The following is a 144,179-nucleotide window of genomic DNA, read 5'->3' on the forward strand; positions in this document are numbered from 1 at the left end:
GCTGCTGAGGGTGTTGATTAGATGCAAAGGTGAAAATCTAAGATGCTGGAAAAACTAACAAACCAATATATATTCATGAAGTTAATTACAGGATGTGCTAAAATGATACCTTTTCATTATCATGTCCATTGTCAAATAGCAACTAGCGGTGAAAGGTGTCAGATTACAAATCAGAGCCAATTATATAGAAATTATGAGTCAATACTTTTTCTTAGGCTGACAGACTTGTGCTTTACAAGTACAGTACATTTTTTTGAGTCTCACGAATCAGATTGCATCAGGTGTTAAAAGATAAAATTAGTTGTGGGGACAGCGGTTGGGTAAAGGTGAACACAGTGATTTGTAACAGTACTGTCATTTCTGGACCGATTTCAGTGACTAATATTCTGGTACTAGACTGAATAATAACAGGATAACAGAGCCCCCCCCCCCCCCCCCCCCCGATAATTTATACAGTCAGTATTGAAGAATATAGCAGACCATTATTCACATTTCATAAATCATGCAATGATAATTATAGTTTGTGGGACAAACCATTTTTTTCCCAAGATGTCATCGATATCACTTTTAGTGGGGCACTCAAAAGATTTATTTATTAAAAAGACAAAGTTAATGGCACAGCAATTTGGGCATATTTGTTCATTAATTTTAAATTGAGTACACAGTGAATCAAACCCTAACATGGATTATTTTAGATTTATTTTTCAGCCATTCTGATTTCTCACAGATGCTAAACTAAGCAATTAATCAAATCATGTTTTTTGACAAAGGTGCAAAATTTAAAGTAAATAAAGCACAATGATTGCTCACTGATTTACTATTGTGTTTCACAATTGGCGTTGTGATATCACTTTCAAACAACAAGTGGCTTGTAAACCAGCTCATGCCAAGAATCAGGAACAAGAGCGGAGCTTCAATGCTGTATAATCAACTTGCTTATTATTCAGAGTAGTCTATCCAGTGTTGATTAATGTCTCTGAGCAAATATGTACAGAGGGTTTGGTTAATCTGCAGTGTTGTTTTAATCAAGTGGACCTTTGTTTTGTCCAGCTGCATAGTTTGTCCACCAGCCTTGCACTTTCACAGGGTCATTATGTATTGATCACTGTGTGCATGAGAAATTCTGTAGAGAAGAACATCTGTTTTACTTGGCTGTTTTCTACCTCCACCCACTCTCCTCTGCAACATCACCTTTCACGGTGCCTCCTCCCTCACTCATCTGTCTCAACATCTTTCCTTCCTACAGTAGCATTCAGAGTCTAGCTGTAAATCCTTTGAGCATTTTATCATGCAGTGGCGACAGTGGGCACCCCTGTCAGCTGCCCTGACCCCAGTGGACCTTTGCCACTATCGACCAAGTGACCCAGTGTACTGTTAAGGGAAAACAACATTTCCTGCAACTGTGGTGAGGTCCCTGAGCAGTGCAAGAGAAACTGACAATGTGACTGACGCCGGGTGACAAACATTTTGAACTCAAACAACAGGAAATTAATGCAGGTAGCACAGCTCAAGGCACAACACATTGAATGTGGCACACTTAAATTGACACATCTATCCAGATGACACATGTTGATACCTTGGCTGTGGCTTCAATTCCACTTGTAATTCTATGCATCTGGTTGTCCTCCAATGCTGCTGGCACACTGGCCACATAAAGATAGACCCTGCAGAAACTGAAGCTTCCCTTTGAATATAAATGTAAGTAGCTTAGCTTTTACATCCCCAAACAAATCTTAACATGGCCTCAGCAGCTACACAAAATGGAATGCAAAAGGAGGGTCAGCTGTGCTACGAGATGACCCAGTTTAAAATAATTAAAACACAGTGCACAGTTTGCACTTCGCCAAGGAATGGTATATGCATCACTCTTTGCTTTTCATGTGGGAAGTGGTGGCCACTGGAATTTAAGTGCCAAACCCTGGATGCCTACTGAGCTACATAACTGTGTGTTAGTCTTTTTTTCATATTTTGTTCCCTACCCCAATTGCGCATTTAAAAATAACCTATAGTTTTTCATTTCATTTCAAACATAGTTTTTTCTCAGTTTGTATTGAACCAACAGATTTTAAAACATAATAATATGGCAACCCTATGTTACTTCCAAATATCTCCTGAAGATCTAATTTAACCGATCTACCAGCCACAGCTGTAAGCCTCACATCAAAGTGAGTCGTATTATGGCTCTTGCTTGATATCTTACCTTCAAGCTGAAATGTCCCCCGACGTGCTCTAGACAAAACTACCATTCAGCATCTGTTGGGATCCCCCTGGCTCTGCTTTAATGCATTTGAACCATTATGCATTGAATTGCAAAGTCGGGCCACAGTCTGTCATTGAAAAAGCTATCCGAGTAAGGACATCTGCAGTGGCAGCCAGACTTGTGCTGTACATAAAAGGTGAAACTAATCAATCAGGCGGCAGTGCCACCATAATCCATTACACTCAACGTTATTGAAATACATTCAAATTAAAAGTCTATTTCCAGGGCGTCTGCTGGAACATGTAATGGGCACCATTCATAGCGCTGAGTGTCAATACTATGATTATCACAAATAAGCTCAAAGCAATTTACTCTTCTGTATTAACAGAGAAATGGCTTAGAAGACGGAAGCATGCCCAATATTAGACCAGCTGATCATTTAAATCTATTTTTGATTGTTGGAGATATGAAACCCCAGCTCAGATATCATTAATTGCTTGTCCACCCTTTTTCAGTCAACATAATGCTTTTCCCTCTTCCTCTCCGCAACGTGATCCATTGAATTTGAGATGTAATTTGCATGATTGGCAAGACATCTTATTGTCATTTGTGAGACATCAGACATAAAACGTTTAAGGAGGAAGCTTTAAAGGTCATGCCAGTAATTTCATCAGCTAAGAAATTTGCTGCAGATAGATTTCAGGGCTTTCCTCTAAGAATGAAACAATGGCACTGCACTGTCATACTCTCTTGTTGCACTAAACTTCCACTTTGAGATAAGATGTTAAATTCCAAAAAGTTATTATATTACTATTCTGGTCATTTATCATTTCTAAACCATCATACTTAGGAAACTTGGATTTATTTAGGTTTGCTGCGAAATACATGAATTACTTGCCTTTATTCACAGTGTTTAATGATCAATATTTGAACCTAATATGAAGTTGCATCTTGTCTTATATTTTCACAATTGGTTATTCAAACCAAATTTACAGACCTGCAATGTGTATTTACAAATTGTCAGCCAACAAATCAGTGATGTGTGCTGGTGCTGCTGGCCATGGGTGAAAAAATAAACTGTTGATACGAATCAAAAACGTACAATTGATTCCACGAAATGCATTCTCATTTTAATAAAATGAAATCAGATTAGATCTCACAACACTTCATTCATGCTATATTGAAACTGACCTGCAGTTCAGTAGACATTAAATTATGCACCATACTGTATATTATTCTGTCTTTCTTTCTCACACGTTTCATCGCTCTAGGTCCGAGTATAACTGCATTTGAGAAATATATATCAGATGATTATTCATTAATAAAAACAAGTGATCTGAACTAAAAGCCTTTCATAAATAAGGGACAATATCTGTAATTGTTAACACTTGTTGATTCATTCCTAATATTTGAAAGGATATATATATATATATATTCCCCATACTGTTTCTGCACTCTTTCATTTGAGAAAAGAACTGGAGCACAGTGTGCATTGTGGTGTCTTAACCAGTTATTTGACTAAGACAAAGCACTATACAAATAGGACAATGATACCACAAAGGCAATACAAGTAATATGACAAAGATCACACACATACACGAAAAAAAAGTTATTGGAAATGTGTGCTCGCTCACAGTTCCTGGGACCCTGTGGGACCACTTGGCCAGGATTAGCATGACAAGGTTCCTCTGCATAGGCCCTTCTGAATCTTAATGAGAAACTATAGTGCAACAGAGACATTCATAATATATTTCATATCGTGTCTTCTTAGTCTCATTTCACCTTCGCCACCAGCAAGGAAACTCTGAATCAATATTCAACTGCAATGCACACATGTACTCAAGGTTACAACTTATCAATTATAAACACAGTACTGGGCTCATTGCCTGCTTTATGGATCCCATTTATGTCCCACTGTGAATAACTGTGGTTCCCAGACAAGGTATTATGATGAGACACAGCTCACTTCATAGATCTGGATGCCTTAATCATTATAAGATAGAAAACTGAATGCATATTGTTGCATACAGATTCCATGAATTATTACAATTTACAAATGAACACGGACAGTTAAATGTTTTCAGTCATATATTATACCAGCATGCAATGATGTGTTCCTCATGGAAATTAAAAGACTTCTGAACTTGAAATAATTTATGATTTGTTCCTAGAGCATACAGTATGAGCAGGTTTTACATATTATCAATTCCCTTTTGTATAGCTAAAGCATTGACAAGATGTACTGTAGAGAGCAGGGAGAGTCTGAAGTCCTTCCCTGGCGCTTTCATTTGATTCTGTAACACATTTATTTGATAAAATAAGAGTTTTTAAGTTTAACATGCTCTTATAATCTGTACTGTAAACTCTAAGTTATTTTGAGAGGAGGGAGTGTCTGCTGATGGATACACAGCAATTACTGAAGCTTTCATTTGTCAGTTACAGGACAGTCACTCTTCCATCTCATCCATTCTGCAGCTAGCACAATAACATCTTGCCATGAGTAAAAAAAATAACACATTTTTGTGTTGAGAGGTTTTTTTCAAATGTAGATATTTGAGATTGCTAACCTGCTCTAATCTGAGAGAAGTGTGGTTTGTCATATCTCGGAACCAGGGGCGATTTTAGACCCTTTTTAGGGGTGCTCTAGCACCCCTAAATTTGATCTCAGCACCCCTAAAAATGAATAAATTACTATTGTATTTTTAAAAATACTTATAGGGCATTGTATGTTAAATTCTCATTAGGAACTGAGATCCCCTAAAGCTCTGATCCTACAATCGCCCCAGCTCGGAACCTTCTTATTACAATAACAACAGTGCTTTAAGTGTAAAAGATAGAAACAGTTACCCTTAAGAAGCAAATACTGTAGGTGAGCAGTCATTAAGTTGTTACATAGTCCTTCTCTTCTTGCTGAATGATGAATAGAGATGTTGATGCTGTGTGAATACAGCAGCATAATGGATTAATTTGCATGAGCCTCAGCATACACTAGGTGTAGTGTGAGTGTGAGTTATCTATATTGGCCTGCAGAAGCTTGTACACAGCAGGAGATCCCATAGTTATTGCCTGAGGCTTCCCTCCAGCGAGTGCCAATGAGTTTATCAGATGAATGTTAGATTTACTGATGAGTCTCTCTGTTGTGAAGAACTTAACATAAGAAATAAAAAAATGCTCTGTGCCTGTTTACTGTAAAACAATATGATAGCTAATACCATTACATAATGGAATTGTGTTATACTTTTTTATTAAACACATTTGCAGCTGGATATTTTTGCCGTTGTATGTATAATAATATAATATATAATAATACGTTATGGAGTTTAAGTAATTTAAATTATAAGTCTGACTTATTATTAGATTTAGTATTTTAAATTTTGCAGATCTCTAAATGATCTCAATATTTTCAGTTTGGTTCCTGTCAGACAGTAGAAAGATTAACATCCTCATGTATCTCAATTACATATTAGCCACAAGATGAAAATGTGTCCATTTTACAGGATTTAAATGGTTTGTCCTCCTGTTTGGTGGAAACCAGAACCTCCATTAGCTCCGTATAATTTGAGAAAGAAAAGTAATCAATGTCTTTTGTTTTTTGTGCTACTGCAGCTAAGAGTTTTAACATTTAGTGAGCCGACAGCTCAGATCTCAGTGAGTACTGAGATGAAAGTACTTGCACTAAGGGCAAGGCATGACACAGAAGCTCTTTGAAAAATGTAAGAGTCAGAAGATCAATAGGTGACATCCCCATGTGATGTGTATTATTTTGCAGAGGAATAGATATTTATTTTTCTAAGCTAGACAGGTGGAGCAACATTCATAACTACTTTTAAATGGATAAGCAAATTATGCATCACACCTCATATGTGCAATAAAACCCCACCTACATTACATACTTTTCCCCATATACAGTACCTTACTGTGGGCCATTGTCTAGTGTTATTATAATTTGAAATATTCCAAACCACGTCAGCGTTTTTAAATGCTCTCTAGTCCTCCTGAATCAAGCATTTGAACAATTATAGCTGTCTAGAGGTTTGTAATTTTGTTTTCAATTTTTAAACCGTTTTCTTGAGTATTTGTTGAGTACCAACAGAGTTCCCAAAGTGCTTACAGTGCCATTGTTTTTAGTCTTGTATGGTCGACTCATACTGTCACTTCAAAAGTCACTTGTCACTTGCATAACATGCAAGGGTCTATCCATTAATCTCAATGGCTATTTCAAGATCCAACCATCTTAATGTTTTTGTTAGAATATTTCTTATTCTGATTACAAGGGCTTTTGCAGGTCTCACCTTCAAACCCAGTCATAAGAATTAGCTGTTCCCCCTTGAGGTAAATTGGAACTGTATACTGGCACGGAATGGTTTATTTCATCTTTTTTTTCTGAGCCAGTCGCTCTCATCCTTTTTTCATTTGAAATCCTGCATCTGGTAATTTCATAATTATGGGAGGGGATTATAACGAAGGCAGCTGGAGCTGCAGGTTAATTGGATTTTTCACCTCGACGGGACCGGATCTAAGTCGCCCATGGGCCGCAAATCTGCACATTTGAAGTTGGGGACAGGACAAAAGAGGCTGGGGGAAGAAAAGAGTGTGCAGTTAAAGGGTCCCCTTTGACTTCAAGAGTTTGGGAAGTTACTTTTGCACTGCCAGTCACTGCTTGTGGCTTGAGAGGTTTTCTTTTGCTTGTACACAATCACTTTCATCCACATTGATAATATAATTGGCACTGTGTTTTTCGTTCACAGGAGTTACTGGAGCAGTTGCCATTGCAGTGGCTATTGATAACCTCACAGAAATCCTTGAGGATTTGAAATTGAACTTTTTAAAATGTACTTTGAGTAAATACATGAATAAACTTTTATAAATGTCATAGTCATAGTCCACTAATATTTCTGAATAAAATATTAAAATATTTTATCTTATAAAATATATATACACATTAATTTTATTTGTTATGGTAGGGATATGGGATTAAAAAGTCACATAAGTAATTATGATCTGTAATTAAAGTTGATGAAGCTCGTCATAGCTTATCCTAAACAGATGATCAGTTAATTAAATGTTTATCAAATCTCTGTGCGACCAAAATACCAAGCGCCTTTAAGAAAGGTCTCGCTTTCTGCCTCCAAGAGAGGACAAAGAAACGTGTGAGATTTCTAGTGCATTCTGGAATTTTGGAAAAAATATATTCACATATTTATAAAGATTTTCATCAAAATCTCTTTCATGCAGTTGCATCATATCCTATGGAGATTCCTTGGATTCTGAATATTACCTCTGACTCGACAATCAAAAATATCCATGTTTGGTCACACATTAGTTTCATTCCACTGTTTAGTCAATAACACATCCATCTTTAGCAGTTTTCACCCCGATTCTGCTGACAGTATTCTCTACCTCTGTTTCCAGGGACAACTCTCTCCTCTGTGGGAGCAACCAAGCTCTCAGCCCCTCGGCTCCTGGCCTACTTCTGAATCAATGTTTGACAAAGGGCGAGTCTCTCCCTGAGCAAAAGACGGGGAATTAGAAAGGCTCTTGCATCGTGAGAAGGCCACACGCAAAGCTAGAGGGTGCACATTCCCCGTCACAGACAAATAGCCAATGCAAGATCATATTTCCCTGCCCTTAATAATGAAAATAAACTTGCTTACCAGCAAAGTTTATCCATGTCTAAGGTCACTGTGCTAGGATAAACAAACTGCAGTTAGGGAGAGGGGTGAAGAAAGGTTTGGCAATTACTTGTTTGTCTGAATTTTAACAGCATGGCCACCTTTTCTTCATGTGAAACATTCTGCTGCTAATGTTTTTCATTTCAGATAAGCAGAAAATGCTGGTGATTAATGCTCACAATAACAATGAACAAAGGCAGACTTATTAGGATGAGATAACTTTTGAAAAGGGGACATTGCTATTTTTTTGTGTTCATTCTTTATATATATATATACACGTGTGTGTATATACAATTTTATATATATATATATATATATACATATATACGTGTGTGTATATACATTTGTATATATATACATATATGTGTGTGTATATAAATGTGTATATATATACATATACATGTGTGTATATACATGTACATATATGTGTGTGTATGTGTATATATATGTGTGTGTGTGTGTGTGTGTGTATAAGTTGAATCAGACTGTTCAGGCAAAGGATTGGCTCTTTATAATTGCTTTTGTTAAAATTGTCTAATAGCATATTTTTAATTTCTAATATTTGCCTATTTTAATTTTTGCACAAAAGAAACACCGTTTATCAGTGCTTTCAAGGTTCTCATACACAGATAAAAAATGTTCTGCCTTTTTACAAGGCAAGATGGAAATCAGTATGATTTTTCCTCATTATAATGCACGTCATTATGTCTGCCATTTCAACAGTCAACAATCTCCTCAACACTTGATTCCAAACTGACACTCAAGGGGTCCGTACAAGAGATCACAAAAAAGAACATCATTCTTCTATGACACGTTGTAGCCTCACATAATTGCACAAAATGTCACATAATTGTGGATAAAGTCAAAACAACACGCAGCCCACACAGCATTATGGGCACTGGCTCTGACATAAAGTGCATTTTTGCTAAGTTCTGAGTCATTTCCGTCAATGCCAAATGGTAAACAGTGCAATTTCCAGATACCCTGCTGCGAGCTGTCACTTTGCCTCAACTGGTGTTATATTAAAATGCTTCGTAAATTAGCATTACCTGAGGCATAAAGCGTACAGGACTGTGGGCTTCAGCAGCAGCAGACATTAATTAGAGCAAGTGTGTGTCATAGTCGGACATATTATGTATAATATATTTCTACAACCACAGCCAAGTGTAACACTGACCCCTTGTTAGGTCCACAGACATGTTTCCACTCCCACACAGCATTAAAATCCAACATCTTACAAGATAATAGTGCTCTTTTATGGTGCCAAAACTAGTGCTCATTCAATAATATACTAATTGGACAATACTGTAAACCAGTGTCATTTTCGAACCTTTATTAGTGTTACAACCACACAGAGGAACATTTACAATGCAATTTTCCTACCTGAGTTTCTCATCTTTGAATCACATGGAAAGATTTGGCTTCTCTAACACATACGGTGAAATGAGCTCTCTACACTGCAGTGATTGAAGAAAAAGCAGAACAAAAAAGCAAATAAATCCCATAGAAAACAAATTCACCAAATTACCTTTTAAGGTGCTCGGGACTTACTTTATAACCTGAGTCAAAAGTGTATTTTGTCCATACCAAAACAATTAAAGCGTTTTTCCCAAATAGTACCAAAAACACAAACCATTAAAAAGCAACTGGCATTTGACAAAAAATCTCACATTTATTTCATTTGTTAAACAAGTGTTGAACTTTACATCAGTCTTAAGTGATGAGCCCCTTGGTAACATGTTTACATAAAAAACATGAGCTACAGTACAGCATGTATACCAGTGCTGGAAAATATTCACACATTTCCCATTTATTTTTTGGAAAGATTTTAATAAATAAAATGTCCAAACCCAGGCGGAAGAACTACATTTATGATAGAAACTTTATTGTCAAAAGTTGGTTTAATTTCAGTTGCATTTGCCCATCGCCCTGACCCTGCCATGACTGTTAAAAAGATCTATTTCATTCAGAATTACACAAAAAAACTGTGCAATGCATAAATCACTTTAACTGGGTTTTTGCATTCCCATTCTACTAAGTAATGCCACTGTGGCAAAATCAAATAAACATATTTCTATGGGCGATATCAATGGAACTCATTAAGCAAAAACACTGTTCACAGGTGGAAAATGTGATAATTAATCTTTGTAATTTGTCGAATCCTCCTTTCTTTTCATGAGCCTTTACATTCAAACTAACTACCATGAATGAAGTGCTGGAACCATAAAGACACTGTATAACATATGTGCAACTTCTACACAATAGTCTCTCAAACGTTAAATTTTGCAATTAAAAGGTTTCTTCATATTTACGGTTTCCCATTAATTTTTATTTTACACTAGCAATACAACAAAATATATATTTTAGCCATTTTCCTTGACAACAGTTCAATGTACAGTTGAGAAAATATAAGGCCAGGGGCTTGATTGCTAGTGGTAATACAATCCAAACTTCATGGTGATGGAGAGTGACCAGGACCTTATATTCCTTTTCAAACAGTCTGCACAGGAACATTTTACAAATGGAGTCCATGTCCTGGTCTAGGGGTATTGTTTTGTTCACAATAAAAAAAAACAGGCTTCAACAAGGATGTCGGGGAGTGTATGTACAACCTTTTGACTGGGAAATTGCTGATCTGATGTAGCCAGTAATGTTTCTTTTTTTTTCTTTTTTTTCTTTTTTTCATTATTTTCGTACCTTAAATTGTTCTCAATTATTCAACAGCAGCAGCACATTTAAATACATAGTTGGCTTGTCTCTTAAAATTGAAATTTGACTCTGCATTTTATGTACAGTCTCATTAAAACGTTGCACTGCCATTGCTGTGCACCAAGTCTGTTGGTCTGTGGGGAAGGTAGAAGGAGTGGCATGTTTGGGGGTAAAGGAGATGGCAATGCAGATGGGGGAGGGGAGGTTTGTAAATGGCTAGTGTGTATGATGGGGCTTCTAGGCTCTCTTCAAAAATAAAACAAAGACTTCCTTTCCTTTCACTAGTGTGTCCTCCAAGAGGTCATGGCTGCAAAAGAGCAGGAAGAGGTTTGGGGATGATTTAAATACATTTAAAGGCTTGTGACTAACTGCATCTGTCCTTCCCGCACATCGCCTTCAGGGATGCAGCCCTCTTTAGTAATAGGAATAATGTAACCATCACTGTTCCCTCGGCCTATCTGGTAATAGGCCTGGAGCTGATGGCCAGCTCCTAAGTTAGGCATGCTCTTGTAGTAAACGTCCTCATTCTCGCTCCTCTTGGAGGGGGACAGGTCCTCCACCACATCGGGGCTGCTCTCGGGCAATGGAGAGTCCCTCAGATTAGGCATACTAGTGTACAAGGAGTCTCTGTTTGGCGACTGCAGACTATCATTAGGGTTGGTGGGTGTCAGCTGGCTGACAAAGGTATCAACTCCCCCATCGGTCCTCACTTTCTTCTGGGGTGCGTACAGAAGCGAGTGAGTCCGCTGGGGGATGAGCGGTGCCTCTAGCTCCTGCTGATGGTGCAGCTCGAGGCCCACTGTGTCACCCATGTGCACCAAAGAGGAAGCGTCTGCTACGATAGCGTCATCTTCACTGCTGCTGCCACCTACCATTGTCACCTTGGGCGGAGCCCGCTCCGCGTGGTGGTGATGATGGTGGTGGTGGTACTGTGGCGGCTGCTGGTGGTGGGGCTGATGATGTAAACTGGGGTGCTGCTGCTGTTGCTGTTGGTGGCTTTTGTTACAGGCACGCAGGTTGTTGTGTACTAGCTCAGAGATTATCATTTTCTCGAAGGCAGCATCGTCCAGACTGAGGCCACAGTCTACTACCTGCACACTGTCGCCAAAGTCCCCATTGCGGAGCGAGTAGCTATTGTTAAAGTTACCATTTAGCGGTAGAGTATCCATTGCACTTGTATCCCTCACCGCATTGTTCAGTGAGTGCCCTGAAAGGAGAAGAGAATGTGAGGGGATTTCACATTAGTCAACTCAGAACCGTTACAAAAAAAAAAGAAGTTTAATGCTGTTTAGGATGCAGTTTCTCATAGTTAACTCAAGTCAAATTAAGCCATGCCGTAAATCCGTTAGTTAGGCACAATCATTAACATACAATATATAGGCATGCATTATTGAGAGAAATCATTTTACTTTCTCAGATATATACATTTTGACTTTCTCTTATAAATAATTGCTTTGTTATAAGCAGAGCATTGTGCATTTTAGTCTGCCACATAAGTGACAAAGCAATGAAAAAGATCCCAAACAACATTAAGAAACAAACTAAAACAGTAATCACCATCACAACACACCGGGCAAAAGTAGATGTCCACAAGTATGAAGCCACAAACGGGCAAGCTACAACACTTACAGGTTTTCTAGCAACTAATAGGTTGGATGTGCCAAGGGAAAGAAAAGGACAGATATGGGAAAAGATGACATAGACAGAAAGGGAAAGTAGTCATGTATCAACATGGGACAGCCATCTTTGTTCTCACTACAAGGGGAGCCCACAAGCAGCACTCCACCATCACCACACACAGCAGGTGAAAAGACTCACTTTAGACAACTCACATCATGTCTGTCTGCTCAGGCTATCTGGTCTAAGAGCAGCTGATGTACAAAAGAAAGTAAAATGATTTATTGTAACATGAAGAAGAATCACTCAAAAGAACAACAAAACATAAAGTAAAAGTCTTAACTGCAACTTAGCAAGAGCAAGGGTTCAGCAAATGAAATAAACAAGCATTAAACAGCTTTTACTTCAATTAATTCAAATGCCAACAGATTTTTTTCCTTTATGTTTGTACACTTTCTGCCCATTAGTTGGCAGCTTGTGTAGCCAAAGCTGGCAAAGGTCAGCGCTTGCCCGCAGCCCAGCACTTGGCATCCGTCACAGTGACAGTTCCCAGTGAGACCCCGGTCACTAGCAGAACAGCTCAAGAATAACACAGCCGCTGCAGAGGTCAGATGCAGTCATGTTAGGAATTTCTCAAAGCATGGAGGTCATGGAAAGCAGCAGCAAGAAGGATAAATATTAGTTATTCTATGATTGAGAGAGGAGATAAAGGAAAAATGTGCTCCGTTATGGCTAACATGCTTCAACTGATCTAGAAATTAAGATGAAGACTAATAGGGAGATTTTACAGCAACATTTATCTTTGTCCAAAACAAAGGGAGTGACTGTGATCGTGTTAAAAGGTGAAATTTTAGAGAGCTTATTGGGGAGAAATGACGAGAAACAGAAAATAAGAGAACATGGGAAAATTAAACAGCTGCTGCCATGACATCTGTGTGTTTATGCCTGCTAGGAGGCAATTTAGTGTCCAGACATGTGTTGTCTGGAAAGGTGTGAGGGGAATACTACTGGACACTGAGACTGCTGAATGCCACAGGAGGACAGACGTTTTTTAGGAGAAAAGAGAAGAAAAAGAATAAAAAAGAAAACAAAAGGAAACCTATCTGATAAATGCTCCTTTCTGCCAGTAAAGAGCAACACATTTTTTGGTCAGTTAAAATCACAAATTAAGCAGAAGAGAGAGAAGCAGAGTAATGTGCGTTTGCAATAAATCTGTTAGATCTTAAAGATTGTGCCAAATGACTGGAGAAATCTTTTATTTCTTTCGAGATTTAAATTTAGGGAGATAATTTTGTGAACCACTTGCTCACTGAGTGTGTGTTAATGGCCTAAAGTAAACCAGTGATTGTGCCAGGGTTTTGGTTGTTTTTAATAAGCATGCTGAAAAAAATTTACATTTGATAGGCAAAGTTAAGTTTTACTCCCATACTTGTCTCTCTGTAGGTCACTAGAGGGAAGCACAAGGAAAAAAGCACAAAACATGACAAAAGATGCCATTGCAGATTTAAAATAGAATAGCACACATCATCTCAGCACAGTCTTTACAATGTGATCTATGCTTAAATGCCATGTGCAACTGAGATATAGTGATTTTTAAAAGTTTGCATGGTCAAGTGCCTTTACCGAATATACATGTATCTATACGCAGGCAATTTAATGCAAAAACTGCATTAAGTACATAGATTTTGCTATCAGTTTAAGATATTTTAAGGGGGTAGATCCCTCTAAAACACATAGAAAAATAAGAAATCACTTGATAAACTCATAAATCTCAATAATCATGCAGTTTATACTACAACTTCATGTCTGCACTGTTGTTTACATTAACTCAAGGCAGAACATGTAGTATCTCATTCCCATCTTAATCATTATGTCCCGTTCAGAGTTTGGATAAGAGAAATATGAGAACACAGAGGGTGGATTGTGACGAACCACAAAAATCTGTGTTCTACATGAAAACATGTGCACATTTTCACACACAGTATGCACTGTATCAAGCATTTGGGAAACAATGATTCAGAGAGAAATGTGATACTGGAGAACTTCCTGTCTTTCATTTGGCCTGCTGTACACTCTGAAGAGACAAAAGAGGGAGAGAAAGAAACGCGGCAAAAAGAGAAGAAAAGAAGCCTAAATGCTGGTGAAAGTATTAAGTAAGCACACCTGGCGAGTTAAACACTGGAGCCGTGGGGGTGTTACATACGACTGTCTCAGCCAGTAAGGTGTTATAAGGGTTGTTAGTGCCTTGTGGTCGAAGAAGAGGATTTGTTAGTAGATAATTCCCGGTCATTCCTGGAGTGGCAAGACAGAAGAACAGCAGATAAGTTTGGTGCACGGTAAATGAAAGTGTCATGATAAAAGGAAATTAAGGAAATTGTCAGAAAGTTTGTGTGATAAGGTATGTGGTCTCATCAAGGGTGTCTGCCAGGATCTGAAACTAGGATGTTCATTTGCAGAATAAAGTTTTGAGAAGCAATTAGGGAGATGCAAGCAACTGACTACTCCTGCTTGAGCCAAAAATACTTCTCAATTCTAGATAGCAGCTTTTTTTCAGCTTTTAAGTTCATTTGTTGTGCGTGTTGCAGGTCATATAGAAACTACCAATTTTTCGATCCTATCATCAGTGCTTTTCATAAGTCACATTTTTCTTATCATCTTGAGCAAATATATTTTTTCAAAATAGCACCTTGCATTCTCTGATTGTGCATCGTTTTACTACTTGGACTAGGTGCAAATATAAATTTCCCCTATGACAAAGAGTAGAACCCTTCCAAGTTTAAATATCAAAATCTTTATTTAGACTCAAAATTGGCCATTTACTCCCAAACGTCATCTTCCTTTCAGTGTTTTTGTGTTTTAGGGATCTGAGGTATTTCCAATTCCATTTATCACCTGTGTAAAATGCCATCTGTCATGTTGGGAAGTCTCCAGGGATGTTTATAATGACAGGGAAGTACTTCCAGGAGATAGAGCCCTCCTTTAGTGCACTGACTCTCTAGGGTAACTAAGCTACTACACCCCGGAGTGATCAATATCCAACCTTTACATTAACTTCTCCAGGAAACAGTACTGTAGGAAGAAAGGTCATACTTTTATATTGCTACTGATGTATCAGCGAGTCAAAATGTGCTTCAAACTCCTAGGTGTAATGTTTTACCTTATGGGAAGTGGCAGCGAAAAAGCAAGAGAAGGCAAAGAGCAGCAGCGGCAGGAGTCAGAGGAGGGGAGAGGAGGGAGTGAAGTTAAACTACCCTGGTGTAAACCTTCTTCTCCCTCGCATGCTTGGAAAGCCATTTCAGAGGCAGCAGAAAGCCTAACAACACACTAAGCACTCCAGGTCAGCCAGAGTTGAACATCATCTTCTCATCATCATATTTGTGCTCGAGCTAAATAATAAATGATAGTTTTTTTCCCCCTCTCTACCTCATAAATTCCCCTGTAAAGTAACAGCCTAATATGCCAGGCAACAAATGGCCTCTCTGCGTGTTAAGATTTTCCTAAAATAAAACTTTTTTCTCTTTCTTTCTTTTTTTTTTAGTTTTGCCTATATTTCCCCTGAGTCTGGGTATGAACTTTGGACAGCCAGCACTTAAATAAAAAACGTACTAGCCTTGCCCCAATTTGAGACTGATGTTACCGGCCAGAATGACAGCATACAGAGTATTTGAGGATGGATTTTTGTAATCCTTCGCTGGCAGAACAGGGAGACTCGACTAAAGGCCTAGATCTTTTTTTTCCTTCTTTTTTTTATTTTAGTCGTACTGCTTTCTCTTTTCAAGCTTAAGGCATTTTTTATGATTACCAGAGTAGGATCCTGTATGGTTGTGTGAGATCATTGGTACTTGAAGGAAGTATTTTTAGCTGGATGATGAAATGTGTGCATAGGTGTGCATGTGGAGAGAAATGAGGTGTGAACTGACCTTGGTTAAGGGTTGAGGTGCTGTTGATGTCACCTGAGATAAAGGAGGACTCAGATTGCTTTCTTACGGTGTCATTCCACATTCTCCTGATACGACTCTGTCAGGTCAACAAGGGACAGTAATTAGGACTTTAAACAAGCCCGCTCACCTCTCAGATCAACTTTCATTTATTTTCTGTGTACTATCACTCCTCGCATACCTTTTAATATGCAGTGAAGCAAGGGCAGAACTAATGCCTATTTTCACTTTATGTGACAAATTCTATTTGACTCAATTTTTGAATGACTTCAGCGTCATTCATTAATCTCTTGAATAAAGTGTGACAGGGATGATTCTGTTTAGGTACAGTACATCTAAAGGTATTTTCTCATAAGGTCTATGAGCATTTAATAAGAAAAAAAAAACATGTTTTGTTTTTGCAAATTTGGCTTTCTTCACAGTAAAATGTGCTTGCTCTTTAAATAGTGCAGTACAAATTTTCATGCACATGACGTTAGTGAGAAAAAAAGATAAAGCAAGTGCTAAAGGGGGCAGAACAGAAGAAAGGTACTCATGCAGTACAGCAGATGCTGCTTGTAAAATGTGGCATAATGTTTGTCTCTTGATTTACCTCTGAAGCTAAAATGCATAATGTGCATTTCTCGGTACAATAGCTACATGCTCATGATGAAAGTACATTCTCCTGAGAAATTGTTGAAACTTTGGGGTTCATAACAATAAAAATAAGCTGTATAATGAGTGTGTTTGTGCAGGAAATGCTGTGCTCTTCACTCTTTTGACGGTGAGTCTTTGACTGTATGAAGTTGTTGCTCTACCTGTGTACCAGAGGAGTAGCGTGCACTGGTCCGTGTGGTGGAAGTCTTTGCAGAACCGTGTGAGCTCTCAGTTGGCAGCCCTCCGCAGCAGTACGTGTGGCGGAAGCACTTGCTGTACTCTTTGCGGACCTGCGTGAGCAAACAGCCGAGTGTTTACATACAATGTTGACTTTACATATGACTTAGCTGAGATCTTCATGCAAGCAGTGTTTGTTCTTTATATCAGGACGTGGCGCTCTGTGAATTCTACATGTCGGTGCGAAGGTTCGGCCTTGGCTGTTCACCTTGAAAAGAAAATCACTGCCTCTGAGCTGCAGATAATAAGAAACTTACTTTTTTCTGGAGAAGGCAATGGAAGATGAAGATAAACATTCCTTGGAAGGTGTTGAAAATGGTGAAGAGGTACGCCATGACAATCGAGGCTTCGTTGATGAAGAAGAGGCCAAAGGACCACGTCAGACCCAGCAGACACAGTAGAGCAAAGGCACCCATGACCCAGGATCTAAAGGACAGCGAAAACAAACACAAGCAGAGGACAAATCTAGCATGAGAGGGGTTCACTGGTCTGAGAAAATAATGAATGGGATTTGCAAATCACCAACACTATGAAAGACTAGGGGAAAGCTGTAAACCAGGTGAGAAGAAGAATAATATGACATAAAACATCCTAACAAACCCTCCACACACATACACTCTAAAACTCGAATGCGGTGCCTGCATTCAAACAGGCAGGAAGGAAGCAAAACCTTGATCTTGTTTTCTGTAAATAACTTTTCATGTGTTAGAACATACAGTACAGCAAACTCAGCAGACACAGCATGTCAAAAAACACAAGCTATCTGCATTACATATACGATTATCTGCCTGAACCGTATACTATTTTTAAAAGGCCATACACTGAAATGTTTATCTAGTGAATGTTTTATCAGAAGTGGAGAACTAAGCAGATGTTTAAAGAGTTCAAGGAAAAGGGAGATCACCCGCCTCATGTGTGAAGGTCCTGTGGAGCCTTCAGACACTGACAGTGGTCAAGGTTCAATGCTCAAACACACAACAACACCAACACTGGATTTCAAGATGATGGACACAGTGACAGTGAACAGTCACAAGGACAGTGGATGAGTAGCTTTGAAGCAGCAGTTTGGGAGAGGGTAAAAAAATGAAAATGGAAGGAAGAAGGAAAGAAAGAAAGAAAGAAAGAAAGAAAGACAGGAATATACGAGGAAAGAGAATAAACTACAAGCTGAAGAGTTCTGGGCAACATGTCCTTACTTGATAAACCGTTTATTATCTTCATAGCTAGAGAGCATGATAAGCAGGAAAAGAGAAACACAATTAGATCAGAGCGCACAACAGCGGGGGTTAGTCGGCATTTGAGTAAGATATCATAAACTTTGATCCAAGGGAAATCAAGGGGTGCAATGAAATTAACAAGGACTGAGTCTAACAAGGACTTGAGAGTTGTATGTTTTGCTGTTGATGATGACAGTTACAAAATTCTGTGTAGAGCACATTGTCTGTGGTTGAATTTGCATTTAAATGCGTGGGTGGTGTTGTGTGGGTAAAATTATCTGAGGTGTATAGTAAAAGCTTACCCAGGCAAATCTGTATTATAGTAGCCATCACAAACGCGATAATTACTGGTGTGGATCGCAGAACAGAGAGAGGAGGAGAATGATAGGAGAAGAGAAAGGAGAGGGTGCGTGTTAACTTTGCTTTTACATGCAACATGCAATGACATAGGCGCTATACTGACTTTCAGAGACTTTGGCACAAAAAAACAAAGAAAAAGATCACAAAGAAACAGCTATTAATACACAGCATATTTCTACTGTATAAACACGCTTAAGAGAAAGTGTTTCAAGTACAAATGCACTACAATCTGAGTGCCACTATGTTGAGTAAATGTGCTGTGTTGTGGTTTCCTTGATAAGGGAGTAGTCCATCTCAAATAAACCAAGACTTCTGAATAGGCCCTTTTCTGACTATTCTTCCTTATTGCAGTTTTACCACAGTGCTGTCATGTTGCACACATTCATTAAGGAAAAAAGAAAAATAACAAACACTGGATAAAAATAGCACAACCACCACTCTTACACAGAGTTCAAGTTATAATACATAATGTAATGGTGCAAAGTGACATGAAGCTGTGCTACGGAGAGCGACAAAACCATATAACCTAAAATGGAAGAATTCCCTGAAATTCAGCCTGCAGTAAACAGCAATAAATATTGCTTTCACAGAAGTGCAAAAAACAAAACAATTAGTGCTTCAAAAAACATTGCTTTCCTTCCCAAAGCAAAACACATCATAAATGTTGAGGAAAGCCTAAACTAGGAGGGGATAGCAGGGTGGGGTGGTGGGGGTTGTGTTAGGAAGGATTTTTTTTTTCTTGGATTAGAAGCTAGGATCTATAAAGGAAAAAAAAAGGTCCAACATATTCCAGCAGCAAACACACATGGTAGCTTTTCCACTCTACCCCACCCTATCAGAGCTACCAGTGCATAGTTAAGTTGCAGCCTTAGAGTGATGTGTGTCATGCCAGTGCAATTCTGTGGCTAGTGGTTTGGAGCAAAACATGAAGGGACACAAAGTCAGTGTAGTCGTCATTACAGCGGAGACACGCCAAAAGTCTAATTCAAACACTGTGTAACATTTGAAATCTCAAAATGAATTCCTCTGGTAAATGTTCCATCTGGATATTTTCTTAAAAAATTATCCAGAAAAAAAAGAAAGAAATTATTTTACATTCTAATGTTACTTACTAGTCAAGCACTGAAATTTGGCTCCGAGGTAAGAGAGGTAATGCATTTTTTTCTGAAACATTATTAAGCTAAAAAAAGGAAAGAATCATTACCTCAAGAGTAAAATAGTCTTAGTTTTCCTGGGGGTAATGGCAGAATAGCACCAGTGTTATATTGCTGATAAGCAAGATGCGGGTGTTCAGCATATTATGCTTTACTTACTTTATATTCTCCATTCGGCTAGAGTCTGGTTTCAGGGTGGTAGAGTGCTTCACCATTTTGTACATTGTGATGACCAGGAAGATGAGATTGAGCTGTCAAAACAGAGTAATGAAAGTGTTAATACATGAAAATGTAGGACTAAGGATATAGTAGACAGAGAAAAAGAAGTGTTAATTTGTCTATAAGTATTAAAAGAGGAGAGCCTTAAAATCTCTGCATGTCCACAGACTAATCCAATAAACATCTATCATCCCAGCCGGGCTGAGTTAAAATTTAGTGTCATTCTATGTCAATGAGAGCATGGAAATGCATTAAAATCCATCACAGTGGGGGATAAATACAAGCAGCCACAGAGCAGCAGTCTGGCGTAGTCAGAAGGGGATGAAAAGTTGCAAGAGGAATAAGAGACCTTCTTGTTGTCCAAAACAACTGCATATCATTTTATGCACATAGTGAAATATTATGAGGTGTAACCAGCTACAAAAGGCTTGAGGGAACATGGTATATTTTGTTCGATTCCTGTGTGTGAACAGATGAAGAGAGAGAGAAAGAGAAAGCAAGACAAACAGGGAGGAGAGAGAGAGAGAGAGAGAGAAAGAGAGAGGAGAGAGAGAGAGAGAGAGAGAGAGAGAGAGAGAGAGAGAGAGAGAGAGAGAGAGAGAGAGAGAGAGAGAGAGAGAGAGAGAGAGAGAGAGAGAGAGAGAGAGAGAGAGAGAGACAGAGACAGAGACAGACAGAGACAGAGACAGAGAGATATGGCGCTTGCTTGCTCGTTTTAATGTATAAAATCTTAAGGGAGCCAGTGGCACATATCAGGTTGAGACAAGGATACTATGTGCTGTGTTCCAGAGCGTATTATATGGTACCTTAAAAATCAATACCGTGATTTAAAGACACAAAGGCTGGATAGGCCAGCAAGGAGCCGCTCCAAATAATTTACTTCAAAAACATTTATTCTGGAGCAAACTAGTCCCTGACACAGCATGTACATGCACTCACAGCAGATGAACCAGACTGTGTTTGTACTGCAAGCCAGGCATGTATAAATAATGTCAAGGAATACCTGAGAAAGAAAAACTGAAATGTGTGTCTCCAATAGTGCATATCAAAGGTTCAGACAAAATACAAAAATACAGCAGACAAATATGTGTAAATGTGAACTGTATCATTTATGTGGATAACCACATAAAATACATTCATATAAACACATTTGCAAATACACAACACAAGTTTTCTAAAGAGTGCATTTCATTGTTACTATGCTATCATTAGAACAAAAAAGAAAAAAAAAACATTGGCAAGAGAAAAAAGGAGACGCATTGCCAGTATGAGTGCATGAAATAAATGAATGACCTTTATGAGCTGGACTCAGACCATGGCCATTCACTCTTGAACAGACATTTTCTGTGTTCTGGTGCACACTGCTATCAAAAGATATGATCAATACATCACATCACCCCTCCACATGCAATCAACTCATGGAGCTGCACACAATAACCGAGGCAGTAAAGGAGGAGGGATGACTGGAAAAGAAAGAGAAAAAAAATCCTGAATCGTGAACCTTCTTTTATATCACAGACGGCACTGAAACTATGTTTTGTTTCGCAGCTATCAGCCATTATTTCTATCAGCTGCCTGCATGAGTCAGACAGTGGGGGAGGAGGGAAGGGGCAGGAGGGACAGGACTTTTGAAAAAACCCTTTCACACAGCCTGGAGTGGTGACATGGATCCAATGAGACAGAGAAGAGGGACACAGTATTTTAAAGTAATCTAGCAGCACGGCACATGTTCCCACCCCCACCGACATGCTTTCGCAGCCCTTCCCGGGGGATCCCCGTTGCTAGAACGGAGCTGCCATGCCTCTATCCTTCACTCTGTCTCTGAATCATCACTGCAAGCCATGCAGAAGCACCTCGCCGTACTGGGACTGAGGAGAAAGCTTTTTCTGAAGTGGACTGTGTGTGTACACACTGAACTCCAAATGAACTGCTGGGGATAAAATATTAAAGGTGCAGATGGAGCTGTCCAGATGATAAGAACTGCTCACGACGTGTCATGATCCAAGAGGCCTTGTGTTGAAGCTATCTCAAGCATACTAATGGCTCCCCCCTCCACTCATTACTTCCATGTTCCCCTTTCATGGAGCTAATACCCCCTGTGCCCAGAGACAGGGCAACCTCTGCCTAAGAACAAGGATCTAAATGCCTTCCATCGGCTTTTGTTTTCAGGCTGGTATTTAGGGCTTGTTTAAGAAAGAAAAAAACAGCAAAAGCACAAAAAAGTAAAAGAGAAGAAACAAAAGGAAGAAAAAGCATGACCACCCTGGGTCAAAACCAATGTTACTTGGCACAAACATGGTTTGGGTGGTGAGTGGGGATCCAGACATGAGCCAAGGCAACACTGTTTTCTCTCCTTTCTCTTGCCCATGTGCCTTTTCTCCTCTCCCTCTTGACAAGGACAAAGCCAATTTGTAGAGAACCAGGGTCACGGATGGTGTAGACAAATCTTGCTCCTGCATGCTCCCCTGAGATGCCCCTTTCCACAGTACTTTGTCTTTTTGAGTCAATTGTTGCACAGAATCACAGAAGCAGTTTGCGCTGCCCGAGCCTGTGCTGCAAAACCTCATTCCTGTCATACATTAGCTCTGCTACAATACATTAGCTCCTCACAGGGTCATGATTCTATCTCTCCGGTCATCACCACCGGGATCCTGATCATCATTTCCACAACATACGCATTTTTCATGCAAATCATTATGGAAGCAACACACGATTGGAAAACAATGAGGGCTCAATTTAGGGAAAGGAAACATATTCCTGTTTGGCTGACAGAGCATTTGCTGAGACAGGGAGAATGCACACTTGTTTTAATACAATGTTAGCTTTTTCTCAATTATAAGCTCATACATTCAAAGCGGGAGCTGAGAGAGAAAAATCAATGAAAACAAAACGAGAGAAACAGGCATTTTACAATTTACTCAAAGACATTTCCAGCAACACACTTTTGCAAGGTCTTCTGTGCACTTCCTCCTCCATTTTTAAACGCTACATTGAGTAGCAATGTCTCTCTTTGAGAAAACTGTGAAGTGCAGTCCAGTGAGCAGATTTGCTTTTTTATTTATTTTGTTACCACACAGACAAAGAGCTGCACTATGTCTTCACTTTGAAAGCTCCTAGCTGTCTGACAATGGTGTACAGAGCTGGAATTTGACATGGGTGCCCTTTTCTGCAGTATATTTTCAGTGTCAGTTTGATGTTTAACAGAGGTCACTGCATCTGTAGATACAGTGCCAACTATTATGCTGGATAATGAACACAGTACTGAACAAATACAACCCGTCCTCCCAGCACGGCAGCAAGACAAGTTTGCAGAGCTTCCTCATCCCTTGGTGTGCACAAGGGCAAAGCAATACATGGTATGGTAGCCTGAGAGGATATATCTGAGGAATACCACCTGCTATTTCTTTTTTGCACAGGGAGGTAAGACTCCCTACGGTCTCATTCTTCTGAGCCTTTCTGATGGAGCGGGAGATAATAATGTCATGACCAGTAAATAATTGCATGCCTCAATGGGACATATGTCAATATGATATTCTATATGTCCTTCACCCCTGCCGGTCCTTGACCAAACAGAGAGGTGCCTTTGCCTCTCCTCCTCTCCCTGACACTGTTATGTGCCATTTACTACTGCCATGCAACACACAAGAAGGCTGGTGCAGAGGAGGAAAAAAAGGAGCTATAAAATCTAACAGTGCCATCTTACTGCATGTGCTGTAAAATGTACACCTTGGGGCTACTTTTCAATCCTTTCTTCCCTTATCATAAAAAAGTGCAACTTGAAGACCATTATACCTCCAATGTGAGACTTCGCAGGAGATTTGTAAATAGGAGGTTAAAGGACACTACCAGATACTTTGTCAGCTGGTGAGAGGTGAGAGAGAATTGTTGGATGCCTTAAAATCTGTCTTTGCCACAAAAGTAACCTGTCATCACTGAGGAGACTTGGAGCAAAAATCCTGCTGATTTTTCCTTCAGTTCAACCTGCTCACTTCTTTTATCTTCCCCTGCATCTCCTCCATCTCACCCCGTCAGTCCCTTCCTCACTCTGTCAGTCCCAGTATTCAAAGAAAAATAAAAATAGCTTACCATGATGATAAAGGTGACAGGTCCTATAAAACTCCATATGAAATGATTATCCACACTTAGCCAGCACCTATGGCAAGAAAACACACACTTCAGCTTTGAGGCAGTACACACAAGAAAAAACAATATCATTGTTGTCTTCATGCTCCTGCAGTCAAATATTAATGGAATGAAATTAATTTTTGGTTACTTGGGCCGGTGACATAGAGTGGGTAATTTCTAGTCAATATTTAATTTGGTGTGCTTTCAAATGCTCCTTTCACAGGTTGAATGTACAAAACAGAGGGAAGACCCAGAGTAGCCTAGCCTCACTTAATAGTCTTAGCTGAGATATGGCCATTAATCTACGTAAAAGGCTTTTTCTGCACAGTGCTCCTCTCTTTAAGAGAACATTTACAAACAAGAGGTCACAGGAGGGTCTTTGAGTAGAGAGGCATTAATGTAGCTGCCCCCCCCCCCCCCCGAAACCACAGTGTTTAGTCTGTCAGCCACTTTCAAATGACATAAAAAATTGAACAGCTGCCCATCCCTGGCAAAAGGAGCTCAAATGTTTTGGTGTAGTCTCCAGGGAAGCACATAAGGCACTGGCAGAAATGATGAGTAGATTTCTGTTCAAAAGCTGCCACATACAGACACAGCAGGTAAGCTCACACAGTGAAGCATCCAGCATGTCTGCTCTGCATTTGCAAGGATTTGTTCAGAAGGCTGCACTTACGCTTTCTTGGTCCCGTAGCTCCTGTAGTCAATAGCTGCGGAGACGCCGACCACAATGGCAGGAAAGAGATAACCAGACACGTAGTAGTATTTTTTGCGCGAGTATTCACTTTCAAAGACCTCCACAAGCATGAGGTACAGCTGGACCCCCTCAAGACACATCCAGGAGAAGGAAGCCAGGAAGAAGAAATGAAGGATCCCCGCAATGATGGCGCATCCAATCTGAGTCAGAACAATAACCAATTAAGACAATCAAGGATTAAGGGATAAACAAAATGATCACAGTTTCCATAATATAGAAAGTTTTTTGAGATTAATTCATAGTAAAAAATATGATTTAAACATGACAGGAGGTATGTCCAAAGCACTTTCTTTATTGCAAATTGTATGTCATACACCCCATCTTTTATTAAAACCCCCTGAAAAGACGACAATGCTGCTGCCTCTCCAATTCAGAGGAACATGCATTAGTGAAACTGATGAAAAAAGGTAATGAATATTCATTCACCACATGGGCTCTGTCGATGCACAGGTTTAGCTTTCCATCAGCATGGTAGCAAATTAAATGTTATTCTTATTGTAAGGTTGAAGTTAGAACATTTGATCATAGAGCTCAGCTTTTGGAGCTTCAATTCACAGCTGTATGCAGTTTTTTGTGCCCTTTCCCCCTTGAAGTGAAAAATGTAGGTGAGTAGACATTTAGAAATGGTACGGATGCAGACTCAGCCATGACAACTGTGGCTTGAAGTGAAAGAGGAAAAAAGACCTGTCAAGTGGGGGACATAGCCCCTTAGTAATTTATATTAATGGTGCTGTCTCACTCATGTCATGTCAGGGACAAACTGAGAAGGTTAGAAACAAACAATGGTTAAAGTCTCATCCATTTTACTCTGAACGGGTGTTTTGTTGGTTTTGTTTTCGGGGTGTGAGGAGAAAAAGTGAGAGGGAATGAATCAGAACCAAATCAATAGGGTGCAATCGTTCCAGCTTACCCTAGGTTCCGTCATATCGATACCAATTAAGAATATTAACTCGGCAATGAAGAGATTGATGCACAAGTTCTTGTGGATGGTGTTGCGATCGCTCTGGAGGCCCCGGAAGAAGCAGAAAGTGAAGATACTGATAGTGAGGCAGACGAGGGACACCACAATCCCAACACGAGTGATGACAGTCAGGAGCAGCTCGTGCACTCTGTCGTTAACCTAGGAGACACGAAAGATAAAAGGCCGAATTATAAAGTGTGTGTGTTGCAGCTCTGTGAGGACAGTTTAAAATCGTATGCCTAAATCCATAAGCATTAAACTTCTTTCAGATACTACAATGAATGAGTGATTAAGAACAACTAGAGGAAATAATATTAAAGCTTTTTTTTTTAAATACCAAGTTGCTAATTTGTATTACATTTCCACATAACTGTATTAAATTGTAGAAACACCAGCACACAGAGCAGCACATTAACCAATTCAAAAATTTAAAATATTCCCTGCCCAGTGTATCAATCACTGAGTCTAACAGGTGTGCAAAAGCCTCCTTTATGCGTAGAGTACCTTAAAGGATTGGTTCACATTTTTTCAAAGTCCATTGTAATACAGTATCTACATGCCCATTCGTACACTGAAATTTTTTTTGGCCAGTGAAATTATTCCTCCTATCCATAATGGTAAAAAAAGAGCGCTTTCCTCAAAGCCATTTCATTGTAAAAGATGGAGGACAAACTCTATAGTCCTTTTTCTGTGCAAACTTCAGAATGCATTGTCACACAAAAGGACAAGGACTGTGGATTTTGTCCTCCATCTTTTACACTTAAAATTACCTCAAAAAAGGCAAGGCAAGGCAAGGCAGTTTTATTTATATAGCGCATTTCATACACAGTGGCAACTCAATGTGCTTTACATAAAACAAACATTTAACCGAAAAAATTGGAAAATAAAAAAAACCCATGAAAACATGGAATTTGAGAAATAAAAATAAAACCCAATTATAGTAAACACATACCCCCCCCCACCCACACACACACACACACACACACACACACACACACACACACACACACACACACACACACACACACACACACACACACACACTAATAATAAAAAGTATAGAAACATAAAAAAATCTTTAAAATCATTAAAAGGACATAGAGTACAAATGAAAGATTAAAATTTCTTTGCAGCAAGTGTGGACATAGGGAACAATTACAGAGTCCAGAAACTGTTTAAATGTACATACAGGCCTGTCAGTATTGCTTTAAGATAGATTTGAAAAAAAATAAATATTATAACTTAAGTCATCATATTTCCTTTTTAAAAAAAAATTCTTCACACAACCTGACTTAAAACCTGTTAAAACTTGAGGTGAGGTGGGGGATGTAATTAAAAAACAATGTTATTAATCTTGTAAAAAATGAAATAACAATAAAGAAAGCAGCAGAGTTTAAACACACTGCATCAATAGTCAACAAATCTGTTGACTGTTGATGCAGTGTGTTTAAACAGAAATGTACACTGTAATTAAAATCATTTGTAATATTGCTATTTTAAACCTAAAAAGATCAAATGTTTGAGTTTGCTGATAATGTAGAAGAAGTCTTCAATCGTGCAGATACTTTGAAAAGAAAACTCAGTTAGAGGTGGATATAAGAAGTAGGATGTGACATACTGAGATTTCACGGTGCGCCATAAGGATGGCAAAGTTGGTGAGATGGCTGCAGGAGCAGGTGGTGTGTGTTTTATTGGAGTCCAGGAGTTTGCAGCCTTGGGTGGACCAGTAGCCCATCATACTCCTCTCAGAGTAATTCCAGAAGGAGCAATTGGAGTTGAAGTAGTTCTCCATCTGCAGATAACAAGAGATATGGTTAAGTGTCCAAATAATTGACTGCCTGAAATTGAAGTACATGTAGAACACAGAGGCCATTTACCCCCTACTCATACAAAGTATTTTTCCGCACTGATATGGATGAGGATTTTTCACTTCACAGCTCTTATGAAGCAATTCATATGTTGTATCTCATTTGGCACATGCTTGCCAAATCAACCGAAGCATGGTTGGGTATATGAGGCCTTAATAACAGAGAAGCATAATTGTTTGACAGCATGTCTTTGGAATTGCACAATTTCTCTGATAAAGAATGGAGTCACGCATGGCCCTCTGGGAACTCTAGTGACAACTTTAAAAGACGAAAGATAATTGGTGCTCCAGTAATTTCATCCTAGATTGTACAGCTAATCTAGGAGTTAATTTCCCCCACTATAAAAGAAAATGGGTATCATTTATATCCCAATGTTGATTAAAGAATTAGTTTTCATTAAGAATTCACTTAGGTTCTAAAGACTCCTTTAATTTGATGTTCAATGACTTAAATAAACTGCCGACTGACCTAGCCAGACATTTACAATTCAAATTGCAAATCTCTGTCTACTCTGGATGTTCCCTCCTGGCGTTTTTTAATATGACCTCTCCATTCATTCCAGCAGGGATACTCACATCAATGTGCTCCAGGGTAAAAATCACCGGGTCATTAATGAACACACGGCTGGATTCTTTGTTGATCGAGGCAGCGATGATGTCAGAATTGACGGCCACTGACACGTTACGGCCGTAAGCCTCATTGGCCATCTTGATGGTGGCATTTTCTGTACTGAGAAATTGACCTAGGTTTTTGTAAAGCACAAACACCAGCTTGGCAACTCCTGTCAAGAGAAAGACGCAGACAGACATCAGAGAATGAGAAAAGAAATCAAGCTCCACGAACAATTCAGACCACATACAAAGGAAAAACTGTTCTGGAAAACTAAGCATACGTTTTCTTGTTTTTTTTAAATATATGAATAATATATTAAAATATTTAAACAATCGAGTTCAATTTAATTCAATTTAAATCATTCAAACAAATGAGAGTTAGATAAGCGTGGGGTAAAGACAGAGGGATTTTAAATTTGTTCTCTCATTTTTCAGCCAGTATCACAGCGCTTGAGGTTTTTGAGATAAATCCCTTCACGGTGCCCCTGAACAAACACAGACTTCACATTTTCCCAGAAAAAAGTATTGAGGCATAAGTCAAACACACACATGCATACAACTTGCAGTTTCTCACACATGAATTGCACATCGTTGCTCTTTGAGTTACGAGAATGACCATGATCAAGTTTCACTTTCTTCTTTTGTGGTGTGTTTGAGAGAGCTTACCATTCCGACTGTTGAGCTTGACGGTATTGGCCGAGAGCTGGATTGAGATACCGCCCTTGCTGGATTGTGGAAATTTAAAATCCTGGACCTGGCCATCCGTGCTGAATACATACACATCCAGGACTGCCAGGTGCAGAGAGGGAAAGGGTGAGTAGGAGAAAAAAGATGCAGAGTTTGACTTCGATACAAGGGCATAAAAATGTAACAATGGAGTATATTGATGCCAAAGTTTCCTTCCTGAAATGTTACACAGACCAATGGACACATCAACGACTAAGCTAAATCTTTGTGACAGTGAGCTACAAAATAAAAATGTCAATCACAGAAGAATCATTTCATCACAGCGAGACTCTTACTGATATGAATAAATGCAGCACAGTGAGCAAAAAAAACCCAACAACCAGAAAGCCATGCTCGTATGCTCTAACAGCTGAAGAACATTTGTGGATGAGTAGGAGGCTGTGGATAAACAATGTCCTTTTTTTCTCCACAGCAGGCTAATGTTCACATTAATGTATAGAGTTACAAGGTCTAGACACATACATTTATAAACTAAGCGTGCGCAATCAGAGAATCCAGTCTATTTAATTGTCTGATATTCATCACTTTGTCAGTAAGCGACTCGTTAAACCTAATATGCATTGTTTTTCTGTTCCCTCGAGGTTTAAGCGCTTATTATGAAAACAAAGTCCTTTTTTATGTGGCGGCCTTGTTTTTCTATCACAAGAGTTACTCTCTCAATGAATTGAAAGTAATCAAATTTACTAAGCTCACATCCATCGAGAGTGCTTGTCTTTGCTTACCACAAATTCTTTTTACTTACTAATATTGTCTGCAGGAACTTTGACAATGGCAGGTTCCATGAGGTTGTCGGCAAGGACAAAGGCCCCTTCCTCCAAAGTATCTAGTAACATGGTGGCGGCGTGTGTTTGCTCTGTGCTGTTCATGTCTTGCCAAGACTTTAAAGCCTCTGGTCGCAGAAGGTTATCTACCGTGTCCACAATGGCCTGTATTGAACCAAAAAAAAGAGAAAAAAAGAGGAATAAAAAACAGATACTTTAGTAACTCAAAAAAACTAAAGGTCATAAGAATAAGCAGTGACACATGCACACACATCACTTTGGTAGGAATTAAATGAAAATGATGAAGAAAAATGAAGAAATTAAAAGGACATTTGTTGTTTTTATTATATAAATTACAGACATGTAATGAATTAAAGAAGACATGATGTTTGAAACTGTACAGATCATGAAGGAGGAACTGCAGAGGGAAGGGAAGAACAGAGGCATCACAGGAGATGGTGCAGATTCAGTTTCTTTTTCAAGGACGTTTAATCAGGGCACACACTTGGGGTCACAGTGTATTGAGCAAGTCTGATCCGATAACAGGATATTAGAGATAGCTTGATGAAAGCCAAAGTACCAAAAGCCTTCCTCAATTAAGATTCTCTAACTGTAGAATTCAGTGTTCACTATGTGGAAACTTGCATTTTTTTTATTTATTTTTTTTATTACTGTTGACCCACAGTATTCTAATGCAAGTCACCTCATACTCAGCTGCAAGTATACTGGTCACCCTGGGGAAAAAAGCTAGAAAAATTACAAAAAATGGTTTAATTGAACTGCAACCTTAATGCAGACATTTCTGCTAAACCACTCACACTTTCTGTCACCTGAACCGCTCTGGACGGATAGCAGATAAATTAGGTGAAGGATCCAGACGACGCTGGGTTTCTCCAGGAAATAATCAAATCAATGAATCTAATCAGGTAATCAATGCCGGCGACGGCTGGTGGGAAGGATGGGGGGCAGCTAATGTGATGTTGCGTCAAGTATGGCAGATGTCCGATACTGCTGACTCAACAATGTCTGTCCCAGATCCTCTCATACTGTCATTAGTCAAATAAATGCTGCCATTTATATCAATACAACTCCTCTACCCCTGTCACTACCTTTAACTTGAAATCACATGTTATGACATCAAAAAAGGCAAATAATGTTATATTTTTGAGGAGGTGCTGTTACTACATACATATTTTTTCCCTTTCTCTCCTTTTCACGAGCGCACGGACATTGACTAGCTAATTAGCTCGATCCATTTTAATACCCTCCCGATGGAGATATCTGGATTGAGGGGCTGACTTTGGTGGCAGGTGGAGGACACTGATCTCTCTAATGGTGGAGGGAAATACATAGCCAAAATACTTTGATGCACAAACCCAACCTGATACCATTCAAAGAAAAGGAAAGAAATGGCTTGACCTCACTAACCCTATTATCAAGATAGAGTGAAAAAAGTGCACCTTTAATTTATGAAACAAATGATCTAAAACCTGTCCTTGTGAAACAAGAGCTACATTTTTTACTTTGCAAAAAGTAAAAGGTCCAGTGATGGTCCTTGAAAAAAAAAAAAAAGGTTTGAATAAAGCACAAGTGTTCTGTGTTTGATGCAATATTCAGAGGTGTTTTATATTGAAAGGCGCTTTTGTATAAAAGCAAAAATTGTTACAAAGCAACAAATTCTTCAGCAAATGAATGATGAGAATGATGTAAGAACAGGATGTTTGTTTGAGCTGTGGTGTTATGCATCCAGACGTGCAATCTTGAGTAAATACTAAGAAAACATACAACAGGGGAAAACATGATGAAATATAAAATACATCACTGCTGTCAATGTAAAGATGGGAAAAAACCCAAAACACAGAGACATACACACATCCATGAAAAGAAGCCACCTTCGTAATTGGAGATGACTTCTCTTTGATTTTGATTTGGTTGTGTGTAAGGCAAATACCCAAAAAAAGCAGGAAGCACAGGGAGAAGGGAGTACATGACAGTGCAGAGGGTACATGCTGCTGAGCTTTAGCTGGGACGTATAGGACGGAAATAGAGGAGGGGACGGCAGCAAGCAGAGTGGGCAATAGCATTGCTCCAGTACCTTCATGTATGCCCTGCATGTCCTTTCTCGTTTTTGAAGCTTTTTTATCAGAAAAGAAAAAGAACAGATAAAAAAAAATAGAGACACATAATTTGCAAAAGTTCATAAGTTCATTACGTTAGGCAGAGCCAAATTATGGTCTTTACTGCAACTGTAAAAACCTCCTTCATGGGTCAGAGTCTAAAATGATGTGATTCTTTTTATTTTTGTTTAGTCTGTCTCACATCTTTCTTGAACTTAAAAAGAAAGGGAAAGAGAGGCAGACTCCATGCAAAAAGTGGCAACAACTACACGTTACTGTATTTTTTGGGGTATTCTCTTCTGCATTTGTTATGTAGAAGTATTAATCTGTCAGTAAAGCACCTAGGCCATGTAACTTTGTAGAGTGATTCAGGAAGTAAGAGTTGGTGAGAAAATGGTGGCAGTATTCACCTCAGTATAGTGATTTAAATGATAAAAAAGAGGCACTTTGTGGACTTTTGATGGATCTGGTTACCTTGTTGAAGCTTCGTCCTGCAGAATCCTTTTCACTGGGTCTGAGCTCCTGCAGCTGAGCATCCAGGATGTCCACCAGCTGCTCCATCAGACGTACCGAGGAGCTGACGTCCCCGGCAAAGATGGGTCCTTTGGTGTGCTTGGCTAACTCGTTGGCCAGGTTAGCTGCATTTTCACCACTGCGGATCTGCAGGGGAGAGAGTGAATAATGTTCAAAAGAATAAAAGAAGACAGATTTGGAGGGTTGTTTATATCTCAGTTTCTGACGTCAAATCACACTTGAATGAGTCCTTGAAATGTCATGAAAAGTTATGAAAAGTTGGCTTAATGTTTTCATAAAAGAAGTTGCTGTTACATCTATAGCACACATTTGACAAAGCGTAGCAATAACATTAACATTTCATGTAGAAGGCCTTTAACTTTGAGGCAATATAATCACTGCTACAAAGATGGGTCATATTAAAAGTATGCAAATTCGAAGTATTTATACATGCATAGCACCAGACAAAGGTTTAGAAATCCATTCAAGTGAATGGGGAGGTGTTTCCAAAGTTTTGACTGTTACTGCATATTTGTGCACAGTGTGTATATGTGCATTATGCTCTTTGTTATGTTTATCTTGTATTTGCCAAATCATGTAGCATCTTTTCCTAAACCTATTATAACATGTATATTTTTGCAGTCCGTTGACTGAAGCATAAATTTTAAAACAGATGCTAGGCATTGCATTGTTACTCTTTGCAGAACACACAAGGTAAGAAAAAGTGCCAATTGCTGGATCTCTTTTAAAGTTGACAGTCACCGTTTTTCTTATCTGACCTATCTTTGTGGGTCAGATAAGATAATAACAAATAGACTTGTGTGTGATTATGTTACCTCAGTGTTGAAAGCCTGTACAAGGAGGTGTTTTCATTACTTTTTTAGTCCTCTGTTTTTAAGAAACACATTCCACTTAGAAGGAAAACAGTGAGATAGAGCTCATACAAACCTTCTGGGCTACTTGGTTGACCCAGTGGGATGTACAGTTGCTGAGATCAGGGCCCTTCGGGTGCCAAGCCCCAGTGGAAAGGACACATAAATAAGAGGCTGTGCCTAACAGGGAAAACAAGAACAGAATAGTCAAGTTCAATCAAGTCAAATCAAGACAAGACAGAGGAGACATGCACACAAACAGCATATCAATGAACATGCAAATTCATAAATTTTATACAAATGTGAAATCAGAATCCTTCACACAGAAAAATCAGCGCTGATAGCTATTTTGTCTTTTCAGTGGTAATCTGGTACAGTAAAATAGACAAACTAAAGTGAAATTGTTGGATACAGTAACATCCAAACATGTAGAATCATTTTGTCTTTTTCAGAATATTTTCAACAGCCTCTGCCTGTTTTTGCTGCAAAGTGGTAACAATTTTCTTTCCGTTCTAATTGGCCTTGTGTCTGATGAACTCTGAGCACTAATACGATTTCACACACAATCAAATGAGGGATGCATGTCGCCATGCAAACTCCAGGAGAAACAGCTGAGCCGGCACCTTTGCAACACAGCCGTTACAGATAGCTTAATCATGTTTTGACCTGGAATGACACAGCAATAGTCTAACATCATTGCAAACTGTCTTCACAGATTCCCTTTGCAACCACCAAAGTCGGTGCTCTTTACAGATAATAATATCAAACAGATCTAATAAACTCAGACTATGTCCACAGTAATATGTTTTCGTTTTAAGTTGCATTTTAGAAAAACATCTCCATCCATACTAACACGTCTTAATATGCATATCTCATGACCATTCACGTACATTAGGCATGTGCATGCTGGCATAAAAAGAAGGTGGATTGTATACTTTGTGGTTGATTGCTTAGAAAAACAGCAATGAAGAAAAGTAAGACCAGAGATTTCTTTGATCTGTTACTGAAAGTAACATGTGAGTATTAGGCGGTCAAGGTGGAAAGCGTATATTGGGATTCGTCATGTGAAAGGGGCACAACAAATCATGGAAGGACGCGTTGTGGCTGATAATACCCAATCAGGAAGCGAACATAGGTGTCTGCAGCTTCATTTTCAAAGTCTCCGTTTCTGCCCATCCAGACTAAACACAGAGTTTTCTAACCAAAAATGGGGTCAACTGTGTTTTCAAAAGTCTCCTTTTTAGGGGTTCAAAAACACTGGAGTAGTGTGGTGGCAAGGTGTAAATGAAGCAAAAGTTATGCATTTTTAAATGAAAACTTATTAGTGTGGATGAAGCCTCAGGGATTTTCTCTTGGGATGCTTCAGGTCATATTGAAAGCAGTGACCACATGGCTCTGAGGTGAGAGGGAGGCCTGTTTACCTCGTGTTCCCTTGGGGCAAGGTCGCTCTACAAGCATGCCCCTCTGGGTCTGAGGCCACATTATATCTCTTCTCTCAATGGCCTCGCAGAAGCGCTCGGGTAAAGGGAAGGACTCCAGGGGCGGAGGGGAAGTAGTCATTGGAATCACAGGAGGTGGCTTGGGTGCTCCCTTGTTGCCCTCCTTGAGCCCTGTTGTGGTGGTAGTGTTGGCCACACCCCAGTGCACTGTGGTTGTTGTGGTGGTGGTTGTAGTTCTCAGAGGCTGAGGGGACACAGTGGCTTCTGACAGTGGCGGAGCTGTGAAGAGAGAAAGGGTATAGAGGGATTATGTTTGGGTGGAGCAATCTTACAGTATGTGGTGGTGTGCAGCCCAGTTGGGAAAACATTAACACTTCTATGATTTAAGTTTGACTATCACTGGGACACATATTCATCAATCTGTATAAAAACACGATGCAGTGCTGTGGATGAAAATAAAAAGCAAGTGGTAGTTTGACCTGTGGCTGCAGTGACAGGGCAGCTCATTAGTGTGGCACCCTGGGGGCACATAATGTGTAGTATATAAACTATTTTGATAGAATACTCTGGCAAGTATTCAAAGCGTGACCTTCTGATGGGCAGATGCCCTGATGTACCACTAAACCTTAATGGTGCCCCCTGTAAGTAACATTCCTAATTTTTTTTTCTCAACATGTTCAGCACTGTAATGCTTATACATCCAAGTATCCTGTTGTGTAAATTGCTGCTAAGTGCTTTGTGCAACAAGCGTATTTGCCTTCCCGTTGACTATGGCTTATCCGAGGCACTCAGTCTGCAGTGAACAAGACAATAATTACAGTAACATCCTCCTGCCTGGCAATCATTCTTGCCTGGGAGATTTTGTGGCATGGCTGATTAAATTTCACTAGAGCAACACAGAACCTGTATGTGCAGTCATGGTGCCTGAAAATTCATTTTTACAGTTGTTTTTCCCTACAACTCATACTCTGATAAAGCAGGTGTGCAGTAACTCATGCAATGCCCTGGGCAAAAACAATATGTTTCAGACCTAGGAAAGGAGAAAATAGTGCACTCTTTACATTTAACATGAGCCACTAAGGAAAAACTATGAAGACATTTTTCATGTGATACACGAGAGAACTGTGAGTAGCACTGTAATTACATTTCAAAAAAGTTGATCATAAGGGAGTTTCATAGATGAAATGTTGATAAACACTAACTATATGATATAAATCTGCTCTGCATCTCCAAGTACACACCCCCACCTCTGAAAAATATTTGTTGGTTGAATTCAAAAGGGTGAGCTATATCAATCAAAGGAGCTCTGATTGGAATGCAATGTGCATACTGAATCTAATCGCATTTGAGTACTTTGATTTCCTCCATTAGGCTGCCTGTAGAGCATGCAGAGAATGTGAAGTGGTGCTGTTACACTGCTTGAGCTGAGCACAGTTGTTCTCAGTAGTATAACCGGTAGTGGAAACATCGATGAGACAGGGCGACAGAGAGTCAAAGAGAGGAGGCAGTCAGAGGCAAGACGGAGGAAATAAGAGGAGGGGGGGTTGTTGGATAATAGACACACACATACACGATGATGACAGGAAAACAACGTGGCCAAGTTGGAGAACGAGATGACAGTTTCTGTCTTCCATTGGAGGCAGCCAGACCCCAGGTGGCAACACCTCCATATCTATTGCCTCCATTGGATAATGGGTCTAGCTGATAGCCCCCCCCCCCACACACACACACACACACACACACACACACACACACACACACACACACACACACACACACACACACAACCACACACAATCCGCTATCACTTTCAACATAGGCCTCACGGTGTGGATGAGAGGCTTCAGCACAGTTGAGCTGAAGGGAAATCGCCTTTGAGGCTGGCTGCTACCTGGGACGAATTAGGCTCTATTGACCAGAGGAGATGACTCTGTGTGCTCCCTCCTGGTGGGAGCTATAGAACGACATATACAGAAACGCACACACACACACACAAGCAGGTGACATGAAGGTGTACACAGCTGACTGGCTGTTTTGACACTGAGCTGAAGGCAGATTTGGCTGGCTGGCTTCACCTCAGCCTCCTCTTCTCTTGTCCCTCCTCCCCTACCTGTATCCTTTTACTCAACACAGTGAAATTCTCGGCTGCACGGCCTGTCACAGCGGTTGAGAGACAACCTGTGCTTAGTGTCCTTTCAGCACTAGCATTTAGCTGGCTGGGAGAAATGCCTGTCTCTGTTCTGCACCAATACCCTTTTATTGCTATAACCCTTGTTTTTTCATGACTCACTGAGAAGAATCACAGAGGTAAAAGCAATCGTCACAAAAAATTATATCTATATCTATATATATGTGTGTATATTATATTTATATATATATAGATATATATCTATATATCTATATATATATATATATATATATATATATATATATATATATATATATATGTATATGTAAATATTGCAAACTTCTGGTTAACACACTATAGCTTGTAATGTTGCAGCTACACTGTAATGACTGTGTGCCAACATGGTAAGCATATTATTATCATTGTTTCGTTTTAAACATCTGGGCCAGGGTTGCTTGGCGAACCTCCAGAAGATTCCCAAGAAACTGTGGGGCCCTTGATAGGTTTCTCATTTCCAAAGTATGAAAGATGATGAAGATAACATCCCAGTCTCCGTTGGTGGGGAGTTTAGAATTCAGACAGAAATAAAATGAAACTGAATCACAGTTCGGCAGTTTGACTCAAGATAAAGGGCTCGCAACTACAGCCAATAAATCAAAGAGGCATCTGCTGTAATACTAGCACATTCCTTTAGCATGTCAACTAACAACTGTATCTTGTCTACACCCCTCACTCAAGAGGGCTGCTTGTCATGGCTCACTGGGATTTTGAGCTGTGTGCTCTAGTTACAACATGTACAATTAAATCTCTTTGAAGTTTTTTTCTTTTTTTTCCCATTTTTCATCACTACCTGCTATCAGCAGTGAAACTGTGGGTGTAATTAATGTAGGCTTTGTTAATACGAGGCTACAACTAATGGGTTTGGCTCTCCTCGAGCGTTCCATTGGAGAGGGATTGCCCCATAGCAAACTGGATGGCTTTGACTTTGGGAAAAGGGGAGTGGGGTGGGTTTGCTGAGCCAATGCCTGTGCAGAACAAGGCAGAAAAGCTGTGCTGGCATTGCTAAAAATTGTTGTTCTCAGTGTGCACCGTCACAGCAGAGGCTTCATTAATGAGAAACAGAATGAAAAGGACATAAGTAAAAGGGCTAAAATAATCCTGTTGGGAGGTTTCATTTTGTGTTTATGATGAAAACTAATCCTCTTTCCTGTGTGAAAAAGAGGCTAATGTGAATGTAGGCTATTCTTCCCAGAGAGATTCGTGCATAAGCGATGCCGCCTCTCTGACCACTGCTGTTCCTGTGTACATAGCGTGTCAGTCCATAATCCTTCCAGCAGCACAATAATCTCATTACCTTTATGCCATAGCTAGGTTTAATTTAATCCAATGAAAACTGGGAGGAATTAACCCATAGGTATTAAAATGGACACTCCTCTCAAACAGTCACTTGTTCACAGAAATGTCTAAGCGGACAAGTTTATAGCAACTGTGAGGGATGGGTATCGATCTGGCAGTAGTGCTACGGCAGCCTTTTCCATACCTTTTGTTTTCTACTCTGACAGCACAGGTCTGACACCACTGAATGCTTTCCATGTCAAATATTCCTTTGATTATGACAAAAGAATAAAATATCACGTTTAGGCTATATAGCGAAACCAGGACAGGATCCTTGATTATTATGTCTTTGCTGCACTCAGCCCAAGGGGAACCTTCAATTAGCTGTCACAGTGTGTGAGTGTATGGAGTGATATTCTCCAAAGTACAGCCAATAGTCAGGACAGACTTACTCATAACCTCTTTGTGTGATTCGGCACCCACACAATGTTGCACTTGAATGTATCTCAGTGGTTCTGTTATTACCACTGGGGTTATAAGTCTGCGATTGATGGCAGACAATGAGACAGGAATCCAGGAGAGGAAGAGAGGAGAGGAGCACGGCTTGTCGAGTGTTGTCAGGGCATCTGCATACACACAAGCACTCAGGAAGACACACAAAAACCCACGCACAAAAACACACACACACACACACACACACACACACACACACACACACACACACACACAGAACCCAGATGAGAATTTAGGACTCAGTAGTCATGCCGGGGTGACAAATGAAAACCGACGGCGTGTGTGTCTTTTATATTTTGCTTAATGGCTTCACTTTCAGTAAGCACTGCATGGCTGTTTATCAGGGTAATGTTTCATACACATTATCAGGTGCTGTTTATCTTGTGAGGGAGAAAAAAAATGGTAACGGAACACACATTTAGCATTTGTTTCAGTTAATTTGCCACGTAAAAAGTTACAAGAATTATTAGATCTCCCTGCTCTATCCTTTGCTCTGTCACAGCATAATCTCATGATGATGTGAAACAAGGCTGCTTCGGAGATTTACCTCTTTGTTCCCATTTTGTGGCAGACTTGCTTCTCACTAAGGTAAAACAATCATGTCTTTTTGCACAATGTGAAATGTGGTTCCTGGGTGGCAATCGCCTCCTAATGGAGGAAGAATTCCAAAAGTTAACAAGTCAAATGAACCTCAAACAATTCAAAGTCTGTTTGTGCCATCAGGAGGGAGCCATGCTCGGTCTTTGTGAAGGAACTAAGAGAATCCATTGGATGGAAAATAAATGAATAACCCATCAGCTTTCAAGTCGTTCTGCATAGAGCGCAGGTTAATTGAAATAAGGTGTTGAAGAGTGAAAAACAAAGTGTAAATTATTTTCTGTGCTAATGCTGCTAATGAAATATCTTCTTTTTTTTTCAAACATGCATTTCACTCAATCCTCTGGATGCAGTCTTGCTTCTACGTTCATATGGAAATGGAACTGTTCTTGAGTATGAAATAGTGTGATGATTTATAATATGTTTGTGATGCATTTTGATATCTACCAATAATAACAATAATACACAAAGGAAATTGGATTACACGTCTTTCACTCTGCGCTGCATTTGTAGCTGTGGAGGGGAACAGTGTTTGATTGCTAGTGTATCAGCAGTAAATATGAAGAAAGCTGAAAGCTGAGTGAAAATTCGTATAATTTCCCATGAGTCATGTCCTTGTGAGGGTGGGTACAGTATACGTCCATGTCTTAGGGAACAAAACCTAATAGCTGGATTATGTTATTTACTACTGTCTCCAATATTTCCCACAGTACAAATGCATTGATTCATATGGACACTGACAGGCAGGCAGAGTAAGCACCCACACACACAGTCATGCTTATAACACATGTACACCCTCGCACACAAAATGACACCAAAGTATAGAGAACAGACATAGCAACTGCCAGACTACAGCCTGCCTTTTTTCTCCCCCTTGCAGCTTTCTCTGTACTGTACGTGCCTCAAATTTCAAGCATTAACTCTAAGTGTGCCAAGCAGACTGATATTTAATGCTGTGCACAAAAAGGGGTGTCTATTTCAGGGGTGCTCACACACACGCACGCATGCACACACACACACACACACACGCACACGCACGCACGCACACACACACACACACACACACACACACACACACACACACACACACACACACACACACACACACACACACACACATACTGACACACATTCAAACATTAATGAGTATGTTTGCACATACACACATCAACACAAAGGCACGCGCACCCACATATACACAGATTAGAGGAACACAGACACACATAGACATAATAATCAGGCCTGTGTGAAATAAATCTCCTCAAAGGCGTGTGTCAGGGAGTGATGGGGGACCATTGTGATGTCTGAGTAATAATTCTTTTAATACGCCTTGTTTCACAGTCAGACTGTAATCAAACAAGAGACTGTGGATCCCCTTGGCTACAGGGCTCAGTGTAACCATAATCACCTCCCCCCACCTATCTCTTTTATGTAAAACAACTCTTTGTGACATTTTAAATCATAACCCCAGGTTTGCCGTTGCCCAAATACTTCTACATTGTCAGCAGAGATCATTTGGCCACACTTTGTGCAGTAGTTCAACATCAGCGGGTAAGACATTCCTGGAGAAGTGTAACTAGCAACCAGGGAATAAGAGAAAACATTGTCTCGAGGTGGGGTTTTTTGGGGATGAGGTGTGAAACAGTCTTCCTTGCCTGACAACAACTGGCCCTCATGTTTCATGATGTTCAGTGCTGGAAGAACAGCGGAGATGATGATCAGATTTCAGAGGAAACAGGTAACCCCCTGAACTTATTCTGAATAAGCTTCATTGCCACCAGACAGTGGGTGGTTAGGTATTATCCCACAATGTAATATCAGAGACATTGTGAACAGGATTGTAAATCCCCATTGTGGGACTTCCTTCCTTTCATTGCTGCAGTTAAATTCACCCCTATATTATAGCCAAGAATGAGACCAGTGGGTCGACAAAGTAACATCACAGTATGTTGTAGAAATCGTGGCTAAAAAAGCTACATGGGAGGAATAAAGAATGGAAAGTGGAAGCCACAAGTTTTAGGCTGGGTCACTTTGGAGGGTTTTACACAAAATCTGAGATGTTTTCTGCAGGTTGTCGTGTACATTGAGGCTTTTGATTTGGTCTGGTACTGGCAGGCCAGGCTTGTGTAGTCAGTCAAATCAGGGTGATCTCGATGATAGCCAATAGTTTAAGCCAACAAGGAAAAACACATAAAATAACCAGTAGACACTAGTACATATAACAACAATTTTCACTTAAATATATAGTTAACATCAGAGGCAATTCTCTACTAGTCAAAAAGATGTAAAGTTTTCCATCAGTCTTTTTGGTGTAATAATGTCCCTCTCTAAAATTCCCTATAAAGCTGTTCCACCAGCAGATAAATATGTGACTGCCATCTTCGTACAGTCTCCCAGAGGCACAGCTAGGGATTTATTTAAATCCTGTCATTTAGTCTGCACTGCTCTCGTTGGTCATGATTTGAACAGTCTGACCTAGGCATTAGATTGACTTCAGGAAGAATGCCAAACAAATAAGAGAAGAAGAAGAAGCATGTTCAATCCCCATGGGGAAAACTGATCCTCTGTATTTGACCCATACACACACACACACACACACACACTAGGAGCAGTGGGCATCCGCAGTGCAGTGCCCAGAGACCCACTCCAGTTCTTTTGCCAGTGCCTTGGTAAGGGGCTCTGACTGGAGTAATAACCCTAACATACACCTCTTTGATGGTGGGAGGAAACTAGGGCAATCATACACGCAAACTCCACACAGAGAGGACCTGTACAGCTGAGGTTCGTACCCAGGACCTTCTTGCTGTAATGCAACGGTACCAATTACTGAGCCACTGTGCTGCCCTCAAACACCCAAATACACACTGGCAAAAGTGTATAGTCATACAGTACACATGCATACGCAGAAATGCAAGTAATTGGATTTAAGGTAAGGATTGAAGGGGGGAGATCATAGAGGAGGAGGACTAAGTAATGGTCGACAGTATACATGCAAAAGCAAGGACAAATATGGAGAGTGAAAACAAAATGACAAAGAGAAACAGCAAGACCGAATGCAATAGAGAAATAATGAAAGAGACAGACAATAAAGATGGAAGCAGACAGAGAAACAACGACAATGAGAATATGACAGGAGGACAGAAAAACAAAAACAAAAAGGATGATTTTCCACATCAATACCCTCTCCTTTTACACCGCTGTGTCCACTTGGGCAGCTGACAGGGGGTTGGGAGAGGGAGAGGTGAGTTCTTGTCAAGACAAACAAACAAATTGGCCATTTTAACACATCCTGATCACTGGTCCTATATCACTAGTGAGCATGTAAGAGACAGAAGTCTCTGACATTTCATTTAAGCACATCAGATGGCTCAGTGTTGACCTTGAAAGTATCCATATCTCTCTATTGCTACTAGCTTTCTCTCTAAATGTTGCCATGCACAAGCTGACCTCTATGTAAGCAGTGCAGAAGACAGGAATGAATCATAGAGGTGCTTATTAAAAAGCTGTATATTCATCAGACTATAAGAGATAGTCTCTCTAGGGTGACTGCTAATGCATATGACTCACAAGCATCTGTAACAGCTGAGCATTTTTGCAATGTAAAGCACCTTCATAACACATAAACTACAGGGCATTGTTTTGACCACATGCAGAGTTTTGTAAGCTAATTGGCAAGTCACTTCAGTGAGCTGTACCTTATAATTTCAAACAAATTAGGTCATTCTCTTCCTTATGATCCCCGCTTGCAAATGTATAATTTGAAAGTGCAGCAAAAAACTGAAACCATATGCAAATGTATTGACATTTGAACAATTAAAGAGGTTTCGATTTGTGTCGGTGGTAACTGCAGTGCTGTGGGCTGTTATATGGAAGTGATTTAGAATCTAATTTTGCAACATGGGATAAATAAAAGGTTTCCGAAGCTCACCTGTGTCCCATTGAGGCAGAGAATAGACTGTTTGTGCATACTTCTGGTAAAAAAATAGCTTTTGATATGCTTAATCAGTGGTTTGAGGCTACATATAAGAGCTGGGCATGATTTAACAGTCCATAGAAATGGATACATAATGAGTTTTCTGTGGGAATAGCACATTTAAATCAATTTAATCATCTCACTTACAAGAAGCGACAATGGAATATGTCTTTTTATGAGCTCCTATATGCAAGAAGGAAAACAGGCATTTGGCCATGGGTAAATGAGTGGATTATGGCACTGTTGGTAAAAGCCAAGAGAGGGATTTACTGACCCATTTAATGTCCACTTCCAGTGGAACCGCTTGTTGGATGTGACCCCATCTACTACCCCATAATCCTACAAGAGATGTTCTTGCCTCGACATGAGCAACATTCTTAGACTTGACAAGAACCCAACTGTCTGCCACACAGGGTCTCAACATCACTTTGATGTGATTGCATTCCATGACGGGGCGAATCATGTGACAGAGTTGTTTGTGCACTTGAGAAATATGGGGAAAAGGAAATATGGAGTGCAGTATTGAATGGTAAATGCATACAGTATCACCCTCACTCCCTGCAATAACGTCATCTGCTCTTCCTTTTAAAGAAAATATTTGATTAAAATAGAAAGCTGCAGATCACTTTTTTTTCCCCTTTTAAAGAAAAAATTAAAACATAACACAGCTCTAGCATCTACATTAAAAATCAGCTAAAGTCTGTTGTACAAATAATGATTTCTGCACAATTAGATGCTTATGCATGTGCATTCGCTAAACTTTCACATGTGCTTGTGATGAGATGAGCAAAGCTAAAATGTTATTTTCACCTGAAGTCTTATTTTTTGCAGAGCAATACCTTCAACTTTTACCAATACAAAAGCATTCCGATAGCTTGTTTCAATGCCTTCTGAAGCAGGCACTGAAACAAGCATCAACATATCACAGAGAGCGCGCCCAGTGACAGCCAGAAAAAAGTGCCATCATTTATATGTCAACATCAGCCATGTGGGAGGACAAGTTTATTGACATCTTGATGATCATCTTAGACCATTCTCCCTTGTGCTCATCGACTGCAACTCAACATACATTAGTCAGCAGCAGGGCCAGGCACATGTCTCATTTGTCATGAAGAGGAAAAAAAAATCCTCGTTGACATTAAAATACAGATTTGAGAATGCAGAAGCCCCTGAGAAAAAAAATACAATATGTATTGTATGTATGGTATGATGCCAAACATACACTACAGGAAGGGAAGTGGGTTTCTTTGGTTTTCTGGCGGTCTGCAAATAAACACATGTAAATAAATACTTGTAAAGTATACGCCTTACACACATATGCACACAGGCACAAAGACACACACATATTATAGACAATGTAGTCTTATGTAAGGGAGGATCCTGTTAGTGCCTGATTTCTCCATCAGTAAACACTGTACATTCAACAAATGATAAATCAATTGAGCATGCAGTCTGTCTATGCACAGCTTATTCCAAGAATCTATAACAGCTAAACTGAAAATAGGCTCTTGTGGAGTCTGTTGCCTGACTACCTAATTGCCAGTTTACTTAATATAAACACACAATGGCAGGTAAAGACATGCTTGAAGTTATTCTTATTAAATTACAGAGAAGGTGATATTATGGCCACTTTTACAGTGGCTGTCTGCAAATGTAAGGGTCTGCTTAAGGGCCAGTTAATTTATAATTCTCCATATGAGTGTGTGAAATTATTTTTGGACATGACTTAAAATAAGGAGCACGTTTTGACTGTGGCCTCTTCCTCAATTGCTCTAAATTTACTTGTACTATACAAATATTTAATTTTAAAATCCCTTGGTATCTTTTTTGCAGGCAGTGAAGAAGCTTCAAACTTGTTATTCAGAGTTGGAAAAACATTTTTTTATCTTGTTCCCCATGATTGTTGCAGTACTCTACTAAGAGCACCCTCTGCATGTTAATTCTGCTTTCAGACCTGGATGATATTCTTTGTTACAGCAAGGCTTGCTTTGGTGTTGCTAGATTGATGCTTTTCCACTGGCTGAACCCAATTTAACTGCCCCAGACCAAGTCTTATCAATATAAAAGTGGACGAGCAAACACATTAATAAATATTGAGCTCTCGGATAATCTGTGGAATAGTTGCTTGACCTCCATGGCTCATCACTGACTGTGTTGAGCATTACGTGGATTTAGGACTCTGGGTGTGGAGGGGATTAGGATAATTACTGTTATTATATTCTCAGTGTAAGGACTATCGCAGGCCTAGGCTAGCCTTGCCTCAGCTCTTGACAGCTAAATTAAAAACATGTGCTACTGATGTGACCCTGGATGATTGATCCTTCTCCCATGTGTGTACCATCTCTTTTGTCTCATAGGCAGAACCACGAATCCTTACACTCCGCCTACAGAGAATGAAGTGTTTTTTTTAATGGCCAATGGAGAGTTAGAGTTTCAGCATCACTTGGGGAATGATCTAACCTTGCCCCAGGCCAGACTTTGCACCTGTCCGGGCATGTATGTTTCCAGAGGTGTGAGTATATCTTTCTCTCACTGTCTTACTCTAAAAAAGGAATATGCTAGCAGGGGTCCCTAGAGCCTTAGCACTAGGGACTCAGGGAACGCCCGGATGGTAAACCTCCCTAAATCCCCTCGATACTGATCCCTTATGATATGGTATCTGGCTTTGAGGTGTTGTTTACCACAGAGCCCCACTCACTTCACCCCCCGAGATGCTTTCCTACACTCCAAAGCAAAGTAACATATCTAGCACATATTAGATTCTAAATTAAAAATCAGTCAGCTGTGACACTTGATACATAGATGGGGAATAACAAAGGAATATCAAAGTGCACTTGACAGCAACTAAAATCACAATTTCAGGAATGCAATTTGACATTATTGTCTGCAGAAGAAATTATTGGGGGGCAGGGTTCTTACCATGAGCTGGATCAGGAGGACCGAACACCAGATTATATCTCAGGATGTAAAAATTATTCCACACATAGAGCTGGTTATCTCGCGGATTGTAATCCACAGCTGCAATGTACTGGTACTGGTTGGGAAAGTGGATATCAACATATTCCCCACGGTTCTGTTTGGTATTGTAAATGTAATCGATCAGGCTCTTGCTGACTTCACTCTCATTGTCTTCATAGGTGGAGCGGACCACATACAGTACTCCACAGACCATGAAGGCATTGGAGGCCGAGCGCTTATCATAGGCCGTGTCCCAGGTAGCCTCAAAACGTAGCGTGTAGGGGTTCAACTGGCTGATTACCATCATGCCATTGTTCTGCTCTGTGGCGTAGATCACCCACAGCCCGTTCTCATCTACGGCCAGGTCAATGTCGGTTTTACCACCCCACTTGTAGGGCGAGGTGTCGTGGTAGTTGGCATTATTGATGATTGCTTCCCCACTTTTGATTCGAGTTCGCAGGTCAAACTTCACAATGTTGCGGGTACGCTCCTTGTTGAAAAACACAGCCCCGTCGTAGACTACGAATCCAGTCCCATCCACCCGGTGGGGCAGCTTGTAGGTGACGGTTTGTCGGGCATTTTGGAAGTCATCGAGGGAGGAATACTCAATGAGAGTGTCTGTCCTATAAGGAGTCCAAGGCATAAAATAGATTTTGTCGCCAGCTTGCAGTGGGTCTTTGCACCAGGCACCAGCTTGTTGCTCCGCTTCAAATAGAAAGGAAGGATCACCGACAGCTTTCAGAGTCCCAGGACAAAGAAAAACTAGTAATGGGAGAAGAGTAGAATAAAAAAACAGGCACTGGTTAACATATGAAAAATAAAACCATACAAAACTATATGTAATATCAATATATTATTTAATGTCTTCATTTTGTTTTACGGGTTGTCCACCCAAGGAGGAGTGGGGATAGACACACATTAAAGAGTGGCCAAAGGAAGACTAACAGCTATAGCCAATATTCACAAGCAGTATAAGGATTTTGGTTTTGTGCATAGAAAGAAAAAAAGGATTAGGAAAGTTATTAAGCATAATGTTTCGATATATAAAGTAATCTGAAACAAAAAGAAGCTTTGCCTCATAGACATTTACTGTTGGGAGTAGAACACAAATGAGGGGAAATAGAACAGAAAGAAAACGTAACGAAACAATTGGTCCTGTAAACAAAAAAAATGCAGCCAACTAAAGTCACTTGGCAACAGACGGGAGAGGTTATGAGAGAGCAGGAGTCAGCAGAGTCTGCAAAATGTCTGTATGTACTTAGATGTGTCTCAGTTACATCACCTTTTATACGGTATATACCTGAGAGTCTTGTCATTACGAAGTGGTGCAAATGTCACAACCGTTAAAATTTAAAGAACGTTCAGTAAGGTTCTCTTGAGGTGTTTGGTTGTTGCTCTGAGGCATAGGAGGCATAAGAATCAACAGAGAAAAGAGCAGCAAGTGGTCAGGTGAGAACAATGGGGAGAGTGAGAAAAAGGGGGACTTGGAGAGAAAAGGGACAGTAGAAAGCAATAGCTTGAAAAAAGGGCCAAAAAACACTGTTACCATGGCATGCTATGGAAAGGGGTTTGGAAGCCAGGCAATATGAAATTATACTGAGTAGCAAAAGCACCCAGGGAGAATGAGGAGAGGAAGCCCCCATAGACTGCAGCTAATATGCACCCAGTTACATGTTTTGGCTGCTTTTGTGCCGGCCTTTTTTGGTCAGCCTCACTTCCCTTATAGCACTACACTGGTCTTTAACATTAGAGTCGGGGGATTCTGAGGATTACGTTTATGATGGGTTTGCAGGGGCCACCACGGGAAAATATTTAGTTTACAACCAGATGCCACAAAACAAGGAGCTAGGGTTTGGATCGTGTCTGTTATTTACCTTTTTGCTCCACTTCTATTTTAAGCGTTGGAAGAGAGAATGAAAGGGGTGCAAGGGGAAAAAAAGAGATTAATATGAATTAACTGTCATCGCTACGATTACATGCAGAAACAGCTTATGAGACATGGACAAAGACGGGTAGACCTATTCAGAGAAAGCAGGAAAGTTGTGAGAAAGGTGACAACGCTGCCAATGTCCTGTCTTAGAAAAGGAATTAGATTAAAACATCAAGAAAACTCTGATCATGTTTGTGATCATGACCAATTGCGACAATTGTGCTATAGCAGAGTGGTGGGTGGATCTTTTATCTGTTATTTATTTAACAGAGTGCCAACTAACTGTGGCACCTAATATCACTGATGTCATAACAATTATTTTGTTTTTGTTTGATAGGTAGGCAGGGAATTCTGGAATTGAAACTAAAATGACATGCAGGTTAGGATAAAGATCTCCAATATGCACTGAGCCATTTAGTTCAAATATTGTAAAAATGATTATAGGTTAATGAACACTCAAAGCCACTGTGGCCTCATCCAGTGGAAACTGCACTAGTAAAGTGCCATTTATTGCATCAGTTTATTGATGTCTGTAAATTGCAGTTAGGTTTTACATCACATGACTCTGGTCATGTTGGAAAGCAAAAACACATTTCTTTGAAAGTGTGGTCTATATTTATCCACCCACCACCATAAACCAAGCCTAAGAGAAAATACAAGTTCATTTTTTAAGAGAAAATTAAATATGGAGTAGTAGCTAGCACTTTGATATCTTTGAAAGAGAGTTTAATACAATAAAGATGCCATTTTACCATTCTGGATAATTTTTCATCTGACTAACACAATATGTATACAAGTCTCTGTGTAATACTACAAACACACATTACCATTTCAAATGTTTTAAGCTACAAGACACAATAATTGAGGCCTTATCACGGAAGCAATTCATCAATGTAAATCGCCTGGACGAATACGTTAATGTAGTTTATATTTATGTGCACTTTCTAAATAAAACATGTATTTTATTCTATACAACACTGTGCTTAATTTGTGTAGTAATTTGTGCTTTTCACTACAAGTCCGTTGGACATAGGCTATATAATATATAAATTACCAACATGGGCACATTCAAGGCACTCTGTAGGCAACTGTTCTAAAAAACATAACCCTGTTTGTTAATCTGAGATGTCAGTGCCCTGATTTATAAAACATCACAACACTAAAAAAAAGAGAATAAGTTAAACATTTAATGCATAAAAAATCACTAGCTTATTTCTAACTATAACAGCAAGAAGAAATATTCTTTAAAAGCATTTCACAGATGACACATTTACATAAATACAAAATGTTCTTCAGAAAAGACATGTTCCTCAGGTTAGCTCAAAGCCTAGGTCAGAATACAAGACTGTTCAAATCATTTCTTTCCACACTGTGTCAGTTCAACTTAACAACTGGTCTGCATGCTATTTGATTAGCAAATTGTTTACAAAATAGGATGTTCAATGACACTAGGTCTTACTATTATATAGTATCATTTCATATTTGTACAGAATATCTCAAGAAAAAAATAATTACTCAATATAATGTGATTACTAAAATGTTCTTTAGGCATTTATTATAGAAAAGTGCAGCTACTTTGTATTTAACAAACAATTTCATTGTTATGAGACTTATTTCACTTAATAGGTCATCTCTATTAATGTGGGCTGATTCAGACACACTTATATTTGATGGTGTTGCTATTTGATATGATTTAATATGAGATATAAATGTAAAAAGTCTGCAGACTGCATATGTCAATTATCCTGTTTTTTGGCTTTCTTAGATTTCAGTCAATACACAGGCTCAACCAGAGCAGACCTGACTGGATTAATGTATCTGAAAAGACAGCAGCAGGCGAATTGCTAAATGTGCAACACATTTTGGGCCAGTTTGCAGCAAGGGATAATCTGCACAATCTATCAGCCCTTGTATCCTGCAACCCTTCAGCTCCAATTAGTACAGTTTCATATCAGAATTTGAATCTGTTATAATTGTCTAGTCTGACCCAGACTTCATTGAGAATATAAGCAGTGACAACTAGAGTTTCAGTAGGATCCGTGAATGCACGACATTCTGCAGAAGAAATTCAAGTATGTTGCAGCTAACTTAGAGAACAAACACGGAGAAGAAGCAAACAGATTAACAACAGTTGAGTTCTCAGAAGTTGTCTCAGCCGCATAAAGCAGGGCATGAGGAGGGGACAGAGAAAGATGACATGAAGGAAATCTGGAAAGAAAAAGAAACACATGATGGAAGACCTGGTGAGGTTAGTTAGAAATAAAAAAGTAGAAATAGCAATCAGTGTGATCAGAAATCAGTCAGTGGATGAAGAGAGTGAGTCAGATAGCCGGGGATATTTCCTGCAGATTGCACAGGGGAAGGGAAGAGAGTCAATTTCAGTCAGTTTTAAAAAAGCAACACGAAAACATGAGACACATTCCAACCCACATAAACCCCAAAGACCATGAACTACTAAACATTATAAGCTTTCTAGGAATTCTATTTTTATATCAGCTATTACTAATCATATGATGACTAAGAACCACTGTTAATAATCAGATGTTGCATCTTACTAGAATCTGCTGTCAGCTGCAGACTCGGTGGCTTCAGTATTACTTAAAGAGATATCAAAGCAAAGCAGCATGTCAACTACACATATAAGGGGAAAAACTGGGTAACAAAGAATACCAAAGGGGACTCTTGCTGTTATAGCTTAAATTTAATTTTCAAAATCTGGCCATCACTGTCATATCAAGATTAGGGTTTTCTGGCATAAGCATGTGATGACAAATGACAATATTAGCATTGAGGACTGTTTATGCCTACTGGCACCGCTCTACAGATTTGCAAGTTAGAATAGAGATGGCAACATTTTCTTTCTTTCTTTTTTTTCACCATTTCAAAATAGCTTGGACAGAAGCGGTCTTAATAAAGAAACGCCTTGGCTTTTATGTTGCCTGATTTCAGCAATTAGTAGAGCCAATTCAGAGAGTGACTCAGTGCCAGGTGAAGGCAAAATGTACATCCTTGGCTGGAACATGAGGATAATATTGCTAATGAGGGCAGTTCATGACAAGAACCAAATTATAAAGCCAAAATAATGGAAATGATGGAAATGTAGGTAACTCGTTGAAAAGGCCACTTGCACACAAGTGAAATATCCAAAATTGCTTGCATGATTATGCAAAGGCTTTGACAATAGCATTAATTAATTAAATACTGCATTACATTCAGTTGGGTGTATAGCCAAAAAAACAATTTATTGCATTATGTTATTAAACTTTTTTCATGGGACAGAGAGCTTTTCAGGGACAGCAGTTACTATGCTCAAAATGAGGACACTGTCTGCAAGCCCGTCGTTGATCAGCTTGATGGGGATTTAATACTTTGTCTTGCAAATCAACTTCTCAAGTCTTGTATCCCAGCAAATCCAGGGCATCCTAAGCTTCTGATGCCAATGTTTTTAATCACAAATATTGATATTTGGCATATGATCTGTCTCGTCTGTAAACTGTAAAGAACTGCACCCCATCTGAAAACTGTAGTAAGGATTTTAGCTCTGGTGTGGAAAAATCTCAGTAAATCTTCTCTTATGATTACCTTTCTCTGCATTAGTCTACAAAATTGTCTGGTGTATGAGGATCTTTATTAAGGGGAAGAGGAGGAATGATAAGAGGAAAGCAACAAAACACGAAACTTGTCTATAAATCACAATCTATCACAGTTTACAACAGACAAGTTGGGCTTGAGTGGGTAAAGCTGGACTGGGCTTGTGTGGGCTGGGTCAGACTGGGAGAACACTAAGCACTTACCGGGGCAGTCGCGATAGGATACATTCTGTGTTCTTGGTCCTATTCTGGTTGGGCATGGACCTTGAGAAGCAAAAAGATGGGGCTACAGACATGCATGTTTGAAACTGCTTTGAGCGAAGAGAGAACGTGCTTGGAATGTTTTTGTTAGATAGACTTTGCGAGGACTATGAGTCCTTGGACAGAAGTTTATTTTTCACCACACTACAGCTTGTGTTGACTGCTTCCTTTGTGCAAGAAGGAGGCTAAAGACAATCATAACAGTGGGTGGACATGAGTGCACCTTGAGGCTAATCCTACTATTAAAGTTGAGGTAACACAGCAAGACATACGATCAATACTTCACTTAACTATGAGGCAAGTAAAAAAAAGGCAAAAAACAAACAGGTGTTTAAGGTAAAAGCTATAGGATTTGACCGTGTTCAATAAGCTGGACGCAAATACTCATTATTGCTTACTCCATTTTTAATTACAGGTCCTCAAAGCCTCGGAGAGGTTAACCTGTAATGAGTTTCACCATCTAATGATGTTCACTAATGCATTCTGATTCCACCCTAAGGGGAACAGCTTGGACATGTATACTGGTAATGAGCAATGTAGAACTGATGTATTGAATATAAAATGACTGTAGGATAAGTATATTATTTATATTTGGGTCAAATGTCCTTCTTCAGTTGATCCAGTACTGTAACACATCTAAAGACACTGGTGTACAAAATACTCATTTGAATCTAAAAGAGCTGCCAAATACTATCTTCCTATCAGTCACCCTCTAATTATTTCAGTTCCACCTGATTAGTGATTCTGGCAATTCATCTAAATCGTTGTCATTAATCAGTTTGTAAAGGTTACATGGGGGAATTTCCTTCACAAATTGCAAATGAATGTGGCAGCTTAAAGGACAAAGGGGAATTTTAATGCAAAGGGCAATCTAAATTTTGTTTGGCAGCTGAATGGCAATGAATATTTTAGCATCCAAGAAGCAGACAAAATGTTAACACTATCTCTTCAGATGAAATATTACCTTGTTGACTTACGAGTGGAGCCATTCTGTTCTGTTACATAATGAAACATCTGTTAACATATTTCAACACCTGTTGTATTGGTGTATATTAAGCCGTCAAGGTAAGCTGCGATTTTGCCTGATAGACTTCTCTGCACAAGACTTGTCTAATGAAACCCTTGCTTGCCATCATGGAGAGTCAGCATGACTTCCCTGTACCCTCCCTCTATTCTGCTACCTCATAACCAGGCTCGTTGATCTGCTGGAATCACAGTGAGCACATCAATAATAAAGGCAATACAGAAGAGGGCCAAAGGGTTTTACAGGTCATATTTCATGAAAGGTTCATGGTGTGACACAGATGGAAGAAGAGACAGAGGAAAAGGGTGCTGAAAGGTGTTGCGGACAAAGAGAGCGTACTGTCTGGACAAGGCAGGAGGAAGAAATTGGACAGGATACGTTATGACACAGAGGAGAGAGAGAGATAGAGGGGGGGGGGGCAGAGAAGAAAAAGAAACCAAGGATGGGAGGTGTGAGTACAGGGAGAGTTTTCAATTCATGACAGAAGGGTCATACTTACTGTAGGGCACACACTCATACTGGACCTCCAGGTACTTGTAAGTCCCTGGGCAGGGGTCAGGGAAGACATCAGAACCCGTGATCACAATGCACTGGGTCCGATTGTTGCATCTGTCAGGAATACACAAACAGAAGGTAATAATTTAGCAATGGTAACTTGTGTATGGGAAGGGAATCAATACTACTCTTTTCAAGCAGTGAAGTCAATAGTTAAAGTAACCAAATAAATGTAACACTGCGTAGAAATGAAGAAGTTAATAAGGTAACACTCAGCAAGAAGAATGGTGAATGTTATTCGGTCTGTTATCAATTACCAGAGTCATTGCTTCTCACTCAGCGCTTGCCTATTGGGTCATCTCTGCGAAGTATATGGTGTAAAAGAGGTCCTTTGTGCGTTGTACTGTTCCTTATGTCTTTTTCAAGAGCTTGGGTAATCTGTCTGAACATTTAAAGACCAGGGAAAGAACCTAAATGCAATTTCACCTGTATAGTCAATTACTGGCCAACAGTATATTACATTACAAGTTTTCTGAATGAACCTTTCAGTTACCGACAGTTTATCTGTCTTTAACTTTGTTCCTGCTGATTGTGATCAAATCAAATGTGGCTCTAGTCTGTCTGTGTATGTGTGTGTGTGTGTTGAAATTAGGAATTAAATTAACGCACAAATCAATGCAATAAAATCAATGGAGAGAGGTGAAATCCTTTTTATACTGGACAATAATGACATGGAGACCTCATGTGATTTTGGAATTCACCCCCCCAATTTGCTCCTTCTCTGAATTGTTTGTTAAACAAAATATGATGTGTCATTTATGTAATTTTCCTGGGAGACATACAACCCATGGCATAGTGCAAATAGGGCATTGCAGCAGTGTCAAATATTAATTTTGTTTTTTGCCATTAACATCTGAAGAGTAGCAAGCAGATATTGTAATTGATCAAACTGTGATCTAGGGGAATTGCAGGTGACCACCTACTGAAATTCTTTTCTACCAAGGGGACTTACAATTCTATCGGCAACATGAGGAGCCAGATCAATAACACTGTTCTGCTGATTTAGCAGGGACCAGAGATAATATTTGTTTCTTCTTATCACAGACCAGTGCGCCCATTTACAACAGATCATTGGAAAATGTATTACTGGTTGCACTGTATTGTGCTTTGGGTTTTGCTTTTGTTTTGAACTGCCGAAGTAATCACTGCTCTGTGTCCAAATGTTATTAATATAATATTAGGCAGTGCAGTGAAACAGTGGAGACTTGGTTACTGTTGAGGTGTATAGCATTAAACAAACACAGGGGGCTGGAAATTGATGCCGTTTTGGTTTCAGATTGAAAACAAGCACATTTAGTTGCATACTGTGAATGCATGCAGGTTTGCAACCATATGCAGAACAAACATGTATTGAGCAACTTAAACAAACGGCTTCCGTGTTCAAATAAAAAACTCACCAAATCACATTAACTGCAGAGAATGGAATAAGTCATTACTTTTTTTTCTTTGTTTTTTTTAAACTAAACACAAAATCAATTCATATCATATATAGTTCAAACATTGTTTTTAAATGCATTTAAAGGAGTCTTTTTGATTTCACCAAAAGAGAAAAAAAGGTTTTTTTTTTCTTTTTGGCAATGTTAAAACAAAGTATTACATGTCTCTCTCTCTCTCTCTCTCTCTCTCTCTCTCTCTCTCTCTCTCTCTCTCTCTCTCTTTCTGTGTGTGTGTGTGTGTGTGTATTTAGTGGCAGTCTCAAGGGGCATTTCCCTTTATTGATGACCTTCACGTGTGATAACAGATGATAATATCAGAATATTCTATTTGTTTTTATGGAAATGAATTACTGTTTTGGAATTAAAACACGCACCCCATGCTGGGACCATAATACGCCGCTTGTTTTTGTGAGTAATATTTCATGACTCTGCAGCACTTTCCATATATTATATGGTCACTTTGATGATTCTGTCCCCTTTGCTCATGCATAAGCATATCATGCAGGAGCAATATAAATTACAGTGCTTTATCTAACAGATTCCACTGAGACCGGGAAATGAATGCCTGGTTTATATTAGGCATATGAAACAGAGTGATATCAAAAATAAAATTCATGACACTAATGAGACATAGTCCTGCCACCGTTTCTCAGGAAAATGTATTAAACAACAGGACATAGGCACTGAAAAAAACCCCTCATATTTCTTTTGAAACAATGTTGACATAAGTGTTGATAGCTCTTTCTGATGTATTGCCCTAATTTTAGAGCTGTGGAGCAGGGGCGCCCTGATCTATGGGATTGTGTGACTCTGACTACGTCTCATCTGTGAAACCTCGAGCATCTCCTGAGACCAATTGAAAAAAGCCCTAATGACTTCTTCTATGCATAGTCCTAGGCCTCAATTTGAGAGAGTGCATATAATTGAAATTCCTTCCATAAAAAGTTCAGCATTTGGGCCTGCCAGGGCACAGGTCTCAAAGTGCACACTAATTAAATACATGTAAAATATGATATCTCTGACTATCTTTTGATAGTCTGAGGCTATATTGTAATTAATCATGAACATAATGAATATTAAGTCAAAGGAAGCTTTCCTCCACTTTTCTCCAGAGTGAAACATTCTATTTCTATAAATACCTTGATTGTTCAACAGAATTTTACTGAAGCAACAGTGGAAAGATTTATTTTATTCAAGTAATGGGAGAGAAAAAAATGTAAGCTCATTAAAATTAATAATAATAAGAGTCAAAATTGTTACACTCTTTCTATTTTTGGCAGGGGTATTATCTCATAATTTGGTGGTGTTTCAGTTTAAGCTCATATCACAAAAAAAAAAACAATTTGAGAAATGTGTGCAATTGCATCTAAAACATTTGTGAAACGTTTTAAAAAGGTGTGGTCCTGTTTAAAAATGAAAAAAAGATTTTCAGAGCTTCACACACACACATTTTAAAAATGACAAGATAAATATGGCAAGAGGTTTCAAGTTCACATAGGCAAAAATCTGGAATATCTATGTATGAATAATATTTATCGATTTATGATATTATATTTTAATTGTTTAAAAAATACTACGGAATATACAACTGTCAAAATGTTCTCTGTCAAGAAAACTTCAAACATGTTTTTTCTTGAAGTGAAACAAAAACAAAAGCAGGACAGAGCTACTCTCTATTTTGATTGCCCCCATTACCCCACACGGCCTGTTAATCACAGTGAAGTATCCCAAATGTAATCCCATCACATCTCTGACCTTTTGGGAAAGGCAGACATCACTACAATTAGAGTGTCATAGAAATGCTGCTTGGATTTGATGCAAATCTCCTTTAAAAATGAGCAACCCCCCACTGACAGCGGGAACGGGTGCGATAAGACGCCAAAAAGGTGTAACTGATGGCACTCCTGATACCATGTATCTAGATGCAATTTAACCTTTTCCACTGCCATCATAAAGCATGTCAGAGGAATAATTGGAACGAGAGATAATGGCCTAAATGAATAATTATGTGAAGAAAAAAATGTTACGATATGTTTTTGACCAACACATGTAGTTCAAGTTCTCAAGTATGCTTAAACCACAAATGACTGCAGCTAGATCCGTTATCCACTCTCAGAACAGACAATGCCATTTCAATGAGCGTAGGCTTGCAGCTCAGCTCTGCTTAGGCGCACTTCTCACTCCGACCTGCTCTGTATTTCAAAGACCTCCCTTCTTTTTAGTGCACTGAGCAGATATATTGACTGACATTAGTTTAGACTTGTTTTCAGATATATAAGTAGCAGAAAACATTGTAGTACTGAAATGCCAAAAGCATGATTGTGGTCAATTTAGAAATACTGTCACCATTTAAGGGATCATGTCAAAATGTTTGTTTGTGTTATTTTTAATTTAAAAAATAATTTTCCAATAAATCACTTTTTTTTTAAGCTTTCAAATATTGATGGTTTCAATAGGTTAACCCTTGGTTTGGTCTTTTGCAAACAGTCTGTGCAGTTAAAAAAAAATATAGCTGAGCAATTGTAAATACTGCTCCTTCACAAATTACAAATTGCAGTTGTTTAAATGTAACATATTAAATTACTCTACAGTATAGTATATTGATTACATACATACATTAATATTCAATGCATAAAAAAAAAAAAAATTATCTTCAATGCGTAACTTTTAAAAATGAATTTTAAATGACATCAGCATGGACAGTCATGGCATTCATGGAAATCTTTTATAAGCATTTAATGCCGCTCATATGCTGCTCATGTGACACATTTAGATATGGGTAAAATGCTCCGTAATTGCTGAATCCTAGATTTTTCAATCTCACTATTCCTATTGTTGTTTATTTCTATTCCATATTCCTCAACAGTCCCTACCATACACGAGGTCTAAGCAGCCATTTGGAATTCACAACATAAGAAATAGCAGCAGCAGCAAAAACAATCGCTTTGTAACTGGAGGAGAAAGGCGACATGAGTGAGGGGAGCACATTACAGAAAAAGGCTCAATCTACTTCCTGGTGCTCCCAGTTTGAATTTCAATCAAATTAGCGTCTCTTAAACTCAAAGTGACCCGTCTAGCTCCATTTCATCTGAAATGCTGATGAGGTTCATGGCACAATTATCAAGGCAGACATCTCTCTCAAGAGGCAAGCCTGTTGATAGCAGACAGGCCATTGAAAAATTAAATCATTTCCAGGGCCACGGAATGGCAGCAAAAGAAACAATCGGATGCAAGCAAGACAAGAAACAAACACACATATACCACACACATGCTAGATGTGTAATCACCTCAAATATCAGTATTTTTAGACTATTTTCTAAGGGGGTGGCCCAATAATGTTTCAGGAAATAGGTTGTTAGAAATTAACCATTAGCATCCTGCTTTCAAGTTGAAGTCTGACCCAATATCCGGGTAAGACATTCCAGAATCTTGTAATCACTGTCATATGCTTGTGTTTATGCTATATTTACTGGAGCTGCCAATGGTGCTCAACAGGGGAATTCCAGAGTCTAACAAAGTCAGGAGGAATGCTGTCTTACTCACATCCGTCCATCTCACCTATTGATTGTTAAACAAGCAAGGGAATATCATCATGCCACTGAAGTCAGTGGGAATACTGTTGTGACATTCTGCAGGTCGGTCTACATGTGACCTTTTATAAGGCAAGAAGACTGCAATGCTGTTAAGCACACTCAGTGGTGATTTTTGGTGTCCATTTCATCTGGAAAATCCTTAAACTGTGAGCAGCATTACAGTTTAAGATTTAGAAATGTGAGTTTTAGAGGGAAGTATTTAAAAAACACGGGTGGAATAAACTGGATTTCACAAACATTATTGATGTTAATGTTGTCAAGTATAGGTCATCTTTACCGTGGTGTATTTTATTTGGCAATATATATATTGTGATATAATAAAACTTAACCTGTATATGGACAAAATATCTGGTTAAGAATGTCTTTGGTTAAACCAGCCAGTAAAATACCAGATAAATCTAATTGCTAAATTTATAAAGTGATGGCAGCCACAGTAAAAATGGTATGATATATATACTGTATATATTGTTATACGTGTCATAGGAATATAGCATACCATTTATTTTGAGAAATCTAGCAAAATGCATTTCTCCAACTTTTAATGTGAGAAACTGTTTTATTATACATATTAGTTTATTGTATAAGTGTTATTCATTAGTATTAGCAGCTAATGATAATCACTGATGACTGTTCATTTTTTTAATTTAGCAAATCATCACCAACAACATTCTTGACTACAGAGCAGTTTCATGGCTCATGAACTTGTGTACACCCCTTTGAAACACCCATGCTAAAGCTGGATCTTTATGAAATCTTAATCTGCTGTGCTTTAAATAAACACTTACACTGTATGCACAGAGAGGAGGAACAAGGCAGTGTGCTGTCAGGCAGCAACAATGAAACTCCTCCGAGAGCCTTGCAAGCAGTCCTGTCACTGATATAAATAGTGTAAGCAGTATCATTGAGTCTCCATAACTGCCTTACATTTATTGACAAGAACTTGGAAAATAATGATAATTACACGCTAATATCACCGCGTCATTTCAACATTAACAACATCACATATCAACGTAATTACTTCTGTAAAAAGATGTCACATCATTCAAGCTATTGACATGTCATACATTCTTCAAATACTAATTATTTATGATTATCAACTCAGTCTCACTCATAACTGTGCCGTAATCCCACTGATGAATCTCATGTCCTCTGTTAGAGAGCTATCTGCATTGATCATTCTTGTCAATGATATGCTCCTTGGAAAACCCATAATCCACAGGCATGGCAGGACCCAGCCATGTTATGTTACAGCAATCAATGACCTTGTTATCGAATACTTACAATGAAGCTCATTAGTCAAAAAGAAATCAATATATGTAAGCCACTTATTCATATTGTATATCTCAATATGTTCTTTTTTTGTATGTGTGATTGGTCAACCTGTCATCTTGACTACTCCTCCAACTATTGTGATAAGGACTGGTATGGTGGAAAACATCAATAAAAAATGATGTCCAACTAAATGTATTGTAAAATAATATTTAAATATTTTTGTTTTTCAGTTTCAACCGGGTAAATATCATTTTTGTGGTAATGATTTGTTATAATTACAAAGATTATCATCACTACAGATGAAAAAATATTAAAAACTTAAATCCTGAAAAGAAGTACATGAAAAATCCCCTTGCTGAATATTATTATCAATTGATTAATTATTTCAAACTGTACTGCCATGCAGTTTCACATCTGCTAGGGAGGTGTCCGCGTGAAAAATTCCTGTACAGATTATCACCCACTTGAGTCGACTAATTGCTTGCAGCTGAATGTTCTAATTGAGCCACAACAGTCCTAAGGCTATTTTCATAAAATCATTGTGCTCATGAATATAATATGCCAGCCAGATATAAAAACAACTCGGAGTGCCAACAGGATCTATCAAACTCAGTGAAGCCTCAATCCAATTCTCCACACTTCAGGACCACATCAATTTGGTACTAATGTGATTTTTCCCACACACTTAAATTAGTAGGCCAGGGTAATTATGGAAACAAATATTTTTGGCTCTTCCATGCTATTATTGATGGAGACTGTACAATAGAGAATACTTCTTTCAGTGGGTTGCCCCATATATGGAACATTTCATCTAGGTTAGAGCACAGTCCAGAGTTTTGACTTATGGAAAAGTGAAGGGCCCAGGCCTCATAGCTATGAAACAAAAACTGTATTCTAAATACCACATTTCTCATTTGAGAATAACTGTTTTTGGCAGTAAAGGCATTGTTTCATTACGTTTGCTTCCCGTTTTAGTCTATACTTATAAATAAATGAACAAAAAAGTGGATAAAATCACTAATTAGTCCCATATGTAATCTTTGGAGATTGTCAAACTGTCCTTGAGTTTATTTTCATGACAGTGGACTGTTTTAAGTTTCTGCACTGATGACGCAAACCCTGCTTTTATGATATAGACTGCTTAGGAATTCATTAAATTATATGGCTTACTTAAAATAAATAATGTAAAAAATAAATAATCTGGTCTCACACTTTCTGTTTGAAACATATCACAGATGTATTTCACAAGAACACACAGACAAAACAATGATCTATTTATGACACGTTATGTAAATAAGACACTTTTTTGGTCCCTTTTGGATCTCTGCTTATCCTTGTTTGGATCCGATATAAACTCTTCAGATTCTTTTTGTGTGATTTTTGAACCCACACACCTCAGAGAGCCCTTCTGTATCACAGGACTTTTTTTCTTAGAACGCACATATTTCTCACTTTGTTCTGAGTACAACAGCTCAGCAGTGACACTGAAATGCTAAAAACACATTTAAAATAACATCTGAACTACGGCCTCTGGTGCTGTCAGGATATGCATATAAGGAATGAACCTGAGTCCTCTGAAGACGCTGGTGGGGAGCTTTTCAACGAGAGTGTTTGGGATTTGCTGTCAGGAGGCTCCTGCTGGGTCAGTATTTGTGCTTCAGTGGACTGTTCTTGTTCGAGCGAGGCTGAGGCCAGCGTAATACACAGGGCCACAAGCAGGGAGCAGGCAGGCTGCAACCTTTCAAGACACACGATGTGAGTCAGCTATCTGACTTCATCAAACAGGGCTTGACAATAAACCCCCTGAATACAAGGGCTCCACTGTTTTATTTCATTATTTTTTTATTTCCCAAAGCAGCTTGCCAGAGTTGCTGACGGTCTCATACCATCCAATATTTCTCTCTGTGGCCCTCATATGTCATTCCATCCTGTGCACTTTGGCTCAGATGGCATCCCTATGTGACAACTGGTCTCATGTATAAGGTCTCAAGTATAGAGTGTTGCCAGTGGAACCCTGCTGAGTTGCATGTGTGCACACGAGAACATGCACATCCACGGGTTTGTTTCCACACTAAATCATCTGTCTTTGCACATGAGTGATGGCCGCAGAGACAGTGGCTTTAAAATGTCGGACATCTCTGTGGTCAGTGATCAATCAGTGGGAGTTTAGGAGATGCGGAGCTTCTTTAAGTCAGTCCTGCCAAGAGCCTGTCCTTAATCTGACCAACAGGATTTACCAAAGGACCGAAACAGAAGAGCAGTGTCTTAAAGTTCAAGAAAATGCCAGTGGTAGAACAAGTATTCAGATAACTTAAGTAAACATAGTAGCACCATATTATAAAAATACTCAGTTACAATCAATTAATTAGAATCAAAACATTTAATTGACAAAACTAAAAGTGCTCATTATGCAGATTTGTCCCTGTCACTGTATTATTATTTCACTGGTACTTTAATGTTGTTGGTCGAGGTGAAGCAATTTTTTAAACTATTTGATACACTGTTGGGAAGTTTTTAAACCTGTGCAATTTTATAAACTGATCATTTTTTTTGTAAAATGTTAATATGAAAGGAAACTAGTAACTGTAAAACATTAAAACTGTTAAATACATAAAGAGAAGTAAAAAGTACAACATTTTCCCTTGAATTACAGTAGAGGAGTCCTTTTTTTTTTTTACCTTGGTTAAAATGTTCTGCATTAAACAAAAGACAATACTTGAAAATTATGTCTGATCTACAAGACTTATAGAAGCTAAAGAAGATTGAAAATTATGCTTTCAACATCACAACAATATGTGAGTTTCTTACATCAATCATGGCACAAATCAGAGAGTAAGTTTGCAAGACTGGCAATCAGTTAAACATTATTTTAAATCAAAAGTGGTTAAATCTATTTTATATAACACTCATTTGTTTAGTTTTTCTTTTCCTTTTCTCTTCATCATAAATGCCCCCTCTCCCCCCCCCCCCACACACACACACACACACACACACACCCACACACACACACACACACACACACACACACATACGCACACCTTAAATGGATTTTCCGAGGAAGAAGTTCCCCAGCTTTACTAATAAAGCAAAACACCATCTAACAGTGATAGACTGGTGTTAGCATACTGGATCTGGATTGCACACTTGCAAGGCAATATATTTACCAGACTAAATAGCAACAGACAGAATAATTACCTCCTGTAAGCCTGACCAAATCTGTAGTTTGCCAGTTGTGTCAAATGAGGTTGGACTGAAAACAGCTCTATGTTTGTCAGATTGTTGTTTAAAATGTGTTCCGTTGTTATTTTGAGATGTGAATTTGATGTCCATTGTAAATTTATTACTGTGCTCTCTGCAAGATTTATTTTCATTATTATCTTTTTTGTTTATCAGCCCCCAGGTTTTGATGGAGTTTTTTTGAAGTTTAATTCTCTTTTGTTTGGTTTCAGCTTTCTCAGTGTTGGTGCTAACATTAATGTCTTGCAGGTTATTAATGTTGACAGACTACTGTTGCTTTTTTTCTGTTTTTATTACACAGTTACATTCAGTTTTGTTAATTTTCGTAGGAAATCAATCTGTCGGCAGCCCTGATATTCTGCTTGGTGGGAGATTTTACTCCAAAGGCCAGGGATGCGGAGAATTTCCCTTAAACAGGAAAAACAGATGTCAACGGGGACAACCTGTCAAAATGAAATGGTTGACAGTGGTCCAGATCGGTTGCTCAGGGCAACTAGCAACCTTTACTGTTAAGCCAATTATTTTCTAAGGGTCCTGTAACTTTGGCAGATACCTCATTTTGGGATGATTTGTTTTTGGGGTTTTTTGTACTAAACAAAGCTGTCTGCAATTTTACCTTTGTGACATTATCTTGTAGGCATCTGGAAGATAGCAGTTGATGTTCTCCATCTGGAAAGGGTCAGCGTCGCAGATCTTGTCATCTGTTCGGCCATAGTTTGCACTTTCAATCATTATGACATCACTTCCTGGACACCGCAGATCGATGGGGTAACCCTCACAAGATAGCTCTCTCCGTACTAAGCCAAATGGCAGAGCTGCCCGACTAAACCCTGAAGGAGAGAAGAGAGAGAGAGAGAGAGAGAGAGAGAGAGAGAGAGAGAGAGAGAGAGAGAGAGAGCTCTATCAGTGCAAATTCAAGGGAGAAGTGTAGTTAGGCTGTCACTGAGGAAGATGATAAAACAGGCAGAAAACACAAAATATCAGAGCTGGATATGAACAAAGGCAGCATCTTTATGAATGTTCTTTCTTATTTAAGTCAAATGGCTTTAACAGGTGAGTAATATGAATCATGCTGATAAGTGAACTGTAAACTCTGGATTGGCATGACATACATCAATATATTGAGTGAAGTCAGATCTCAACCAGACCAGTGAGCTAATGGTCTTTGTATGTCATCCACATGCCTTAACTGGTCTTGAAAAAAATAATCGATAATTGACATCAAAGTCAGTTTGTAGGCTAAAATATCAAAGAGGATGGTAACCCCTTGTGATTTCCTATGTAAGGACATACATTAACATAATGACAATAATCTCTGACAGTTAGTATGATGATAAAAAAAAATAAAAAAAATAAACATACATATATTTTGTAATGGGTTTTTCTGCAAAAGTTTTTTTTTTTCTTTGCACAACTGCTGTCCTGTGTTTCATTTTAATATGGGAGCACAATGTCATCACACAGTCTATCACCAGAGACTTGTGGTGTACTTGCAATGCTCATTTTTCTATCCAAAATGAAAAAGCACAACAAGCATCTGTACAACATGAGTGTAATTTAATCCACTTTGCAGGACTGACAATCGAAGGGAGGGCTATTGCGATGCTGGGGGAAAAAGGAGAGAGTTTGTGTGTTTATGTGCGTCTGTCAGGGACGGTGCGGGGGTAGGAAAAATAGAAAAGAAATCAATATTATGGCTTTGTGCTCTGCAAATGTGAACAATGCTAAGAGCCATGCTTAAAGTAAAAGTGAACTACATACATAAACTATACCAATCCAAATATGGGAGGGCAGCTTCTTCCTGCTTAGAGTGGTATAAAGCTTTAAAAAAATTGCCAGCTCCCTGTCAGTTCACTTTGACTAAACCACTCACTGCACTGAATAATAACCGGCATCCAGCAGTGACTTAGTCACCTCTTTTACTCTTTTAACAGTGTTGTTATCAGCAACTTGGTTGATGGCCATGTTGTTAGCTTTTCCAAAGCCTCTACTTCACTAATGAGGTTTAGTCCGCTGACCGGGTTCAGAAAAAAAAATCATTACTACCTTCCATGCATTAATTTGTTTGGCACCTGGACAACTCCTACCAATCCATATGTGCAGTTGTTTATAATTACAATGCATGTTTTCTTTTCACTGGTTATTCAGTGAGATGTTCTTTTTGTGGCAACAGTTTACTTAAAGCCACTGACTTTAGCTCTGCTCAATTGGCCTGGAAAGGCTGAGTTCATTTTACCCTATTGGATGCTTCATCATTTAACTACCAATACAATTATCTTTGTCTGATTAAATGCTATGCTGCAATGGAAGGGATTAGCATTCTGTGTTGTGCACTCACCAGAAAAAATGCTACTGTGATATTTTACAAAGGAACATAAAGAAAAGAAGAGCTCAGGGTAAACAAAGGATATATCTGTATAACCCCTTTCACACATGCACTGCAACCCCAAAATGTTCTGTACATTATCTGGAGGAGCTCTATGCGTGAACATAAATGTCCAAATCAGTAGGACTAGATTCTAAACAGACTTTATCCTGTCAGCTCCCTAATACAAAGTCTGTGTAATGTCCAACTGAGCCCATGTATTGATACAGCAGTGAACTCTCTGGTGAATTCACAGTAAGCAAGGGGGCGTGTTGATGACGTTTCTATTATACGGCTGCTGCTGGATAGACACAGCTAGTGAAAGTCAGCTAGGCTGCAATGTTTTGACTGGGCATGGAGGCTCCACTGTGAAGTTAGCACTTATGGGAAGGAGGACTTCCTGTGATTTCTTGTAAAATAACAGCTATTTTATTTGCAGTTAAAAGCTTAAAAGCTTAAAAGCGCTGAATTACAACCGCAGCGTACTTTTTGCATAATGCTCTGCTTCCTGCGCACATTACCCAGGTGCCCCCCTTGCCTAAACCAAACAGAGTATTTCTAGTGGGTGAGAACGTGTTTGACACAGACAGTCTCCTGTTGTGTACTACATGTGGGAAAGGGCAACTCTGGAAAATTTCCAGACCTGATCTTACATTCATTGTTTGGAGTTTGTATATGAAAACATGTGATGAATAAGGGCAGCTGTTCTGGCCCATCTAACCTCTATGACTTTATTTGTTTGGGAGCTTACAATCACCAGGGAAAGATCTTTTTTCCTCTACCTGCGCTTTCTGACAGCAAACTTTCTCATGTGACCAATAGGCATGAAAAAGTAAAGGCTTTCAAAAATGATAGGTTTCAGCCATATTTCATTTTTTCAGCCCTTTTCTCTCTGGAGTCAAAAAGAAACGCTTAAGGTGATAAACAATTTATCAGAGATGTTGGCTTGAGAGAAAAAGCCCAAGTGGAAAAAATGAAAACATGGCATGTTAGGAACAGGACTTGGCAGCCAATCTTGAGTTTATGTCAGTGCACTCCAGCATAGCTCCATCAAAAGTCAGCAATACAATGTACAGTAACTATAGGAACCGATGTAAAACATCAGTCAATGCCACATTACAATTTTTATACTCAAACCATGACTTGAAAGGGGCAAATGTATAATGGAGACACGTCTATTGCTTTTCTATATCTATTGTCTTTTCAAAAGAAAAGAGACAGCTTTCAGATCGGCCACATTTGGTACATCTGAAATACTTCATAAGCTTTTTTTAATTGAGGAAAAGGTGTAAGAATTGAAAAAGTTTCTCAGTCTATACTATAAACAAAAACAATACAATTCTTTCTGTGAATTTGCTGAGACTGGACTGAATTCTGGTCGCCTTACTGTGAAGGTCACATGAACTTCACATGGATCAATTGGGCAGCATGTTATGTATGGCTGGATGGGATACATTAGCTTGCGCTGCATGGCCTAATTTGTGACTGGAAGTGATCTAGTTCTTTGGCTGTGTGCAAGACCTCTGAGTTTGATCTCCAAATCCGCAGCCAAACCCAGTGATGCTCTGCGGCCCAGGAACACTGTTAAAACACTTAAATCACTCTGCAGAGCCTTTACAATCTCTGCTTCTGGTTTTATAATTTAGAGCTGATGCAGTGTCTCTGCTTAAGTAGGAAAACAGAAGCTAGAGCAACAAAGATATAAATGTGCGCTCAAGAATACTGTAAGGCTCCTTCTGATGTATACCAGCAACTTTTTTACAACCATGCTGATGACAGGCCCTGTAATAATGGTACATTTTTGTGTTCAGATCTCTAGAAGTTTAGCAAAATTGCCATCCTCTAGGCACAAGTTATTTGCTAGCTGGGCTTGTGCATCATGGGCCAAAAGCATTGTCGTAAACAACCTCAAAAAGCCTCTCTCCATTGATTAGGCCCGAGGCTGAACTACTTTCTCACCCTGGTGTCAGATGGTATTTTTGGTGCAGGGGAGATGAGTGACACAGACAACTCAATACGAGAACACCCAATAGTCTAGAAAATTTCAGCGCAATAGCTGTGAGTCCTTATTTCAATGTCTACAATAAAGTCATTCATGGTCTGATGTGTTCTCTTATGTTCTGTATGATTCATTTTGTTTGATTTTGCTTCAGTTCACTTCCTATCTCCATGAACTTACAAATTTCTTACTGCAGTGTGTGTGATCCTTCAAACTAATTCAACTACAGCATTCATATACAAATACACATTGGTCAAAACAAGCAAGAGAAATAATTGCTCGACTGACTTATCAAAATATGTTCCTTCCATAATTGTTTTGTAGAAGTTATTTTACATTGTGTGATGGAGTTTGGGTTCATGTGCCTATACTTCAAATCTCTGTTTCATACAGATTATAAACGCACCCAAACACCATCAATCATGCTCTGCCACAACCATGTATTGCAACAGAATAATATGATCACAGTGAATCTAACATAAAGGAAATACAATGCTTACTGTCTCACTTAACTAAACAATTGCATTATTCAAATGAGACAGAAAAGTAATAATTGTTTTGTTCATGGTGTCATTAACATAATTATTCAGGGAATGCATGATATCCAAATTATTCACTCTCCATATGGTAACAGTGAACCATGTCAGGAATATCAATAAGTAGTAGATGTTAAAATATTGTTATATATTTTAAGGAAGCTACACTCTTTCCTTCCCTTCTTTCTTTTTGCGATTTTCATGATAAGTCTTCTGAAATCATGTCTAGAAAGAACTTAATACATTATTGGAGCAGCTGAGAGAATGTGTTGCTATATTGTCTTTAAGGGCCTTTTTTTTTATTTCCGAGCTTCCTGTAGTGGGGAAGAGGCTTTTTAGCCAACAACATGGTGCCACATGTGGCGTACGCCACTGCATTAGGGGGTGCAAACAAGGAGTCACATGATGGCAGCTAAGAGGAATTTTTTTTTGTTGTGTTCATCTTAGGTTGTCAGACACAGATACACACACTCTTCACACTCAAAGGGAAACTCAGCACCCTCCTCTTCATGGGTAGCACACACTTCAGACACCTTCTCAAAACATGAGATGTTATTTAACTAGCTTTGATGTACTGTCATTTCTGTGATGGTGCATCCAAACCTATACAAGGCAAGGAAAAATGTTGATCAAATTAGAGACACTTCAATCAACACCTAAAAGGAGGTTTACATTAAATGCACTAACTCAACTTCAAGAAGAAAAGGATTGAGGCATAGTCAATAAAATATTATGTGGAAAGCTGAATCCTGTGACCATGGCAACATGGTGCAGCAGAGACGTAACTGGCCAGATTCTTATCATGGCCTTGTTGACACGTGTCCTAATCAGGTATTCTGGTCAACCACTCACCCTACTACCACCACCACTAGAAAAGCATTTCAATCCCTCTTCATCAGCTATGTAGAAAGCATTTAACTCAGAAATGATCAGTGTTATTGTACAATAGCGAACTGAAATTAAATTGTAAGCCTTGAAAATATTGCATATTTTACCACCATTAAATGGAAATTTGCACCAAAGCAGCTTATCTGCTTTTTATTATATGATCACTAAACCTGTTGATATTTGCTTATTGTACATGTTGTTATAACATGCTAGTAATTGATTTTGTTTGGTAGACAGGACCTCTATTTCCATGGGTTATGGCACTTTATTACACCAATAAGGAACTTCTATTTAAAACTTCCCAGACTGGCATTTACTACCATATGTAACCTTTGTGACAACATTAAGCCAATACAGAATGTGCTGCTGAAGAACTGTGAGAAACCCCTGTATTATTATGCATGCTGTCTCTGTGGTGCAATAATATAATAATTCTTTTTTTTTTCCACAGATGAGCCAAATCAATTGGAAAGTGACCATCTGGTAGGATACAAGTGTCACTGAAGCAGAGGTAATGAACAAAATGTCTTCCTATTTCACAGGAACAGAGAGTCATTAGGATCTTCATCAAGCATGTAGGTACCTTCTACCGCATGGTCCCATGAAGCAAGACATAACCATGATAAAACATATGGGCACATGTATTAATGACATACAGTAAATGTACAGTATACTCAGCCAAAATGCAAACTCCATAACAGCCGCATGTTTAATGAAGGCAACCAGCTTGAGTGTCTCAATGACAAAGAAATGATTCCACTATTGCTTGGTGCTGATTATGCAGCATAAATGACAGAGCAACTATTCTGCTTTTCATCAGGGCTATCTTGCATCCAGTAAATGGTTTTCATATTAAAATGACCCTTTGTAACTTGAGTTACACATGCTTCCAGAGTAAGTCCAGGGGCAAAGCAGAGGCTGATCAAAAGCCCTATTCAGCCAGTTACGCTGCCATCATTGTGGCTAGAGCACAAAAGGTCTCCAGATTATTTTGATGTGAAACCAGATAATTTTTCTGTCTAGAGCCAATGAGAAGTGTGACGGGGACGCTCCTGATGCTTGTCGTCTACCGTTAACGCAGCCCTTTGATTTCCCTCGCTGTTCCTATGAGAGCTAAACAGCTGCTTGTAAATGAGCTAGCATCTCTGCTTGGTTTGCCATTATTCTGCACTCCCGAGCCGACAAGGTCGGTTGCTGGGGGGATTTGGGGTGAAAGAAAAGTGTGGCCTATAGCATTAGCTTGGAGCCACAGGAAACACAGCTTGAGTCCTCCAGGTTCTGCCACCCCATCCCTTCCCCCTCCTCTCTATGGTACAAGCAAAGGAAGTCTGTGAAGGAAAAGAAACCTTTAAGTCAAGACTCTTCCCACAGTGCTGATTCTATAATCCAGAGATATCCTTTACAACAGCATGTATTCTTAAGAAGTCAGGTCCACACAGGGGAGGAGAAGAAAGAAAATATTGCATATATCCTGCAAACAGCAGGGTATGTGGTAGACTGCTGACTCTGTGTAGCCATTGTAAAAAGAATTACACTACTGGTTTGACAGATATTAACATTCTTTTGAATTACTTCACATTAACTTTAACTCCAGACTGTGTTTCTATTTTTTCCGCTTTGTGTGCTGAGAGCTGATGTCATGTTTGGGCATGGCCAACAGCATACAACAGTCACTTACGTGGAGGTATTTTGTAATTCTGCCCATAACATCTGTAGATTATTAAGCTCTTGGACAACCAATGCTGAAACTATGACTTATGTGGCACAGATTGGACTAACATGAAATCTTAGCTCACATTTATATTGGAGATGATCAGTGAGAGCCCCAAGTTATTCTGCAAGGGAAAAACCATTGATTTTTTCTGTTCTTATTTCATCCATCCATCAGCACAATGCACAGTGCCTGACTGGGGGAAAAAACAGGAATGTGCATGTATCCATAGTTGTCTTGCTTAAAACTCATTTAAAATGTCAAACAGGTATGAAGCCATTAAAAAAAAAGAAATATTAAAATAAGTAAATCCCGTATGATAATATGCAGAGCTGAAATGTTTGGAATACTGGTTACTGTTGGGTCTTTGAAACCTACTTGCACAGAAAGGGGGAGACAGACACGGAGAAGGATATTTGGAGAAGAAGAGGAGGCAAAGAGCAGCAGGGGAATGAGCATTCCAACCTCATTTGTATTCTCCACCATCCAATTCACTCCAGTTCATTTACATCTCCGCTACTTCCATAGCAACAGCAGGGGGGCTATCAGGAGCATCTTTGATATAGGTACATGACTCTGAAAAGGATCTTGTCATTTCTCTCTGAATAGACACTATGAAAAAGTCTTAGATTTTTTCCCTCTTTTGGTATTACGGTAGCCTTCTTTAAACAGAAATGTACCCTGACTTTTTATATTTACTCTATTCCTCATCTCCAACTAGCACTTGTAGACACGTAAGCCTACAGGAAATATCATCATAGCGCAAAAAATATCTCTGATGATCTAACACATTATGTTTTTTTTTCTGTTTTCAGACAAAGGGAAAGCTAAGACTGGTATCTAAGAACACTTCATGGATTATTTCTGTTATATCCCAGATGAATATGAACAGATAAAAGGCATCAAGTTTTGCCATTAGACAAAATGAAAATGCACTGCACCAGCAGGAAAACACAGCCTCATCAAATTCCATGTACACTTGTATGTAAATCAACCTTTAGGCCTAATTAAGCTCTATGGGGCTCATCAAGGTCATAAATCCCCTTTTTTCATAATGCATTATTGACTTCACATCATCTGCACATGTCGGCTGACTGCACTCGCACAAGCACACAATGTCATCTCACTGTCTAATATCGGATAGCCCTGGGGCCAAGTGGTGTGTGTGTGTGTGTTTCTATGTGTGTGTCTGTGTGTGAGAGAAGGGGTGAGTGTTTTTAGGTCACACAAAAAAGCAAGGACATCTTGTAATAAAATGGCTGCATGACCATGAAACAGTAAATGTTGTCCCTTGGTCCTTAACAAATGATCAATGGTAGATTTGAGCCTTAAGTTACAATACATTTCAAGATAGTCAAACACAGGTCAAGGGTTTTTGCTCATTTTCTTGCTCATGACACTTCAGGTGAATTTAAGTCAAATTTAAAAATTCAGTAAGTGCAAGTTTTTCTAACCTACTCTTAATCAGTATTGTGTGAATGATGTTGCTATCTTGAGTTTTAAATGTGCAAATTGAAAGTGACCCGGCTGCTTTTTTTGTAGTCGTTTTGTTTGATTAGTAGTGGACAAAATGCAACCTCCAGGGCTGAAAAATGAAGCCAATACAGAAGTTTCTCAAATGGCCACTTGAAGCTAGCTCCAAAAGTGAGTCAAACTCCATGGACCCACATGTTAAAATGTTTTTTTTAAAACTTTACAGTAGAAATAAAAATGTTTACAGCCTGGTGCAAAAAATAGTTTTGGTCTCTACAGCTAATTTCCCCATTTGTGATAACTGTACAGGGAATGGATTTTTTTAAGACATACTCCTTTAAATTTTATTGAAGCTTAAAGGTAGCATAACCATTGTGTAACCCCAGATTCACAGAGTATAGGTGTGGCTGTAGCTGTTGAAATTCAGTGTGTTTACAGGTCATTATAATTCATTGTAACATTTTGGTTGCCTACAAAAGTCATTTTCAATTTTGGTTGTACTAAAGACCCTCTAAGGAGTCTAATTTTGACTTTTTTTCTGGGTGAGTGCAATTTGTTTTAATGGTTTGAATCAAGCATTAGCATTAATATTATCACGCGTAACCATAGACTGTAAAAGTGCAGTGCTAACCAAGCCAGCAGCTAATTTCTAGCATTAGATTCAGCTCCACCCTCTACTACAAATGTGTTCACTTCTGGCTCCAAAAATTGAAGATGGCAAAGGTCAAATACAAATTTGAGGCTTTAAAACAGGAGTCCACAAACTAATGGGTGACGTCGTGGTGGTTGTGTCCATTACTTTCTATAGTCTGTGGTCATGGATTAATTCTACTAGTCATTCTCTAAGAGAATTGATATTGGGCTGTTCCTGCTAAGTTATGGTGCCTTTTAGTGAGAGCAAACTCTTTGTTCCTCATTACTGATCAGTGACAATATTTCAGATGATATTAAATGATTCAGAGTTTAAACATAATAAGGACCTGGGTCATATTTTTCGCATAAGACCTTTCCAACTTGATTTGCTATGTGTTTGTCAGCTCTTGCCCTTGTATATATCATTTCCAAAGTTTCCATTACAAATGATGAAAAAAATGGACTCACATTCACTGGGTAGCCCAGACTTCCTTCTCTGCTCCAATGAAGCGTTTGATGCTCCTCGATTCAATAAGGAAGCATTTCCCAATGGGTCACCAGTGGTAGTACACACAAATGAGAAGGGTCCATCTGCTTGGTTTTCATTCCCAAAGTGCACTTCCTCAAGCAGTCCACAGCAGTGGTTCCTTTTCTTGAGACTAGGCTCTCATGTGTATGCATTTGTGCCACATTATTCAGCTAGCGCTGCAACTGACCCCCACCTGGCATTTAAATTCCCTGACCAACCGGGTAGTCATGCCCTCATGACACGACTGCTGCTCCATCTGAATTCTTTATGTAGCTCTTATTCAGACTAGACTGCAGTCTTGTCACCTTCCCGGTTAGGCAGATTGTTATGTGACACAATGCTATTTTACTGATATGCTGGCCTCCTGTATTTCTTGACTGGACTTACTCAAGGTTGTGCATAATTTTGTCCACCTACAAACTACTTAGCTGCAAAATAATGTAACACAATAGAAACAATAATATGTATGTATTTATTATTTGTGGGAATTATTTTTTTTAATAAAGGTGACTTTTTTTTCATGCAGTTGAAGGTTTCCATCTCATAACAGTTTAAGAGAAAATGGGCCAAGCTAAAATTGAATTGTATTCTCGTTTCAATTCATCAAGGAATTATTGGCTACTATTCATTACAATCCAGAGGCTGAATATTATCTTGATGACCTTCCATCTCAAATGTATTTTCCCTCCAGTGGACTGATGGTTATAATGTCTAAAATAAGGTTCCTCACAACATCTCTTTTTTTTTTCTTTTAAAAATGTTTAGATTTGGGTTAACCTCGTTTGAATCAAGTCCACAGACTAAGCCTAGTTCCTAACATTCTCACTCCTCCATCTGTTTCCAGCCCTCACACTGTCACAGCAGGGGCACTTTGAAGTTCTCATTTAAGGATTTATCAGATGTCTCTCATGCTTATCGGCCTTAATTATTGCTTGTTGGCTATTTAAAATAATTTGGCTTGTAGGAGGGGTGTGTGTGATGGAAATTAGGGTACTAGAGCAACTATTAAGCGAGAGGCAATGATCCAGCTGAGCTGAGTCAGTACCCCGTTTTAAACAGAGATCACGCAATATTGCCGTAAAGACGACCCTTCATTATACCGGCTTTGTGTTTTTTTACACTGAACCAAACAAAGGCGGCATAATGCCGCCCCTGTGTGCAATTTTAGATAGCATGCCAGTGTTCCAGTATCAGAGGCATGATGTGTAACACAACAGTGTCGGCATCTAGTGTGTGTAATCCCGCCATACTGGCTGTCTCTTTTATACAGACACTGATTCATCAATGTGACTACCTCCACTGTCAGCTTAATAGCAGAACAACAATTCCCCCCGTCCCCCCACTCCATGTTTGTACGCTTTATACAGAACAGCGAGATGGAAGAGCAGCAAAAAATTCCCGCCTTGAACGAGCTGTATAAAAGGGGCTAGTATTACAAAAGATGTCCTGTAGGAGGGGTTGATTCCAAATGACTCATTTCATATGACATTGATTTGCAATCTGTCTTTAATTTCTTCAGCCCATAATTTACTTGATAATGGGACTTAAGAGCACTGGCCCAAGCCCTTGACATACAGCTTCACTCAGAGGTCTTAATGACTCACAAGGTCAAAAGCTGAGTCACATGGGGTCAAGTTGTAGTGAACTGCCAAAGAACAAATGGCCTGGGTTGAAGTATGTTATGTTTGTCAGCGAGTAAACCAACATTTTATGACTTTTTCCCTCTAAATGATGACAATTAGCTTAAACGTCATTATTGACTGACAGCATATTTTAGTGGTCTCCCTTCGGTCAAGCAGGTCTTTACTATGAAGAAAGGGTTATAAGAACTTTGACCAAAAGAGGAAAATACTGAATGTACCAGTGAAACTCTATAAGTTAACAAGCTTCATAAATGGGCACTCAGAGTTCTTCCAACAGGCCCTGGTTCTAAATCCTTTATATTTATGGGCGTAGTTTCACCACCCCTCGTTTACAGGAGCCTCTTCAGGATTTATAGCTGCTCTAAATCAGGACTGAGAGCAAGAAGACAACGAGGATTCCACTAAGGGCAAGCAGGAATATCTTGCATTTGAGTCTTGAGAGTGAACTGTAAAATCTGTGAAATCATAAGTCTTTAGATATATTATGTTCTCTTAAGATAATGTGCCATTGCATGTTCTGCAATCAGTTTTCATTGCATGACATCCAAACCACAACCACAATTCCTGTGATTCAGTGAACATGCCTTTCAACAGCATCTTCACAATGAAAACATGATTACATACCTCTTGAACACCTGCAGATTGTTGTTGTTTACATTATGTATTTCAGCTGACACGCAATGGAAAACTTAGTCATGAATCAATGGTTTCATAAATAGCAGTTCTCATAAGACCACTTCAAATCAGAATGTGCAGAGGAACTAAATTTCACACATTGAAAAATACATGTAATTCACTGTGTGAAGAAAAACTGCACATCATGCACTGTTACAGTTTATTTATAACAGTTGGCATCAGTCTCTAACTCACTCAGGACTATATACAGTAGACAACAAGTGAATATTGCAATGCTGCACTCCATGTGACCCAAACACTGAGTCTAATCACGTTAAATTCCAGAGTATTACAGTAGCAAACAGGAAACAAAGCTACATTTGCCCTTTGACCAGCAGAGCTGGTTCATTTGTCTGGCACGAGGTGTACAAGCTGGTTCCTGTTTGAAATACCATCTACACTGGATAATCAAAAACATTCTCCTCATCCGCCCCTTCCAGACAGCACTTCATCAGCAGTCTTTGCGTGAGGTCTGTCTGCAATCCTTGATGTCCACTACACAGGCTCCAGCAACATAAAAATATTAAAGAACTAAAGAACCTGTGCTATTTCTGTTATCATAGGGTAGCTTTAGGTATTTCCTACATGCTTTTTTGCTACATACACCAGAACCTTTAACATCAGTTCCTGCAGACAACCCAAGTTAAAGCTAGATCTCTATTTCATCACAACAAATAACAAATATAGAACACTGAAGAAAACAAAAACACAACTTTTAAAATGGAGGCATATCTCTGACAAATTGAAGCCTGCTTATACAAAGATGCCCAAATACTGTTAGTCACATCTGCCATGGCCCGATCAGAGGCAACCAACAAAAGCACTAAACAACAAATGTGCCATGAATAATAGGTCTTTGGTTATAGACCACTGCACTGCAGATTGATAAGTCATATTTGTTTTTTCCATGTCTGGGACTCAGAGAGGAGACTCGATGTGTTATCAGAACATGTTTTGTAGATTGTTTGAGATATAGTTGTTAGGGACCCACATGGTTCTACCTGGGCAAGAACAAAGTAAGACAAAGCATGACGGTAAAATAAAAGGCAGATAGGGACATGTGGGTAGATGACTAATCTTGAGTGCCTGAGGTTCCACCCACCAAGGACCTCATGAGACCTGTGTGAGTGCCCATTATCCACAAAGATCAGCACCGAGAATGATGGGAGAAGGTAGGTTTCACACTAAGTCTGAAGCTCTGTCACGCTGAACCACTCTCCTAGACAAGTCAGAAACCCAATTAAGGACCATGTTAGAGGTTGAGGAACACACTCCTGTTGTTTTGTGTGAGACTTCTGCAAGACTTGTGATCAAATTAAACAAACATGGACAAAAAGAAAAAAGATTTGCTTAGATTTAAAAAGGAAAAAACTGAAATAAGTGAGAAATTAAGTGAGAAATAGCTTTATAAAAGAACATTTTCAGTATCTCTGTCACAACTGACACATGAAGGACAGCAACTGGATTTAAAACAAGGCATTGTGTCTCCCGTCAGAACTGCCGCATCAGGGTCACGGCTGAGTTCTTGGCATCAGTTATCGACGGCGACAGCAAACAACAAACTAATGATGCTTCCCAAGGTTATTTCTGCATAAATAACCATTAAGAAAAATGCTGATACAGCAGCCCAAACCAACAGACACCTAACACAAGCCACTAGAATGGCGTTAAAAACCCTTGGCAAGGGCAGAGAGTAAATAATTCTAAGTTTCATACATTTTGGGTAAGTGGAACATCTTTTAACTGTCTTAGTCGCCAGGTGAAGGGAGGGTCTGTGTTTGGGTGGGAGGGAGGAGGGTGGCAAGATGTCAGAGCTCCGCCATGCTCTTGCATGACAAACACCAACCTGGAGCCGGCTGTGACAAAGCCCTAATCCAGAAAATCCCTCCTTCCTTTGCTGAAAATCCTAATGAGGATTTGAAGTGCTCGGCAGGGAGGAGACCCAGGGGCTGTGGTTATACCTTGCCACTGCTTGCTCTCCCAGTCATTGTCTCCTTATCTCCTTATTGGCCAAGCCTGGCTGGCGATGAAAGAGACATGACAGCGTGGTGGGCCTTCGTACACAGGCCCCACGCCTGCCTGGCTCCATGGGAAGCCAGATTCCGCAGTCTGCTGCAAACAACCAGGATGACATCAAGCAGAAGGAGGAAAGACAAAACCAACAGAAGTTGTTTACTAAAGACACACGGGACAAAGGGCAAATTCACCTCCTTAGCCGTAACTGTTTAAGTCCTGTTTCCAATTTGAAATACGTTGGAATTGGTTCATAAGCATTTCAGAAAATAATTATCTAAGAAATGTTTTTTTGTTTCAATTAACACATTAGCTATGGGCCAGCATTTTCAAAGCCTTAAATACCAAATTAAGTGGTCAGGGAACAGGAGGGTGGTGACACAGTGGGGTACTTTTTTTTTTCAACAGACTCAAACTATAGGACAAATTAGTACTTCAAAAGACCAGGCCTACTGCCCATTGTTCCACGAATGCTTACTTCACAGATAGTATTTAGTTGTTTTTTTCTTCTTTTTTTTCTTTGTAAGCTAACATGCACAAACGAGTCTGTGGAGAAGGAGGCCCCAGGTGGAGAGAATGAAAAGCAGATTACCTGTACAGAAGCAGTAAAGTACATAGTACCAGAGACATTATCTGGATTTTTACTTAACCTAATTCTATTATACATTTAAATACATTTCAAAATCTTCTTATAACAACAATCAGCCTATCACTATCAGCATTATCAGAAATAAAAATAGCCGAATGACTGACCATCTTTATGAGGTTATATAAATATGCTTTCATGGTTTCAGAGCAAATAGGTGGTGCCATAGCACTGGGAGATGCTGGATCCTGTTCTTGCAGGTTCTGGCTCACATTAAGCCAAGGGCTTTTACTTCCAGTAATTACATTTCAGAACACCATGATTGTCTATTTCACTCAATTCACTTTGAGATTAAGACTTAAAGTCTGTCCCCTTTTCCTGTCATGTGATACAAAAAGATGACTTTCAAAGGTGCCCTTCTTTGTTGTCCTTGAGAAATTTCAAGTACTTTTTACATTTCAAGCTTTGCCAAGAAACAGGAGCATGGTGTCAGGGTTTATGGAGGGGAAAGATACTGTCAGTGTCAAGCTTGTTCACACAAGTTCTGCCACTGAAACAGCTTTTACATCATGGCACACTCTTTATGTACCCTTCACCTCACAGACATAAGCAGCAAAGGTCTCATAGTAATGGAATGACAACATGCAATCTACATAAAAACAACTGTTAAATCATTGTTCTATAAAATCCCTATGACCTACTTCACATTGCCTCTATTATGCCTCTACAAATTATATTTTATTCATTCGAAGTTTGTGCACCATAATGCTACAAATGCCATATCTAAAAAAATCTTAGAACGATCTACTGTGTCAATACAGTGATGTTATTCATTACCTGGTCATGTTCGCTTGAAAAAAAAAAGTTGCTCATATTAACAGGAGATGCATGACCAGAGAAATAATATGTTTCTGATATTATCAGAGAAATGTAACCGACACATTTTCTCCTGAAATGTTCTTGGCACTCATGTTGCAAACATTGCCATCTTTACCTTGACACAGAATCCTTTCTCTGCTCTCTAATTCTGCCTCACTGTAATTCTATCAATCTTTGGAAAAGCCTTTGAAGAGAGTGCATGGCTGAGCTAGTGGTGAATTGTTATTCTGTCACTGATACAGACAAATCCTTTCAACCCCATCAGACTTGACTAAATTATTTTGGAAGACATGTGAGCCAATTTAATCATGTGTTGGGAGGGGAAACCATCACTGATTTTTTTACATTTTGCATAAAACATTATTACCTCATAAGTAACACCTCAGTTCTGCTAAGTTGCTATGGCGACATTAGCAGAGGACACCAGTAGGACAAAGGAAATAAACCTGCTGCTTCAAAGAAGATCACTATTAATGCCAGAGAACAAACTTGTTTTGATGCAAAACAATATCAAAGCAGGTCAAAGTGAAGCATAAAAAATCAAAATGGTAGACACAGCTGTCTGTAACTTGGTCATCTGACATAAAAATGACTAAATACATAATATTGTGTTGAATGTAAAATACAACTTTTACTGAAAAATATTTATCGACTAGCAAAACTGGTCAATATGAAAAAATCCAATATTACACTATTTCTTAATGACAACAACAATATTGAGGAAATAATTTAACTATTAGTTGCTACATTATGAAAGTTAAGGAGGGACTCAAGCAATTCTGTAATTTACTTTTATGGATTTGGATATTTTTAAAGAATTGTCAAATATGATGCAACAGAGGCTGGGATATTCTGTCTTTTAGTTCCAAGAATCTTCAAAAACATTTGTATCCTCCCCTCCCACAATGCACCTCTATTGTGTCTTTTGTTAGACCCTTTGTGCCCAGTGAATGCCCATGCCTATCAAAATCCACACCCCAGTTTGTAACAAGAAAAATTATTCCCAATCCCAACCCTAAATAACCCTGATGGGCTATTCGGTTTCTTTTGTTTGTTTGTTTGTTTTATTTTAGAAAGCTCCCTCCAGAGCCACAGAGGACATCTACATTCATATAAGTTCACTTTTACATAATTTGTAAAAGTTAAATGTAATGAGTCTTTAAGACTGGGAAAAATTCTATATCATGATGAAAAAAGTCCCAAATTATATTTAGTTTCATAGCATTATGTTCATATTGATATTGATATTGATATTGATATCAAATACTGTATCTGTGTCACATTAAGGCCCTTCTTGGCTTTTTATAGGATTACAGGCAGGCTGAGCACTGGCAAATACATGTTCCAAGATATTCAAACACTAAAGGGAATAAAACTACTGGTAATATAAGAAAACAATTATCATAGTTATATCAGTTGGATCATGACTAACTGTAAACAATACTGCACTGAAAGAAGCTATTCTATAGATGGACAAAAAAACCCACAAACGATACCCTTCATAGATTTTTTGCACTGATGTTAACAACATACAGCAGATAATAACATGGTTAATTCCATATCATTAGGTTGATAATCTCCAGGCCTGAGGGTTCGTTTGATATGTGTAACACTATGCCATATATAGATATAACATAATTAAAATAATAAGACACATGATTTTCAAAAAATAATGTCACTGATTAGGCTGCTGGGGTTGTAGATGCATATAAGCAAATTGTCAGGGATAAGATATGAAGAAAATAAGCAAAATGGGAGATGAAAGTCTTGGAATGACATATAGACACGAGTCCAACTTATGCAGCCAAATGTGGAGGATGAGTTTTATGTAGAAGGAGGTCAGAGAAAAACAAAGTCCCTGACAGCTAAAGTATCAATCTTGGATGTTTCTACTGCAGAAGCCAAAACAACGAGGTGAAAAAAAACATACTTTAAACTATTTACAGCATTCCACTAACCCATTTAATTCAATTATAAAAATGCATTAAAAAGATATTAGAGGTAGACGCAGTTTAATGAAGCATGTTTACTTGGGGATATTGTTTGTAATGAACTGTTTCTGGGCTGATCTCTGCAGCTGAGATGAGAAATAGAAAGGAGGTGAGGAGTGTGTGTGTGTGTGTGTGTGTGGGGGGGGGGGGGGGGGGGGTGAATGAGAAATGTCATCAATAAATGCCCTTATTCTTTTTATTGCATTTACCCCTCTTTCTCTCAATTAAAAATAGGCATTTCCCTATATACTATGGATTGTCATGTGTCACGTCCAGTCCACCTTCAAGGAGATTCATATTGTCTGAAGTTTCACTCTATCACGTCTCCTTTGCGAATAATACACCTAACAGTAAAACACCAAACACCGCTACTTGGGTTCTACTGAGTGCAGGGTGAAACCAGAGGCACTACAACCAGGTGCAGAACCTCTAGGATAGCGACTATCTTTCTAGGCCTTGAAATTGCAAACTCTTATCCACACATGCAGTTTATAAAATGACATGCCAACATATATGAAATACATGTGATTGTGTTTCTGTGATTTTATGTGTTTGCTAAATCCACTGAAGTCCAAAAAGACCACACACTGCTCATATTTCATACCTCTTATATGAAAGTTAAAATCAAAGCCAGATGATGTATAAGAAACACATGATATCATATAGCTGTGTCACTATGCCTTTGCTACAGTATAAATGAGGCATCTTGAGAAATAATTAGCTTACAAACTTGAATCTATAATCAGAGATTATTGAGTTCTTTAAAAAATCAATAAAGAAGGTACAGTTGGCTAGAGCTTCAACAGTTGGCACCAATAAGCCAAATCTGTAATGGCTCTTCTGATATATTGCACTGAAAAGACGCCAATTTTGGTTTATTCTAAATCCAATAATCAAACATCTGAAGTAATGCACCACTATTCTTGTGATTAAACACTAATAAGTACAGGATACAGTTCATGAGATGTAGTTTGGATGCATAACGCTTGTCATTATGATACAGCTGAGAGTGATTTCATCAAAACTAAATGCACTATGATTAAAACACATTCAAGCTTTATTTTTTTTTCAAGGTGTGAAATCTGTGTATGCCTGCCATGAGACAGAAAATTTCAGTGAGGAATTTACAAATGGATCCAGCTCCAATGCCACTGGGAACAACTCGCGCTTTCAAGCAGAAAATCTCAGACAAATCACAATTTACCAACTAATGAAACCACTCAAGTTTATCCCCCATCCGCCTGTGCCCACTGTCCTCAGAGCTGCATTACTTACACAAGCACTGTGCTTGCACACAGTGGAGCAGCTTTGGCTTAAGTCACTGTTTTCACATGCCATTGTAGTAGCTGTTTGCCCCCATCCACCAACTCAACGTCAGTATGTAACATCATGCACACCATCATAGCTCAACTCCGGACTCCACACCCAAGAACCCTCATCACAATCTCAGGTGACTTCAACTAACATCCCTACCCAACTTCCCAACTTCCAGTATGTGAGCTTTCCAACCAGAGAGGAGAGGACCCTGGATTTGCTGTATGATAATATGAAGGAAGCATACAGCTCCTCTTCCCTCCCCCCTCTGGGTAAGTCAGACCACAACAATGTGGACCTCAACCCCTGCAATGTGCCTCTGGTGAAACATCAGCCTACAACCACAAGGACAGTGAGGTGATGGATGGAGGAGGCCTGTAAGACACTTAAGAGCTGTTTGGAGGTGACAGACTGGCAGAAACTCTGTAAGCTGCATTAGGACTTTGATGGACTTACGGAGTGCATTACAGACTACATTCTTTGTGTCAACTTCTAAAAGAATAAGCCATGGGTAACAGAGGGCATCAAAGCCATCCTCAATGCAAAGAGGGCTTTTAAAACTGGCAATAAGGAGGACGTGAGGACAATCAAGGGAGACCTGAAAGTGAATATCAGGAAGGCTCCCAATCCTCCAGGGAGGGTTCTACTCACCCCTCCTCTGGCTCCCAGACTAACTGCCCTCTCCAACCTGATGATTCCACCTGGCTGACCATGTAAGAAGATGGTTGATGAGACTCCACTCAAGCAAGGCTGCAGGCCCTGGTGGTGTAAGATCCTGGGTTCTCAAAGCCTGTGACCCCCAGCTATGTGGAGTGCTTCACCGTATCTTCAACATAAGCCTTCAAAGGTTTCCCATGCTGAGGAAGATGTCCTGCCTCATTCCTGTACCAAAGATGCCGCATCCCAGTGGCAGGACTACCGACCGGTCGCACTGACCTCCCACATCATGATGACAGCCCCAAATAGTAGTTGAGGATACAATCATTTACCTATAAAATTGTGCCTACCTCTGAGCACTGTAAGAGCCATGCTTTTTTGACATCTGAATTGGACTGTTGACAAACTCACCAGTAGACCACAGGTAGTGCACTTGCACCACTGGGGCTCCACAGGGGACAGTCCTGTCTCCCTTTGTCTTCACCCTCTACAACACAGAAAACCAAGTCCTGCCATCCTCAGAAGTTCTCTGATGACTCTGCTATTAGATGTATCAGCGAGGGTGAGGAGGCTAAGTACAGGGCTGTGGTGGCACTTTGTCATGTGGTGTGAGCAGAATCATTTGTAGCTCAACGTGGCAAAGATAAAGGAGCTTGTTGTGGATCTGAGGAGGGCCAAGACACTGGTGACCCCTATTTCCATACAGGGCATAAGTGTAGACATTTTGGAGGACTACAAGTACCCAGGAGTGTATATCAACAATAAACTAGACTGAGCTGAGAACAATGAAGGCCTGTACAAGAAGGACCAGAGCCATCTCTAGTTTCTGAAGGGGCTGAGGTCCTTCTGTTTATATAACTTCCGGTAAGGCATATCCTTGACAAAATGGTAGGGGCATAGATTTTTTTTTAGCTGCCATTCTCACAGCTGTTTAAGCAACTACCGAGCATTGTAAAAAAAATCCCAGACTTTGATAGGTGTAGATCTCTGATTGTCTGGTATAAAAAGACTGGAGGGTAGCAGTCTCCAGACAGACTGGAGGATCAACAGAGCTAGTGACATTGCGGGGGTGGAGCTGAACTCTCTGGTGGCAGTGTCAGAAAGGAGAATGATGTCCAAGTTACATGTCATCTTGTCTCCCACCCACTCCATGACGTGCTGGTCAGGAGTACATTCAGTGTAAGACTCATTACACCAAGACGCACCACAGAGCAACACTGGAAATCATTCCTGCCTGTGGACATCAAACTTTTCAACTCCTCCCTCACAGTGTCAGACATTCTGAGTCAATAGACTGGTCCTTGAACTTATTTTAGCTCTGTAAGCAGCTTCATAACCCCATAATTTATAATTGATATTTACAACTGTGCAATACTGACTTAACAGTACAATTATTTTGTGCAATAATTCAGCTGTGCAATACTCTGATGTATGTATATTTTGTATAATTTAAATTATTCTGCTTTTTAACACATTTATAGATCCTATTTATCACCCTTATTTGTGACACTTGTTATATATTGTTGTATAGTGCACATATTCTACACATTTCTTATTTTTCTTATTTTCTATTTTTCTTATAATTTCTCTTCTAGAATGTTAGCAACTGTAACATGACCCAATGAAGGTATTTCTGATTCTGATTCATTGCCCATATCATATTTCTAAACACTAGACAATAGCAAAAACATATTTTTCTGGCACCGACTGCCTTTGAGCCTGAAGCAATGCTCATCGAAAAGGTGCTATAAAAAATACTAGTATGAAAACAGAACAGTATGTGTTTAGAGAAATAAAGACATATGTACTTACCCTGTGTGGAGTGTACTTGAGCTAGTGTGATGATAAACCAGCAGAAGGTGTGTAGTTTCCACAGGGAGCATGCCATGGTGCCAGGTGTCGATGGTCTGTGGCAGGTTTGTGTTGTGACTAAAAGGTTCTGATTAAAAGAGTCCAAGCCAACTGGTCTCAAAGATGCTCATCATTGATCCTCTCACCTGTGGAGCAGACCAAGAGAGATTTTCAGTTCAAGGATGAAATTTATTCCACGTGCAGCCTCTGTCCCTGTGTTCACAGAGGAATTCACCCTGTCACACTCTTATCACAAGGCACTTGATGCTGCATATACATTCCACTGCAGAAATGTGACAAACCTTAAGCTGTGAAATGCTACAAACCCACGCAAGCCACCAAACTAAGCCCAGAAGGTCAATAATCCTGAGAAGGAAAAACCCTTAATGGCAACTAAATGCTGACCATCTCACTGGCAAGGAGGGGGAATGGGGTGGGACAAGCTGTCATCAAATAGATAAGGCACGCCCTGTCCATCTCCTTGTGACCCACGGGAAAGTGATGCTAACCTTATCACTACTGTATCACATTATATTTGCTGTGCCTTTTGCAAAGAGACATCTTTTCAGCATTTTAAATCTGTAACTGAAATTATCTAACATTTTACTGTCCCACAGCACAAAGGAGCATATCATAGGGACTTGAAAGTGATGTTGATTCATAGCTGTAACTCAGTGATTTCCATGTGCTGCGTCATTTTAGAAGTTATCTTTTTGTGAAACAAAAATTACCCACACAATGAAAACTCTAACTGTAAATTGTTAAACTCCATGTGTAACATCCATGTGACGGAAATGTTAAATTAACTGACATTAACATTAAATGCTTAAATTATCCATGGTAATAGCTTGGTGAACATTAGCCAGAAGGCCTGCCATCCTGCTACAGTATTATTGTTTTGCATTAGCTTGGTTGTTGTCTGACTAATCAGTAATCAGAACAGTTTCATAATGGAGGTGGATGTACATCAAACACCAGAATTTAGTACAGAAAAGACTGTATGTAACCATTTTTTTTAAGTAGCTCATTTAGATTTACTTGAGTGCATTTTAAATTAGCTACTTGATAGTGTTTCCCAAGAAATATCTGCTACTTCTAACATTTTATTTTTGCTTTAGGGAGTAGAGCAAGTAGTGAAGGAGTAACAGTACTTCTGTTTGACTGATATTTTCTTTCAACCCCCGCGCCCCAGCCAAACAAACAAAGAAATTCTACCAAGCAAATGGTCACTTCTCTCTGTTGTGACTGACCACAAACTTATCTCTCCAACCACTTCCCTCCCTTTCCTTTCCCTTACATCTCTTCAAACCAGAATTCCTCTCTCCCCACCTCATCCATACCTGTCCCACTAGTACTAGTCTATTTAAATGTTTGTTTTTGCTCTCTTTCGTTACAAAAACAAATGGCCTCCTCCCTGTCATAGATACAATTCTGGAGCTGTGTAGGGTGAAACCTAATGCCTACCTGCGCGCCCAGGCATGCGTTTCACACTACTAACGGCTCCCTTTTGTCTGCGTGTTTACACTGCTGGGCTAAGCTCAGTCCTCTCTCTCCCATGAACCATTAGCACATTCACCATGGGATATGGCATCACTCAGGCAACAAGGCACATAGGACCCCATTAGAAACTGTTTTTTTTTTCTCTTCTTTTTAGCTGATTCAAAAACAACATTCCATTTTTTTCAGTGTTTACAGCCTGCAATTGTTTGTTAAGATTCAAGGGACAGAATGTTCTCCATCATATTTGCAGCTAACAAGAGAGCACAACTGAAAAGACGGTGAAGAATTCTGTTTGTCATGTACAGTCTGCTGCTCGGCTGTCGGCTCGCTGCTCCTCACTGGAGAATATCCACGGCCTGAAGAGTCTTTGATCTATTTTGTCTGAGTTCTCAGACAGTGTAATAATTCATCACTGAGAAAACATGCGGAGCGCACACATTAGCCAACAAAGTTATAATTAAGCCTGCCATAATCAGCTCATCTAGTATGACATTATGCCTCACCTGAGACCTCTAATTTTAGAGCCATTTAAAAGAGGTTAACAGGAGCACAGTAGACACAGCCACAGTGTATTTAGTTTCAATGGAATAATATGCAGCAGTGAGACTTAACAAATGAAAGTTGATCACAGAGCCCAAAGATACTGGATTCCAACAAAACCTTAACCCTTGTTTTTTAGCTGATCAGTGCACAAGGCACCAATTAAATTATCAAGCTAGTGCCTCTGTATAATCAGCCTATATGCCCAAGGTTCATACAGTGTAACAAGGCCTTAAGCAGATTGTCTCCACAGTAAAGCTGTACAGCGAGCATATAGGCTTAGGGATTCACGCACACAAAGCCGTAGCTCTTATGGTTTTGTTCACTTAGTGAGACAGATACTAGTACTACTCCTATACTAATACTTAAATCACACACCCATTTGAAGTAATGATAATTCTATTCAATCATTATGTTATACACAAACTAATTAACAGTGAATTTCAGATGACAGTTTGATCATGGTTCACAATAACACAATTTCTCTGATAATAATAAAGTGAGCTTACATGTTTCATTGCTACATTAATGTAAGGAAGGATGTGTAGTAGCTTATAGGCCAACAGAAAAGAGAAATATGATTTCTTTGGTGTTAATTGTTTTTAACATCACATTTTACAGAGCAGACTCACACACCCACTTTCACTTGAGGTGTTAGTTGCAACATTAAGTTTGTTTCACTCAAAAAAGTATGCACTATTGCATACATGCAATGTACAGTTTCAAAGACTGATGATGTGCCTACTCGGCTTACGACCTTGACAAGAGTATAATAACCTGGTTAAGTTGTTTATATGATAGTTGCAATAATTGGTGTATTGCCTTACTCAGGTTATAATCGAATGAACTGAGTGCATGCAAACACACTGATTGTCCCTTCACAGTTGAGATTAAATGCTATGGATTAAGTGATCTACCTAAAACATGTTTAAATCTAAGTCTGTCAAATTATATTGCCACCTTTACCCCAAAACTATTAAGTCTAGGTAATTTATTCCTAATTTTTCATTCAGTCTGTATGTTGCAGTGAAATTAATATCAAATACCTGAGCACCATATTAATAACTTTTAGACCAGGTTAAATGTATGACTCTTGGTGGCTGTGTGTGCTTGTGTTTACATATGTAAACAAACTATTATAAGTCTCAGCCTGTGATAACAGTGTTGTATCAATATGATTATTCCTGCTTCCCTGTCATCATTGCTTGGTGTTAGAAAGAGGCTGCATGCTCAACAGACCTCTCGTGTCAGAATGTGAAGACAAAGACAAGATGCCTTTTTTGCCTCCAAGGCAGTCGAGACCCCCTGCCATGAGAAATGCAGAATGTAGATCCCCAGTATATGGGGATGGATGTTCTGTAAATCGATGATAACAGTCCTATACTTTAATATATTTTGTTTCATGCTGTGAGTGTTTAACATGCTGAGACACCAAAGGCACAAGCTGGGGGGAGACTGCTTCACTGCCGTTCTCCTCATTAGATGTGCTGAGGTCTCCCCTCTCAGCTGGAGGCTTCTTTTCTCTCTCTGCCTTATAACAGAGAAACTGCCGGTGATCATACCTTGCCTGTTTTCTTAAATATCCCTCCACTCAGATGTAATCTCACAACAGGTTTTAGCATCTACAACAATGTGTGCTGGAGTTTGGAGCATGCATGCGGGACGGACAGATGATGAAGAGTATCATCACCCATACAGCTTTTTCTAATTCACAAGACAAATGATCAAGGCGATATTGTATGATTGTTAAGCACAGATTGCTAAAATGTCAACAGGCGTCACACGGTTTGGGCTAAATATGAAGTCATTGCAGACAGATGTTTAAGTACTCTGAGAAATAGAGAAGCCACAGGGGCTTTGGCCCAGAGGCTTTAAACATATGCATACTTGATATATTTGCAGTAAAACAGAATGCTTTATAACCGACAACTGAGTTACAAAATTGTGAGTTGCAGGAGCTCAGTTGGTCCTCTTAGAACAAAAAAATAAAAGGCTCCGTAACTGGGAGGAAGGGGGTTATTAGAAGGGAGGAGAGGGGGGCTGATTGAAAAGGGCAGTTTGAAATTTGAATGGAGCGGGGGTCTGAAAACAAGAGGCAGATGTGAAAGAATGCTTGGCTTCTTTTAGACAAAGCTTCTGGTTGTCCCTCTCTGGCTGTTAGAGGGCCACAGGAGAATAGAAGAAGAGTTGGGCTTTTCTATAAAATGAGGTCTGGGAGAATAGGAGGGGGGTAAGCAGAATAAAAAACCTGAGTAGGGGAGGGGGACCAAGTTACAATAAAAGATTGACAGCTTGCAAGTCTTGCTTGACCCTTGAATTCGCCCCTGAGCTTTCAACAAACTTCAAGAAAGAGATGGGATGTTAATTGTCACGGAACATCACAGGGATGCAAAGGAAGGGAAACATGGGACTGGAGATTCACTGAAATGTAAATCAGAACCAACAGACCACCACATGTTGAATGAGGGGGGGACACATTTGGTTTCTATTGAGTTTTTCCCAACAGCGTCCTCATACATGAATTCATACATACTATAAGACTTCTCTTATCTCTGTTTCTCGTATCCACTTTGAAGGAAAATCTGAAATACCTGGGGACAGAGAGCTCAGTCACAGAACACTCATCCACAGCAGTGGAGGAAATATATGCCGAAAATAGATTGTGTTCCTGCTTTGACACTGCTGAAGATGTACAATTTGCAAGCGTAAATCAGAAAATTCGCACTCTAGAGGGAAGAGATTGGCCTGGTGATCGGATGAGTCTGGAGCCTCACTGTGTCAGATATGGGGCAGGGACGAATCAGGAACTGACCCCTCTGCTGAGGGAATGATTGAGAGCAGCACAGGGCCAGAGGAGCTGAATGACACCCAACCAAACACTGTGTGACTGCTGGTGCCCCCGAATGCAGGCCCTGACCCTGACAGGAGCTCAGCCAGTGAAATACCAGGTCAAACATGCACGCTGCGCAACAGGACAGCCTGACTACTATGGGGCTGAGGGTGGGGTGATGTAGGAGGTACGGGGGCAGAAGGGGGAGTGGTGGGGGGAGAAGGAAAACAAAGCAAAGCATGAGAGTTTTTCTGGTTGAGATGTTTTCTGTTTAAGCTGTTATAACATTTTATGAGAATGCAAAAACATGATCTTGCAAAGTTCAAACTTACTAGATGATTCCAGAGATGACTAATTAGGAGAGTTATTCCACTGGAACTTTTCAGATCTGTAATTATACTGTACTAAATGTTCACAGTTACTTATATTTTATAGGTATTATCCAACTCATTTCATCATCTGAAAGTACATGAAACAACTGCTTTTGAATCTGCTGAGCATAATATTTGTATTAAATGAATCATTATCCGAGCCACACTAGCATAGAAAATAACATAGCATGCAAGAGCCAAAGCATGTGACATAAGCAGTGCTTGTCATGCTCATTGCTCTTAGTGTTTGTACAATTCATCATTTTTATGAGCCACTCAATTAATCGATTAGAGTACTCCCCACTGGTCAGGACATATGGCTACTAAATAAAGCAATCATGGGCCAAACCCTGTAACAATCCCACTCATCAATACATTATTGAGACAAAAACAGCAGCACTGTCAAAAAATAATTCTTTACGTGGGGACAAAAATCTATTCCAGGTTTTAAATGTGAGAAAGCCACATTTATCAGTGAATATTCCCTCATTTTAAAATGTCCATATATGTTTTTATGAGTCTCCTGTGTTATTTTTCAACTGTATCCCTAGGCGCTGAGTGCTACATTGACCTCTGCCTGAATATATATTAAATCCATAGCCTCATAATCACTTTAGCAATGCAACAAAAATCCTATTAGTGCTGAAAGATACCTACACCTGTCTGTCGACATGGATTATAGCAAGATGATTTGCCACGGTAACAAAGTTTTAATACAGGTTCCATACATTTTTAGTTGTAATTTTGATATTTTACTGGGAAGTGAAGTGGATTATCTCGAATGAAATTTCAAAATGTCATTTCCACTTGCTGATAGCACAAAACTATTCCTTTCAGGTCTGTTGAGATAAGAATGATTCAGCCAGGGCCGTTAAACGGTGTCTTTGCCAAATGTTCCTCCGCTTAGGAATTAATAGGCTGACATTAATACAGCAAGATAAATAGGAAGGTCAGGAATGGGAGCCCTGCCATTATATGGGCATCTCATGGTGATAGTAACTGCCAATCAAGTCCAATAAGTCCTTGACACGGGAAGATTCACCTTGGAATACACACAGAGTACATGCAATATGTAGTGCATACTCCCCTGTCCGGAAACCCAATCCAATTAGCATGTCCAAATAAATACTTTGCAGTGTTGTTGCTCAGAAAGTACATTAGAACAGCATAAAGAAACAGTTGCTGTGTGATCCAGTTTGCCATGGCTAAATTAGGCAAAACAAATCGGGGATTATACAAACTGAACACGGCAGTTGGCCATGAGACTCTCACGAGCTCATCTTCTCAATTTCAGCATGAGGACATCATTGTTACATTCATGCAAAAATAATACAATGTAGTATAGCTAAGCATTAGTCAAGCAGCGGGGAAAAAAACACGAATACATGTACTTTCCCCAGCCACACAAAACTACCGGGTGCAAGGTGAAAAGTCATTCAAGTAGGCGTGCTTGAAATTGAACTTTGTAGAGCAAATAAAGAGTAAAGGCCAGACATTTCCTTGTTGTGGTCACATTGACTTTGATTGATTTTTATTTATCTTTGTATCACCACTAATCTAACGGCATGTCTGTTTGCAGAAAAGGCGCCAAGCTTTTTTGATGCAGAAGGCCTGGTTTTACAACATGACAATAATGTGCTGTAGCTGTATTTACTTGGATATGCACCAGTAAGCAGCTATTGTGACCCCCACCTCCACCACCCCCCAATCCCCCCCAACCCCTTTCAAAATGAGCAGCTGAATGGTTAAAAAATCTTTCTATTAAGGACCTCAACATCAATAATGCACTGTGATCGTGAGGCGTTATTAAACAGGATGATTAATTTTTAAGGTAGTGGGCAGCAACACAAAACATAGGTAGCTGAGAAGATGACTTGTAAGAGACACATTTAAAATGGAAGCGGAGCAAGTGGGAAAATAAGCCACTTAATCATCTAAGAAATGAGAAACAAAAAAGAGAAATTGCACAATCATCTTTGGGACTAAAAAAGAGAGAGAGGGCCGGGGCTGTTATAACTCCACCTTGAATGGAAGATGTGTCATTAAGTAAATCTTAAGCTTACACTGAATGTAAAATCTTGATACTGTGTCTTAGTCCTTTTTGAGAATCTGAATTTCAATTGTCTAAAAGCTCCAAAATCCTTTCTCCTTTGATTGCTTTGCTTGTTGGGCTACATCTCTTCCTTTGCAACTGGCATATTCAACAATGGCTTAATAATAGCTTTTACCTGGATTCACCTCATCACTGCACTTAAGCATTCATAATATATTTTTCTTTCAGTGTTTATTCAAGACAGTATCATTCAAGACACTCTGTCTTTGAATGTTCCTAAAATTACTCACAAAATTCTAAAAATGCACAGGCTTGGAAAACGAGCGCATCTGTTGTGTTTCTAGAATGGTGGATATTTTCATTTTTTGAAGGGTGCTAATTCTTTCAGATTAGAGGCATTGTGCATCATGTGGCGAACCTTGGCTCACTCTCTAATTGAGGCTTTTAACCTTTCTGTGGCTCAGGGGAAGGACAAACACAGCCAAAATAAGGGACACCACATAATCTCAGTCGTCACTAAAATAGAAAACAGTGCAAGGACCTTACCCTTACAGCAAAGGCAATTGTACACAAATTGTAGATCATCCTAGCACATTTCTATAACAGCACTGCTGCATCTATTTTCAATCTAAAGAATGGCATGAATGCTTTGTCAGGCAGGGGAAGTGGCATATGTCAACCTAAAACAAGGTATAGCACTGTGTCTCGTCAGGAAGCTCAGACAAAAGAAGTGGGTGTAGCCTTTCGTGAATGCAATCACTTGTCAGTCCTAAATCTTCTCTCAGTACTGCCCTGACAGGTAATGGTGCTTGTTAAACCTGATGAAGGTATATTAGCCTTTTTTTTCAAAGACAGAAAAATTCTAAAAGGCATTTAGCTGCTCCTCAGAAATGAATTCTTTACACGCTCGGCTGCACAATAACATGAAACATATTCTCAACCAAAAATGAAAAAAAGGGGAAAATGGTAGTAGAAGAAAAAAAGAAAAGAAAAAAACAGCTAGCATCTAATTCCGCATTTATATACAGCAACATGACAGAATAGAGTAATTTAAGTTGCTTTGAATTTTCCGGGTGTATCATTAGGTTTCCTTGTGCAGTTTCAGTGTCACCTCTCCTTGCCCTCTCCCCACCCTCAGCTATGAAAGAGAGAGGACAGTTTTGGGGCTGAGCCTTCTCCTCAGTGTTCATTAGCATAACATCAGCACAGTGTAAGGGATTGTGATGCAAACAAGCTGAGATTGGGTCATTCCATCCCCCAATTTTAATATAACTAAGGTGCCACAGGATCTCACTCCTGTCTGCTCACTGGATGGATGATCCTATTCAGATCAACCTATTTTGGACTAAAAAAGCCGATTTTGTAAGCATGATAAAAGTTGCAACATCAGTTTGGATGAGAGAGATGACATCAAGCAAACACTTGGCTTACATTCACTGAATAACAGGGGTGTTGCTGTACTTTGCTTTTTCTCCAATCTGAACATATGGCATGTCACTGTAAAAAAAAAAATGTTAAAGACAGTAAAATATAATGTTCAGCATCTTATTTCAAAAATATACCCCACTCCCAACATAATTCAGGCTTGATATGATTTTTAAAAAATTATGTAAATGGCTCCGTGGCTTATGTTATCGTCCCCTGCCACCCACAGCAGGACAGCAGATACAGCAATCACTGCTGCTGCACCTTGTGTATGTTTCATATGTGTTTGCTCTTTTGTGATAACAAAAGGGAGGGGGGGCAAATACGTTTTTTTTCTTGTTCTTTTTTTTTCTCCTCTGAATAACTGGACCAAAGTCAGGGAATCTAAAGACACAAGGAGAGAGAGCAGCAGATACAGGAGACTGTCAAGCGGACTGCGATAAAACATTCACTAGGAAATTATCTCCCTGTCATAAGGCCCCCCTGTTTTGAATACCAAAGGGATTGAAATTCCCAAACAAACTCTGAAAGGTTGACCAATTTCGTGCTCTGCCAAACGATAGCGTATTGCAGTACAGGTCGCACCTTTGAACCACCATGCTGGAGGAACTATGAAGCAGAGATTTTAATCTCTGTATCTCTGCATAGGTAATCCACTGAAGTGTAATTGCTACAGCTCTAAGTTATACAAAATAATGACAGGAGAATAAGACTCACTATGAATATGAAGTGAGTTTGATAACAAAGTCCCATGGTGAGAGAGAAGGTAATACTTTGACAAGGGCCCTTGCTGGGGAGGAAAATTCTCCTCTGAACAACAACAAGCGCCTCTGAGGTGGTTTCTTAACAAGATGCACCATTCAGAGCAACATAATACACTGAGCCGTGTAGATGAAAGATGATGTTTTATTGACTAAAAAGGCTGGCAGATTATAGGTTGTTTTTTGTTTTTTTACTGTTAGCAAAATCAACGATTTTTGTGTTTGTGTATAAGCTGTATCTGGAGTGACCTGATGAGCACAAATATTTCAGCAGCGAGAAATATTTGCAAATCAGGCCTTGCAAAACACATAAAAAGCACCAGTTAGTGAAGTGTGATACGACTGGTTTTATGCTTCATTACAAACACATTATTATACTTCAATTTCAACCAGGTGTGTACAAATAATTCATGCAAAGCCAATCAGCAGTTCCCAATACAGAGAGCGTATTTTGTGTTTTACGGTACTCCACCACATAAATTTACATATTAATGATTACTGATTTCAAGATTAAAATAAAACCTGAACAGATACCATCTTTCAAAGAAATGAACTGATTTACATTCCACGAAGTTTACTGACTTAATGTGACTTAACAATGGAGGAATAACAACCACAGGTTAAAAGCACCAACACATTGTAACTTCAAAGGAGACATTAGCTAATAAATATTCAGCCCTGTCCTGTGAATATTTCCAATCTCTGTCTCCGTCTATGTTTTATGTGCCAAAATATCCAGAGCGTCAATTAGCACTTTTGTTTGGGGCTATTACTGCATGCTCCAGTTGTATGAATCATGTTATGAAAGCTTCATTACACATTTCTGTCTCGGTGCAAAATGTTTAACTTCTGCTAAAGTTTAAATACCAAGTATGCAGCTTAGAGAGTCTTGTGGCACTGTCCCCTAGTAATGTCTGCACATCCCCTCCCTCTGATACACAACCTCCATTATGCACAGGAACCTGCGAGCCTTTTCAGGTGAGAGAATAAAAGATCCCTTTTTTGGCCCTGGCAGTAAAGTGAGTAGGCGTTGCGGTGACTGCAACATTCACCGTCTCTCGCTCCACTGTTAGACTCAGCGTCAGTGTCTGGTAGAAACATTTCAGCAGTGCCATTAACAGAGCAAAAGTTCCTGAGGTTCATTATAGGCAGACCATGCTAAACGTCTAAACAATATGTACTACCTCACCGCCATAGTCAGAGAGATTTTATCAGGCACAACACAGCAAACTTTTCCATCCTTTGAGCAGGACTCGGCCTCTTCAAGTTGCAGCTCTTCGTCAGCCTGCAGGCCTGATGTACCTATTTCTGATGGTACTGGCTGCAGGAGCCGCACCCTGTCAGCTCACTCCAGACTCACTCGTAATCAGCTTGGTTTGATGGATGACAGAAATGCTACTGGCTCCACTTTTTGCAATGACAAAAAATGCATCCGTTTCTGCCCCCTCTTGCCCCATTTGTCCTCTTTACACTCTTTCCTCCCATTTCTATCAACTACTACAGAATAGCACTCGTCACATTGGTTCAGCTGCTGATGCTGAATTTGTGCAGCTTGCTCAGGGCTTTCTGTCTGATCATCATTTAACCTTGTAATGATTTTATCAGAGGGTGACTCATACATAAAAAAACAAAAACATACATATGTTCAGATTTATGTTCTCATTGCTATTTTTATACAGACACTAACACAGATATGATGTAGATTAAGATTTAAAAAATTTACACTAGTTTGCCGATGGCAGGTTTTTGACTTTTATTAATTGCAACCAATCTGTGACAGCTAAAAAATTATTTTTGACCATCTGTAAAACCTGACATTACCTTCTTTTTTTCTTTTTTTTTTGACAATTTACAATAAGAATTTCATGGTAAACAAAAATACACACATTTCACCTACTGCTCAATAGATTGGTCACAATGTAAAGGAATTGATTACCTGTCTAAAATCTGTATCATAACAAATAGTCAGACCAACCGCGGGCAATAAAATGTCCCATCTTCGCTGGCTGAAGAAAAGCATGTATCTCTAAATTTGGGAATTTTGAATTTTTCAAATAAAATAAATGTAAATGTTACAAACTGAGAACATTGACTATTTGATATTAGCCATAAACAAATATTTTAGTCTCGCTCTCAAAATGCAAGCGCTATCCTGATTTGAAGGAATCTCTAATGAAGTCTATTCTACTAAATTGTCATTTCATTGCAAATCCCACTTTGTTTCTTGCTACTCCATGTATTTGTGTCTCTCTTCCAGCGATAACATACCAGGTGTGAAGTAGAAGCTGCAGCTCTCACACTCAGCTTAATTACTAAAACCAGTTTGGTAGACAGTGAATAGCTGTATTACACAAGCAGGTCTAATGGATAAAGCAGTCAGGGTATGTGTGATTTATAGCAGAATTCACACAACCAGAGCCGCCTCACACCTCATTTAGAAGGAGGCATGATGAATTATTAGGGTGGCCTGTATATGTATTTTTCCTGTGCAAATGCCATATAGATCAAATCATACTAAGACACAGTGAGGTGTCAATATTAAGCATTCCAGTTTTCATAATAAATACATGAATATTTTCACGTCTCCATCTACACACACACACACACACGCACACACACACACACACACACAAATATATATATAAACACAAATGCTGGAGCTGAACTTATCTGCAGTATTTAAGATGTTCATTACCTAACCCCCCGGCAGTGGAGGAGTAGTTGGATCCAACAGGCAGCAGCGAATGCCAGGCCTGGCACAGCTGTACAAGCAAAGCTGTAAAGGGAAGTCACCGGCCACTGTCGCTCAATCTTCCCCTGTGTTAATCCCACACTATCTGCATTCACGTCAGCCCCACTCCTCGTGTCCGTGCATTGCTTTTCACATTTCTAAGTTAAATTTGGCAGGAAAATGGACATGTTGCATCACCCCTCCTGGCTGAAAATTCTCTCTGCATTGTTCCCCTCCAATAATCTCCAATAATTTTTTCTGAGACAGCATGATGGCTGTGTTATGGTCTACAATTGATCTGACAGTCATTTCTGCAAGATATTTTTTGCTTGTTTTGTGCTTCGCCTTTTTACGGTATTGACTGAGCCAAATAAACTGTGTGCAAAAATGTAAGTAAAGTTATGTTTTTCCAGATCCTACTGTAGCTGTATGACTTTTGACAGCACTGTAGCAAATATGAGCACATGTGAGATTTAAAAGCCTTTAATGCTCCCGAATCTCTTCTTAGCTGATCAGATCATCTTCTGAATGGCCTACATACACAAGCAGGGTCGTGTGTGTGTGTACAGAAGAGTCGGTTCAATTTATCTGTATTTATCATTTCCAAAATTATGTAGACACCTTGCTGTCTTACATCAGACTTTTGCTGGACAAAAGTGCAGAATTAACACTCAAGTGGTGGTCAGGTTTTACTAAGCCAGCGCTCTTAAACCCCTCTATATTTTACAGGCGGAAATTTTATACCCAAGTTCCAACAAAACTAAATCCTGGCCCTAAGGGCAGAAATTTTATTTTAACATCTCTTTTTTCAGGACTGACATTTTGTCCCTTGTTTTCAAATGTTTTCCCAAGAAGCTTCTCTCCAGTTGACCCAAGCAGACACCATTGCCTCTGGCTTGTCACGGAGAGAAGAGTGATGCGGTTCTATGGGCAACAGAGAGGGAGGCTCTGTACTGAGACAGCAGCAGGTGCAGCTGTGACAGTTGCCGTGTTGTTGCTAGCCCCACACTGTAGTCAAGATGAGGTTCACAGATGTAGCCACTCAGTGCAGTGGTTTATTGGCTGCCTGAAACAATGCATCTCTGTCAAGAACAACTCTTCCTAAGGCCATTTCAGTCTAAGAGTGCTCTGTATGAAACAAGGCGTAGAAAAACCTCATTCTGACACACAAGGTCAATTCTGCTCCACAGCAACACAATCAAAGCCCTCCCTGCTCTGCCAAACAACAAAACAAATACCAACCTGGAGCATTCATACTGAAATATGGAAGTATGAAAAATATTTACACGTCAACAGATTAGTCTGTCTTATGCATTTAATTTTTAGTTAATAATTAATATTAATAATTAACACCGACAATATTACTACTACTACTACTACCACTACTACTACTACTGATAATAATAATAATAATAATAATAATAATAATAATAATAATAATAATAATAATAATGAGAAGAAGAAGAACAGCAACAATAATAATAATACTAGTAATACTACTACTAATAATAATACATTTAAATATATTTAAATATATTATTCATAGTTATATTATAATTATATTATAATTGTGCATAAATTCTAGAATTGTGTCCTTATTATGGCTGTAAGCTCTGTCTGTCAAATCAAATTTCTGATTAATTATTAGCAAGCCTCTCTGAAAATTCTGCACGCATGCTTCTTAAGTCAGCAAACAAGTTCCCACCCAAGGTTGCACTTTACCCCAGGTAGATCTACAAAGACATGCGACCCGTTCTAGAAAATTAATGACACTCATTCTGCTGTTTTTTTTGTTTTGTTTTTTGTGGAGAGAAAGCAAACCTGATTCTTTTCCTTCAATTCAGACCCTCGAAGTAGTCCGTAGAGTCCAATCCAAGATAGTGTTTTGTTGAATCTCAGAGTTGTAGAGATCTGAGATAATATGACTATTGTTTTCCTGTAAAGCACCCAGTCTCTGCTTGTTCAATTACTGGAAGGAACCTCAACGAGGGTGGTTAAATCATTTGCAGACACATTATCTACGCAGAGAGAGAGAAAGACAGAGAAAGAGAGATGGGGGGAGAGAGGGAGGGAGGGAGGGAGAGAGAGAGAGAGAGAGAGAGAGAGAGAGAGAGAGAGAGAGAGAGAGAGAGAGAGAGAGAGAGAGAGGAAAGGAGACATAGGGGCCAAACTTTTAGTCTGTAGAGGAAACAGAATTTTTTTTTGTGGACCACACATGGAGGTGACTGCGAAGATAAAAGCAGCAGGATTCATGATTCACTGCAGGAAATTAATAGACTAATACTGTTCTCTCTGTTTCAATGCCAAAAACCACATAATAAGATAAAAAATATTTTTCATTACAGGTGACGATGGATATCTATGTAGATTATGAAAATGTACACAGAAATTTATAAGCGAGCAACCACAAACGTCCCCCACAAACAAAACCAACCCACCACCACTCATCTGTCAGCGTGAGCAATCATTAAGAGATAATTTGATTGTTTTTTCTACCTCGGCTGTGTTTGATGTCTCTGGCAGGCAAGCAATTGAACAGACAATTATTTTGTTGATTAGCTTAGTTTTTCGCAACTTACCATGCCTGTGATATTCCTCTGAAACTCCCAGACCAGACGCTCAACTCCATCTGACTTGGCAACTACATTACAAGAACAAAGCTTCCACACTCCCAACTAAATACAATAAAAAAAGTACAATAAAATAGAATTCACCAAAGCCTCAGACTTCCACATTGACTTGATAAGTAAATAGGATATAAGATATGAGATATGTAGAATGAAAAATGTTGATATGTTAAGAAAAAAGTGAGCACAAACATTAGATGTAATATGTATCTGGCGGGATTTCAACTGCAAATTGTCAAAGTGCTTTTTTTTATATTCATGTCTCTTCTTTTTTTCACAGTTTAACATTACCATTTGGTGTATTTGATCATCGGTAACCAACACTGCTTTGAGAACTGCATCCAAGCAAACAGACTTCAGTCTATGTCAGCAACTGCTGTAGTTTAATCTATAGAAGCGTTCTCAGTATACAAATATGCACACACATAAGAAGAACCAGCAAATCAGTTAGGCTATATTTACTGAATCATAACCTGCTGTTTTTATTTCAAAAGTATATTCAGATGTGTAATAGTATTCAGTGTCACAGTTCACTTAATTGCAAAATAGTATCTAACTCAACACAATTGGTATGTAAATTATTTGATAAGACAGCACAGCTTCATCTAAAGTACAGCACAGGTTAATAACAAACATAAATAAGAAAATCACTGAACAGAAAAATCATATTCTAATGCTGAACACTGCTTTACAGTTTTGCACTTTGCTGGAATATTTTAAATCTGAACAGTTTGAAGAAACGCCCCCAGCCCACAGCAAATTATTTTTGAAAAAAAGGGAAAAAAGGCGCAGTGAGTAAAACTTTTCTCACTTGCAATGAGTCACAATTGTCAAGGACAACAGCAGCATATATGGAAGAAATATATTGCTGTGGCGTGTTTACCCACACCATCCGTAAATAACAGCCCTGTCTTGTTGGAAAAGGGGCTTTTAAGTGTGGATGTGCTTCGCTCTCCTATAATCCAGCCGAGACATTACTCCTTCCCCTGGCAGACGTCCGCAGATCCCCCCTCTCTCCCAGCTAGGCCTTGCTCTCGGCTGCTATGGCAGAGCCGCAATAACTGCTGTTTGCTTAGAGCCTTGCCTCCCAGGTTCTCCTCTGTCACACAGAAATTGAATATTTTCCCAAATAGTGTTGCAGCTGTGCACAGATAAGGACAAGTCCTGTTCACATAGTTGAAGAAAGAGACAGAATGTGTGTCTGTGTGAGTGTGTGTGTGTGTGTGTGTGTGTGTGTGTGTGTGTGTGTGTGTGTGTGTGTGTGTGTGTGTGTGTGTGTGTGTGTGTGTGTGTGTGTGTTTATGTCTATATACTTATTCTTCATTAATTTATATTCTGAAAAAATTTAACAAATTCAACAAGAACATGAAAAGTAATGTGATGTGATGTATTAAATGTAATTATGAAAATAAAAAATAGAAGAAGAAGAATACTTTTGTAATTATCTTTCAAAATATCCAAGTGATGAAAATTATTTTTTTCTAATGTTACAGCTCTAATTTTAAAACAATCAAACACTGGTGATAAATTTAAATCAATACATTTACCTTTACTCACACTGCTAATAGCACACATCATATCTTTACCGAAATCGAAGCAGTGTTTGCAACATGATGTAAAGTGGGTGCGTTTCTATGACCCACTTTTGCACTTTGCACTTCCTTTCTTCAACAAACCATTCAAAGATGCACAAAATGAGTGAGTTAATGAAAAAGAGATGCCAGATAAACTCAGAAAGGCTGCCACTTAAAACCAGTGCACAGGGAGCTATATAAGAGGCATCAGCTAATATCCATGTTGTCTCTTGTCACCAGAGGTTGAATTGACCCTTACTTTCCACTGCCTATGTCCTTGTCGTGTAATGTTCTGCTAGAAAATTATTTAGGCAAGCAGAAAGTTTCACCTGCCATTTCAGGGGCACCGAATCCCCCCGCTGCACCAGAGGCCTTTGGCAAGTGGAAACAAATGTTTCACAAAATGGCAGGGAGGGGAACACACTGGCGCACAGCGTTTTACTGATTGCCAATCGTAAAATAAAATCAGTCATGAAAGGGGAGGTATTTTGGCCCGCCAAAGGCCTACACGTTACATCAAATTTGCCATAGCTTTCTTTTACAGCCTTGTTTATTCCCTTTAATGGCGAGCAGTTATCCGCACAGTATGGTTCCATGTAGGTGGTTTAGCAACAGAAAGGACTGAATCTGAAAACACAAACCCACAATTTACACGCTAAATAAGCAATGGGATCTAAATCTTAATGCTTTAACTCCCTGCTATCCTCTGATTGTGACACATTCACGACCTCTATCGTTTGCCTAATTTTGCTATGGAGTAAGCTAACAGACCAACTGCAAGAACTCCAAGTTGACATTGCTCTTAGTTCCTTACACACTGTTGAACAAAAAAAAATATAAAAAAAGATTGTGATGCTCATTATGAACAAAAAATAAATGTGCTTTTATATGGTAGCGTTCAGGGTGGATAAAAGCTCGACATCCTTTTAGTATTACGCTGGCACAACCAATCCATTCAAGCCTTTATATCGGACATATGGACTCACCAATCGCTGCTAAGACAAAGACAACAGGCTTGTGAGAGAGTGCAACACCAAAAAAACAAAGTGAGTAAGAAACCGTTTCCACCGGTCAGCGTGTGCACGATTCATTTTCCTAAATCAGTAACAAATTACCTTAATAAAGCCAAAGTGGAAGTGCCGTGACTTCTAGTTATGATCTAAAAATCCGGAGAGGCAATGAAAGCTGAGTTATGATCTGTTTAATGCACAAGTGAAATATCCGTACCCAACCTCAGCTGCTGTTGTGCATTCTGAGTGGGGGAAAATATCCCAGCAGAAAATGAAGCAGCAATAGTAATGTAATGTCACAAATTTAGAAGCGTTCACACCCACTTGCTCATTCACACTCGCTGGCTTAAGAGACATCGTGTGCTGCGGGAGTGTAATACAAAGAGTTGAGAATAGAGTGATACATAGCACTTTGTCTCCCCCAAAACCCCATATAGAAGTGTGTTTGGCCGTATTGATCTGCAAGCAAAGAAGAAATGAGAGGCAATCTGGTGCTCTGGCAGATCAAGAGCAACTGCATTTCTTTGAAACCGGACGCACTAACGCTGAAACAAGGATATAGACTGAAAAAGGTAGTCTAGATGGTAAAAAAATGGCAAGTTCAGGATGAAGACATCCTTCAGAATATAGTTTCCTTCTTTCATCCGCATGGACATGTAGTTTTCATCAGCCGCCAAAAAACAGAACAATATCTAACATATTGTTACTAGTAATACTTTGCAATGAATCACTTCTGAGATTTTTTTTTTATTTAAAGTTGTTTCCTTGCTAGTTTTTTTTTCTGAAAAATTACACTGTTTAATTTTTGTGAGTCACTGTATAATTATCCTGTTGTGTGAAAGCTTCTGTCACACAATCACACAAACAAGTGCAAGTGAGATTATGTTCTACATTTACATGTCATACGGAAGTACTTGCAAGAAAGGGGGGAAATACACAAGTCTTTCTGTTTTACCAGCTCACACACTCTCTCATGATCAGTCTAGTGGAGGAAAATACAACTCTTTCCATTGTGTAAAGGCCCTGGCCACTTTGATATGCTAATACGCTGCTTCCAAACAGCTGGAATTTGCACTTGCATTAATTCAGTTTTTTTTTTTTTTTGCACAAACACATGAAAATGGAGTTCTCCAATAAGGACGCTTGGACAAGTAGTGAGGCTCCTTTTTGTGTATATTAACCTATTTCTTACAAACCCCTAAAAATTCAACACTCTTTCACAAATAAGCTGCCTTTGTGTTTCACTGAATGCCACTTTGTTATGTATGGTATGGGAGATACAGCCACTTTATCCTCCAAACAATACACAAAAGGTCATGCAGCACTACCTGTTCAGTCATTCTGCTTTATATATTTAAATCCAGATTTGCTTTTTTTTACTCAACAAATGTATCATTAAAGTCAGCTAAGATAAATGTATTCAACAGATCTGTTAGAGACCAAACAAATGAGTCACATTCATGGACTCTAATCCAGGCAAGAATTCGTAGCTCTCTTTCTCTTGACAGCAGACGCACAAACGAAAAGCTGAGGGTGTTATATGAAGACTGGAGCCAAATTGAACCCAATCCACTGATCGATCACTGAGGATTCCTGCTCTACTGCGGGGTGCCACGCATCACAGGCTGGCCGCGGCGTGTTTCTCGGGCCAGGGGAGACGCACACCGTACCTCATGTGCGCTCCTGCTACCTCCTCTTTAACACATGGTTGACAAGATGCGTTCAGAATCGGTAGGCCTAAATAATAAATGTGCAGTAAAAGGATCTAATTTTACTGCCACTGTGCGCTGACTGGGTCTGAGTTAATCCAAAAGAGCCAAATCCTTCCCTATTTATGTATGCTTTCATTTTTATTTATTCCTTTGATTGATTCCAAAGACATGTATTACGCTTGTAGCGCATTGCATAATCAGCTGTCTCTGGCCAAAAGTAATTATTACACTGGTAAGCGAGGCTTGACTGCTTATTTCCCTTCTTGTTCCTCTGTCTTTCTATTCTTTTCTCTTTGGACAAATAGCCTAGCCCCAATTATAATGGATTAGCCTCTGAATGCTCTCAAGAATCACACGGACATCGCTTCCCAGGTCTCAGTTCCAGCAGAAATCCCTATTCAAAACCAACAACACCATCAGTGGGTTTAAAAGCCCTCGGCAGCACCACCACCAAACTCCACCTCAACTTTAGAAGCATAAATCCAAATTAAGTGGCGCTTTACATGTTCTGGTTCACATACACGCGCTGCCCCCTCCACTTTGTAATAGTTTCCATTCAGCCAAACTCTGCAGCCGAACAAAATCAACCCACATCTGGTTATGTTTTGATTAACAATTTTTCAATTAAGCACGGTACCCCTCGGACAATTTAAACAACTGCAAACAGGGCTGTTCTGTTTTTAAGATTCAATTATTGTTAAAAACTAATTATGTATCTCCTCTGTAAAATCAGATCTCTGTGACTTTTTTTAAAGTAGCTACTGTAAAACTTGAGTTGCTGTTGTTTTAAATGAGTCCTGAAAGCAAAGCTCTGAAGTGACCAAGCAAAGAAAGAAAAGTTACTGCGCTCCACATCAGCTTGTCAAAATACTGTTTAGGCTCGGATTTATAAAGTGAGTCTGATGTGGAAAAGAAAAGTAAAAAAAAACAAAAAAACAACTACTCTTACCTTTCTGGAAAAGCAGTGAAGCCAGACAGGCTTAAATGGAGTCAGTGGGGAGGGAATGTGAATTGTAAAAATGTCAGATTGTGGAAAGACAGTCTGATGGGAACTCCTCTGCAGCGAAGAGAGTGAGTCTGCAGGTCTGAGGCATGCTCCCCTTATCTGGGACAGAGGCTGGCTATCAGGCGGCAGGTCCCCCTCTCAGCCCGTACATCCCCCTGCTCCGGACACACACTTCCATGGCAAGCAAAGGTGTTTTGCTCTGCGCTCAGTCCTATAAACTCATCAAACACCTCATTCACCTCTGAGCATCTATTCTCGGCTCTCCTGTGCGCCTTCACTCACCGAGCAGCAACAAGAAGAGAGAGGAGAAGCGGAGCTCGGGGACCACAAAAAAAAAGAAAAAAAAAAAAGACTGAGTTGACTGAGAGGGACAGACTGAGTGGGGGCTTTCAGTGGCTGATGAAAAAGGAGAGAAGACGAAGATCTCTCCGCTACTTTTGGCCGCCGACGACTCTCCTTTGCTCCTCTGGAATGGGGGCTGTGAAGAGTTTTTTTAGCGGCTCGCCTCTGGAAAAGATCCCGCTCACAGTGTTGAGACACTTGGTGGAAGCAGCGCGGAGCGGGCTTCCAGTAAACAGCGCCAGTGCAGTGGAGAGCAGGCTGCCGTCTGCAGGAGCTGTCTGAGCCGAGGACTCTACCAAAACCTGACATGGATTTCTGATCCACGCTGGATCGGAGTCTAGACCTGTGCAGCAGCAGCACCAGCAGCAGAAACTAATCACATCAATTTATTACAATGCTAGACGAGCCTCAGTTCAGCTGGGTTTTTTTTTTTATTAAACTAACAGAAGATTCAAGTGCATCATACAGAAAGAGAGGACGTTATCAATACATTTCGCCCCCCTCATTTTGGCCCCTTTTCTGCTTTGAGATGCACCACTGCTTTCCTTTTGGGCATGAGAGGCCCACGCACTGTCACAGTAGGCAGTCCAGCCTATTCAACCAATGACAGAGGACTTATTCTACTGTAATACTACCGAGCATCAAAAGGATCATGAAAGTACAGGGAGACTTTTTTTCCCCCCTTCACTCCAACTGGCCCCACAGGATAACACACTGGCCCGAGCAGCAGCGGTCAAGCTGCTGGAGTGTAGAGCCAAGTGTGTGTGGAGCCAAGTTTTTCAAACCGGGGAATCTCTTCTCAACTGTGAGTGGATTTTTTCCCCCCTGCACTTTTCTTACATGATTCATGATGCCATTTGGCAGTTAAGAGAATTTTGTTGGGTTGCTGTGGCTTTGACCCTTTCCACTCCTTATTGTATTTTAGCCACATGTTATGTTTGCATTCTTTGTATAATGCGGATAATTAGCAGTTCAATTTGTTCAAGATTTCTAAGAGAAATTAATTTTGAATGATGCTGAGCATTTTGATTTCCATTAAAACCTCATAAGAGAGACTACAAAATTCCAGCAAGTGATAAAAATAATTTTCAATGCAGCTGCTGTGCTTTATATTTTCATTAAGACCTCTATCTTTAAATCAGAAAATCTATAAATAAATAAAACATGCAGATCACAACTGTGAATGTTTATCTCTGCGTTTGGTTGAGAACTTGGAACATGTTATGATCTGGTTTAGGAATTCTGTCCAGAAACATTATCAGGCAGGACGTGGGTATGCACCTGGTTTCAATAAAAACGGTCTTTCACCCACTATTGGGAAATGTGAGGTTGAGTCATGCTTGCCAGGTGAACGTTAACGCAGGAAAGGGGCAGACTTATGTTTTCATGAGCATAATTTTACATAATAACGCAGCTTTTTTTTTTTGCAAGGGACAAAAAAGAGAAAACAGATGTAATAAAAGGTCACCCAGTGGCAAGCAACCATATCTGGAGAAATGTTTATTTATAAGTGGAGACTGAAAACACATGTGGTGTCTTCATGGCCTTGTTGAACAGCTTAAACTGCCATTTTGCATTCATTTGAGTCTGCTTCCTCATATTGTCAACAGAGGGCATTACACTTATGTTGCTGGTCCTCTGAATAAACATAATTTCATTGAACTGTGAAACAGATAAACTATAAACAGGTGAAGACATCAGATATCATTGTGAATCACACAGTCATAATTAAACTTTTTTGCTAATTATAGATCACCTTGTGTGTGTGACATCAGCTTGTGCAGTCATGGCAGCATATTATTATTTATGTTAATTATTTATGTGCAAGTGTTAATGATGAACTGTGATATCATTATATCATGCAAAGGCAACACAATATTGCTAATCACTCACTAAAAGGTGCATGATGCTGGCTTTGTTACTCATCCTAAAAAACATTCAGAAGATGGCAACAAGGAAAGAAATATTATGGAATTTTCAAATGTTAAGTAAACTAAACTGAATATGTGCATATTTGCTGGTGATGATATGAAGAGTGGAATGTTTTTTTTCCTGTTTTCATATCAGTTGAAGATGATGGAACATGCTTTAGACAGATCTCAGTCATCCATGTTGAGAGCAAACATGTCCCCCCCTTTCCTATGTGGCTCCAAGCTTGGCTCTTAACTTTCAATTGTTCACCTAACAATGCTTATTGGTCCCTTCCCAAAATATTTGCACTTGATTGACATCTCAGGCACACATGACCAGTCACAGGACTGCTCCTGACCCCAACAAATCAGTGTCCTTTGGCTGATGACGGACAAAGATTTGGCCAGGTTATATGCTTCAGAGCACAATTAACAAAGCCACGTCAAACCTCAATCACTTAATCATTTTGTTTTTTGGTTGTTGTTTTTTTCAAACTGCTTGCTTGTTTTATAGTATTTATCTGACAGTGTTTGCTTGCATCATGAACATGTGACCACACATGTATAGTGGACTTTTGTGTGAGACATCACTAAAGCTTACAGTATATTTACTTAAATGTTAATGCAAAGTGCAGATAAATGAATCATCTTTAAGACACTGATATAAAACTGCATCCTTTCCAATCATTGTAGAGCAAAAGTTCAAAGGGAAGCTTCAAGTTTGTGAAATGCAGACTACTTGATGGTTCTTACTCTGCCTCGGTTTTTGCATGAAATCCAGCAGCTTGATCTGCTCCAAACCAAGTGAAACTCCTACACATCACAACCACACAGACTCTCTTGGTATTCTCTCATCAATTTTGTCAGGCTGGCCTTAGTGGTCTCCTTGGATATCAAACTCTCGGAGTAGACTCATAATCAAAGAAGGCCTCTCTACACATTGGAGACTCAGTTAATATTTATGTAGCCATGGGCAACCATGCGGCTTGGAGTTTTGACCTCACTTTCGAGGAGCTGCCCTGTTTCTGCTCTGGTTGAACTAGGCACAGGGCTCAGCAAAGCAACAGGGCATGTGTAAGCATATTTACAAAAACTGATAAATAAATATTTCAAGTTTTGTGTATGATAATTTTGAATTGGAACCTGCAGCTGATAATGTGATAAATGATACATCATTTAAAGCTCTCTACTGCAATTTGGTTCTTATTCTGGCTTGTACATGTGCATTTTGGCATGAAAGTACACATAAACATGACAATAATGTAAGGTTATATTATAAATTGTATTATATATTTTCTTTTAAAGTCATATCTTAATGTAAATGTTTTCATATTTGGGTCTGAATTGCTGCTAGAAAAAGGGAAACAATACAATCAGGCATCATCATTTTCACAAGTATCTTCAAACGAGACAGAGTGCAGTTTGACACAGATATTATTTTGTTTTTGCTTTTAGTTTGCTGCTGGGGTTAATTAAGAATGAATGAATTACCATATGTTAATGAAAGTCTGTTTTTATGTGTTTTTAATTCGCTGCTGACCACTGGAGCATTTTTTTAATGCTCATATTTTGTGTTAAATACAATACCAATGGGGTATTTACACCAGCATGTGCCTGACCCCAAATCAATAATGGATAAAAGAGTAAGGTTGTCTTAAGCCTTTTTAAATCAATACAGTGTTCTTTGCCTTTCTCTTCTCCTTTTTTTCATTAAATTGCCCCAAGAAAGGCAGCTAAAGAAATCAACTTCTGTCTAAATCAACATGTGTATGCTGTGAGCTGGCACACCAAGTAAAATATTATCAAATCAAGTCCCAATGAATGATCTCATCATTCTGCTCAAATTTCAGTTATTTAATCACTCCGTCTTTTCAAAAATGCTGCTATGGCCACCCCCCATCCCCTTTAAAGGAACCCAGGACTTATAATTGACCCAGCAGACAGGAAGCAATTAAAAAGAAGTCAAACACATGAGGAGGTTTGAGATCAAATTTGAAAAAAACAAGGTCCAGTGTGGCCGTGTTGGGCTCTGGCTTGCACAACTGTCAAATAAGTTGACTGTTAAAAGGCCGCACTACATAAACAAATCATTTTCAGCAAACTGTGTCACAGTGTAAACAATAAGTATCTTAGCACTAGACTGCGTTCTGTAATCAAACCTGTTGAGAAATGCACTGTCTGGTACAAAAAAGCCTTTTGCTCTTTCTGAGGTTTGATGTATGAGACACATGTTGGTTTAAACAAGAGCAGGGGTGCAACAGATATAGGTGAAGAATCTCTATTCAAATATTTTGTATGGAAACTTAGCCAAGTGGAAACAGATGTGCTTCACTTGTGACCTATAAAGAAATGATATATGGTCACCAGTAATATGGTTCAGCAGAGGCCAACAGTTCCAATTTGCTTCACTTTGCCATGTTGTACTCTGTGTGGTGTATATGTGGACATATTTCTCAAACAAAAGTTGTGGCATTTTCACTGTAAACCCAGCGGATGCTCAGTGTGTACTTTGAAATGACTGGGTTGAAAGAAAGATACATTTATTCATGATTGCAACACATTTGAAACCAAAGATTTTCTGTCAAGCATAATTTTATTACAATTATAATTCATCAAGTTAATAAATTATAATAAGAAAACATAAAACATTGTTCAGCAACAGAGAACATCTGTGCTTTTTTCACTTTTAAGTGTTTGGAGGAACTCTGAAATAATAAACCACCACGTTTTTTGTAATGTAATTATTCTTCAATTGTATCCCATAGATTCAAAGTTAATACACAGTATCCCAGGAATATTACCATGGGACTGGGGAAAGTGTAGGACCCCAGATGTGTTATGCTAATTGCAATAATGCATCAATCAGATGTACTAAATGGAAAAACAAATATCTGGCTCCTCAGTTTAGCCAAGAAAGGCTTTGCAGCACAATTAACTTTTCAACAGACAGGCTGTGAACAGTTTACTTTACAATAAAACTCTGCATTAACTTACATTATAACTAGACTTTTTGTCCAAAAAACTTGTCTAAAGAAATCTGGTAGGGATGACTTTCCAACAGTTCATAACAACTATTCAGCTATCTACACACTGACACCATAACAAAAAATAACCTTCCTGTGTCTCATTAAATGACAAGAAAGTCTAAAAAGCATTAATAGAGAGGAGTAGTAGGTCAGTGTGAAAGAGGCAATGCTTCAAAATCACTCTTTACCTGGACAGACAATAATAGAAATCAACTTTATTAGTGAACTGTGCAGAGGATAATCTGTCTGCGTTAATACCTTCTAGTATGAGCGGAAGACGCCTTCAATTGTTCTCTCTAATGAAGATGAATACTATACTGCAAAGACAGTGGAAAATATGTGACCTCACCAGTCCCTTTAGAGGTCAATAATCTTTTAGAATAATTGCCTGAAATTTTAATTGAGGCAAAATCTTACTTAAGCATTCATCATTGTGGACAGACATTCCTCCCTTCAATTTTGCATTCCGATTAATTCTACTAATTTAAAAGTAACTGCTTTGTGCTAGTATAAAGGAACACAATTATAAGTTTTAAATACATATAGCTTATTTCCATAAAACATTACTGTTCTAAATACAGAGGCTGCTCGCCAAGGCATTAAAAAATGGCTAAATTTACACTGGCTATTGCTGTAGATGCTTGAACTTATTACCAAGTCAACGACAATCTTTGAAGGTTTTTCAATGTGTCAAAACTTGCACATATGACTAAACAAAGTGTTTTTGAAGGCTGATTACTTTTTTTAGAGGTGTGCTCCCAGCCACATGTTTCAGGAAGCAAAGACTGAGCAAATGCACAAGGTCGTATGTAAATACTGCCAATACCAAAAGCACATTCTTCAATACACATTGTTTAATAGGTCTGGAATTGCACTCATCCCAATCATTTGATACAACTGTTTATTAAGGCAGCCTGAAAGAAATCTTTCGAAGCCAATCAAATAGTTTGCTTGATTAGTGGTGTGTTCTTTCTGGCACACTGAAGAACACATTAATCCAATAGGGGGAAAAGACAAGGAAATGAAGGGCAACTCTAATTTCTGAGGACAATGAACTAAATTGTTCTGTCCCAATTTCTCAAGAGATACTTTGTAATCATGGCTAATTACTGTTGCATGGTAAAGTGGGAAATGAACTATAGTCATTGTTCCATACTTTCATTGAGGTTGCAAAATAAAGAGATATTCTGAAGAGAAAAAAAAGCAAAAGCTCCATTACTGAACACCTGAGAATGTCACAGGTTTAACACTGCAGAGGACAAGATAAAAACAAATCTGTACTGATTTGTTCATTTGTCTCTGAACAACACACTGCACACAGTTGTACCTGAGTAGTTCTATAGACTCTGCTTAATTGGTATGGACCAAATATGCCAGAAGAAAGTATTCGGACTGTAGTATAAATAAACTTAATTATGAGCAAGTCCTGCATTGGAAATATAAGTAAAAGTATGCAGGTATTATTAGCAAAATATACTAAAAGTATCAAAACTAAAATGTCTCACAATGCAGGAGTGTTATACTATACTGTACATAATATAATACTGGATTTATATTACTGATCCATTAATGCATTTTTCAGTTTAAATTAGAGCCCAACCAATATATTGGTCAGCTGATATTATGAGTCAGCTGGTATTATCAGCCAATATTGGCCTATCATACATTTATTGATATTGGTGTATATGTTTTCCCACACACCTCGATATTTTTTGGGGGAAAAAAGTTATATAGGCAGCATTTTATGTATGTTTTATCTTTTTTCCAATTAAAGTTTAATATATATGTACATGTTTTTTACATTACAAATGTTTTTATTTATAGTTATTTATAATTATTTAATTCATTATATATATACTATTTCAGTGCACCAGTGATTATTGGCATAAGATTATTGGCATACGATTATTGGCATACAATGGAACACACTTGTAAAGTGCAAATATTTCAAATTTGAACACTTTTTGACCCATCAGACAAAGTTGACCTCTTTTTGTCACATGTTTCTATCAATCTGATGCAAAAGAAAAGCTATGGCTCAAACATAAAGGTCTCACCTATGCTTTGACCTACTTGCAGCATTGGATTCTCTTCAGACAGCTTCTATTATAAACTCTGTGTGGGTGTTTCTAACAAAATTTCCCAACATCATCCCCTCAAAATCAAATAACCTTTACATAAATACCACTTGGACTGCATTTGACAATTTCTCCAACGTAAGCTACCTCACATTTGTCTGCATTGGGGTTCACCAAAGAGAAGGAATTAGTCAAAGATGTCAGGACTAACATAAATACCTGTATGAAAGAAGCAGAATAAATAGGGGTCAACATAATAAATGAAATAAATGTTCCACAGGCAACGGGAAATGGAAAAATGGAAATGTACAATGGATCCCATCCATATTTCAGATGATGGGATAGGCTTGCCATGTTTAACCTAACGCTGGGATGTTTGATTAACTGTGTTAATCATTTCCCATCTGCACTGGGCCCCTGTCTCTGCCTTTTGATTAAATTCTGACTAGTCTTGCATTGTTCATTATGTGTACTTGTCAAATAATTGACTGCTTGCAGGCAAAAAAAAAAAATGTACGCCTTTCAATCTTGATGAGGAAGTGCTTTAATATCATGTCATTCACTTTGCAAGGCATGTCCAGGAGACGAGTGGAAGGCTCGGGGAGAAGTGCCTCCACTGCACAACCTCAGGGGGGAAAGGTTATCATGAATTTGGCCCATCTGCTTTTCAACAAGCTTTTTCTCCCCAAGGTTCATGTTCAGGGTCTAACACGCTGACTTTTGCCACAAACTAATTCAGTTTATGTATGGTGGACACATGACTGGAATTCAGTGCACATTATGATTCCACTGATGGTAGTGTGATCGAAAGAGGAGAATTTTAATGTCTTTTAAAAAGTAATTGAATGCAGTATGATTAAATACGTGCTGTATGCCTTTAGTGTAAACGGGTTTATAGGTTCATTTACATAAAACCTGGGATTATTTCAAATACTTTGAATATAATATTTGAATAATATCATTTCAGGTGTCTGCCCTTTATACATGAAAATGCATGCTACCCTCCTTTTTAATTACTTCATAGCACAAGTGAATCAAATCATAAAGCTGTCAGCCTTCACTAAGAACTCAAACCTGCCGCGATAATGATACCTGACTCAAATGACAGCTCCATGCTGTGTTATTCTTGGGGTTATGGGCGTGTAACTCCAGGCTCTTCAGCATCATCTTTCCTCCCGACTCTTAATACAGTCTTGTTTGTATAGTCCTTAATAAAGAAGCACACCACTTTGTATGCATATGCGGCGGGCTGACAGACGCTCTTTCCCTCCTCAAGGATGAACAGGTATTCAACATTCAACACGATTAGCCTTGTAACGGTATAACTCAGATGCAATGAATGCGGAGTAAAAGACAGTAAGAAGGGTTTATGGTCATGTAAGGCTCTGTTTTGGAACTCTGTTATAAGCCAAGATCATCACATCTGTGTGCATAATTCATTCATTAAAAAGCATGTTTCCAGTGGTTCCAATCAAATCTGCTCTGTGTGGAGATAAAATAGAATTTACTTGCATGGTTCCACAAGACATGTCTAATGATGAACTTTTAATATTATGGCTGCCTATTGTCACCACCCTACTCACTGTCAAATCTACAAAAGAGGCAGGATTTAATTAAACAACTACTTGTGCATTTCATCTCAATTGCTATGGCAACATCCTAGCTTCTCTTGCCAGGATACAGGTTTGTACTACATCACATGTCTTGCTCCTTTTCAGCTATACACCTACTGCAGCCATGAAGATCATAGAGGAGACATTTTTAGTTAGAACTAGTGCATTTTATGTGCAATAATATTATGTTCCTGACAGAAAAAGAGCCACACATTTCATCCTTGTTATTTTGACCATGTTGAAGAAAGATTTGTAATTTTCCATTTCAGACACTATTATCTCTCGAAATGAACGTAAAAAAACACACAGTTTAAACCAGAATTTGTGTCAGATCTTTGGAAATGTCCTTGTCAGTTGATGGAAAGATGAAAAATAGCAGTGCAGATTTAATGGAGCTGCAAAGAGATAAATGGGTTGAATATGTTTGTGTGTGCATGTGTGTCTGTGTCTGTGTGTGTGTGTGTGTGTGTGGGTGGGAGGTTCTTCCCAAATTACTAGAGTGAACCCATAGGTCACTGGTTTGTCATGGTAAACATAAGCCGTTGGAATTGAGTTCAGGAGCTTTCCCACCATCGCTCCGAGGTGGCAAAGGCTCAGCCACCGCTGCATTCTTGTGTGTCTTACCATTAAGACCCACTGAATACCTTGGCGACAATGGTCATGTGGTCAATGAGGAGGCAGCAGTGGAAGCAGCTCAGACTTGGGCAAAGGGTGAGCACTTTGCAATGGACTCATTAAGTCACAGCTGTTGTGTTCAGAACAATGAGGCTAGGACTCTTCTGAAACCTCTCCAGCACCCAAACATTAAAATCTCAGCAGAAGATGTGCTGTAGAGAGGAGGAGGACTACAATGGGTGGAGACCAGACAGCAAGAAATTGTATCTTAACTTTGTCTCTGAGAACTTAGTAAATATTTATGGGGTTTTGTGTCTGAGTTTGAGAGACATTAGAAACAGGAAGAATTTATTTAAATAGGCTTCCACTTTTCTAACATATGAAAATGTTCTTGTTTGTTGTTGATATCTGTGCTGCTGCACAAAGTATAAAATCATTTTCTCCTAAACTATAAAAAGGTTTGCCATGTTTTTTAGATTTCATGTCTGGATATGACAAGCGATTCAAAACTAGCTTTGCCTTTGTATTCACAATCCCACTCAATCCCACACCTCATGTCGACACAGTAAGAGGAAGCCAGAAAAGCAAAGCCAGTGACCCCTCTGTGGTTTGGGGGTCTCAAAATTTTAACACCCATCCTCTCCTCACAAAGCAGTCCCCTGCTGCTGCAGCCTTGGTACTGCAGTGCCAACACCATTGCACTAGATTGGATTAGAGAGACAGCTAACTGTGAGATGGAGCCCAGGCTCACCACCAGTCCCATTTCTCATGTAAATGCCACAACAGTTCATGGTGCCTGACATAATAGATGGATACAACACAGTAAAAGGTTCCTTTGTCCTCAAAATTACAAATGGTGACATCAGTTGGTGAGGATCTTTCTTTCTTTTTTTTGTTCACTTTTGTAAAACTCTCAGAGCGCCTGGGAAATAACCAGAGGAGTGAGTCCCTGACTCATGTCATAGGGTATTACTATGCTAGAAGTTTTCTTGGAGCGCTGAACCCTGGATTTGTTCTGTTTCCTTTTTCCTTTCCGTCCTGGAGTCGGCAATGTTTGCTTTGGAGCTGACAATTGACGTTTCAGGATTCCGGAAGCTGGCCCACCAGCAGTCATGAAATTTTAACCTATAACAACAAAGTCAGTACGATGCAGCATTTATACTACTGGCAACAATGACGACTTCACATAAAAATGCTAAAAAAAATGTTGAAAAGTGTAAACCTGTCTTTCATCTTCATTAGGAAAGTGTTTTGCAGTAGTAAATGAGACATGAAATGCAAATATTTTTAAATAGATAATGGAAAAACACAGAGAATGAGAGCAGAAAGAGCCAGAGAGGCTCAAGTGCAGGTCATCAAATGTAAGAGTTCACACCTTGTCTTTTCAGATGCCATTAGTCAAGAAAACTGGCATCCAGATGACTCCCACTTAAATATTTATTTGAGTTTAGGTGCATGCCAATACCTCCTGTTTCTTTACTTACTTGTTTGTGTGAGATCACAACGGCACATCTTCACATGACCCTTCGTCACTGTAGACCTTTTCGTAATAAGGTTCACCTGGATCCTATCACCAGAAGTCACCAGAGCAGTTTGTCTGGGTGAAATGTAATTAAAGTTAGTGGTTTCACATGTAATTATCATAACAAAGTCTGGGCCTTGTGCGCCCTGACTACTTTGTTGAGAAAAGAAACCAATGTTTGTGTTTATCTTTTCGAATTAGCTGGAACCTACTTTAAAATTAAGTTGGATCTCTAAGGGATCCATCACAAATCCCCTCTAACACATGCGTTCATGCTTCGTCACATGCCTGTACTGAAGCCTTTCTAAATCCTCACAAAGTTGTAGTTTGTTTAAAGTGAGGAGCAATATGATAAGACATCTCCTGAGAGGTGGGAGTCAGCTTTCAGTAAAGTGCAGTGGTGTGTATTGGTTAAGCTGGTATTGGACCATCTCAAATTTGCCCCTCGGTGTCAGATAAGCATACGCCAAGGTGCCCCTCCCCCCTAACATACACACACACACACACACTGCTACCCACTCTCTAAACAGCACCCCCGCACAGCTGTCTCCCTCCGCTGGGAGACTGTGAAGGCCAACTGTGCAGCCACTGAAATGAGCTGCTAATCCCTGTACAGGCTCCCAAGCATATTACAATGCACAGAGCCATCGGTCCATCAGCCACTGTGTTAGTGTGTGTGCCATCAGTCTATATGCATGCATGTGTATGTTTAGGTATGTGTCAATCTGTTTGAATGCCAACTGCATAAGGCAGTGTGTGTAGATGAGAAGGTGAAAATTATTGTTTTTTCTGTCCTGTGTGACCTCAGTAATGGCTATATATCCCCTTGCAGCGTTTTCTAAGAGCACAACCAATTGCCATTGCAGGAAGAAGATTCCACTTCTCCCCAACAAGTGTTTCAGCCTCCTCTCTCTCCCTTTCACTGGAGCGAAGTCATTACTGGTGCTTATGAAAGTGAAATGAATGAGAATGTAAGGGGATGGATGGGAGGTCATGGCCTCAGGGCCTCTGGGGAGTGAGGACGCATAAACTCATCACCTGGTACTGATGGAGGACCGCTCACCTTAACCGCCATCTCTATCCCTCTGCCTTCACCACCTCCAACAGTCTTTTCCCTCACCACACAGGCAAGCACAGAGTTATGAAGAAGGAGCAATTTTCTAGTCAAGTGATGTTCACAAACAGCCATAAATCACACATTTGAAGGCAACTCAGTGTGATCACTTGAAATCAACATAACAGAGAAGTGGAGACGTTGCCTGAATACATGAGGCCAAATCAGCATGCCCTCACTTTGATATCATTCCTGATTGGTGTAATTGCAAAGGTGAGCCTTTGTTTAAATGGGTTAATACTGTTATCATGCAGCTGTTATGAAATCATGCATTTTTAACAAGTAGAGCAGATTTTAGTCCCCAAATACAAATTGAAATATTCATCGTTATGACTGTGCAAGCCTTAAAACTAGCTGATGTTAAACTGATGTTTTGGACATCAGAATGTAAGCAGCTTTAATTCTTCAGGCAAACCTGTTCTCCATTAAGTTGTCCGAGTGACAAAAGGAACTGTCATTTTAACAAAAAGGTCACATATGCAATCCCTGAAACAGCACCTTTTGAAGTGTCCATCAACAAAGCACAGAATATCTACTTGCTTCTTCATTGTAAGTCTCTAAGAAAGCTTAAAATTGAAATGCAAAATAACTCACTGTATATAATAAGCACTGTGGTTTGATTGAGCATGAGCTTTGGTTATGATTTTAATACTAAGCCACATCAAGCCTAGAAGTTGTGGTTTTAACATTTTAAAATGCATTCAAGTTGGTCAAATTAAGATAATTACAATATTAATTTGGCTGGATGTGTGGTGTAGAGACCTGAATGACATATGATTGATTTGTTGTCTACACCCTGACAGTAAAAAAACAACAAACTTAATATATACTATTGTGTCCTCTCCTAAGCAGGACAGACAGTCAAAAAAAGTCTTTCACATAAAATGTTGGGGACCCTGCAAGGACTTTCACCGCTTTGACAGATACCTCGACTGTCTACAGGCATAACATGGGCAATTTTTCACTGCTACCTGTCCGTGACACATTGTCCACTTATCCATCAGCAGGCCTCAAAACGAAAGCATTTGCCGTGAGTTTTCATCTAGTGCCAGCGACGTCTGGCCGGTCATATCACACACAAGTCTTCAATCTGTTAGAGAGGTAAGAGAAAATATTACTCTAAAAGCAGTCAAAGTAAAATAAATTCTGCCCATAGAAAGGAAAAATTCCTCAATTTTCACCAGAGGACACAGTTTGTTAGAGAAGTAAGAAGTCAATATCCTGAACAATCTTCATTCAGACCAATTATCACAAATGTAAGACAACCTAGTTGTGGATTGATGCACGTCTGGCAGACTTGGGTGAGACAATTGTGTATGTAATCAGCAATTACCCTAATGACAGTGCTGACATACATTGTGGTGTAGGGTTCGAGCGTGTGTGTCAGGGGGCTGGTGTGGGGAGAAGGGCCTGGGAGGACAGGGGTCTGCTGAAAGCCCTGTCGGAGTCTCTGAGTGATGGCTTGTCAACGAAGCACTCCTGTTACAGACAGAGTCAAGGCTCAGGTGGCTCCAGCAGGCCCTTCTGCCTCCGCATGGTGTTTCTCAAGTCACGCCCGTCCAGAGCACTGGCGCTTTTCCACTCCATCTGTGGCCCATTCTTCCCTCCCCTTCCCTTTTCTTTACTAGACTTTTTTAATCTACTAATTTTACCAACTAAACTCCAGAGTTTCGTTGGTTTCCTTGCAACATGCTCAAATACATTTTGATTACCCAAGGCTTTCATTTAGCTTGTTGGTCACATAAAATACCTTGCAGCTTCAGCTTCTCCAACAGCTTCAACTATGCATTTTGGTGTGTTGGAATGCACTGATAGAAAATACTAACATGCCTTATATGTTTATTTAACATTTACTTAACCAAGTCTCTTGAGATACATTATCTTTTTTGCATGAGGTACTATTAGGTTTTGCACCTAATGGATGCCCTGTTGCACATCAGCAACCCTGTCTCCTACAGATTATGTTTATATAAAACTAATTTGTTTTGCCAATTACATTTTGAAAGGAAACGTAATTGCTCCCTTGGTTGTATTGCCTATTAACATTTTTTCTGGCATAGGATGCAGTACAGCTATGTATGCCAAATTCATAAGGAGGACATCGGGTCAGAAGGTCATACTGAGACTCTGACACCAAAGATGCATCCTGGTGTCAGAGTCAGTAGTAGTAGTAGCAGTACATCAACATAATTCCTTGGAGAGTTGTGTAGTGTGAGAAACTGGGAGTTAAAATATGTCTCTACACCTACATTGAGCAATTCTTGTGCCTGTTTTAGAAAGTTTTTAACTATTTGAAATTGAATGTATACTAATTCATTGCACAAGTAATCATAAGGTTGACTTAACACAAACTGAATTACAGTATCTCACAATAGTGAGTACACCTCTCACATTTTTGCAAATATTTCATTATATCTTTTCATGGGACAACACTAAAGAAATGAAACTTTGATATAACTTAAAGTAGTGAGTGTACAGCTTGTATAACAGTATAGATTTACTGTCCTCTGAAAATAACTCAACACACAGCCATTAATCTCTAAACAGCTGGCAACACAAGTGAGTACACCTCACAGTCAATGTCCAAATTGTGCCCAATTGTGTCGTTGTCCCTCCCTGGTGTCATGTGACTCGTTAGTGTTACAAGGTTTCAGGTGTGAATGGGGAGCAGGGCTGTTAAATTTGGTGTTTTCTCTCTAATACTCTCATACTGGTCACTGGATATTCAACATGGCGCCTCATGGCAAAGAACTCTCTGAGGATCTGAAAAATGTAATTGTTGCTCTTCATAAAGATGGCCTAGGCTATAAGAACATTGCTAACACCCTGAAACAGAGCTACAGCAAGGTGGCCAAGATCATACAGAGGTTTTCCAGGACAGGTTCCACTCGGAACAGGCCTCGCCAGGGTCGACCAAAGAAGTTGAGTCCACGTGTTCAGCGTCATATCCAGAGGTTGGCTTCAAAAAATAGACGAATGAGTGCTGCCTGCATTGCTGCAGAGGTTGAAGAGGTGGGGGGTCAGCCTGTCAGTGCTCAGACCATACGACGCACACTGAATCAAATTGGTCTGCATTGCCGTCGTCCCAGAAGGAAGCCTCTTCTGAAGCTGATGCACAAGAAAGCCCGCAAACAGTTTGCTGAAGACAAGCAGTCCAAGGACATGAATTACTGGAACCATGTCCTATGGTCTGATGAGACCGAGATAAACTTGTTTGGCTCAGATGGTGTCAAGCGTGTGTGGCGGCACCCTGGTGAGGAGTACAAAGACAACTGTGTCTTGCCTACAGTCAAGCATGGTGGTGGTAGCGTCATGGTCTGGGGCTGCATGAGTGCTGCCGGCACTGGGGAGCTGCAGTTCATTGAGGGAAGCATGAATTCAATCATGTACTGTGACATTCTGAAGCAGAGCATGATCCCCTCCCTTTGGAAACTGGGCCGCAGGGCAGTTTTCCAACATGATAACGACCCCAAACACACCTCCAAGATGACAACTGCCTTGCTGAGGAAGCTGAAGGTAAAGGTGATGGACTGGCCAAGTATGTCTCCAGACCTAAATCCAATTGAGCACCGGTGGGGCATCCTCAAGCGGAAGGTGGAGGAGCGCAAGGTGTCCAACATCCACCAGCTCTGTGATGTCATCATGGAGGAGTGGAAGAGTGGAAGAGGATTCCAGTAGCAACCTGTGCAGCTCTGGTGAATTCCATGCCCAAGAGGGTTAAAGCAGTGCTAGATAATAATGGTGGTCACACAAAATATTGATAGTTTGGGCACAATTTGGACATGTTCACTGTGAGGTGTACTCACTTGTGTTGCCAGCTGTTTAGACATTAATGGCTGTGTATTGAGTTATTTTCGGAGGACAGTAAATCTATACTGCTATACAAGTTGTACACTCACTACTTTAAGTTATATCAAAGTTTCATTTCTATAATGTTGTCCCATGAAAAGATATAATAAAATATTTGCAAAAATGTGAGGGGTGTACTCACTTTTGTGAGATACTGTAAGTCTGTATTTAATGTTGGGAAAATCAGGGGCAAAAGGAAAACATGTGAAAGAAAAAACGTTCCCTCATTTGTGGCTTGTATTAGCCATGTGCTGCTTGCTAATCAAATAATCCCCTGCTTTGACACATAATTTCAGCAATCAAATAGTTAAGCACATATATATAAAACAAAGTATGAGAGATCTATTGGCCATTATAGGCACTTGACAGCTTAAGCATAACTATTATCATACAGGCGCATGTGCAGCAGTCGTTCCAATTAGTGCATGTAAATGAAAGGGCCTAATAACCGCTGATGAATAATTCAGATGTAACACTGGTGTCACATTGATTTGTTCATACCAAGAGTTGTGATAAAACAGCCTCTTCATTATAAATGACCACTGAATTACTCATTTGTGTCATGGCCTGAAGTGTGATGTGGGTTTCAGCATAGTAAGTGCTCATCAAATGATATTCGGCAGAGCATTGCCTTCAAATTATATTCAACAAGGCAAAGACTGAAGTTTTTTTACTGACTCACACTAGAAGTATTTGAATTTATAACCGAAAAAATCCCTGACTCTATCTTTCCAGGTACAGTAGCTGTGATGTGTGTTGTTTAACATAGCACAGCCTTTTGAGCTGTGTGTACTCATGGCCCTGTCCTACCATGCATGTATTCATGTCATCTTTGCAATAGTAAGGATACATTTGAGGTTGTTTACCTTGCCTTATGCTGATTGCATTTTCATATTGAATTAAGCCTGCTGAGTTGGAGCCCATTCTGAAGTGCAGTATGCTGTGCTGCAACTGGAAACGGGGGATATTGAACTAAGCTAATGTGCATTTCTATTGGAAAACCAATGCACTTCAGAAGTCTTTGACTAGATAACATCATTCTTCTTTCAGTGTTATACAAAAGAATTCTGCATGCTCCAGGGTACCCAATCCAAGAAGATTGTTCTTTAGAGATGGTTTCAGCGAGGCAGAAGCTGATTGAGAAATACAGGCTGAGTTGTTTAATACAAAATGTCTGTGTGTGTGCATGTGTGCATGTGTGTATGTGTTTGTGTGTGTATGTCTGGAGGGGGAGGGTAGTCAAGTTTTTAAAGTGACAGAATTTAAATATAAGATTGTTTCTGACCTAATTATGGCACATCTGTATCCGTGTGTAATGTGCCTTAAATAGACGGATGATACATTTTCAGTTTGTCTGCTGAAGGATGAGAACGCTGTAAAGCTATTTGATTTGAAAACACAAAAAGGCTGTTGACATGGGTTGGAGTAGCATTAGCGTTGTTAACCAGTGACTTCTGACAGCTCACAACAGGGGAGGCGTGTCATAGTGGTTCATAGGCTTGTGTATGTCAGATAAAAACGAAAGTGCTTACTGGATCGTGTAGTATATTGCACGCTACAAGGCCTCAACAACAGCACCTGTATCACCGACCAGACAGGACAGGATGCTTGACTGGGCAACTTTCAAACCTGGAAAATATGGAGAAGAAGCATAAAGAAGAAAAAAAAAGAGAGCAACAGATAGAAATAAACAGAAAAAAGGTCGTCCATTAGGATAAAAAGAGACAGACCGGAGGTGAGAACTGAAGAGAGAAAGACAATTAGAGTGAGAAGAGCAAGCCACAGCCTTCCAGCATGAAATACCTAATCACTATATCTCCACCCTGATAAGGCTCCAGAAGCTTATCAACCAATGAGTAATTTCAATTAAAAGGGGTTTTGCAAGACAAGTGGTTAAATACCTCAGAGGGAACCTGTCACCACAGGAGAGGTGGCAGACAGCCTCCACAAGACAAGAGGAGAGAGAAGAGGAAGAAGAACAGAGTGCTGCATGAATGGCTGGACTTGGCCCCGGTAGCAGCACGGGATGAGCGTTATTGCATTAGCTCCTCGCCAATCACATAATGAACTCTCTGTCAGACGAGACAAAAGTCCGGCCACACCCCTGCAGCACAGCAAAAAGCTAGAAGAATGCGATCGGTAGGATTAACAATGAAGGAGCCCTGAAGGGAGGCAGAGTGAGGCCTTTTGCCAGAGAGAGATAGGAAGATTCAGGAGCTTAGCGTTGTCAAATGTTTTAGTCAGCCATGACCGTGAGTGCTGCCAAACAGATTAGCCTGTTTACCACAGGTTCTCATTTAAGAGATAAATCTTTAAATGTTGGATTTGGCAGGGGGAGTTGGGGAAGGGCAGCATCTATGTCACACTAAGTAGGAGAAGGGGGCACATCTAATGCAACTGAGTAACAAAGGAACTGAGAGGCAGAAATAAAAGTTCTCATTAAGCTCTGAGTTGTCTGAATTAATGACAGCTGTAAGCAGACTATGATCAATATGCCTCAGTATATCTCTCTCCCAGGATGAGATGAGGATCGAGCTATCTTCACGGCAAGCAGGTTGAATGGCTGCCGTAGACGTTGTAAAGGGGATGCGTGGTGGGGAGGGGTGAAGATTTGACTGTGTTCTTTGTTGTAGCTCAGTGGAATTCTTGCCTCTCTCCTCTGCTTCCCTCTCCACTCCTTTTGTTCTTGTCTATTACAGCGGGGGTGATGAGGCTCCCCTGGGCGTGTTCAGCTAGAGAAGCCCGATCTCAGTGGATAATCATCTTCAAGCTACATCAACAGGGCGGTTGTAATTTTGAGCGACTGGAAAAAGAAGAGGAAAAAAAGCACAAAAACAGCTAAGATTGAGAAAACGTAAGTCAGAAAAGTGAAACAAAAACCAACAACAGGACACTATATTCAATGACAGCTACTGTATGTAGAATTATGGTTCTCCTAACTACCTTTCCTCTAAAAGCATTTCCTTTTTTTCGTCTAACATGGCACGCTCCCATTTCTTTTGCTTTCCTCCCCACTGTTTCTGTGCTGAACGCACCCACAGTTTGGCTGTGAAAGCCTCAGTTCTCAGTCAACTTGTTAGAAACGAACCATGCCAAGCATTCCACACCATTTCCAATTAATGATGCTGCTCTTGGCAGCAAAGTAGTAAATGACTACCAAGAGCGTTATTTTATTTCCCAAGATGAAGTATACACAGGCTCAATTTACTCACTCAAGAATTGATAACTACTATATCCTATATGACCCACTTTCTTACTAATGAGAGGTCATCACGCATTGGGTATAAATGTCAGGGGAAAGTGCTATCATTTCTGTTGGGCAATTCTTTAGTGCTTTATTTACCTTAAGGGACAGACCAAGTATTCTTGGCAAGTGGCAGGTGTATGAGTTAGGGACAAAAAAGGCCAAACTACTGTAGGGCAACTTTTAATGGAGCCAATGGGACGTGTGTGTGTTTGTGTGCATATGTGAGTGCTTTGTGCATTCACACACACTACAATTTTAATAGAGATGGCAATTGGCTGATGATAACAATGTGATGGACAATGACTGACAGATAGATTGTTATGTTGATGAGTTGTGGGTCTAACTAACCATTACATTTCAGAATATTCAAGTTTCATCTGTCATTTCTCCAATGACACATGAACATTTTAGCACAATCTATCTATGTGCAAAACAACAGCATTCTCTGGCAATCCCACTGGCCACCTGGCTATCTTGTTCAAATCAATAACGTCTCGAGCTATCACAGCTGTAGCCTGAGTGACCCTCCAAAATGGCAGCCATATGTCCAGTAAGCAAAGAAATTACTTGCTAAATCTGCACCAAACCCTGGATGTTAGGCATATTAAATGAGTCTTGAACAGCACAATATTTTTGTTTCAGTTGTGAGACTTGCTAAAAATCTGAGGTAGTTTAGTTAAAGAGTTTCAACTAGGCTAAAATGTGCAAATCTCAGAATTAACATATGTCTTGACATGGAATAGCAGGGAGTTGTCATAGAGGATCATGAATATTCAAGCCTATGACCTAGTTTGATACGCTAGAGCAGGACAGTGGGGTGCAGGGTAGAAATACATCTGAACTCAAATGCACTACAGCATTGTGGCAATATGAATCAATGTGGGAGGGATTTCATTTTAATTGTTCAATCAACTGTTGAGCTACCGTCTGCTTTGCAAAACATTCAGGGGTTCTCTATCTCATAGCGTCTTGATAATCTGACAATCTTGAGCAATGAAGGAACAAGCTGAAAATAAACCATTTTGATTTCACAATCGGGACACAAATGGCTGCCCCTCTCAACCTGGTTCTCCATGAGAGATAAGTCCCTCCAAGACAAAGTGTGAACACCCTTCCTCTGAATCATGAAGCAACATACTGAAGTACACAAATGAAAAGTGTTTCATTCTTCCCAGACCATAAGTTAATAAAAAATCCACTCTGTTGGCACCAGACTGTCTGACACAAACTCAAATTGATTCATAATTGAGTTTGTATAGATTTTTATCCAGCTTTTGCTGGTTACATTAGGGCTTGACTAGTCTCATTTTGCAGTGGAGTGTACAGCAAATGCAACCCATGCTCTGGGCTCACTGTGCACCGTGCATTGCAATAACTTGCTCAAATAATAACAGGCTCTGAAGGACAATTTTGCCTCCTTCTACTCATCAGTGTGCAGCCATTGAAGGATGTATTTAGGGTCACCTTTTTCCACTGACAGAAGCCTTTTTTCTGACTATTAGGATTTACAATTTACAATTCAGTCTTAAATGGGAGGCAGAATAACATTCGATTTTCACATCAAATACAGAAAAGCTTTTCTTGAAAACACACTGCAGCTTTGGGGAGGAGATAAACAAATCTGCACACAGCATTCTGTGAAATGTTGTTTAAATATACTGTTCAAATTTATAGTCAAATGCATACATTTTCAAGGGCAAGATCAGTGTTTATTCAACATTTTTCTTAACGTCAACAAATCCTGTGAAAAGGCCAAAACCAACAATGTGTTAGTATGTCTTTCAGTACTCATCCACAAGCCAATACCTTTGTAAAACTTTCAAAATTGATTACAATAAACTACAGTACCTATGTTCATTGCAAGGGAATTTAAGTTAAACTGGCTCATTATGTTATTTAAAAAAATAGTTATAACAATGCAGGTCTATAACACACAGTAATAAGCCACATCAAGCTTTGGATACACAGATGACACTTGTTAATAGCATCAATTCATTGATGATTTTGTTCTTTTTGTGGGATTAAGTGACAGTAAGAAAAATATAGAAAATAGAAAAATATAGAATATCACCAGCCTTATCTTGTAAATTCTGATGCCATGCAGTTACACAAAGCAACACACACAAGTCGCAATTTATCAGTGGCAGGACTGACTAAGCAGGACAGGACATGAAACATGCACTACAGTCATATGCCACAAAAAGTCAATGTGTCACCAAAGGTATATTGAGATCCTTGGACCCGCCCAGCAGTACCACACTTGCCTTTGTTGGTGTCTCACTTGGTGTGAGTGCATTGTGATTAAGAAGGAGGCAGGCCATTCATCAGACACTGCTGTCCATTCAGTCCTCAGTGGGGCCTGTCATATAGGTTTCAATCCAGCCCTGAGCCATGGTCAATCTTCAGCTAGACAGCAACCTCCCTTTGCGATAAAAAAAAAGGCTAAGTTTGGGATTTATGGCCGATCTGCAAGAGGCCTGAACATCTCCTAAGGGAGCACATAAAACACTGAGGAAAACACAGTGTGAGCAGTAACACACACATTTGTCTTTTATGGCTCAATGTACTGATAATGATGTTTGATTTTCCATTATGTTTCAATGAAAGGTGAGAGAAATCAAGCCTGGTGCTTTGTCCTGACCCACTGCTGTAAATGCCCATGCCCATAATGTAAACTTTTGCCATTAATTCCAATGGGATTAGAAGCCCTGAAAAAGATAAGTTATGCCATGGCCCCGAGGTGCTCATTAAGTCCACCTAGTGAACAATATCATCATAATAAAAAGGATGCATTGAATCTTATCTGTATGCAATGCTGTTGTTTTTCTTATGAGGAAATAACAAAGGCAGCACAAAGCAGCTCTTCGGTTGTAAAAGGCAAGTCAGCTACCATCACTTACCCATCCTTTGTATAATATCTCTTTGAAGGATCATGTGCATATTTAAATAAGGGTATGGTGCACATTGACAGTGCTTCATTAAAAGACTGAAATATTCCCATTTCATTTGGTAGAATCCCCAGCGCCGTATTTATTGGTTGTCCCTGGCAATACCGTGGAACATTAATAAAGCACACCAATATCATTCAGCTTGTGGGATAATTAGGCAGCCCATCCCAGAGAAGACAGTATAAGGCACATAAATTCAAATAATAAGCTATATATTGGTTTAAGATCTAGAAGCCCCGGTTCTAAACTTGTCACGAGAGTAGCATTATAGCACCTTGGTTCTGTGGGGACAAAGATTAATGGATTGTGCCCTCAATTAAAGTTGAAATAGGTAAACATTTTCCCTCTTACTGTTTAATTTTTCTACTCAAATATTATTTAGTTATGAGAAAATACTGAATATTTCTTAATTTTATTTTAACTTTAAAATGATTTCTTCGGGTTTGCCTGATTCCCTATGTAACTGAATATACATATACATTTTTAAAAATCTGGTATTGAGCTGCTTGTTGTAGAAATAATGGTCTCGTATTTTTGTTTATTCTATTGTTTGTTTGTATTTGACCTTTCTATATAAAAAAATAATATCAAATGAGACTAAGGATGTCTCACAAATACTGGAAGCATACCGTATATGTATGTTGTTTGCTAGATTTGTTCAAGTATATGCCATTACCTCCATGTTACATCATTTCCAGCCTCTTCACACATAAAAATGCTCATAAAAATACAACTTACTAATAAATATATATCACTAATCACATTAATCACAGCATGACACGTTTTATAGTATGCTACCAATACCCACAGTCACAAAATCCCATCATTGGGTTTTCAGATCAATGGATTTAGCTATGGTCTATCACAAAATGACAGATATTACTAATCTACTTATTTACAATAAACTTTCAGGTTGGTCTTGGGAAAACTGCAAAATAGTTAAATTTATTTTCAGGTTTTAGCAGAAGTTTGTTTTTACTAATCGTAAAAGCAAAAAAATATCCCTGTAATGATCACATTGCTCAATATTTGTTGGCAAAAGAAATGCAAGAAGTACCTCAGCAACGACACTTTAGCAGTCACTGAAATTATATCTCAACATTTAGCTGGTACTTAGAAGCATTCACTTCACTGCTATGACACTTTTAAAGTGGCACTTAGCCTTGCACTATTGTTTCTGAATGACCAATGGCATGGTCATTTATAAAACTCTCTTAGCTGACCCAGAAGATGGACACGGAGAAGATATTGTGGATCACAATTGAGAGGGCAGGAGCAAGGCTAACCCTCTAGCACTGACTCTCTCCCACTGCTCTGGTTGTAATTACCTCACTGACAGAGAAGTGGATAAAGGCAGGATGCAGGATGGCACCGGAGCTGCAACACAGAGGCAGAGGAACAAGAGGAGGATGGCTAAGTGGAGCCAGGAGAGATACCGAGGTAGAGTTGGGTGGGGGAAGTAGCCTGAATCCAAGTCTGGTGAATCTCCTATTTTTATGTTCCCTCCTACGTAATTGTAATTCACTCATTTGTTGTACAGCCATTTGCATGTTGTGATTCACTGGACTGGTACATTTGTCTTTGAGACAGCTTAAACTTCATTGTTGCCTTGTGCTATAATCACCCAATCCTCAGTCTAAACAGACCCAGACCAATCACAGTAGCAAGCAGCAGCTTTACTCACATGAATGCATGTAAACACAGACTGCCCACAAATGGTTAAACAAACAGAGTGCTGATTTTAGAGACACTTCAACTGCTTCCTCAAAGGAAACTGCTGCCACTGTCATGAAAAATGGCAAAACTCTATTGATTAGTGGTCAGTGGTGGAAATTAAAATGAGATGTACGTTGCTGGGCTCTGAGTCAGCAAAAGTGTTCTGGACATTATAAACTTGAAGCTGGATTTGTGTCACTTCTTGCTAGAGCCCCAGGCTGAAAAAAGTTTCAACAAATCCTAAACAAGCACACAGACTTAAATTATTTGTCCGCAGACCAGATGTGACACCAGGCCCTCTCCTGAAGTTTGTACGATTTCTCTCCTGCTCTCTCTGTTTCGCACACACACACACACACACACACACACACACACACACACACACACACACACACACACACACACACACACACACACACACAGACACACACACACACAGTCAAATGCACACCACTCAAATAAAGTCGTAAATAAGGACATTATGAGAATCGTTCCCTTTTCCTGCCGATTCTGTCACTGTGACAGTTAGATAAATATTTTCCAGCAGGCACTGAGCAGACAGTAGATGACCAGACAGTAGATGCACACCGCTTGGTCATATATATATATTAAAACATACCTAGAATCACTGTATATATATATATATATATATATATATATATATATATATATAACATACACATACACAGACATACATAGCATATAACATATGCAGTATTTATTATAAAACCAATGTCACATTTGTAATGTGGATAGTCCTGAAATGTAAATTGATTAACAATGATTGAGTGCTGTGTCACAGAGTGAACGATATGCTTTATGTGTGACCTGTTTCTTCCAGCAGCAAGATGCTGAAAAACTATTGATCTCTTATTGGCTTATTAGCCATTACTTTGGCAACTATCTCAATTGGAAAATGTCAGTATGTTGGCAGAAATTATTTTACTCTATGTCTCCTACACTATTTAACTTTTTCCAAACTTATATTTTGTTTCTACATTGCTGGCAACACTTCTGTAACATTTTATGTCTGTATATACTGTACATGCGATTACTGTACATGCAAATGCAAGATGTCAATTTTGTATTCTGAGAATATATCTAAATTTAAAATTTTTTTTGCCTTTAATTGACAGCTGATAGTATAGAACCAGACAGTATGGCGTGTGCTGCATCATTCAGCTACCATCGCACTCCTTTTTACGCAAAAATCAGTACAATTTATCAAAGAAAAGTCAACCTATTTTTCTTTTTGAAAACATTTGCATGTTATACTCATAATACGTAGACTATAGATTGTATTAACACTTTGGATAATATTGTTGTTGAGTTATAAAGAGAACATAATCCCTGACTTTTAGCAGAGATACTGAAAAATATAAAATTGAAAAGGGGCTTTGTGTTTTTGAACACTGCTCCCAAACCGGGCAGTGACAGCTCCCAGCAGCCAGTATGACCTGTCAAAGTGTCCTTTAGAAGCACACTGAAGCACTTCATACTCCGGTACAGGTGTGCAAGTTTCCAGGTGCCCATACCGTTTAATCCCTCTATTGAAACTCATATCTTTAGAAAGGAGAGATGTACTTCTCACAGAGTAATCTAAAAAGAGAAAAACTCTTAAAAACCATATGAGTAATAAAGTCAATAAAATGCTTTTAAAACATACCTAGAATCACTGCTAAGAAGTTTACTACGATGGGCTTTCTTATTGCCTCCCCCTCAGCCCTCCTCCAGGCAGCCGAGTCATGTCTGGCTGCCAAATGGGTTACTATCAGCAACAGTGAAGTGGCAGAGGACCCACTTAAACACAGGCTGAGCCAAAAGACTGATCTTCTGTGAGAAGAATGCCTGGCTGTCTTCCCATGTCATGCAGTGGTGCTGATGGGGTGATAAAGGTTTTGCAAACTGGATTCTTCCTTTTCTATGACACTCCTGATTGGCCCAGAGCTTTGGGAGACAACAGCTTTTTTCTTTTTTTCAGTGTGGAAGTAAAAGCACTTCAAGGATAATTGTGACAAGCTGCTGACCCCCATGCCTAGGTCAAATTTCAGAGAACATTACATTATCAGAGGGCTTGTTCCCCTGAGACTTATTCACTTATCAGTTTCCTTAGTAAGATAAACGTTACACATAAACTGTGATGGCTTGAACTGACAAGCCAGTCATACAGCAGGATAGACTCCTTGCAGGTTTGTTTGCTTATGTAACTGTTGTTGAGATGTTTTTCAGAGGGTGGCAGTCACTGCTGGCTGATTAACTGTTACTGTCTACGTTTTTTGTGTATTTCGGAGCATTGACTCATAACATCTTGAAACATTATTGAGAAGTTAACCACTGTTTCATGATTTTATGGCAATATCAAGCTCAAATGGATCCTAACAAATCAGAAAATAAGGAGGTAAACACAAACTAATTTACTATAAAACTACTCACTGTGAAAAACTGAATTAAAAATGCATAGTGGTTTATGAGCTATACATACATATTTGGCAATAACAAATAGCTTTCCATTATAGCATAGTTAAGAATAATGGTGGCCATCAATTGGTTTAACAGCAGAGCACACTTTGACACTAAAAACGCAAACACAGTTTTGCCAAAAGCATGACGTTAACAGATGATTTCCCAAGGAATGGTTTGCTTAGGGGCCTAATGTATCGGAGCTATGTCAACAGATAGTTTCACATGTCAGCACAGTTGTATATTTAAACCTTTTTACTTTTTTGATTGATGGTCCTAATGAGTGATATACTAGGCTTTAATTTGTGTAGTCTTTATCCCAAATGTCAAAACAATCAAGATACACAGACCTTTGCACATGTAGAAGATTAGGCTGACTGACCGAGTTAAATGATGTAATATAAACTGCTCTTTGTGTTATATGATACTCATATCATAGGTAAACAACAGTAAACAGTAGTGACAGTGTATGAAGCAATAAGAGTGAGGTATTTTTACAGTAAAGACATGTTTAAAATGAAGTCAAATTGAGGAGTAACCCATTTTTTTCAGGCTTATTGGTTGGCTTCACTTTAATTATCCCTCATTTTAGACATTCTTTTGTGCTCTTCAAACAAATTCAACCACCCTACACTCATTTGTTAATTTCCACAGTTTATAAGTTGATTCCCAGTCAAATACATTCACAGTGGAATTACCGTAATGACCCATGCCTGCAAATCAACACAGCTGAGGTGAAAGCAATTTTACACATGGCCCACTGAGACCATGATTCTAATTTAAATAGTCTTATGTCTCTTGTTTTTTTTTTATTGTTTGGGACATTTATTTGAGGGAAAAAAAGCACATGGGGGTTTGGTGGACGTCGAAGCAAACAAGAGAAAATTATGAAATCTTATTAATTTATTGTAGCTTCATTTAAAAAATCCCTTGTCATTTGTTGAACTTATTTGTGAAAGGAGGTTGAATGGACACAGATTATTTGAAGATTATTCAGAATGTTGAGGATTAATGTTAAAAACGTCAAAGGATTACTGGATACTTCTCAGACAGACATGCAGCACTGAGGAAACACATACAGTTTCAGAAGCAATTTTAAAGTCACAACAGAAATAGAAGCAAAATGCGTGGAGCATCTTTCTGTCATGTGATGTTTTTCCGCATGAAACCAAATATGTGGGTAGGAAATAATCATGAAAGGGATTTGATCAAACTCTTCAGACTTGATTGGATCACTCAAAAATGGGCATGGTTTAGGAATAATACAGAGTGCTACAGAGCTGTAGAGAGATTGAGAGGACTGTTCTCCAGCCGGATGTCCATCCCTCATGTTGTTAGAGCAGGAAGTAGATAATCAGGGAGGATTTAATAAATTAGACTTCAACCACCACAATCAACAAAGATTTTTCTGACTAAGATCCAAATACATAATGATATTGCTCTGCTAGCTACAATGATCTACACACTAACTGGTCTGTTATGTTTATATCTGTGTTTACGGAAGTGAAAACAGATGTTTTTTTAACTACTAAAAACAAATGGCTTGGCACAGAGGTAACTGATGATTTTATTCATCCGGAATTGGATTGACAGCTTCTTCTGTGATCAATATGTGGAACTCGTTACTGAACTAAAAGTGGATTATCATAATCCATTATGGCTGGGATTATTTTAAGATCAAAATGAAGCTATTCCTCTCAGGTTCTTGGCAGCATTTAAGCACCTTTTTGCACATTGTTTTAGTTTTATGGGCAGCAACACGACTGTTTTTGTTATCTCTCAACATTCTCATGAACTCCATTTTCATCAGTTCCAAAGCTAGCAAGTGGTTGATGAATACAATGGGGGCATTTAGCTGCTAAAGAGACAGATATTTCCATCACATTCTGCTAAAACAGAACTAAAAGAGTGAATATTGGCCGGAAACACATGTTGCTCCATAACTGCTGGATGTGTAAATAGGCAACTCTTTGAAAACATGCTCACTGTATCTCTTTTATAAAGTTGTAATCTGTCAGGGTTGTATTTACTACTTAAAGTAGGTTTAAGATACATTTCTGACAATGCCACCCTCTTCTTGTTACAGTTGGCACTGAGTACAAGAATTATTAAAAATTGTTTGTTTGCTGTTTTCTTAAACTGCTGTCAGTACAAATGCAAAGCATTTATTTGCTCTCATGTAAACATTCCAAGTGGAACAGATGGGTCTGAATCCAAAGGTCATGTTGTCATATCACTAATGGACTTATGATGCAGACATATGCGGCAGCTCTTTACAGCTTATGAGTCATGTTGTCTGGGGTGGCAGCTAAACTTTAGCCTTCCTTGTAATCCACAGTGCCCAGCCTCCTTTGGGAGTCACTGCAAACTGTACCTTGTCTGAGCACATGAGCACTGACCTCAGCCACACATGAAGCTTGTTAACGTTTCTCTTAAGAAGGGTTGATCCAACCTACAGTACTTGATTTAGAGAGGGAATCTATGCTGATCACTCTACACTAACTTTAAGCCATTTACTTCAATAGGGAAAGTGTAAAATCCCCTTTTGATTATATAAATTCCAATCAGCAAGAGAAAACGAGGCAGATGGTATTTGTGACACCAGCATTTTTCTTCCCAACCTCTTCCAATGCATACACAGTTTAGGATTTAAACATAATCTGCAAGTATATTTGTAAATCTCTTCCACAAGATCATTGTATAATCTGCCAAAGGAGGACAGGAAAACCTACTTTGAGTTAAATTCTGTGGTAATCTTGTAATGTATTGTAACATATTGGATTAGAACTTCAGGCACTCAATAAAACAGAAAACACATTATAAATATTTCTTGTAATGTATTTTTTGTCTTTCATATGAATCACTACAAGCTAAAATACCCTGATTGGTGTTTAAAATGTCTAATAGTTAGTAGTTGACACTGACAACAAAACACTGACACCTGAGTGTCGACAGTTTATTGCTGATTATGAACGTGAAATGCAGTATAAAGTCCAAAAAAGTATGTACATGTACCTTTAAGTTAACTTACATTTTTGTCACACAAGACATTTTATAGTTCTGTTTAAAATGAAAGTGGTGAAATGATTGAATAGGCAGTAATGGTTGAGTAAATGCTCTCTTTTTCTTTATGTATCCCATAATTTGCATCTCCACTGTATAGGTGTAGAGTGTCACTATGGAAGAGCTGCTATAAAAGAATTGAATTAGTCTGTCACTATACAGCAAAAAGGTTCACGTGTCTGTACTTGTGTATTTGTGTGTTTCCTCTGGGTGCTCCACTTTCCTCCCATGGTCCAAAAACATACAGCTCAGGTTGATTGGAGTCTCTAAATTGCCTGAAGGTGTGAATACAAATCTGTCTGTCTGCGTGTTATTGCTCTGATAGACTGGCAGGTGTTCCCTGCCTGTCACCCAACACATGCTGGTATAGGCTTTCTGCATTATCGGAAAATAAGAATATGTGGGTTTAGAAACTGGATGTTTTAATGCTCCATGATGGTGTAAATCATGTTTTCCAGCTGCCAAATCTGACAAGAATACAACTCTGCTGAAATCGTTGCACAGAATTTGGCAAAACTAGAACACAAAATATCTATGATGAAAAAATTCCACCTTAAATTTAAAGTGTTTTTCTTTGTTTCCTTCACCAAACATATATGGTCATAGGATATTATTGATTACACAGTTATTACCTATTAAAACTAACTACTTGTACTACTACTTAAAAACTATTATTCATTAATATTTAGTGGACAGAATGCCAGCAATCTTCCCACCACATCATCATTGACACTTAACATGTCTTTATTAAAAATTAGTAATAGATGTGGGGAGGTTGTTTAGCCATGAATGTTAAAAATGTGCTTTGTGGACACAGGGGCTTTAGTGACAGAACTCCACAAAGGCAACTGAGTACTGCTATGAAGAAAAAAAATATATTTTAGCAGTGTTATTAGATTAATTAAAAAGTTACAATCTTCAACTTTCTACTTCCAAGAATAATGTAGAATAAAGCAATTTTGTGAGCACCTTGAATTCTTGTTTTTCATTATAATTGATAGTATGTTTATTACTCAAGTACATGTTTCAAACTATTTGGTTTTGTTAATTTATGCTGATTAACTGTTTCCCCAGTAATTATGCTCAAGTAATTACGACATAAATATTTTGTGTGCGCTCCCCATACAAAAATGTTCACTTAATACACAAACAGTGACAAAAAGTGACATTAAAAAGCAGATGAGTAATGTCTTTAAACCAAAACACAAATCCATCTTAATGTAAGGTATTGTTTATAGATGCTAAAAATTGCCGTTGAATGACGTGTTGAAATGAGGACTCATCCTCTACAGAACCTGTGATGAGGAGCTCAGATGGTCATTTTTAGAAAAAGGATAAAAGGTCCCATCAGGGGACATGCAAGAAACCACCTGCAGGTCTATCAAAAAAATGGCAAAAAAGGTCTGCTGAGGTGGGCTCATCTACATTCCCCTGACAATGCGCAGGACCACTGGAGGACTGGACAGGACATAAGGAGCCATGAATGATTTTCTTAGCACCGCAGGTCTTTACTGTGTTCGAGGAAATGACCAGTGAGATAAAAGTGTGTTTTAGAGCCTCAGGAGTCTGGATAATGTGAATGACAATATAGAGCTAGTAAGCTGAGGGAGTGAAAGATGAAGAAAAAGATATGCTCGATGAAAGTTTGTGTGGTCCTCTTTTATAGTGAATCAAAATATTTTTTTTTAAATCTTGGACTTCAAGTGTAAAACAATGTAAGTGGTCAAAGAAAGGTTTTGATCTATGAAATAACTTTCTCTATTTAAAAAATACTTTTTGTAATTTCCTTATTCATTATTAACACAAACCCACAACATCTCAAAGTATTGACAACACCTACCCTTCTCATACCTTCCCCCTCTACCCCAAAAAACCTAAATTGGAGAATCGTTGAACAAACGTTTGCATGTAATCATTTACATATTTATTCATGTCTTAATATGTAATAATAGCTAAATCTGGCTGTGTCTGCAGTTCCTGCGTGCGTGGCCCAAACAGAACATCCAGTAACTGAAAAGATAAACAGTGTTTGCCAATAGGCACCAGAGAGTCTCTAAATTTAGGACACTCAGAAATGCACGTTTCTCTTTAGTTAAACCTGTTGTGCATTTTGTGCAACTTAATTACACAGAATGTTGTGCCCTACTTACATCTGCACACTTCACTTTCTTTCATAGGGGACCTAACAGCCAGTAATAATATATTTCAGACTCTCTTGCTTGACAGACACTTATCTAACTTTGAAGCCAGTAGCTCCAAGATGGTTAAGCTCCTCCAAAAAAAGTGAAAACTGTCAAGTATGACTTGTGTGTGGTGAGGAACGAGCTGGAAACTGAATCGTGCTGCAAGAAAAATATTTCACATCCACTGTATCATATTCTAATAAACCACATTCTCCACCAGTGGGGGGATTATGGCCCTCCATTTGTCTTGGCTAGGCCACCACTGTTAGGGAGATACTCCCTCTCTGTGTCTGCACCATGCAAAGTTAAAAGCGACGCTGGCGACTGCTGCAAGTCATTTGTCTCTGGTAACACTGACTCGTAGGAAGCCGGGACCTCAGCTCTAGTGGATGATACATTATTGCTATCACTTGCCCTTGTTTAATTACATCCATGTATGGGGTCTGGTATCATATCCTTCAAAGCTTATCCATCTTGGGAAACTTTAACCAAGGTCTATGTTATTGTGTCATATAATCCTGTGTTTGACAGAATATGTGAAAGAATATTTCAGCAATAACTTAAGGAACAGCATGGTATCTCGACAGCTTATCCATTAATACGGTTTATCGCAGCCACAGAATATAAAATGAATTATTTGGCCTTTTCCTGGACTGTAAATGAATAATGAACAACACATTTAGATCTGTTCTTTGGAGCCTTTGAAGAACAGCTTTTTTCTCTCGTTGTGTTACTGATTTTGATTATAGTCTAGTGTTGTTTATTTATCACATGCCTTTAATTTCTTTACACTGCCTTAGTGTGACTATTAAAAAAAAATCTAATTTCAAAAAAAGCATTCCTGCAGAACATATGTTGTACATAAATGTATCAAACACAAGCCAACATGTGTTACAAATTTTCAGGGCCATGCATATAAAACCAAAGTATTAAATTAATTAAATTGATATCACACCATTATTCTTGCATCGCCTTTGTACATTTTATCTATCTATATATTTGTATGAGATGGATGCAGTGAAATGGCCTTCAGTTTATTTATGCACAGTAAACAAATACATTCTTATCCAACTTTAAAATAAACATAAGGATTGGAATTTATTTGCTTAGACGTGGTCATGCATGCCTTGTGACAGAGACAGAGATAAATGCATCTTTTCTCACAGCAATGCTAATTGTGGAGGAATGACTATTTCATTTCCATTTAAGTACTTGCCCCTTTAGAAATCGTTCTCTGCTTAGTTGTTGTATTTTAGTATTACTCTGGGCAATACTGCCTTTGTGCTTGACAAATTATTAATTATTTCATCATTGAAGGTGTTATTCAATATTATACCAAGTCACACACATTGTGACACAAGCTACTCACATCCAACCAATAAAGACTTTACATTACAAGTATTTTTGATATCATCAGGCTTTAATTCATTATGGGTTTATTTTCAGTATCAGCAGATTCAATTAAATGTGTAGCCTGTGAATGTGGTGGTGCAACAGGTCAAAGAAATATCATAAAGATGTACATAAACACACTGAAACAAATACATGTATTTCAAAAATAAACATTTTTGCAAAACGTCAATTTGCGGAGAAGAAGCAGTTATGTTTGAGCTTATTTTGCCCCCTATAGTCAATAAAAAAATAAAAAAAAAATATATATATAAACAAGCTAAAACACACTCTGCATGAGGTCAGGTGCATCTTGATATATACCGGCTCTACACAACAACAGGATGACCCGTTGATAGAACTTAATAGACACAAACATTTCTGGTTTGAATTTGTATTAATGTGTGGTAGCTACAGTATTAAGTTCACTGGCATGAATAACCCACCAAAGTAAGCCTCGTATTTATCTGACATGGCAAGGCTCTGGGGAACTGGGCGTCTCTGTAGTTTACATGAGGTAAAACTAAATAATCCAAGAAACTCCCTCTGTGAACACACCGCTTCACTATATTGGGCAAGTTAGGCTCGTGTCCTGCAACTGTTTCCTTTTATTCACATTGGCCATCTTTCATTTGTAAGCATTCCACATGCAATAAGATCCGTGTGTATTCATACAAGAATGTACTCTGCTACATTCAGCAGCAGCAATCTTAAGTCGTTTTTTTTTGTTATCCTTTCCTTGTTGCTGCATTGAATAAGAAAATCCCTCAGTGTTTCTCTGAGATGCAAAATTGGAACAAATCCACAATGAAAAGTAAACTGAGTCAATCTTGACTGATACTCTCCACTAATCTCGGCTTGAGAGTGAGATAGATCTGTATTTTGAGTTTGCCACCAAACTCAATCGCTCCCTGGATGACTAATGTGTTGCTGGGACAGAAGCTCTGCAATGTGTGCTGAGATCTCCCAGGGTCTTTGTGGCTCTCACATGCTGGACATCCCCATTGAGACAGTAAAGAATAGGTGGTCACTAGGTATGGACACAATGAAACAGAGCTCAGGGATTGGAACAATTGCTTGAGCTGTCAGAGAGTGACAGAAACTGTAATTAATGATATTTTCTATTTTCACAGAGGAGAATGAGCATCTGACAGAAGCATTATTAATGAGTGCAGCCTTGTTGGAGGGAATAATGGCAGTTTATTAGCAGCAAGACAGATTTAACAGATCTCTCTCAAACAAAGGGTTCAGACACATTGAAAAATGGAGACAATCTGCCCTAAAGATCCAATGGGAGAAAATGTTCAATACAACAAAAATGTTTGTATTGTGATCATATTCTTTTTTTCCCCTCCAAACCATCTGTTAGGCAAGTCGGTAATAAAAGAAGACTGTTTTGCTCAGGATTTTATCTGTTGAAAAGATAAGATGTTGATAGCAAAATAGTACTAACTAAGACTCTTCTGCCATTAATTTGTAGTAATTAATCTGCATTCAATATAGTTTGACAGGTACACAGATGAATATGTTTATCTTTAAATATGTAAACACACTTACATAATTTTTGAAATGTGATTCATTTTTCAAAGGTATTATGTTAGATGTCACTAAAATATACCTTCTTATAGATATATTAGCCATTGTTCTATTCATATTTATGGCCTCAAAGCATTTTGTATTTCAGAAAAATGCATTTCCCAGCCTTCACACAGTGGAATTTTTTAAACAGACAAAATATGTTTTAGAGAGATGATTTAATTTAATAGACCAATACAAGTGGAACAATAGTTTGCAGTCACCATTCCAGCCAATGGTACTGAGAAACTATGCAATTATATGATAATTATCCCATTATTCCTCACAATATCTTATGCATTTAGACAGGGAATAACTATTTTTGAAGTTATGCTGATAATGGCAATATCACCACCGGGTGAAGAAGATTTGTGAAATGTATTCTGAGATACTCCTCTGCTTCATTCATTTCACTGGACTGAAATATGGCTTCGATGTGACACTACAGGCATATGCCGTTGAATAGATGTATTAGATGATTTCCAAAAACGAAATGATACTCCCCTTCAACCCCCTGAAACCTATTTTCAGTTCATGTAATTGATTCTCATCCAGCAAGTTTGACTGTATTATGTTTGTTTGAAAAGTTAAAAGAATTTGCCTAATTTCTCCCCAACCAGGCAATACTTAACCAGATTAGAGTGGCCACTTCAAGCTTTGTTGATGCATCCAAGTGAGGCAGGGCAGCCCAGCTGCAAAAGCTGATCAAAAGAGAGAGGGGGAATGTGATATTAGCATCAAGTGCTTCAGCGAGTGAGTCAGACAAAAACATTGAAAAAAACATCATTATTAGACACTTCCTTACCCATGTTTGGAAGTGAATATATCTGTTTGTCAAGCAGCTGTGTGCATCCATACATGGCATTGATTCGTACTTTAACCAGCATTATAAGGAAATTCCTCCTTTTCCCTTTTTCATCCCGTTATTGGTAATATGCTAATGACATCCGCTGTGATTAGTGATTTTCTTCTAATCTTTATTCCACAGTGGCCTGAGCAATCACAGAGGTAGAGCTTCAAGATTTAAAGCAGCAAGCTTCTTCTGACTGCTCTTCCCGTCTGCCCTGACTTGATTTAATTTGAATAATAACTAAAAATTTAGATTCAAAGGCCACTTTGGTGCACTAGTGTGCATTTGCAGATTCAGGAAACACACTCACAAAGACACAGGAAAGCCTTTTTTTGCTGTTATGACCTAACCTGTTTTGACTAAAAGGCGCTTAAAGGAGGAAGTTCCTGGTTCAATAAAAATGTCTTGCATGCAAATGTGTTCATTGATTTTTTAATTAAAAAAAAAAAAAATTGGACCAGCATTTATTGGTTTATCTCTTCATTTTAACACAAAATGAACTCCAGACAATTCATTTTGCATCCAACATTGAACATGAAGCCTTCCCTTGTTAAACATAACCTTATCTCGTGGATCTCATTACAAATCTATAGTTATTTAAACCATTGTCAGAATTGACCTGTACAGTATGTGGTGAAATGTGATTGAATTTGTCGGAGGCTTTTATGTTACAACACTTGTAGCGACTATAAAAAAAGTCTATTGTATCCCCTGGGGAGTGTGGGGGCAGTCCAAATAACTGCGGTCTCACACTGTTTCCAAGCATTTGAACTGGAGTCCATCCAGAACACAGGCAAAAGGATTATTTGATTTTTTTCAGTTAACTTTGAGCATTAAAGGGAAATAAAGAGGTTACACAAACTGTACAGTTGGCAAGTCAATTTAACTTCCAGCTTAGAACATTTAGTAAGACATCATTACAAAGTTCAAAACCCCCCTGTGCTAAGTATTCAAAAGAGGTTTGTCATTTATTCTGGTAATGGAAATACTTTTTATGAGTTTTTTGTTGAAGTCTACCCATTATAAAGTGTCTTTGAATGGAGACACTACAGGGTGCAGTTACTGGTGTGAGTCTCCATTGAAATACACCTGGAAGCCCTCCCTAATTGGCAGCCATCTCATTTGGCTTTGATACCACACCCCATCATCTGCATGGGCAGAACAGGCCATTGTCTGGGGAGGAAATACAGGTGAGTAACAAGGTAATCACCAAAGACAAGGCAGACAGTGCATAGGTTCAACGTGAAGCCATAAAGCAACTCCAAAATAGTGTCAATTACAGCATATTCGTAATATACGATACGCCCCTGTGATGTTTTACCGTAGCACACGAGGAACTGTATAATATAAAGTGGTAATGTGGGCAGTAAAACCTGAGTTTAGACAGCACAATCCAAGGACCTTCTAATTAAGAGTGCCATCTCAGGGAAAGCATGGGGATTGATCTAATGGTGAGTGGCCATGCATGTTTTTACCTGGAGTGTGCTTTATCTACCAATGCCTCTCAGCGGGACCTTAGACCAACCTGTCTACTGCTTTACTGCTGAGATATGGACTGAAACGTGCAGGCACTAGGAGCTAGTCAAGCACCATTACAACCTGAGTGAAACAAATGGTTATGCTAGGTTGTACAAACAGCATCAATAACGGTATGAGGTATCATAGGAATATCTGGCTCTGGATACAGACTTGCTGCACCAAAAGGTGTGGCAATAGCATTCACACCACCTGCAGAAGTGAAAAGGACCTCCCGCATGTTTCTGTGATGGGGTGAAAAGAAGCATTCATGCTTACACAGTGGCGCAGGTCTCATCCTCTCCTTATTAGGCAACTATAACCCATCTCAGGGATGCCAGGTGCTAATTAAAAAATGATGAACTAGAGAAGTTGGACAGAAAAAAAAGACAACAATGGCACACAAGCCCTTTTTGTCCTTGAGAAGTCTCTGACTTTGTGTTTAATCCATACTGCTTTCCTCATAAGTGCTGCTCTTGTTTCTGTTTATCTATACAACTCTTCTCAGACCTGTAGCTGCAAGTATAGTGATTAATTATCTGAGTTTGCCACAGTCAGCATCCGGGCTACACAGTATATGAAAAAGCAAAGCCTAAGCATTGAGAAAATAATCCATACTGATGGGAAATGATTATATTACTGGCTGATTATGACTATTGACTAACCTCCTGATATGTACAAGTCAAATGGATAATTAAAAATGAGGGGAAATCGAGCTGAAATGGAAGAGGAGTACAATGGTCATTTTCAAATTTTGATGCAATTATGTTCAGTCCACTACAAATTAAATGAAAAAAGGAAAAACATACTTAAACGGCAACTCTGATTTAGTTGAAACCCCTTTTAAAAAATTGGCAGTTCTTTAAATAAACATTGCTGGATTACATGTTGTGTACAGGTTTAACTTTGTCAGACGTTTGTACAATAACGCATTGGTGTGTCATAACTCTACTGAGGGTTGAAAAATGGATTTAGTTAAGTGCAGGAAGTATTATGTTTAGCTCAGGGCAAAGTGTTCTGTTGAGTTATAGCAGCCAATTACCCACAGCTCTGGTCCGGGGACTACATGGGGTATTTGTTTACACCAAAGGAAATGAAACTATTTCCATTTAACTGCCCTGATTATTGGCCTCCTATGCTTCATTCCTCAATACATGTGATATGTTTCCTACTGTTACAATGGGTATCTCTGCTTTAACCACAGCAGATGGGGAAAAAAATACTCTGAGCAAGGAAATAAAAATGTTGTGCATTACATGAAGCCTTACTGAAGAATCCTGTTTCCCATTATGTCTTCATAACTGACTGAGTTTTTATGCAGAGGTGCTGATGCAATTAGCCGTTCTCCTCCTAAATGTGTGCCAGATCATACTTGGGTTTCAAAGAGTCAAAGAAACACTATCTTGCTTCAATTTCAGGGGACCTGTGCTTAATTTTGCTTCCTTTATCTAATAGAGATTTTCTTTTTCAAATACCATGTGGTTTGCTGTCGGTTGAAACCAAATAATGGACCACAATGGTGAGCCACAAGAGCCAATAGACTGATGCTTTATCTGTGATATTGCCACATTTTATCTTAAACTTTAAAGGTTGAATGAGCAAGATTTTCCTAAAATACAGACTCGTGAAAATAATCCCTCTCAATCATCACCTATGACCTAATGGAAGTGTGTAGTAGTGAATGTATGTGCAGAGACCCTGCCCTCTGCCTGTATTTTATTATTTTACTGTGTTTGTGAGGTTTCTGGGTATCAACCTTTGAGCAGTCGGTGTGTAGCCGCCAGCCAATGACAGCGCACAGGGTATGAGGGCGGGACTCTACAAAAATGTAGTGAGATAGCGCTGCACTGCAGTATAGCTCTTCTTGTTGTTGTTGAGCTGGAAAGGAGGGGCCAACTTTGAATGCTGCGTTTACAAAACGCAACTGACTAATCCCACTCATTCTGCCTTTAAACACATAATATGTAATTTTCTGCTGATAGGGGTCTCTCAATCAAAACAATGACAAAGATGGGGTTGGATGATGCTGTGAAGTAGTGTGGGCTCATGGGAGTAGTTGTCTTTGTTAGTTTTTTTCAGACAGATGGTTTCTCAGAAAATCAGTTTCTCCCAGTTAGGATTCATTCAGCTTGGGAGTTTTTTACTGGGAGCT

General features: G+C 39.1%; 1 protein-coding gene across 1 annotated transcript; it reads right to left on the reverse strand.

Moving 5' to 3' along the window:
* Window positions 1-9,208: 9,208 nt before the first annotated feature.
* On the reverse strand, window positions 9,209-84,912 carry adgrl2a (adhesion G protein-coupled receptor L2a). Its single transcript, XM_062423782.1, has 24 exons — window positions 84,834-84,912; window positions 63,746-63,959; window positions 53,536-53,645; window positions 48,106-48,117; window positions 46,193-46,993; window positions 34,710-35,006; window positions 33,365-33,468; window positions 32,378-32,563; window positions 31,882-31,920; window positions 29,768-29,951; window positions 28,945-29,067; window positions 28,243-28,448; window positions 27,418-27,591; window positions 25,749-25,958; window positions 24,758-24,978; window positions 24,046-24,112; window positions 19,900-19,991; window positions 17,267-17,435; window positions 16,934-17,062; window positions 16,119-16,215; window positions 14,362-14,490; window positions 13,628-13,645; window positions 11,578-11,788; window positions 9,209-11,490 (listed from the first exon to the last, which is right to left on the reverse strand). The coding sequence occupies exons 1-24, from the start codon at window positions 84,907-84,909 to the stop codon at window positions 10,932-10,934; spliced, it is 4,428 nt and encodes a 1,475-aa protein (XP_062279766.1). The 5' UTR covers window positions 84,910-84,912; the 3' UTR covers window positions 9,209-10,931.
* Window positions 84,913-144,179: the final 59,267 nt, after the last annotated feature.

The sequence above is a fragment of the Scomber scombrus genome, chromosome 8 (assembly GCF_963691925.1).
Source record: "Scomber scombrus chromosome 8, fScoSco1.1, whole genome shotgun sequence".
Classification (NCBI taxonomy): domain Eukaryota; kingdom Metazoa; phylum Chordata; class Actinopteri; order Scombriformes; family Scombridae; genus Scomber; species Scomber scombrus.

Coding starts and splice junctions, on each gene's coding strand:
- adgrl2a (XM_062423782.1), bottom strand. CDS start 84,909: ATGGCATGCTCCCTGTGGAAACTACACACCTTCTGCTGGTTTATCATC. Junction 24,979..25,748: donor TCGATATGACGGAACCTAGG/GTAAGCTGGAAC, acceptor GTTCTGACTCAG/ATTGGATGCGCCATCATTGC. Junction 24,113..24,757: donor AGCTACGGGACCAAGAAAGC/GTAAGTGCAGCC, acceptor TTCTTGCCATAG/GTGCTGGCTAAGTGTGGATA.